The 121,896-nt window shown below is 45.1% G+C and overlaps 1 protein-coding gene across 9 annotated transcripts; it reads left to right on the forward strand.

Moving 5' to 3' along the window:
• Positions 1-31,283: 31,283 nt before the first annotated feature.
• Positions 31,284-121,294, forward strand: B3GAT1 (beta-1,3-glucuronyltransferase 1). Of its 9 annotated transcripts, XM_068916888.1 has the most exons (13): positions 31,284-31,507; positions 38,885-38,944; positions 39,519-39,638; positions 41,138-41,271; positions 46,988-47,059; positions 55,385-55,464; positions 56,680-56,711; positions 70,437-70,481; positions 104,245-104,363; positions 107,580-108,088; positions 111,409-111,705; positions 119,169-119,286; positions 120,531-121,294. In XM_068916888.1, the coding sequence occupies exons 9-12, from the start codon at positions 104,360-104,362 to the stop codon at positions 119,253-119,255; spliced, it is 897 nt and encodes a 298-aa protein (XP_068772989.1). In that variant the 5' UTR covers positions 31,284-31,507; positions 38,885-38,944; positions 39,519-39,638; positions 41,138-41,271; positions 46,988-47,059; positions 55,385-55,464; positions 56,680-56,711; positions 70,437-70,481; positions 104,245-104,359; the 3' UTR covers positions 119,256-119,286; positions 120,531-121,294. The 9 variants fall into 9 exon arrangements, with proteins under 9 accessions (XP_068772989.1, XP_068772988.1, XP_009672362.1 ...); XM_068916887.1 differs by lacking the exons at positions 31,284-31,507; positions 38,885-38,944; positions 39,519-39,638; ... (3 more) ...; positions 56,680-56,711; positions 70,437-70,481 and adding exons at positions 79,749-80,245; positions 104,519-104,665 and having other exon boundaries at positions 104,245-104,380; positions 107,616-108,088; XM_009674064.2 differs by lacking the exons at positions 31,284-31,507; positions 38,885-38,944; positions 39,519-39,638; ... (3 more) ...; positions 56,680-56,711; positions 70,437-70,481 and adding exons at positions 79,873-80,245; positions 104,519-104,665.
• The last annotated feature ends 602 nt before the right edge of the window (positions 121,295-121,896 follow it).

Here is a 121,896-nt window from a genome sequence, read left to right on the forward strand (position 1 = left end):
TGGACCTTGTTGGTGGGAGAGAGCCTCCATTCGATCATTGGCTAAAACAGTAAAAACTCGTAACTCTCCAGCCCTGCTGGTGTTTTGAGGAGGTTGCGAGTCCTATGGAAGCAGCCTTTTACCTAAGTGGTTTGGACGAATATTTGATGTTGAGAAGGTTATCTAAAGTGGACCTCTGAAAAGAGATGCTGTCATCACTCAAGAATGTCTCTGTCCTTTCTAGGCAGTGCTGAAATAGTTAGAGCAAGACTCTTTTTTTTTTTTTTTTTTTAATTAAAAGAGAGGCATCAGAATAACATTGCAGGAGAATAAAATAATTTAAGCATTCACAAGGTGCCGTGGAACATGCTTTCTTACCAGAGCACATCTCTGCCTTAGGGCTGCACAGATGAGGTGTGAATGCAGTGTTTATTCGTCATGGCCTCTTCTCTTCCTGTGCTGAGACTGCTTGGAGGGTTTCTTCTAGAATAATCGGAAGTTTTTCTAATATAGGCAGGTGTCCCACCGGTGTCTGGACTACTGCTGCTAAATTTGCCAGACCCATGAGGAGAGTCCTGGGCGACTATCTTTTTCCACAGGCACTGAGTGTTTGGAAGCTGTCTTTATTCCACTATTTTATGTGTGAGAAACAGCTGCAGAGCAAGGAGGAAATTTAAGTTGAGATCTTAAGTTTTCAAAAGTCTGAGGATGTGTTATGGATTCTAGGCTTTAATTCTGTCCTCTTTCCAAAGAAAAGCTACAGTCGATGACATACAAAGACTGAAATCCTTGCACAAACACAGATTCGGAGAGCGTAACCTTTATTTTGAGCTCCAGCAATAGCAATACTGGTAACGGCACATCTGTGTGCAGGTGAGGGCATGGGGAAGAAGTCACTCGCCTGATATAATCGTCTGATTTAAATCCAACCCAGAAATGAATATTTTTGGCTTCCTGTGGTATCCCAGAAATGTGCCATTGCCTTAACAAACTGGTCAAACAATGACAGTCATATCTAAGAGCAAGCTTTTTCAACTACAAATTAATCAGGGGAAAAAAAAACAGTAAGCTTTTTCTCACTAAACATTCACTGTTAGAAGGAATCAGATGGTCTATTATTTTTCTTTCCAGCTGTTTCATGCTGCATAATAGACTTTATCAGTCAGCCCCAGAAACCAATCTTCTTCCAGTCTCCAGCACGGTCATCATCAATCACACCTGTGAGTAATGGCACTGGAGCCTCATCACAACCTTTTCTTTGCTAGTGGGCGTCACAGCTCGGGGAGAGAGGTGGAGATGTACGTTTGAAATACTGATCATTGTCTCCTGCAGTGAAAGCATGGTGGGATGGGAGAAGAGAGAGAGATTATATGTGGGGTTTTTTTTGTTGTTGTTAGTGTCTGTGGCTAGAAACTGATAAGCTGCAGGAGCTGAGAGCGAGGAGAGAGTCTGGCATGAGTGGTGTGTGGGAGGAAGGTCAGGAAGGGAGGAAAACAAAACGTCTTGTTGTTACTTCCATTATTTGTATTTTGGTGGTACTACCAAGCTCTTACGCTAAATGTTCTGTCCCCCTACTGCGAACAGCTTTATAAAGGTCAGGATCGTTATCACGATCAATTTTCCAAGTAGAGAAACGCAGGAAGGTTTTACCTGTACGAACCAAGTAGGCCAACGACCGAAATTTTAAAAAGGCTCGGGTCTCTTGAGATGTCGAATTGCACTCTGTCCTCCAGGTAGCACTGCCTTCCCTTTGTAGAAAAGGGAAGGATCTCACTGGGCAGAGTATGGTACAGTCAATACAAGGAGAAGACATGTCTGCCAAAGGCCCCAGCACAGACCCCTTTTTTCCATTTCCTGGTCTCTCTCTGTCATTGTAGGCCATCAATTGTTACATGGTTTTCCATTTCAAAGCTTTATTTTATGCTTTGTGTATACACACAAGAAAAGTGTTCCCGCTTCACATCATTGCAGTGTGAACCCCAGAGAAGTGACGTGCTCCTTCAAATGTGTTTCACTTCACAGGATTAAGGAAAGAAGAAAGAAAAAACAAATACCAGAAGCCTGTGGGTTTTTTTCTTTTCTTTTCTTTTCTTTTTTTTTTTAACGTTTGTTTCACACTTCATTGATTTCTTTGGAGTTACTCCTAATTTACACAGACATAAGGTAAGACTCAGTCTCCTGGGTCTAGTTTTCCACCCATTTATACAAACTTTATGTCTGTAAATCATGCCTGTAATGTCTGCAATGGAGATGGAGAACAGGTGCATTTCTTTCTCTGTCTTCTACCCTGTAACACTATTGATTCCCCTTCCAGATACGGAGGGAGTTTACTCACTTAAGGTTTTTTTTTAAGCGTTCTTAGATGCTGAGAATTTAATCTCTGGGTATTTGTAGTTATCTGCAATAACTGTACAGCCAGTAAATAAATGTACAGCCAGTTGAAATATGGTCCCTGGTCAGGTGTAAGCAGGCTCAGAATTGTGATGCACACACATTACCATGCTGTGGGCTGACTGCCCTGACCAAATTGATGCACCCAGCTTGCACGGAGCTATAGTGGCTGTTGTGCTAGGATCTGAGTTTTGCCTCAGGATTTTTCTGAAGAATGAGTAAGGCCTGCAGCTACTTCCCTCCTGTGTTTGCAAAGCAAATAATGCAGAGCTTTAGGCTGCTGTCTTAGGCCCTCTGAATCACAGGTGCTAAGTTAGGCCAAAATAAACGGTGTACATAATTACCTCTATATTTAGGCTATAGGTGTCATGCGTCCCTTGAGTTGGAAATCCAGAAAGAAGACTTCAGTCTTTTCAGAGCTTGTGCTTTGAGAGGTCATCTGTGCAATATAGAAGCGGGATATTTGATCAGTCTCTTTTGGCAAATACTTGAGCAAATACTTGGTACCTCTTATACAACTATTTGTTTTCCACCTTTGTTTGTCTGATTTCCTGTTGATCTCCATTCGGCAAAACCGTAGCAAAGCCTATCCTTTCCCTCATTTGTCTGCTTCAGTATGAAGTGCATTTTTATCCAAAATCATCTGTAGAATTAGTAACCAAGATGCACAGGCTTCCCAATTTTGCTTCCCCAGGTACCTATGTGCCATGCTTTCTGGATGACGTCCCATTCCTTCATCTAAGCAGAGTAAGCTTTCTCTGGGACCAGTGAAAAGCAGCATTAAGAATAAAGTGCCCAGGAAGGGGATGGCTGAAGATACAATGGTAATTAAGCTGGCAAAGGAAGTTATGTGGAATCAAATCACCTCACGCTTCCATGCCTTTCTGTCCTTTAAAAAATACCCTGGATGCTGGTCCATGTTAATTGGCTCGTCATTCTGGCAAGCCAAGGAGAGATCAGCTTCTTTTTCACTGCCTTTGTATCACTGCTTCCCATCCTAACTTAGTTTAGTCTTCTGTGAAATTGTTTTCTCTGCAGAGACAGACTTGCCTCATCTCTTGTAATTCCACTAGAATAATCCTTGGCTCCGTGCTAGAAAAGTGCTGAGCATAGTCACTGAAGGGAACGCTGGGGAAATGTAGGCATCTGCACACATACACCTTGGTGCTGGGGGAGCCTGGGCAACTCAGAAAACACTAAAGTTTGCAAATACCTCTTTCTTTATTGTTTCCTGTAACACTTTCTCAACTGAAAAGTAGAAAGGCTCAGGAAGTAGCAAGCCATTCTTGGAGAAGGGCATGCCAAGGGAGCAGAATTATTAATACTGAAGGCAGATGCAGGGGAATGGGACCTCACCACACACAGAGCAGCATGGATTGCAGGCAGTGCATGCAGAGTCCTGGGACTGCTCAGCCTCAGAGCTGAACATAGGGCCTGATACCCTGCCTCATAACTCCAGTGACCTTGCATGTTAGTGCAACGTGAAGTTTTGTCGCGGAGTGCTTAGGATTTGGGCTGACGAAAATAGTAACTTCAGACTTATCTGCCTATGTAACTCTGTGGTACAAAAGGGAAAGATCTAGTCCTAATTATTTAACTAAATTAAGAATCCTCATCAACCCCCTGTGACCGAGATAAGCATTGTCCTCATTTTTGCACAGAGTTATGTGGAGGCTAAGGCCTGGTTCCTGAATGGCAGAGCCTTGAATAGATCTTACAATTCCCAACTCGCCAGCCGAAGCTCTAACCAGTGAGGTGACAAACCAAAAGGAGGTATAACTATTACATGCGCGTGATTTAAAGACAGAAGGGAACACTGTTGTAGGCCTCCTTTGCATAACCTAGTAATTCTTTTCCCTTGTTGGATAAATGATGGCAATAATACTGAGCTTAACAATTCCCACTTAGACTAGAGAGCATCTCTTTTTGAGAGCAGCCAATAGCAATTTTCAGATACTATTGACAGCCTACTGTTCCAGCCATATCATACCAGAGTCCTGCTAGACAGTTCATTGCTCCCTGTAGAGAGACTAGGACTTCTTTTGGAGTTTGTCACCATATGTGTATTGTACCTTAGGTTATCAGAGAGCATCCAAATGGCAGCACTCAGGAAGATGCTTATCCCATGGACAGTTTATTCTATACTTTCCTGTTGTTACTACTATCTTCCATTTGTTTCTGAATCCTGGCCATTGTCAGCAAGAAGATGTAAGGTAGATTGACGTGGTTGAGTTATTGTGGCAGCACCCACGTTTGTAACCTGCTTGTAGGGGTCTCGACCCATGGTACACTGAACTTTCACAGAATCACAGAATCGTTTAGGTTGGAAGGGACCTCTGGAGATCATCTAGTCCAACCTCCCTGCTCAAGCAGGGTCACCTAGAGCAGATTGCCCAGGATCACATCCAGACGGGTTTTGAATATCTCCAGGGAAGGAGACTCCACTACCTCTGTGGGCAACCTGTTCCAATGCTCTGTCACCCTCACAGTGAAGAAGTTTTTTCTCAGGTTCAGACGGAACTTCCTGGGGTTCAGTTTGTGCCCGTTGCCTCTTGTCCTGTCGCTGGGCACCACGGAGAAGAGGCTGGCCTCATCCTCTTGACACTCCCCCTTCAGATACTTGTACACATTGTTGAGATCGCCTCTCAGTCTTCTCTTCTCCAGGCTGAACAGGCCCAGCTCTTGCAGTCTTTCTTCCTAGGAGAGGTGCTCCAGCCCTCTAATCATCTTGGTAGCCCTCCACTGGACTCTCTCCAGGAGTGCCATGTCTCTCTTGTACTGGGGAGCCCAGAACTGGACACAGGACTCCAGGGGAGGCCTCACCAGGGCTGAGGAGAGGGGCAGGATCACCTCCCTCCACCTGCTGGCAACACTCTGCCTAATGCACCCCAGGATACCATTGGCCTTCTTGGCCACAAGGGCACACTGCTGCCTCATGCTTAACTTGTTGTCTACCAGCACTCCCAGGGCCTTCTCTGCAGAGCTGCTTTCCAGCAGGCCAACCCCCAGCCTGTCCTGGTGCATGGGGTTATTCTGCTCCAGGTGCAGGACCTTGCACTTGCCTTTGTTGAACTTAGTGAGGTTCCTCTCCGCCCACCTCTCCAGCCTGTCCAGGTCCCTCGGAATGACAGCACAGTCTTCTGGTGTGTTAGCCTCTCCTCCCAGTTTAGTATCATCAGCAAACTTGCTGAGGGTGCACTCTGTCCCTTCTTCCAGGTCATTGATGAATATATTGAACAAGACTGGGCCCAGGACTGACCCCTGGGGGACACCACTAACCACAGGCCTCCAACTAGACTCTGCGCCGTTCACCACAACCCTCTGAGCTCGGCCATCCAGCCAGTTCTCAAGCCACCTCACCGTCCACTCATCTAGCCCACACTTCCTGAGCTTACCTAGGAGGATGTGATGGGAGACAGTGTCAAAAGCCTTGCTGAAGTCCAGAAAGACAACATCCACTGCTCTGCCCTCATCTACCCGGCCAGTCATTCCGTCATAGAAGGCTATCAGATTGGTCAAGCATGATTTTATCATGCATGACTTTAATGAAGTCATTAAGCATGACTTTAATGAAGTCTGATATGTAGGTGAAAATTTGGTATGGTTATATCAGTCAGAGTAGATTCAATCAGAAATCAATTTATAGAATGATTTTGACGTGGCTCAGGATAGAAGGATGTGGAACAGGAACCCCGGAGTAGTTAGATAGGAATTGCCGTGTGATTATGGGGTCTGTCACTCAATATTTAAATATGGTGGGTGTCAACCATTCTGTTCTAAAAGATGAAATGTTGTCATTTTCATTACAGATTGCTAATTTGTCATGCTCACAGATGGCAGAGTCCCAACTCAGACTGCCATTGTAACTAATTAAGCTCAGACTGCCATTGTAAACCAGCCAACAAACATGGCAGGTGAGGAATTAGAATGTGAAGAATTAAAGATGTTAGAGTCATCTTGCAATGACGCTCAATATAATTCTGTTTAGTATCAGAGACTTAGCAGGAAATCACTTTAAAAAGAACGTAAGGCACCACAAGGCAGCAAGGACAGTTTTCCCAGGGTTCCATGGCAACTTTCATCCTGAAGGATCCCAAAGCACTTTATCAGCTGTCCAGACAAGATTCACTTCGTGAAAATGTAAGTGGGTTAAAGTGTACCGCCCTGCTTCTGCATATCAGCGTATTTGACCCACCCTTGTTCTCTGCTGAGGTCAGTTCAGTGACTGGGACTGGCTGATGCACTAATTGACTTAGACTTACTTATTAAGTGGTGCTTAGATAACAAGATGAAAGATATCTCAGAAATAACCCTGGCAGATGAAGAGATGGACAAGAACCAGAGAGAGATAACATTTAATTGTTTTTTGAATATAATGAATAAGCTGACTTTGCTTTGTGTACTTCATTATAAAAAGAATCCAAATAGTTTGGCGTAATTTTTCTGATCCAACTAAACATTCTCAGTTAAGCAGAATCGCCACAGAGGTTAAAGGAGCAAAAAGAACAAGGGAAAAATTATAGCTCTTAAGAGGTTCTCCATAGCTACTGATATTCTATAGTAGGTTTTTTTCTTTGCAAATATTATCAAGGAAGCTCACAGTGAAGTGATAGGAAATTTTTCTGTTTTAGTTATTTAGTATTATTCCAAGATTTATTCTTTCTCTGTCCCTCTATGTCCTTTGTTCAGGTCATCAGAGGTGTATTGTACTGTGATTCAAGTAACCCGAGGAAGTATTTTGTACAAGCCTTGCAGAAATATGGTCCAGAAAGGAGGATCCAATAGCCTGAAGATTTACTTCCTAGCTGTGTTGCTTTAAATGCAGTGAGCTAGGCAACCCGTTTCCTGTCTCTCTCATTGATAAAGTCATCTGAGTACATCAGGTGTGATGGATCATTTCAGTATTATGTCTTCTCTCCTGGAAATGGAGCTTTCCCTCTCCTTTTGCATAAAACTGCTAATATCTAACTCTCCATTCTAGTCAACCAGGCCGTCAGACATAAGGATGCCTTACAACATATTTGTGTCATGAACATGTGATGCTGCTCCTTGCTTCACTAACCCAGAAAATAAATACTGTGGAGCCAGAGCAAGAGATTTACAGTGCGCAGTGCTGTATGGCTCATAGGCAGGTTCATCCCTGGGTTAGTGCATTTCAATTCAGGGGAATTATCCCAAGCAGTCAATCTGCTCAATGGCAGACATGCAAGACTGGAATTTCAGCTCTGGATTTTTAACTCGCTCTTGTCCAAAATACTTAGAGAAATGCTTAGCACCGAGGGCTGGGGATTTATATAGGATTTCGTTAAGCCCATTGCAGAGGAGAGTTGAGAGACTCACTCAGTACTGAGGTTCTGAGCGTATCTGAAGTTCAGAGGGATTCAGTTAACAGCTAGGCTGAGAATGTTGTCAAAACTGACATGAGAAGGATTTACAAAGAAGCCTGAGAAAACAGAGGGACTCAGAAGGTCCCTAGCAAAGTTAAGTAAATGTGTAGATTAATTTATTTGTTGAGAAATTCAAGATAACATTTTTAAAAAGTTGTTATTCTGCTTGCAAATCTCTTTGAATTTTGACTGATCTTTGAAAACTCAATTTGTTATTAGCTCAACAAAATGTTCTTTGTGCACTCTAGAGTAGCCAGTTAGAAAACACTGTTGCAAGGCATAAGGACTGGGAATAGAAAATAATATTGACAATACTGTAAGTCATCACCACCTTCAGTGGAGCATCTCCTTTGGAGCTTGAACAGGTAATGACACTGGAAGGGGTTAAATGTTCAAACTTTCTTATCAGTTAAAAGTTCAGAACAAATAGGCTGACTTATGATCTGCTGTCCTTTTTCAGCCAAGTCTTAGTTTCTTTAGAGTCATTCTTAAAATCTTCTGATGCACATAAACAGCAGTGAAAGCATTTAAGATGTGTGAGTGTGTTCTGTACAGAATGAAAGACGCTTATGCATATAGTAGCTGTGCAGTGAGCTTCCAGTGGAATTCCAGGCTACGTGGAATTTACCCATTAGACTTAATTTTGAAGAAAATCAGTTCATATAAAAAAAAAAATTGAAATTTTATCAGATTCTCAATTTTGCTTATGGAGAGGTAAATTAAACCTTTTGGCATTTACAATGTCTGATAACTTGGGTGTAGCACCTAGCAAAAAAAAATCTCCCAGAATACACAAGAAGTAGTCGTATGAACCTATTTGCTCTTAAAACTGGAGTTTGCCTGAAACCAAAATTCAAAGGCAGCCTTTGCTGAAGGAGGTGTATAGACTGGGAGGTGAAAAGAAACTCACAGCTATCGTGTCTGTCTGAAAACCTCTGTGGCCTCTGTTACCATAGCATCTGAGCTCTTCTGAATCACTAACCAATTTTGAGTGCACAACCCTCCTGTCCAGCATAGAAGCAGTTCCAGTCCTTTAAATTCGGTCTTCCTATGGAGAGTTAAATGGAGAGGAGGGGAGGGAGAAGGGGGTGGAAGGGCCAAATAAATCAGCATCGTTTACCAAAACGGTGAGAATTGAAAGGGAGGGAGAGGAAAGAGGCAAGTGCCAACAGTAAAACAAAACATGAAGGAGTGCCGTGATAAAAATGTTACAGTGTCCAGGTGGTCCAGTCCCCAATCTTGGAAACCCCTGAGTAAAAACACTGTTCAGTGGAGATGAATCGTTTCAGCTAACCTTGTTCACAGCAACATCTTTTCAGATGAGAAAATTATTGCTTTCTCACTTTTCCAGCTCTCAAGTGGGTTCCTGAATGTCTCTGCGTATGGATAGGTAGTTTGGATTGGCTTAGGTGGACTGAATTGGCAGAGAGATTCCTTAAATTTAGGAATATTATGCAATATTATTCTTTTTCAGTAAGAAAATAACTGTAAAAATCCTCCCTGAAACAAGCAGAGGGATCTCACTATGGCACTATGATGCCATGAAGCTGGGTTTTTTTTAGCCATTAACTAGACCGAATGACCTGCAGTGCAGTAGGAGTGCTTGGAAAAATTATGAGGACTTTGGCAAAACTGCAGAAGCTGTAGGAGCAAGTTGCCTCTGAGTGACTATTCTATTTTTACTGAAGGGGTTCATGCACCTCCTTCTTAGCTCAGCCCTGAATATCTTTCAGGTCCACACAGCAGCCGTGCAGGATGGGAGCGCTCTTCTTCCCCTTGAATGCTTTTATACGGCAGTGAAGTCTTTTGACTGGAAGGCCGGATGCTTAGGTTCCCAGTTAAGAAAGGTCCTCCGTGGGGGCTCTTGGACACTAGATAAAATGAGGCGCGCTCTGCATTTTCAGGTCTCTGACGTCACCAAACTAATGCAGGAGGGCTGTCCTATGGCCATGACTTATGGATGGCCCTCCATCACTAAGCACATACAAAGCATTTGTAAGAAAAAGGCTCTTCAAGGCAGCATCCGCCCCCTTCCTCCTCCAAGCTATCAAGTTGCTTCCAAAAGACCAGTATTTTAGCTCAAGGAAAACAGCAAAATTCCAGCATGTCCTGCCACTTCTCATATTCCCAGGCAAAGAAGTCATGATGGATAATGGAGTCTCATGTTTATCTAATGGACTTAACATTAATTGCTAGTGCAGTTTCATCAGCAAAAGTAGGCAAAAATTGATGAATAGATAGCTAACAGAGACAGCGTAGCTTGGTGTTTGTTAATAGTCCTTGTCCACTGGCTACTTTTGGTCTTGAGGCTAAACTGAGAGCCAGAATGCCCTTGGGTAATTCCTTTTAGGCAGATCCACAACGGTATACTGAAGAATAAAGATTCTTAGCTATTCAAACAATGAACTAGCTCCTTGTGTTTTATTCTGTTTAGCGACAATTAGGTTAACTAGTCAGACCTTGCAGATCACAGATCTTTCTGTTTCACCCTATGGGCCTTAAAAGTGGACCAGTTGTTTCGACTTTAGAAAACTAACGCTTCCTTGCCATAGGCAAAGCTGACAAAAAAAAAAACCAAAAAAAAACCTACTGTCCAGTGCCAAAGGTGTTAGAGCTCAGGTTGACAAAAAAGGTCTGTGTAAAGGCAACAAGAAGCACCAGAAATGCTCCCTGATCCTTGTAGGATCAGATTATTTAGCTGTAGAACATGGTAATAGATTACAGAACTATATCAGATCAAAGGCAAAAAAACCCAAAACAAAACAAAAAACAGAAAAAGAAGCAGAAGGATATGGCACTGGAGAAACCTTCCTTGAGAAGTGGAAAATAGACTTTTTCTCTTTGTCAGGGTGTGTCAGCCTTTCTATAAACTGACCCAGTGCCCAAAGAAATGGACTGTTCCTTCCGTTTACAACAGGGCCGTGCCTGGCCTTCTGATGGCTCTAGAAATGAATGCTCCATTATCTCTTGCAAACATCTTTCCAATATGTTATCTGACCCTAGGTTTATTCGTTTACAAATTTGGTCATCTTTTATAAGAGAAGCTAGTCTCTTTGAAATGCAGGGATTTCAAAGTGCTCCACACATATCAGTGATTTCAGCTAGTTAAATGTTGCAGAAATGGAAGCTAAGGTATGGAGAAATGGAATAAATGTATTCAAATTCATTCTATGAGCCAGAGCCAGGGATAGACTGGCAAGAAACAGACTAGAAATGATGAGAGGTTAGGACAAAACCCTGGACTCGCTAGTTAGATGAAGCTGCTTCCTGACACTCACTAGAGCTAGGATTCACAATAAGCATATAGAAAAGCTGATAAAATGGGTGCTCTTAAACAGCTTATACAGTTCTTGTCTGTATTTTTCTCTGATTCCCTAGCGTGCATTGCCCTTCTCCTCATCACAAGAAAGAACGTAGCGCTCTCTAGTAAATGTTTCAATGGCCGCTCTGAAACACTGTGTTACTTTTAGTCATCCACTGTCTATGATAGAAGTGGAGGAAGGGAATGCCTCAGATGATTGTTTCGCTTTATTTTTTGTCAGAGATTTGTATTATGAGTAAGCATATTACATAAAAGAGCTACTGCTTGATGCAATTTGTGTTAGTTCGTTAAGCACAAGATACGATTAACATGAACACTCCTTTAATCAACCAAAGCTGCTGTTACAGACATTTAAAAACCTGATTTGCTTTTAGCTGTTCCTTTCTCCATACTGCTCCTCTGCCCAAATTTCCAGGAAAGCAGACAGTTCATGCTCCCTAAATGCCAGTGTAGAGAAATTGATGTTTGAGCCATGGTATCAGTTTCAAAATTTGATCAGAGAAATTGCAGAAGAATCTGCTTCTTCCCTACAAATAATTCTGTAGCTTTTGCACTTAAACCGTGCGTCTGGCCTCTTATGTACCATAAAGGAATTGTTCCATGAACTGAGGTATATATGGCCATGTAATGCCTGAGTAGGATGGGGAAGTACAGATTACCAGGTCGCCTGTTTCACCCAGTCAGCCACCTCAATGCAGATCTGTTCAGTCTAACCCAGAAGAAGCCAAACAAAAATTTATTGCCTTCTGTTGTCATCCTCTTTCATGATTCTCTCTTCCCTCAAGCCAGGTTGACATAACAGTTATTGTTTCTATTATTATCTCCATAAAGACTTGAGCAGACATTGTATTTTCTTGCATATTGAGAAGGAATGTCTGTAGTTTGTCTTAATCTCTATGCTTATCTTGAAGAATCCCTTAGAGAAGGAATTGCCAAGTAAACAAGCAGATGATGAATTGATAGAAATGCTTAGTTAGTTAATCTGTGATACATGGAGGCAGTTCTCAGTGATGTGGATGCATTGGTACTATGTACACCTGGAGTCCTGTGAAGAGTTAGAGAAATGGACGCCTCCTGCTTCTCTCTGCTGTTTGCAAAGAATGGGAAATTTTATTTCTCAGCTACCATAATCACAGCTCAAGAAGTTTTAAATAAGTGAATTAGGTACGGTACCTAAGGACACCTCTGTATCAAAGCTGTATTTCTTATCATTGCTCATCCTTAAGAGGAGGAGTTCAGATAAGACTTCAGTAATCAATCTATACCCTGTCCTTCCCTATCAGATGAAAAATATTTATTTATGTCTCAAAATTGATCAGTGACAGAAAGGAGAATATGGTGCAGGAATCCTGAACCACTTATGGTGTATCAACGGACTTGTGGTAACTGCCTAGTACCTTCTGGTCAAGAAGTCATTTATCTCTCTGCCTCCCACACTGGGGTAGAATTCACTTTGGTTTATCTTTCATTTCCTGGGAGGTAAGAGCTTGCACAAAAGCCACTGTCATGGAGCAGTAGGTGCACAGTGAGTTCTCAGTGTAGCTTACCTCATGGTAAATTGTCCATATTTCAGTAACTTTTGCTACCAGTTTTGTTATTTAGATAAAGAATGACTGTCTGCTCACCATTTTATTTTCTTTTCGTGGGCTCAGACTAGCTGAGGCCAACTGCATCTGCTGCTGGCTACAGTGATTCAAATCACAGAGTCACAGAATCACAGAATCGTTTAGGTTGGAAGGGACCTCTGGAGATCATCTAGTCCAACCTCCCTGCTCAAGCAGGGTCACCTAGAGCAGATTGCCCAGGATCACATCCAGACGGGTTTTGAATATCTCCAGAGAAGGAGACTCCACTACCTCTGTGGGCAACCTGTTCCAATGCTCTGTCACCCTCACAGTGAAGAAGTTTTTTCTCAGGTTCAGACGGAACTTCCTGGGGTTCAGTTTGTGCCCGTTGCCTCTTGTCCTGTCGCTGGGCACCACGGAGAAGAGGCTGGCCTCATCCTCTTGACACTCCCCCTTCAGATATTTATACACGTTGATCAGATCACCTCTCAGTCTTCTCTTCTCCAGACTGAACAGGCCCAGCTCTCGCAGTCTTAATCTGTGGCTTAAATCTGTGGCTTTGTATCACAGAATCACACAGAATCACAGAATGGCCAAGGGACCATTGGAAGGGACCTCGGGAGATCAACCCCCCCCTGCTCAAGCAGGGTCAGCTAGAGCACATTGCGCAGGATCGTGTCCAGGTGGGTTTTGACTATCTCCAGGGAAGGAGACTGCACGACCTCTCTGGGCAACCTGTTCAGTGCTCGGTCACCCTCAGAGTAAAGTTTTTCCTCACGTTCAGACGGAACTTCCTGGGGTTCAGTTTGTGCCCGTTGCCTCTTGTCCTGTCGCTGGGCACCACGGAGAAGAGGCTGGCCTCATCCTCTTGACACCCTCCCTTCAGATACTTGTACACATTGTTGAGATCTCCTCTCAGTCTTCTCTTCTCCAGGCTGAACAGGCCCAGCTCTCTCAGCCTTTGCTCATATTGGAGAGACACTCCAGTCCCCTCATCATCTTGGTAGCCCTCCGCTGGACTCTCTGCAGTAGTGCCATGTCTCTCTTGTACTGGGGAGCCCAGAACTGGACACAGGACTCCAGGGGAGGCCTCACCAGGGCTGAGGAGAGGGGCAGGATCACCTCCCTCCACCTGCTGGCAACACTCTGCCTAATGCACCCCAGGATACCATTGGCCTTCTTGGCCACAAGGGCACACTGCTGCCTCATGCTTAACTTGTTGTCTACCAGCACTCCCAGGGCCTTCTCTGCAGAGCTGCTTTCCAGCAGGCCAACCCCCAGCCTGTCCTGGTGCATGGGGTTATTCTGCTCCAGGTGCAGGACCCTGCACTTGCCTTTGTTGAACTTAGTGAGGTTCCTCTCCATTCAAAGATCCTTGCTGTAATGGGGGTTACTTGGCATCTCTTTGCCCAGTCTGGTGTTATCAGACCACAGAACCAGCTAAATAAAGAGGCACAGACGCTGTTTACAATTCACTTTGGCTACTTACTGCAGTCTGATGATTCTCCGTTACATCTCTACTCATTATGGATAAAGAAAACAGACTATCATGAGCTGAGCAGCCTTCTCCTTAAGAGAGAAAACTAATCTATGTATGTGCTTAGATCAGTAGCCCAGTTGTTGCTTAATCTCACCTTTGAAAGCAGAGTAATTGCAGAAAAATAGAAAGGAAGGAAAGAGTAAGGAGGTAATAACCCTGATGAATGCACCTCTCTAGTTCTACCATCTGAGCTTGTGGAGTTGCACTGATTTCTAGCCACATCTTTTCTGAGCATATGAGCACTGTGTATTATAAGGAAACAGTATTTTACAAGAGGTCTTCTGTTCAGATTAATATATAAATAAACCTTTTGCCTAGCCCTAAGAATAATGACACCGGGTAAAAGAACCCCTTGTACTCAAGCTTAACTGGTACAATGGGCACCACATAACAAATGCTTTCCTTTGAGATTAGATTTCCCCATTTTCCCTGCTTTGGCATTCTTTTATTTTTTCTCCCAACAAAAGGAGACATCCATATGCACTGATGGCTAATACAACAAGGCTTTGGTGTCAGATGCTGTCTTTTGACTCTACTCTAATGCAAACAGTAAAAGCAATAAAAAGAAGGTTGTTCAAGTTGGAGATCAAACTCTAAACCAATGTACACAGTTCTGCTAATATCGCTTGTAGCTTGCAAGGGAGCTCCTAACCCAAAGGTCCACATTTCGTTGCAGCAGACAGAGGAGACGTTTCAGACCCTAATCCAGATGCGTGTTTCCTAGGTGACCTACTGTTCTTACTGTGGCATAAGAGAGAATTTAGTTTTGGAGAGAAATCCAAAATGACCTGTTATGCAGACCCAGGTTTCTTTCTTGGATGACTCTGTAGTGGGTATCCCGTATCCCACAACCTCAGTGATGTGGCCATTCCTGAATGCAATGCCAAAAACCATGTCCTTGCCTGGTGAGAATTTATACCAAAGCTTTTGAGGCACGGTTTTCTCCATTCAATTCATACTGTTTTAGCCTTCAAATCCAGTGGAGGTTCTGGGGTTTAAAAGGAAAAAAAAAAAAAAAAGAAAAACGGAAAAGCATTCAGTTTATAAAACCTGTGACTTAATATTGACTTTGGACATCCTGTGAATTAAAAAAGCCCTTTTGTGCAGAAATCCCCCAGAGATACCGTGTTGACCTCTCCTCTTAATACAACGTTTTATCGATCTCCATGTTTGTGCCACATGAGTGATGGATTATCACATATCAAACCTTGCAGTATTCGTTTAATGCCTCTGAATAAAACATTCTTCACAGATTAACTGAGCAGTTTTAAGTGAACAACCATTTTCATCTGTTTTAAATTTTCATGGGTACTTTTCTGCAGAACAAGTACATTGTTAATAATTGAAGGGAATGAGACCTTTCTAATCTTTCTGTATTTTAATAAAGTCCTGTTGCACCCAGTTCATTCATTTTTAAAATCTTAGCATTTATAAAAATTGATTGTATTTTATTTCCCTCTCTTTGAAATGAATAATCCTGAGATTACATGAAAAGAAATGATTGTTTATGTACCAGAGAACTGGAATTTCATTGTGTCTGGATAGCTATAAATGTGACTTGTGATGGGTTTAATGGATGAGAGGAGTGAGAAACACTCCTCACTGGAAGCAGAGAAGCGCTGGAACAGCAAGTTTAGAAACAGAGAAGGGTGGAAAGAGAGTGAAACAGGAGAGTAAAAGAGAAAGAATAGGCAAACAGTTTTGACAAAGAGACAGATGGGCATATAAAACAAGACAAAGTGTGGGTAGATACATAGAAATATATGTACATAGATAAATACATACATCTACATACAGAAAGGAATATGCTTCCTTTCTCTCATTCTGCCCTTTCATCCCTCTGTCTGCAGTGCTATTCCAATGACCTATACAACGCTTTCTCCAGCTCACCTTTGTCTTCTCTTTCTCACTATCAATTCTTTTATGCGTATCAAGCTCCAGTTCAAATCTTTTCTGCCTTCTCAAAGCTTGACTTTACACAGTCCCGTTTCTCTTTTTCAAATGCAATTACTTCTTTACACACAGCCCCAGGATTACATTTCAAAGGAGAAAAGAAAACCCAGCATGTACACGATTTATTTTATCATTATCGAGACAATGTCAGCCAGTGGAATGCTGGTCTCAAAAATACTACATTGCAGCAAGTTTCATTAAATTCAGTGGTCAGGTAGGGCATGGACAGGAATCTGATGAAGAGACCTCCTAAATATGCTCTATCTGGTCATACATGGTGAGAACAGCGAGTGAAGTGGCTTTGGCAGCAGTGGTTTAAAAAAAAAAAAAGAGGAAATAAGTGCATTAGGTGCCCTCATCAAAGGATAGTTGTGCTCACAGAGAGTAGGGTTAGTTCTCTAATTCTGTATTGATACAGATTTTTGGGACCAGTAGATTTTTGCTGGTTCCAAGCCCTCTTGAGGTATTCCGCTTTCAGTCCCACATTTGGTAACTGTCTTTTGGTGTGGAGGAGCTGTTGTGAGAGGATAGTAATCAAACATTCATACCTTAAACTGAGATCTCTGCCTCCTCCAATAATCTCCTTGAAACAGTGTCTGCAAATTGCTTGTTCATATTTGACCATGAGTCACCTCTGCATAAATCCTTACCAGCCATTAAAACTATTGCAGAGATATTGGAATGGTGAGATAATCTGATGCATTAGTGGGAGGAACAGGAACTGGACTGGGCAGAACAGCTTGGGTGTAGATTGACAGCCTTCTGTGTGAGTGATTTCAAGCAACAAGTTGTGAAAACCGGTTTTGGGAAGGAGCTTACAACAGCTCTACATTAAATCTTTCTCTAGAGGAAAATCTTCTCTTTCACAGTTGTAATCAAGTTCCTGCTTAGCTGTTTACTGATGAGCTCGTGGTGCAGGATAGAAAGAGGCAGAATCAGTATGTGAGACAGATTCCTGTATGGTGCTGCTGTTATGGACCTGAGCAGGTTGGGTTTGATCAATGTTCTGGGTGGGACTTCTCAAAAAAAACGCTACTGTACTGCAAGAAAGGGTATTGTTCAACAAGACCATCAATGTATTGAGTACCTTTAATCAGGTCCTTGGCAAAGCAATATGGTCACACAGGGTGATACCAGTGACTGCCATTTGGATTAGATATAAAACTGAACATCTGCATATTTGTGATCTGAGACACCTTCCTATTTGCAGACTAATATTCTCCCAATCTTTATTCCCCCTGGATTTGCAAAGTTACCGTTCCTTTCACTTCCTATCTCAAACTGTGTTGCATCATCCTTTAATAGCTGTCATATTCCTCCCAAAGTAGCTGCATTTCAGTGGTGGATGAGGTGATTTAGGTTTTTGTGGATGAGACATGTTATTTGGAAACTGGGCTAAACTCTCGGCCATGCTCTAGCAACTTATGCTACTTCTGTGGCACATGGCAGCTGGGAAACTGGATTATCCAGTTGCAAACAGATTCCCAGAAAACCAAAGCTAGCATAGCTCTCTGTATCACCCTGTTCACAGAATCACAAAACGATTGAGGTTGGAAGAGCCCTTTAAAGATCATGCGGTCCCACACCCTTGCTCAAGCAGGGTCACCTAGAGCAGGTTGCCCAGGACCCTGTGCAGATGGCTTTTGAATATCTCCAAGGATGGAGAATCCACAGCCTCTCCGGGCAACCTGTTCCAGTGCTCAGACACCCTCATAGATTTTTGAACTTTCCTAGCAACAAATCCTGTTGGATTTTTATCTTGACCATGCACTTCAAATTCATAGGTCCATTTCATCTAGAGCGTAAGCTTCCCTGAACAGACAGGGAAGGAGCATAAGAGAGCAATTAATTAATGGGATATTTCACACATGCTCAGTGTTTGTCCAATTCTTTTGTGCTGTAAATCAGTTCCAAAACAGTCAGGCAAGCACTGAACACTTGGGGAAATGCCACCTGATTTGCATTTATTGCTCCTGCTGTATCTCCCATTATGGTCCTTGGCTCTTGCATCTATAGACAGTGAAGAAGGAGGTTCTGTCCTAGGGCAGTAAATAGCTGATTTGTCCTCTCCTTGAAAGTGAAATAGAGGCCAGTTTACATCTTTCCATTATGCATTTGTTTAGAGCCATTGCCTTTCTACCAGCTCAGCAATCCCTCCCTATATACCTTCTTGTCTCTAAGAGATACAGAATGCCACTTTCCTGCAGTCCAGGACCAGCTGACTGTGACTGATGGCTTTGCTTAGACCTTGGGAAACTTCAGGCCAGTGGTACATCTCAGAGGAAATAAGGATTTAGCCTTCTTAGAAAACAAATGGCTTGTCTGCAAGTTCACTGTCTCCCTCTGGAGTATAATATGTTCACACGACTGCTGCGCGTACTTCCTGTGACCACAGGCTGGAGAGTAATTCACACCAGGGCTCAGCTGCAAACCCTTTGTGCTTGCACAACATGGGCTTATTTGGGTTTCCACTGCAGTGATTTCAGTGCTCTTGCCCCTTGGATCTCTGGCCTCCAGATGATCCTGTTTTTGCAACTGTCTTGTCCCAAACTGACCTCCTTTGGCTGCTGCTTAGGAAATGCACTTATTACCCAGTCACATGCAACTAGTGACCACCTGGGCTTGCGAACACACAATCCCAAAATCGCACATGCCAGTCTACTGTCTCTGTCTCTCAATTTATCTCTGTCCCTGTCCCTTTCTCCCCACCCCCAGTCACACTTAAAACATTTTTACAGTGTTACAAAAAGAATCATGCAGGTTAAATCTCCCCAACATGCAGGCTATCATGGAAACATGCCTTCTTGCTTGTACATACAGCCAGACACACAATCCCAAGTACATAAGCAGTAACACTCAAGATATAAATATTCATACTTTCCTTTCTCTCTTTCCAGTGCATGTTTGCACACAGTTGCAGCATGTGTTTTTAGAATCACAAATGCAGTCACACACTTTATTCCATAGGTACTCTGGATCTCATATTTACACAGTCGAAGTCTCACAATCCCTCATGCTTTATTGGTTTTACACAAGTAGACACAGTCCCTTGAAATCAGTAGATTTGTGTTCACACCAGTACATAATAAATACGCTGTATGAGAGGTGAAGTTACCCAGGCCGTCCTCCCCTGCATCACACATTCATTCGCAGCACAGAGAGCACATGAATACATACATTCATACACATATCTATGTATGTATACATATTTGTTTATTATTTAAGCTAGACAAAATTAATAAACTGAACTTCACTCTAGGATCCGTAAAGCAGCTCTGGGAATGCATAGAAATCATGTTATGTTCCAGGTCTGTTATCTTTTAATATCCTTGTTTCCCCAGGTGTGTTTTCAAATATGATCTATGGGTGAATACGGAGCCAGCTGTAACCCTGACAACAGTGACCCAGATGGTAATCAGCAAAATGGACTAATTGAATAATGTTGAGTTAGAAAGCCAGTGCTTTGCAGAACTCTGTGTTAGACCCTGCAGTAACTGCGCATAATTTAAAGATGTTGAGTGAGTGTCACATTCTCCACTCTGATCCCACACCTGGAGATGCTGAGAGGAACATGCATATGGGCAGCACAGACTCTAAACTAAGAGACACTGCCCAGTGCATCAGTGTGTGTCTGGAGAGATCTTTCTATAATCAAAACACTGGATTTATTTGTCCCCGTAAAAGTCTGTGAGGCCCTTGAATAACTCAGAGAGGCCATTATTCATTACTAGCCAACAATCATAGTCGGGGCAGATCTGCTGCTGCAGCAGAGTTACAGCAGGATGGCCTTGTATTTCTAAGACTTTCCGTTTCTGGGGCTGATCTGTGCTCTAAAAAAGGAGGGATAGACAGCTGCTTTGTGCATACTTTTTTCTCTGCTGGAATAGTAACCTGGCTCCTCGTTTCATGTGTGATATGCTGCAGCACTGTGAAGACTAGGGGTGTGCGGGGGCCCTGTGAGCCTCACTGCGCATGGGGATGGGGAAGGCAGGTAGGATGGGGTCCCCATGGAGCCAGAGCACTTTTGCACAAAGGGCCGGCATAGCTCTGATGGGGCACAAGCAGAAGAAGCTGTTGGTTAGGAGAGAGTGCTGGTCAAAGAGAAGAGCTATTAAACCAGTCAGCACACATAGAGGAATGTGACAAATATCTGGAGGAAAATAGGAGTGAAAGTATCAAAATGATTGCTAGAAAAAGGGATGAGGAGGTAGTTCAGGCCTTCCCACCCATTGTGGCCACAGTGAGTGCGCAGGACTGAGAGGCTGGGCTCAGTGGAGAGTGCAGAGAGCTGTTCCTAGTGTTGACTGAGAGGTATGGGCTAGCCCTGAGTGTGGGAGGCTGTGATTCAGCCAGCCCCAGGGCCTGTGTTTCTGAGAACTTTGAATCAGGCTAGCTGCAGCAATGGAGGGGGTTGACTGGAAGCAGAAAAGAAAGTGTGTGTGAGTGGGAAGGGGCATTGGCTTTCTGTCATTAACTTTTAGTATTTATCCGCTCTGGCAGCCCAAGCAAGGAGAGGAATAATGAGCAATGGCCAGTGATGTCGCTGTGCAGAAGCTACTCTAGCCAACTGATTTATGGGGCAACTACGACCTGCCCCTGCAATGCTGTATGAGTTCCTGCTCTGTCACCAGGGCTGAGATGTGTCATGATGATATTGGCTTGGACAGTTTTGACAAGCTCCTCTTCCTCGCTGTTCCCAGGAGATTAGAGCCAGGATCAGACAGGAGGGCAGGAAAGAAAAAGGCAACTAAAGTAGCAGCAGAAAGATGCTGATAGTGAGGACTGTTGGGAACGTGCTCATAGAAATGCTAGGGGTCGCCTGCCTCATTCTCTCTTGCTAAGCATCCTGTACATAAAGGCTTAGCTCTTCCTTTGCCTTGTGTTGCTTGTCTCTCTGTCTAAAAGCACGTCTGCGTCAGGGCAGCTATGCTTGCCTGCCTTGTGATATTTAAGTGATAAAACTGTGTTTGGAGAGCTCGTTGAGAGCATGGGTTGATAGGAATGGAGTTGGGGGTGAGGGGAGATTTACCTCCATCCAATTGGTATAGATGGTGCTGCCTAAATTTGCCTTTCCTTCAGCAAACTCAGATTGTGTTCGATTTGTCAGTTGCTTGGGACTATTACATATTTCATTGCCTTATGCCTCCATCTTACCCTTTTATCTTTTTGGCTGTTGGCAGTCTTTGGTTTATATTTTTCTTCTGGCAAAGGGAGAACCAAAGAATGCTTTAAACTCGGGCCAGCAGGTGTTGCCGTAAGTTCAAAGTCACTTTCACTTTTTGTCTAAAGAATGAATAATTGGCATTTTTCCACTTCAGAGCACAGGATCTTGCCACCATATGCCTTCTCTCCCATAATTAAAAGCTGCTGAAGACTCATCCAGGTAATGATGATCATCTCAATGGACTAGATAAGTCTGAGCAACTTTTTAGCCAGCAAAAGTCTTTCAGGGTCTGCAAATGATCCAGGAATAGTTCTTGGATGAAAAGGCAGCCTAGAGCAATGCAAGATAATTGCCAAGGACAAGACCAGGTCAGTCCAAGCCTGGAGCATCCATCAATTTAGCTACGATAATTCCAGCAGACATGCACAACTTTGTCCCTGTTCAAGAGCAGAGACCAAGGGAACTTGTTATCTGTAAAGGTCTGAAGGGCTTTCTCCTGTGCGCTCTTTCTCGTTTCAGCCATGGTGCTTGTTTGTGTGCTGCTAACTCCGTTAAGTGTAAAAATCCCAAGAAAGCTACAGCCCCAATGATGTGTTACTCCTGATAATGAATTCTTTCATGGGAATCACAATCCCAAGCATAAAAGTTTTTGGTTTGAGACTACATTCAAAAGTCTGTCACTGGATAAGTGGTTAGAATGAAAAGTCAGGAGAAGGACAAAGGCACCCAGGTACGGGATCAGGGGTATATGTTGGGGGGAGTTTCACAGCGTGCTTTTGCCAAGATAGTCTGGGTGGCGTCTGACATTTCAGAAAACTGTAAAAAGCCAGAAAGTAAACAAGCCTCATTAATTCCTGCAAAAGGCATTCTGCTCTTTTCTTTAGCTTTCCCCCTTATTGTCTAAGGACTTCATTGTTATAAACAGTTTCACAAATTGCATGACAAGTAGAGCTTTAAAATATTTAAAGAATGGTTTGAATGGTAACCATATTCCATGGAGAGAGTGAATCTTTTCCTTCCTTCTTTCTTCCCATTGCCATAGATCCCTCCTTTTCTCTTTCTCACACTCTAGCTCGTCTCTCTCTTCCATTGATGTCTTCCTTGCTCTATGCTTGTGCCTATCTCTCTTTCCTATCTCTCTTTCTGTCTCTTTCATTCTCCCTCAGCTTCTCACTCGGACAAACAATGCACCTGCGTTCCCAGTGCCCACAGTGTTTAGCGCTGTTCTCCTAGCTGTTGGGAAGGAAGCGATTTGGGGTAGAAAATTTAATGAGGTGAGCCACAAACCTGTTTCCCACTTATGTTTCTTTCTTGCTGGAATGAGATAATTTGTACGTCCACTTGGCAAATTGGGGAACCAAGTGTCAGACTTGAGCAGAGCCCTCTGTGACACATGCAGACTTTTCACATGCTTTTGCTCACATATGAGTTTGGGGATGCAGAGCTGTAGCCCAAGGTCACAGCTGAGCTCAAGCTATGCCCCACCCTGGGCTACGTCCAGCATAAAGCTGCCAGGAGGAGATATGCAAGCAGGGCACCTTTCAGACAGAGCACGTTTCGGAGCAAAGCAGCTTGAGAAAGCAACTGGTATCGAAGAGTACACACAGCAGCGACAGACATTATTTGCAGAGGTGCCAGATCATTTCTGCAGCTTATTTCAGATCAGGTGCAGCGTAGTGATACCACATTCTCTCACAGTAACCCATCGTGCTGAGGAGCACCTGGATGACAATTCAGCTGAGGTGCCTTCCCTCTCTTTTCTTAAGGCTAGTCTACTGGCCCGCACATAATATTAGATGGTGCTGTATTGTTAGACATGAAGCATCATATTCCGGCAGTGAATTCATTTTCAAAATTGAAGGGTTCGCAATCTGTTCCTGTTTGTGGAAAAGCCCCTTTCTGAATAAGCTTTACCGAAAAAGATTCATACTCACCTATGCAGTGAGTCTTCCAGTTCAGAGAGCTTGGTTTCTTTCTTGCTACTAAATTCTGGGAAATTCAAACCAGGCAAAAGTGAATATTGTTTAACAAAGGATTGGTTTATTGTGTAACAAGAGTACTCAGAGTTATAATCAAAGAGAAGAGCACCTTCGGAGTGTATGTCTAATTTCATGCTCCTGGACTTCCACCCCACTGTGTGCATTGAGGCTAAGATGTCATATAGTTTTGGAGATCTGGTTACTCTGAATCCAGTGAGGTAGGAGTGCTAGATTACTCTTTCCAAAACAGAGATCAAACCTCAAACCATCTAGACAGACCATGGACTTAATACAGTCAGACAGTCCTGATGATGCAGGGTCAGATGTAGCCACGCTCACTGTGGGGGTATCGTTCTCCTGTCCCCAGACTGCCCTTTGCAGTACTCAGGTTGGTGAAAAGAAGTGATTTGGCATTCTTATCTTAAAGCTATTGGCCTCCTACGTAAAGGAAAGTAGGTGCAAAAGTGCAGCTGTTCTTATTTGAAACTCTTTCAGCGCAGATACGTATGATGAGGGTAGCTGCACAGAAGTCTTGAAGCCTTCCCGAGAGTTCAGAAATTCTCTTCTCTGTGGCCTGCTTTCCCAGGCTCTCTGTTTCTACTCTATTCATGTCAGCCTCACATCCCTGGTTGTACCATCCACGGCACTGGCATGTGTGATCCTCGAGGTCATGTCCTGAGATTATGGAGTCTAGAGAACGAACTCCTTTGGTTTGAGGATCAGCCTGAAAGCAATTTCATATCTTTTATGGCTCAGCTGCCACTGCTGTGGAAGTTCCCTGTTACATGAGCCTGGAATTCTTTCTCTGCTAGCCACATTTTGTGGTTAATAGCACTGCTAACTTTAGTGCCACTGGGTTTTTTCCTTCCTGAAGGAGAATCACCATGGAGACCTCTGATGTGTCTGTGCCCAGCCCACCTCTTGGCCCTGGCATTAATCCTTTTGCAATGTACCACAAAGTCAGCTTTAGCTTGGAGCAGTGATCAAATAAATATGAAAACTGCTCCCAGAGGAGGTAAATATTCGCTAGACAAGCAAAAAGAAAAGCAATAATAAACCACGTAAGCAACTGCCTTTTATTAGCTCAGCTCCCTTTTCTCCCCTTGTAAAGTGTTGTTGCATTGTTATATTAATCTTTACTCTGGAGCAAATTAAAGCAGGGACAGTTGTCAGAGTATTATTAAGAACATCTGTTTAATTAGGACTGCCTTTACATCAATTTGAGAGAGAAATGTAACACCTCTGTTCATCCACTCCTGCTGTCTCACTCCCCCTTCTTACCCTTCCCCAGCTATGTTGCATGCCAGAGGAGGAACGTGTTACGCATACAGGAGCACCTGAGGCCTTTTTCACCCTTTATTACATTGCAGTTCCTCTGCTCATAAGAGGTGTCAGTTCTTCCTATTAATGCTGAGGAAGGTGGCGGGGAGGGAGGTATAACTGTTGTGGGGTTTTTCAGTGATCTCTGTCTTGAGAGCCTCCATCCCTGCTTTCTTCCCCTCAGAAAATAATTTGGAATTCTGTAAAGTGATCATGAATAACTATTAATTATCATTAGCAATTTGCCATTCCAGGCCAGCCTTCCATCTGGGAATCTCAGAGCACTTTTACAAATGCTAATTAATTGAGACTACCTCATGAAGTAGTTTGTTAAACTCATTGTGCAGGAGTAAATCAAGGCTAAGAGATATGAAGTGACTGGTTTGAGTCGAAGGTGGTACTGACAGTAGAACCCAGACTTCCCAGCTTCAAACATGTTGCAATCACTCCACACGTGAGTCCCTCAAACACTCCCACCTTTCCCATAACCCCCCAGCTCAACGATGACATCCCCAACACTTACACAAGGCAATGCCAGGAGGTCATAAAAACAGTCTGCAAAGCTTGGACCTTGTCCATTTCATTGTCCAGATGAGATGGTTCACAGAAGACAGTTCTACTAATGACCATTAAATACAATGACCTAAATGCAGCGTTCCTTAACCTGCCAATTGCCAGAATTTGAGGAGAGGTACAGGATCACCCTAAACATATTCTGTTCTTCCCTAGACACCAGCTACTGGTCTTTGTCAAGGCTGTGATCCAGAAGAACCTTTGCTCTGATCCATTCAAACAGTTCTGACAGTCTTACGTCTGTCTGTCTCTCTCCGAATATCTCTGTGTTTATATGTCTTCCCAGATGGCAGTATCTGATTGTCTAGGCACCATTCCTTCTGTATTTATGTAGCCGCTTACTCAGGCAGCAGTGAATTAATCATTATGTCTACAGTCTCAGCTGGGAGAGGTATTGACTCATAGATTCAAGTCCAGGAGGCCAAGAGCTTGTTTGCTACCTGATAAGACTAAACTTCATTTGGGGCTGCCCAAGATGTCACAAGTGGTTTAATGAACTAACTTCGTGAACTATGAAGGTCGGAGCTTAGCTCTGCGCCACTGCACAGGAAAAACAGTTTGTGTATCTGATTGGGCCTATGCTTTGTGTAGCAGTTCAGCATTCTGCAGATCACAGCATTTCCGGAAAGCTCTTGCAGCAATGAACAGTTGAATGGCAGTTGAGAGAGAGAGAACTAACTTCTCCGCTGCAGCCCTATCTCTTCTCCATACGCTATGTGTCCCGTCATAGAAAATTAGAGTTTTAGAGAATTAGAAGTTTCAATTGAATTAATAAGCCTTCTTTTTCTCCATTTAGTGCAACCGTTTTCCCTTAAGAGAGTATTCTCTGAAAGGTCTGCCTATTCAGTCATATAAATCATCCACAACCTCAGGCTATCTGATGAGTTAATCAGGTTTAGGGCTATGTCAGGCCACTTAGAAGTTCAAAGCAGTCTACACCTACCTGTGAATCCAAATTCCAGCGAGCAGCTGAGATCAGTGTCGGAGATACTGTAGCAAAGGCTGTTTTACATGCTAGAAATACTAAAAAAGTCATAAATTCTAGCTCAGTTTACAAATGCAGGGAAATATTTGGGGTTTTGGGATAATCTAAAAAATCTGGACTCTGAATCTTTGAGGCTTTCCCATCGTTATAAGAATTAACCATATAATTAGGTATTATCTGAGAATTATCCTTAAATACTCACCACAACATCATATTTGCCAAGTAATAATTAGACTATGAAAGGAACTCAAATAATACCTTTGCCTAGAAAATGAAAGGCCCTGCCTTGAATTTATACAACACCATGCTGAGGGGGTAATAGGATTTTTAAATTGTAGTAAATTACTATTACACTACATCTCAGCCCCCTTAAGTGTAAAGAGGCTACAGGCCAAAAGAGGATCAGGCCTAACAAATTTTAGAGTCAGAAAGCTATGGAGAAACCGGTCTCTAAAGCAAGCTTGAAATTTAGCCAGTGAAACTTGCAGGCATTACGGTGAGCTGTAGCATCCAGCTCCAGAGGAGTTGTCTGCTGTCATCTTTACGGTGGAAGGCCCCCGAGCCGTATTCACACATCTCTCTGCTGCTAGGTTAGATGCTGCACTGGAGCCTCTCCTGCTGGACCCAGCTCCCCAGGCGCTGCACAGAGCCGTGCCTAGACAGCTACATCATCTCTCAGCAACAGTTTGACCATGGTACCAAACAAAGATGGAACAAGGCACTAGGTCTGTTCACAAACACAGCACCTATAGTCTTAGGCTGTCTCTCCTTCAACCTTTCCGCTTTGATTAAAATCCCAATTTTCAAAACTCAGGTTCCTCTCAGAAGTCTAGGATTTTTCTTCTCTGACCTTTCCCTGTCTTAGACTGTGTGAAATAAAATGAACTTCCAAGGATGGAAGTGATTTCAAGGGGATAGAGTCATGTTTTGCTTTGGGTTTGCAAAGTTTCAGAATTCTGACGAGCACAGCAGAATCTTACATATTTATTTATCATCATCAGAGATTTTGAAATGAATCTAAGGAAGACAAACAAGTACGTTTCACCATATTTCCTATCTGTTTCCCTTGGATTCATTTCAGAATTGCCAGGCACAAACACAGCAGGTTCTTAATTAGGCCAGCCTTTACTGCATGTGACGAAGTCCTGAGTATCTCAAAGTGGATCACAAAATTAAAGGAGGATTTAAACTTTAGCTCATTTGTGTTTCATGTTTCCCCTTTCCCCTTTGAACACAGTATAAAACGGGGATAGTAACCTTCCATATGAGCTCCCGTTTTGGTGTTTTAAATATAAATCCACTCATGTTTGTGGAGATATGTAATGACAAGCCCTTCAGAAAAGACCAGGAGAAAGAGAATAGTTCTGCATGCACAGCAGAGTTTGAAAAGCATGCTGCAAAAAAGGCTTAGGGCCACACAAAGAGCTGTGAGAGTAAAACAAAATGCTGAGTAGCTGCTCAGTTGCAGGGCACCATGTGTATTGGATGAGGATAGAAGCAGCTTTGAATGAGGATGGGGTCACAGCGAAAAAATATTCCTGGACGCTCTAATGATAAATTGATCATAACGCATCTGCAGAGAGAGCTGAACTAAACATGACTGAATAAGCTTCATTCTGAGATTATCTAACTTTTGCATGCTGGAACATGGAACTTGACCATTAAAGGTAATATTTAGGTTGGGTTTTTTTCCCCCCCTCTCATTCTGATTCTTTTGATTTTAGTCTTGGTGATTTATTTGTCATAGAAAAAGCCCACTCCCGGTATCCTGTCTGAACCCCAGCATTTACTAAAAGAGGTCTATACACTTGTGGCTGGCTGGATTATGGCGTTTTCAATAACAGAAGCAGCATTTGACTTTTGGAAATGGAAAAGAACAAGAGCACACTGTTTTTCTAAGGCTTCCTTATTCCTCTTCCTGGATGCTTTGCTTGTGGCGTTACCCTCCACAGCACATTTGCATTTCCTCTCCTGTGCTGCCAAGCCTCCAAAGGGATTGTTTGGTACCTGGTGCAGTTCAATCAATACTACTTGCTGTCTCTTAGTTACTTGTAGAGAGGGACGATAAATGAGGACAAGCAATACAACAGAGTGCTATAACCACTGGCATAAGTCACCCTCTGCAGCAGCTAACATGTGACTCCTTTTATCTTGAATATGTTTGCCTGGATTTAGCAGTGCATTATTCCTGGTCACTTGAAATATCAAAATCTGATGTGCCTTCTTTCTTGCTTTCTTTTGTTCTGATACTCATATTGTGCCCTAGCTTACCTCACAAAGCTTCATGAGTCAAATTTGGAATAGATCTTGACATCTCAGTCTTGTTCTTTAGCATTAGCTCTTCATTTCTGAGTCACGTTATATATCTGGTCTTCTGAGTGATGTTTTCTGACTGCAACCTTTTGGATGAGTTATTTTCATCTTCTTCATAGCAATAACCTCTTAGAGTCTGTGGAGGGGGGATGGAAAGAGCCGGGAAACTTTTCACCATTCACATTCTAAACGCTAACAGAAGTTAACATCTATACATTGCTACAAAAAACAACAGCAAATGAGCCTCCTGTATGTAAATATAGCAGGTACTTACGAAGTCTGCACGTGGTTAACCTGTTCTGCGCACATGATGAGTGAGTGCTGGTAAGTGACTGTTGAGATGTGTTTTTATTGGCACAGTACAAGGAATAAGGGCAGTGTCTTTCTATTTTTAATGGAAGACTCAGTTTCCCTAAAATAACTTCTTTATTTTCTCCTGCTGGGACTGGAGAAGTTAATTTCCAAATCTGGAAAAAGAAAAGAGAGGGAAGTTGGTTAGGTCAGCATGTCAAGTGTGGGAGGACTGTTTAAACTGTCAACATGTGAATAGAGTTAGCTTAGAGACAACGGAAGGTCCATGACCATTAACTTTAAAGGGTCATCAGCCAAGCGAGGCAGGACATGCAACAACACTGATAGTGCAACTGAAAACAGAGAGCTAAGATGAGAGCAAACTGTTACAATCTTCTTAGATTGGTCAATGAAGCAGGGTTTTGGACTGAAGTGAAGTTTTTTTTTTTTTTTTGAGCATAAACTCTTATTTCTTCAACAAGATCTAACTGAAAAACCAGAAGTTAGGTGAAGAACGTTCTTGTAGGTTTTGCTTTTATGTTCCAATCTGAGGATCCTAAATATTGTATTCTTGATGGTCAGTACATGCTTTCTTTTTTGGAAGGGACTGTCCAGTGTTATGGCAGATAACTGCTGCTGCCTAGTTCCCAGGAGAGTAAGTAGCCAGCAGGGAGTGAATCCTTTTGGGACAGGCTAAAGGAGCAGCTGTACTGAAGAGAGGCACAGAAGCCAGGAAAGCTACTCTTACAGAAACATCATCTATATGAAAAGAAGAAGCTGAAGTCTTAGTGCTAAGGGAATACTCCAAAGGAAACTGAAAAGAGTTAGAGTAGAGACCCACTGTACACACACACTTTAGCTGCTTTCACAGCTGTGGACATGTTTTGCTAGTATTCTATGCAGCTCATGTATTTCAAATACCCTTCCCTTCACTGAGACACAAGTATACGTCCATTGATTCTTCCTATTTCCATATACTATAGATGGGATCCTCAATTGCTGATGGTAATGCTGATTTGCCATTTACCGTAGTTGGTAGACTGGAGGCTTTCCCAGGGTCCTCCTCCCCTTTAGGAATTTAACAAATAAATCACTGCTATGGAGCACAGTTGAGTAGCGCAGTGTTCTGAAGATAAACTCGTTGCCGTTGTACTACTGACAGGGATGCTCACTGGCTAGCAGTGATCATAAACTGTATGCATAGGAAACATAGGCCCCTCTGTAGCAGGGTACTCATGTACATGCCTGACCTTAAGCATGGCTCCTGTTTTACAAAAGTAAAATGAAGAATCAAGATTGTTCAGTTATTCTCATTTTTAGCCTATTTCTATGCATGCTGGATCTAGCTGTGACCACAGTGCTAAAACGGCATTGGAGTTCTTGCTTTCAGAAGGTCACAGGACCAGTATCAGGAACTCCAGGGGCCCAGTTTGTTGTGAAACTGATGATTAGCTAAAGTGAACTTGCAGATTTCCTGAGTTTCAATCCCGCTTATCAAATCATGGGCCAAAACAGGACAAGTGGAAGAAACTCTCTAAATGAAGTTGCTGCAAGAGGACAGTGACAAGCTGTACTTCGAGAATTCTATGGAAGCATAAGGTGAGACTGGCAGTGCAAAAACTCAAATGGCACCGAGTCTTGGTGAGCAGGTCTATTGTTATTGTAATGCATTAAGTCACTGGACCTTCTTCTTCCATTCAGCAATGAACCGAGGAGATATGCTTACATCACAGCTCACAAAGAACAGGAAAAGGAAAAGCTCACAAGAACAGGAAGTATATGGTTCTCATCCAGTTTAGGAAAGTAATTTGCATAATGATTTTCTGTGGATGGGATCCAGCTCTTGTCTTGCTCCTCATTTGGTGGTTCCTTGAGCTCTCTCCTTCCTGAAGAGAAACTCAGTTCACTTAGTTATCCAACAGCTATCACTTGGCTCCAGTCTGGGTTTATACAGAATTGGAACCTGGTGATCTCTAGCTTGGAGCAGGTGACAGTTGTGAGTCCAAGAATCTGTATTTAATTCTAATCTCTTTTGCATTCAACCTGTGACAAAGTCCATTGGCTTCCAAAGGTCAGAATCCTGCCCTGTTTGTGTAGTAAGAGAGAGGGGCCATGGAATTTTCATACCATTAGGAACTAGCAGAGCTGAGAAAAGAGAACAATTTGTTTAAAAGAAAAAGAAAAAGTGTTTGGGAGCGCTGATGGTGCTTAAATCTGAGCAGAAAGTGCAGTATAAACATTAGCTGTTGTGCAGTAGGCTGAATCATTTGAAATCTCAAACAGATTTAAAAATTGTTTTTATTAAGACCTAGCAGTTCCCCTTTCAGCCTTTTTATTGTTGATTTTAAATTCTAATGCACAGAGAGGACAAAGTAGGTGACTTAAACCTGCCACTGCCCATTGAACTCTGACTTTACACAGCAAATGCTTTGTGGTATGTAGGGCGCCCTGTTCCCAGAAAGCTTTGAACTCTGAGTCAGGGAGCAGAAGGAGTTTCTGCACTCTGATCCATGAGGGGTCTGTGCTGTGTTTGTTCACTCCGTAGAAATAAACAGCTGTGTACTGAGGACAGAAAATTTAAGGGCAGCACCATGCTGGTAGCGTAACTGGCTTAAGACTCCTGCAGACTTGGCCAGGCTTGTTTAGGAAATCTACTCTCTATTCCCTCTGCACAGCCATGCCAGTTTGACTGCTCGAATCTGAAACCTGCTAAGTTTTGGATGGAGGCTGCAAGTTAAAACCTAGGTATGTAGGATGCTACAGTTGTTACTGTAACAGCTGTAGCAAAGGGCCTTGTGCTGGTAAGGCTATGGGCATGCTTATTTTGCAGGACTCTCTAGATTTGAATGCTACATCCCTTCCCCAGCCATTTGTAACGCATATCTCTACCAAAGATTACTGTCTGCCTGTCTGTGGGAGGAATGTTTCACGGGAGCGCTCTGTAAGCTGCTTCCATCAGACTCAGCCAGGTTAGTGCAAACGTATTATTTATGCCCTTTGAGCTAAGCTGACCGATTATGACTGAAGTGGATCAACGAATGCTCTCAAGAAGCAATCTTTCTGCAGAGCTGCAGGGACAGTAATTTCTGACAGAAGGGCAATAACAGTGCTGTGAGGTAAGGAGACAACATCTTAAATTTCTCCAGCTGGTGCTTAGAAGGGCCAGCTTCTGGAAAAGACATTCCGGCAAGGATGTCAGGCTGTAAGCTGAGGTTCTGCTGAGGCACATCCAGGGCCTTCTTCTGTGGTATCAATAGAGGTCCCATAGCAGATTTTGTAGGCCTTGCTTTGTGAATTGCTGCCATTTCAGATAGGTTTCCTGTGGTGAATTCAAGTAGATAGGTGAATCTTTTTCACTTGGCCTTGCCTGTTTTGTAATATCACCTCATGCTGCTTACCAGCAGGCTGCAGGCTGCCTCGGAAGCGGTTCCGCTTTAGCAGTGGGTTAAATGATACCTGGTTTGTAAAGTTCTTTGGAAGGCAGATGATGCCAGTGGCAGACTCTCTGCTCCTCCTCACCGTTCTTCTTACCCTGTTGCTTTCTGTTTGACTCGGGAATTTTCCAGCACTGAAAACACAACACTGAGTCAGATCTTTCTCCCTCCAACAGAAGCGTGTTAATATTCCTCTTTCATCAGCTCTATCCCTATTATCAGAATAATTCAGTTAGGGGTTAGAGCCCCACTATCATTTTCTAATTTTCCATTTCTTGAACTCTTCTACCCCACTTTATCCCTTTTTTCCTTTTTTTCTAAACTTCAAAAAAATCAGGACACGTTGCTGAGCTTTGGAGTCAGGGTCCCTGGTGGATTACTAACACCAATAATGAAGAGGACAACTTTATGAGGACAAGGAGTTTGTTAAACTCATTAATTTTGTTCCTAATAGGGAATTAACGTGCAGAAAGCCAATGCAAGCCTAGCAGTAATTGCTTTTTGGGTTTTAAACGCTAAGTGGAAAAGTTAAAAGTCACTTCCAGCAGCTGCTTCCTTTCTCTGCTCCCTCACTCTGCCCTTCCCTCTCTTCCTCTTCCTCTCTCTTATTTTTATTTCACAAAAATTGAGGATTTTTTGTTTGTTTGTTCCTGTTCTTCATTATGAGTCATTATATGTCAACATTGCAAGACTTTGGTCATATTTCATTACTTTCCCATTATGTTCTCATAATTCTTTCTCCCAATATTAATGTACAGAGGCAGAGCAAAGAAGAGAATTCAAGCAGCTCAGGTTTATAGTGATGCCTCAGCTCTTGTTGGAGTTAATGAGCAGCCATATTTCTGGCTGCTTCTGGCCTTTGAGCAAGCAGATGCAGCTTATTTTCCCACTTTCCTCCCATCGAACACACCACTTCCTTCAGCAATGGGGTGTCCTGCAATTCAAGAGTAATGCCAATGGAAAATGTAAATATCATTTCGTGCTGCCTTTGAACTTTGAAAGAACAGCTCTTTCTCCCGTAGCATGTCAGAATGTGGGAGGGGGGAGGATTAAACCGACTGAAGGGCAGTGCTGATCAGCCCGAAAGCTTTCTTAACATTGTCTGGCATTGTTGTCTTTCTACTCTTGGAAAAGAGCGTCGTATGCTATTTATGCTGTGAGGAGAAAACCTGCCGGGTGAAACTTGCTGCTGTTGCAATGCTGAAACCCCGGACCAAACTCCAGGCTGTCTGTTAGGCTTGATAACACTGTCATAGGCACAACTCAGTCCTGTATTGAGCCCAAAAGTTCGTAGTCTTTATGGCCCAACTCAGCTAAGTTTTATGTAGAAGAAGTTTTGCAGTTTGGTTGTCAACATTTCACATGCACACATACGCAAATGCACATAGTCAGCTTCAGCTTTGCTTGAAGACAGAATGGGAATTGTATGAAAAGGTCAGAGACAGGCATCACACTTCAGTTTAGAGAGAGGAAGGAGCGAGTTAGAAGTTCAGAGTTTTATCAGGTTTTTTTCAGTTTTTATTGTTGCAATAAATTTTTATCAATTATCCAAATGCAGGTGCAATCTGGAAAACAATATGCAAGTTTCAGAGCCTTATAGGAGAACTGGAAACTTCAGAGCCAGCTTTAGAGTGCCTTTCTTCCAGGGTGCTAAGTTAAAAACATCTTATGAGGAGATGATTTTGAGAAAGTCTTGAGAGCTGCTCTGTCAGACTCCCTCTCTTCCTGGGAGTCTCAACTTGGGCTTATCCTTTTAGTGGTCTGGACCAGAATATTAAGTCCTGAGAGCCAGTTCTGGATGCAGACCTCATAACTCATCCCAACTGTACCAAAATATAGGAAAAATTAGTTATCATCCTTATCATTAGTGATCATTAGTTTTTCTTCTATTCCTCTTGCCTTCTTTATTATATCTTCAGTGTGTGTATGGCTTCATTTTAATTCTGGTCAAAGCAAATGACATTTTAGTTTTTTATAGGATGGCTTATTGTCACTTGGGCTTTAATTAATGAAAAAAATAATTGAAAAGAAAGAGATTTAACCCTGGCTGGCATTTTTGATAGCTAAGAGCCATAGCTATCAGACTGTAGCCATTTCAGAACGTATTTTATTTGTCCAAGCAGGACAGGGACATAACAGTTTCTGGTCCTAGGCCTGTGCAAAGGCCTAATTGTTTGCTTACTGGCTGAAAAAAGATTTGAAAGGAAAAATAATCTGATGATGATCACAGTCCATGTTTTTCTACCCTTTTTCCGAAATCAAAATTAAATATGGCAGAAGTATGCCTCTTGTTTATTCTGTTTCTCTGTGTGCCATCACAGACCTTCTCTGTTGCTTTGCTGTATGATCTCTTTGTCTGCTATTCACTCTGTTTGATATTCAAGAGTGAGGAGATAGGTATATTTCCTTCTAGCAGCTTCTTCCGCTCTTGACACATTTGCATGTATCCTCATCTGCCCCTTGACGGCTACAGTTCTCCTCCCTTTCTGCTCTCTGGCACTTTCTCATGATTGCAGAGTGCCAGGGCTAAGAAGAAAAGCATATTGCTATCAGCAGACATGCTCCTCAACCCCCACCTTCCAGTCAGACAGGAAGGATGGGGATCTCCTTTCCTTCCTTTGAAAATGTTAAATTCTGTTCCATATCACCAGAGATTTGTGCATGCTATAATTAATAGATGCTTTGAAGAACTCCCTGTCTTCTGTTCCCCCTCCTTTCATGCTCTGCTCCCGCCAGCATTAGCTGGCAAGCCAGGAAGACTTTCATTTCTATTTGGCGACGAGGATTGCATTTCTGTCCAGGTGGCTGCCTCATTGTCAGGAGTCATGTATGCCTCTGCCACAGGCAACCTGGCAGCCAGAGAATATGGTTATCAAGCTGCCTTTCTAACCCCTGCTGTGTAGTTGCTCTGTGAATTGCACAGGGATCTCATCTTCCTGCAGGGCTATGCCTCTCACAGACAGACCAGGACTTGGCAACATCCCGCAGTGTCCTGGAGGCCCACAAAATAGCATGGGCACATGTACCAGCACCTCTTTTGTTCTATGAGAATGCATATAGTCCCCACTCCAAGGCCACTTATGCTCTGATGCGAGTCAAACCCGTTGAGCTTGCCAGGGATCCAGCCTATCTCCCATGGAGCAGAGCTGTGTCTCCCAGCCTTTCTGCACTGCCTCGCTGCCCCACTTGGCTGTGGGGAGAGCATCGTCTGCTCCCGCTCATGGGGGTGATGCCATGGCTGTGCTCCATAGCATGACCGCAAGGCACTTGGCAGCCAGAGAAGCAGCATGCCTCTCAGTGCTTGGACACGGCCCCAGTATGTACCAGGGCCTAATTGGCACAACTGATCCTTGAATGCTAATCAGGTTCCTTATTAGTATCATCTAGGAAAGGCGCAGGGGACGGAGTGGGCCTAGTAGCAAACTGAAGCATAAGGAGTGCTACACGAGTCCTAAGCAAACTCCCCTGCTTTTTTAAAGTGCTTTTTTGCACTTTAAACATCTTGAGCAAACTCTTGGCAATAGCATCCTCTCCTTCCCTCCCTCCATGGGCTCCATCTTCTGAGCGCAGCATGGGTGAAGATGAACAGCAAGCAGATGTTTAGATTTCATGCTGCACCTCTCTTCCTCTCTTCACTCCCCATCTGCTGGTCCTGGAAGATTTTTCACCCTTAAGTGCAATGGGGAATCCTAGTGCACAGCCTCTGCTAAGGCAGAAAAACTGTCCTGTGAATATAGGGGGAAAGCCGATGGATGAGGGCTGGTGTGAGGGCAGGATGCTGGAGAGATGCACTCCTTGCTTGGGTGAGGCAATTTTGAGCGCCTCCAACATTGTCCTTAGCGGTGGGGTAGGCCAAGGACTGCTAACTAGAGCTTTGGCAGTTCTGTATGACTTAATGTGACTGCCAGTCTGTGACCCCCAGTGCTGAGGCTGCTACTGAGGATCACAATCCTGGTGCCTGATTGTCTGCCCTCTTGTTACATCTAAGGCTGAGAAGAAGATGCTTTTGGTTAGCTTTCTGAGATTCCTATGCCCTCGTGTATCAGGAGTTAAAATCATGGCCCTAATGTCCTGACATAACACCTACCACATTTAAATGCTTACTTTTGTTTGTGCAGGAAAGGAAGGAAGTGGAATCCTAACCTATATAAACAGGCTTGTAAAGTGCAGCTCTAGTAGTGCAAAGCAATATTCTAGCAATAGATGCAATCAATGCTTTGCATATATTAGGGATGAGGTGATAAAACAGGCATTTAGATAGCCTGAAATTCCCAGTATATTTTACTAGGATGCAGCTACTAAAGAGGAATCTGAAAATGGAGTGCATTTTTCCAGCTAGCAGATAGCACAGTCCTGGGATGATATAAAGCCATGGGCATGATTTCTGTTCAGTCTGGGCATGCATTTCTTACAGAAAGGTTCTCCCTCACTGGAAACATTTTCTCTAATTGTGATTCCTCTCAGCAATTTCTCTGTGACCTTTGAGTTTAGAAAGCCCTTAAATACCAAAAAGAAGGAAAGCGAAATATTTGTGGTGATAAATTTTCACCCTTGCTGGCAAGTCGGCGTGCTGTATTTTTGTGACGTTGTCAAATTATAACAGATCAAAAATGGACCTTGTTTCCAAAGGCTTTGACTACCCAGCAGGTGCCTGTGCAGTAGGCCACATTTTGTCTCCAGAATGTAATAAAATTACACAACAATTATAGTGGTTACATGTCTTGTTTATATGCTTTATTTTATACATTTCAGAGGGATGAAAATGAGAATCAAAACATCGATATTTTTGCAAAACTGACCCAAATTGCCAGCAGTATCAGAAATTAGAGTATGTGTTAACAGAGTGTATGGCAGTCAGAAAGCCTTGCTTCAGGTCTGACAGACAAGTGAGGGCTTGAGTAGCTAAAAGCGTAGACACACTGTTTTTCTAAACAGCTCCCAGTTATACAGCTCTGCATAGTGGCACCTGGGACTTTGCAACCTAAATGTGGGAACATGGACTCAGAAAATCCTGTGATTCAGCAAGCAGTGTCCTGTATGGAAGTACACCCTGACTAGCACCCTAATTTTCCATTAGCAGGTGCCATGCTTCCTGGAAGCACCCTTCTGCATGTGAGTTAAAGGATCAGCTTTGTTCAGTTTGCAGGCCACAGAGATCGGGGTCTTTGATGCAGTCCTTATGGACTGAGAACATACCACATCCTCCTTCACAGAGCACAGCAGGAGTCAAACAGGAAGAAAATATCTCCTTTCCTTGCGTCTTTGTATCTTTCAGGCAGCCCTTGGCCCAAACACTGTCTCTTCACTGTCTCTCAGATCCATGCTACTGGAGCTATTTCTGCCTCTGCGCAGCTTTCTCTTCTCTGGGCTTCCTTAGCCTTCTTGCTACAAACATACAAGCCATCACAAAAAATAGCTGTCTACATGTCTTCTTCTGGGAGTAGCTTGCATGGGCATGTATTTTTTGTGGTAATTTGTCTGTTTTACGGATGAAACACGCTCTTGTTGCAGTTTTCTGATTCCACATATATCTGCATAGTGGATAGGAAAGGAGGTGTGAATACAACGGTACGTGAACATGTTCGGTACATGGATTTTGTAGGAGTGTGAATGTGAATATACATTATATTTGTATGCATGTGTGCACCTGTCTTTAGATGCCTCTTAGTCTGTGCCATGCACAGCGTATGACAATACGGTGATTTTTTTATGTATCTATCATGTGATGCATTTCAGTTCAACTTCAATATGGTTTATTCTTCATGTGAATTCCTGTTTTAAACAACCTTCCTTTCCTTCTACTGGCTTGTTGTTTTAAACCCTACCTCTCTGTGAACTATGAAGGATGGGTAAACAGGGAGTGAGAGAATGGAGTGAGGCAGCTGGGAGATTATTAATATTGAAAATATCAGCAAGCGTCAGCCCTTTGATCACAAAGCATGTTTACAAAAGGACCTTTCCACTGCATGAGGATGCTTGCACGTTCCACCAAGCTAGTTAGCATTCAGTGCATGCCATAGCATCTGGTTCTGTCTCTCCTTCGGTCTGTCCAGAGAGAGACTGAAAAATGAGCTGACAGGTAGATAAATAAAGAGGGAAAACTGGACTATCGTCAGAGGCAGATGCAGGTTTATGTAGTTATGCAACTTGACAGGAGGCGGGGGGGAGGGGGGATAAGTCACGTTTGCAAACTGTGTGTGCAGGCAGTGCAATTGCACTGGAGCCTCTGTCCAAAGGGTCTGGGCAGCTGGCTGAGAAGACAGAGAAAGGAGAGAGGAGAGGGGGGACAAGCAGTGCCAGTTAGCTAGATCTGCTGTCCAGTTTCAGCCCTTGTGCCAGGGCTGGTGCCAGCTGTGCTACATCACTGCTGCTGAGTAGGTGTGCTCCCCTAGGCAGTGATCTGTTTGTGCTGATGCTCATTGTGGCCTCTGGGCACTTTCAAAACAGAAAGAGTCAATAGCACAGTTCTGGTCTGTGATGCATCCTCAAGCACCATCCTGAACCTTCTTCTAAAACCATCTCCCTGGAGAAGGGTTTGAATCACTGCAAATCGAGAATGGGAAAAGAACTGTAGGATCACCCAGTCTCGTCACACCCCCACTCTGGTCTGCAAACAATAATGCAATTTCCATTTCTTCCCACTGGAGGCTAGTGTAAGAATCTGATGGCTTTTTTCTCTTTAACCCAGGAATCAGCAATATTCTGCAAGATAGTGGATCCACTTGAACATTTCACAGCCTTATGCCAGGTATGTTTTTTCTTGTATGGCAGGGTATGTTGTGACTGGTATAAAAACATCTGTAACAAGGGATGGCAATGTGGAACGTTTGTTCCCTGACTAAGGCTGCCGGATGCTAATCACAGTGTAAATACTAATAATTAATAATAATAATAATGTATGAGTAGCTGTCTGAAACTCTCCTTTGCTCAGTGCCATCCACATTGGCAGGCAGCAGCAGGAGATGGTTCAGTATTTCATAAACAGCATTTGTAAGCTTTTGTTCGGATTCAGGACAGCTGTTCAGTTCAGCCATGTTTGTGTCCCTCTTTATTCACTGTTGGCTAATACGCAGGTGGAATCTGGCCATTTGGGGAAAAGGAGTTCTTTGTGGGTGAAATTTTCTCTTTATTGATAGAGCAATGTATGGCTCTGTTTAGAGTGCATTTAGAAGGACAGTTGTGGGTATGAGAAAAGACCTTGAATCATAAGCTTTATACTAAACCTCTGTAGAAGGTGAATTTCATTCCTTTTCCAGGGTGCTCATCGATGCATGCGTTTCCAGCACTGGGATCTAAATTGCACATTCCCATCATCCTTGCAGATTAAACCATATTTAGAAGTCACTGAATTCCTGATGTTTTTAGAGGAAAATATCCCTGGGAGGAAAACCCTCTGAGATTTCATTGAAGTAATCTACACTCTGAAGTGATGGGAGCAGAAGGTAAGGAGGAGGACAATACCCCTGTCTCAGAAACCGTTAATCTCCAGCTCTCTCTTGCCACGTAGAGGAGAAGGTTTCTGTGTTTTAGCTTCTGAATCTCTCTGCATCCGTCCCTCCTACACACATGAGATATTTTTTATAGATTTAACCCCCCTGTCCCTGTCTTTTCCTCACACACACAAGCTGCATTGTATAGGTTTAGGTTCTGTATCTCTCTCTCACAAACGCCCATAATCCTATACGGAAAGGCACGCACAAGCTGTTTTTATAGATTTAGCTCCTGTGTCTCTCTCCCACACAGTGGAGAAGGTTCCTATAGCTCTAGCTCCTGTGCACATGCATAAATAGTCTCTCACATACACACATACATGAAAACATGTTTCTATAGCTTTATTTCCTGTATCACACAGATTTTGCGCCTTATAAAAGTTAAGTGGGGTTTTTCTGCCTAGCTTTACATTACTAAAAGTAAGATTAAAAGAATAGAATTCTTTTCTGCGCTAAACCACAATTTAGCTTTATGAGACTGAAATGCTTTAGTTAACTAAAAGTACTGTACGTAGTAGAGGTATATCAAGGTGAAATGTAATGCCTGTGATATGCAAGAGATCATCGTAGATAATCAGCTAGTTCCCTCTTGCCTTCAGAGAAAGGTTTTGGGTTTTTTTGTACTGTTTAATTCTGCAAGAAAAAATGCCAAACCACTAGAAAAATGTATGCTAATAGTATTTGGTTTTCTGCTTTCCAAAACTGGAAAATGATGCTGGGAGCCAAACAAGTTTGTAAAAACAAAGGAAAGCTCATTTTTGAACTACAGATAATATTTTGATTTGCAGCAACTTTATTCTTTTCAGGCTTTTCAGTTTTTATTAGACGAAAATAAGCAAACAAGCAAGAGAAGTATTCACAGGAAATTTAGGGGGAAGAATTTTCCTCTCGAGATGTTTGCCAAAAAATAATTAGCTCTTTTTTTTGCCAGCTTGTCTATAGACTTTTGATTCGGTACTACATGTTTTTGTACTTCTAGTAATGACCTGTTGTAGTATGAATCTGAAGTATTTTAATGTTACATCTCACAACTGCATTTAGTATTGGCCCCCTTAGGCCAGCAACGGCCTTACTGAAAAGGAGAGGAGTTTTTAGTGGGAGGTGTTTACTGTTGCTGAATGGATGGGCATGAGTTAACTGTAAATTTCCTCAAGGATGAATATTACTCTAGCAGCATTTTTAGCATACTTTCCTGACAGAAAACTGAGAGCTGAATAAGTGGCAATGTTCTGATGTCTTTTAAAATATTCTTAGGGCTGTCTCTAGTCACACTGTTTATACAGTTTAAGGTGTTAAGTATAACAGTTACTGTTATGTCAAGATAAGACACAATGAAATGTTTTCTGTAGCTGGTGAGGGTTATTTCTGCATATCAAATTATTTCATGCTACTGGGTTTTCAAGTGGACTCTAATTAAATTAACCAGCTTTTTTTTCCCTTTATCACCACAGGCAGATCGAGATTGTGTTGCAACTATGGAGTAAGATCTATATTTATAGTGTGAAGAGAATTTGTACAGAAGCCACAGTTGTCTCTCTGCCTGGCGTGACATATCTGTTCTGCAATAATGTTGTGTAACCTTCTGGTAAGTAAAGCCAGGTGCAAAATATTTACCAGCATTGTAAAGCCAGAGCTACAGGTCTCCCTTCTTTTGTGCCTCAAATATAGAAGCTGAGGCTGAAAAGCCCCTTTATTCTACTATGATGATGGTTAGAAATTGAAAGCTGAAATTTGCAGCTACCGACATGAATGCAGGAGCTAGGACTTGAAAAGAAATATCCGATATCTTTGATTGTACCAGAAGAATACACAAGAAATATAGTACTAGGTAGTATTTGCTGTAGAATTCCAATTCCACTTTGGCTTTCATTTGCGATCTTATATGGTTGTATCTGAGCATCTTATAATCTTTCATGTATCTGTCCTCAGAACATCCATATGAAGAATTGCTGTCCTATTTCCCCAGGAGTCGCAATAAAGATTGGCAAAAGAAGTTCATAACTTCTCCAGTATCAGCCCCTCAACAATTCACTATCAACAGAGGTTACAGTGGAAAATTGGTTTCCCCTAGCACAAAAACAATGTGATTGGAGGCATTCAGTATTTTTGAAAGATGCTCTTTTTTTACAGGGCTTGACTAGAGAGTTGTAAAATCTGAGTTAAGTTTGTAAAATCTGTTGTAAAATCTGAGTTCAGTTTTGGCTCTGCCAGAGATTTCCTTAACTGTGCGTTCCTGAAAAAAGCAGGTGTTCCTCTGCCTCAGTTTTTCCATGTGTGAAATGCGCAGCTCTATCTGATTAAGCACTCTCATTAGTGGTCCAGATGTACTGGGATATTCAGGGACAGAAACCTTATCAGTTCATAATTGCTTGAATTCCAGCAGTGCTTTGCAGATAGGATTCAGACATACAAATGCTGACCTGGGAAGCTTGCCTATTCCTCTGGAGCCTGTCACTGCACTTCCTCATTTCCATAATCAATACAATTTATGCCCAAAATAATCAAGGAATAGCCATCAGGAGCCTGAGAGCTGTGTGCCTAGTCCTTGGCCCCAATTCTGATCACATTTTTCTCTACAGCTTGCACTACAGCTTGAATTAGTATAACAATTTCTAGAAGCTGAACAAAATAAAGTGAAAAAAAATCAATTTCAAAGTTAAAGGTGCACTCTCCTTTGAGGTTTCCAAAACAGCTGCGCTTAGGCAGACAGTTGGTGTTGGCCTCTGTGGCCTATGCCTTTATTAAAAAATATTTTGTGGGAATTTTTTAATGTATAAAAAATAAAATGACTCTAAATGCAGAACCCAGCTTTTTGGTGACTTTCTGGTGATAACGATTCAGATTAAGGAGAAATTAAAATTTGCCATGGAATCTGTTGTAGCAAACAAATGATCATGTTAAAATGTGCCCTTTTTTTGCCTTTCCAGTTTTCCTTTTAAAAACCGTGGGTTTGCCTGTCTGCCAATTTCTCATTGAATTGCTCAGTGAACAACTGGCTGGTCAGCTCTCCCATCATCTTTTAACGGCCGGGGAGGACTGTGCACCAAAAACTTTCCATAGCTGCGTAAGCAGTGTAATGATTTGTGCACACACAGAAGATCTGATGCTTCCCAGCAGCACCAGATTCTCTCTCTGCGTGCAGATCAGCTAAATTATCCATGTGCCGTCCAAAAGTCTGCATCCTGCTCCCTGATTGGATCCAAGGAGTACTTGGCAAAGAAGGCTGCTGAGGGTGGCTGCTACCTCTCACTCATCTAACCAGACACATGCTCATTATGCAGCAGGAAAGGTACTCTGAGGAAAGATTGTGGTTCACCGTGACAGTTCATTTACCCTCATACCTGAGGGATCATTTAGAAAGACGGCCATCAGAAGCAGGCTTTGTGCCCAGAAAATTGTCTCTCTATGATATATGGCCTGCATTCAGAGGTGGAACATCTCTGCCTCAGGGAAGGGATTTCTTGGAAGAAGGAAACAGCTCTACTTTAAAATCATTTTAGGGTTGGCCCACAAAAAGACTTAGAGATCACTATGTCTGATCTTCATGTGGCTGATCCTTGGGAGCCCTTGTTCTTCTAAGTGACTTGCCCAAGGTCGCACATCAACTTGATGCAAATCTTGAAAGTAGGAGCCATATGTCCTTGACAATTAGCTACCGTAACTATTAGACAGAGCCACTACTGTGGTTTGAAAAAGCCAAGTATGCTGAGCAGTGATTCTGGCACTGTGCTCCTGAGGCAGCCTCCCCTGTGCTTTCTATTTGGCACTAACGATATGTGGGCAGAGATGTGAGAGAGCAGCTGGGCAAGAAGGTGGAGGCACTAGCTCTCCTTTTAACATATGGAGACGAGGATACTTCCAGACAGCCATATGAGCTTTCCAAAAAGGAGATTCACGGTCATGTTTGACTGATGATTTCCATCCAGAGAGGTCTGGGACATTTTTCAAACGCTGCCTAGATAAGCAGTAAATGAAAATCCAGTTAAGAATGAGAAGACAGAGGGAAATGAGGCCAGGTGTGAAAAGTGGTTACCTAGGTCTGTTCAGACTTGATACTCTGCCCGTCACACTTCATCTGATTGCAGGCTGTGAAAACAGTGTGCTTGTGCTCAGGGGCCTCAAGGTAGCAGCACTGTTGCATGTCTGAGGCAAGCGGACATCTGAGCAGTAGCAGGCAAAGTACTTTCGAAAGAACATCTCTCCCGCCTCATACCGTTCATCATAGAGCCATTACTGACCTCCCTTTTAATGTTATTTTCCTTGCTGTGCATCCACAGGAACTCGACGGGCTTGACATTTCCTTCTCTAATATTGTGAATCCAGTTTCATTATTCTTAGTGTTATTCATTCTGATATTAATTTATATCACAGTTGTGCTTAGAAGCCACCCATAGCTTCCTGGGTTTTTTTGTGCACACCCAATAAATAACAGCAGCTTTCCAAAAAGCAGGCAGCCCTGCTAATTAAGGTGAAGCAGGTCATCATTGCAGGGTCTTGTATCTTTCTCGCAGTCTGGTCTGAGTAACAGACTTCTTGTGTCCAGTCCTGGCCCCACTGAAATCAGCAGGAACTTTGGCACAGACATCAGCTGGACAAGGATTTCATCTCTAATGTACTGAGTGTTATCCAGGGCAGTTAATGACCCCTGGGTTTCATCTTTGTTCAGAAGGTCTGAATTTATGTATTTGTTTATTTATTTTGGTTTCTGCTAATGAACGGGTGGCCCCTGATTCCTGACTCCTCTTTGTAATAAAGCCGTTTCCAAATATGCTGCAGAACTGTTTACTAAACACAGTTTACCAAGCTTTTGGAATAAAAACTACTTAAGATGTCCAAGAGCTCCGGCTGGTGATATGCCTCATACAATCTGCTGCTCAGTAATGGATTATAATTCCAAACACGACACTACTTATTCCACTTTGTGGAGTCTAATTAACTGTCAGAAATGCATTGTTGAAGGGATGATGGATTATACCAAAGAAAACATTAATGAAGCTCATTCCAGTCAGCCCACGTGAAGACCACAGCTTATGTCACTGGCTGCAGGGAGAGTCAGAGCCTCAAAGCAGGGAGAACCTCGACTGCCTATCAATCTCACCCAATTAAGGGTCTATCAGATGCACTCTTTTCTTTCGCTGCCATGAGTGGAGTGATTTTAGGTTTACTGCACAAACAGAAAATGAGTGATGACTATCCAGTAGTCACAGAATGACTTTATCATTCCTGACCTGACGGTGCTGCATACTAGCAGAGCAGGTGTAATGTGGCCCAGACGAGAGAAGGAACCGTGTTTGGCAGTGCACACTTCCTAGAAGGTCAGGGTCTGCCTCCTTTTGCATGGTTTGGGGACAGCTGAAAAATCTTGAGCTCTGAAGTGCAGAGCATTTGTCTTTGCCACATTGCCATGTGCAACCTCCCACCTCAGGTGAATTATATGCTACACAGTGACATCCAGCTCTGAGATTCTGATTGTGATCTGATGGATGCGTCTTCTCCTCCTGACCGTGGCTTGAAGGCAGCTGCCTCCAGTCATGGAGCAGTAGGCTGATCCCGGTGTCTCTGTCCTGCACAAGAACTGTCTGTGTGCAAAAATCTTGCAGGATCAGCCTTCTTCAGCCTCTCTTCCCACTGCAGCATCCCTGGCAGAAACAGTACGGGCAGCCTGGGATCTGGCAAGCTGTGCTTCCTCATACGATTTGGGAAGCTGTTTGTTTCAAGGTTGTAGCGGAGAACAGGCTTCCCAGTGGTGAGAGCTCCAATTCCCCAGCCAGCCTGCAAAGAAAGATCTTCTCAGCAGGGAACTGCTGGAAACAGGGCAGAGGGCATCCGTTCAACACTCACTACTGCTTGTCTCCTGCTGGCTGAGGCTGTGCCATCTGCTAAAGAGCACTTCTCTCCAGCCACTCTACAGCCCTCAGGTGCCAGTTCAAAGGCAACAGCAGTGAATGCAACAGCATGTAATTAAGTGGGAACGGATGCCCGTGTGGACAGGGGTGAACATAAGATGCTGGCAGAATACTTCTCACCTCGTCCTGAGCAGATGGCACCAGATTAGTCAATTTTTTTGTTACCTTTTAAATAATGAAGCAGCAACCTGGCTAAAATGGCCCCGTCTGGATCATATAATCCTAATCCTCTGCAGGGTTAAGTACAGGTTGCCTCACCACAGGTTGAGATAATAGCATGGTCCCTGGCACACAAATTGCATGGCTGGAAACAGAGTCCGTTAAGTGACTTCATTTTCACCCATGTTAATAAATCTGGGATTAGAAGTGCACACTTCTCACGGAGGACCTTTACCTGAGATGTAAATCTGTGGATGTTCCATTGCTGCATTTTTTTAAAATCATCAGAGGTTCCCTCCCCATTCATCCCTCCAAATCTGCAACTGGCTGGAAGAACGTGAAAAGAGCCTTACTCTAAATTTAGCTGAACATTGCATGTGCCTGACCTCATAGTTGGCCCTGGACTTGTAAGAGGTTAGGTCAGAGACTAGATTGCGAACTGTTCCCTCCTTCTACTCAACGGCTTGCCCAAGTTCTTAATTTAGTATAGTGGGATGTTTTGGGATTGAGTCTAACACTTGAGCCTTCCAGTTCCTCCTTCCAGTCTCTGCCTCAGTGAACAAATTCTGTGAAAGGCTGTGTGCACCGACGTGGGAAGGGCCTTAAGGGTGATGCAGTAAAGTGTAAATAAAACTGGTGGGATTAAGTAAAGCACAGAGTCTTACGCTGTCAGGAATTATATCCTATTAGACTATAGGATAATCCCAAGAGAGGTGGCAGAATGTGGCAGATGACGATTTAAACTAAACTGCATGTACTAGATTGTGAATACTGAAAGGTAAAAGTCATCAGGTAAATTAATTACAAATCTCTGATTCAGACCTGCCTTGAAATGCCTCTTACTGTCCCCGGAATTCATAGCACAAGGGCGAGGCTCTTAGCATTTTTTTGGCATCTGATTATGTCAGTTAATTTAAACCAAAGACACTGCAACACAAAAAACATTCCAGCAAACAAAAGTCTTATCTGAACAAGCCATTTTTCATCTTCTTTATGGCTGCGTTTATCAGACAATCTCTGAAATAAAGTTCACCTCACTTATATCTCATCATGAAGACTCAGTGTCTGCTAAAATGAAAGCAACTAATTTAGGTCTTTTACAGAGTGTCGCATTACTTTGCCTCATGCATCATTGAGTTAATTATTTAATGACACATAAATCCTAGCGGTTCAAAAGGTCTGGGACTGTGTTGGAACTACATTGTGAAGCTGTCTTTCATCTCTCTTTTCTCACAGAAGAGCAACCTCCACTTTCTTGTGAAGAAGGAGCTATCTCTTTGAAATACTGTTGTGGCAGCCATCAAAAAGGTGCGATATGAAATGTTTATTCACAGACAGATCCCAGTTATTAACTGAAACGAAACATATGTGATTGCCTGTTTGTTTGTTATTCCCCTGTTAAACCCTAAAGACATTTTCCTATCACTCTCTCTTATTGGATTAGCTGCTGAGTAGTATGTGTCTGTTTGATGTAGTGTGTTAGTTTCATTAGATAATATTCCTCATTAAGGAAATATTACAAACTAACTCATTTGTAAAAAGACCGAACATTTTGTTAATAATAATGCTTTGGGTTTTTTGGTACCTTTCATTTAAGAACCTTGGAGCGCTTTGCAGAACTGAATTAATTAATGATCGAGAAGTTGCATTTTCCATCGCTCGAGCGCGATCATGGTACCTTTGGGACCACAGCTTTCTGTCTGTCCTTCAAAAAGGGCTTTTGGGCCCAGCCCTGTCAGATACTGAATACTTTCATCACTGAGCTAAATAGGAACTCACTGACCCCTTCATGGGCTTGGGCATGCTGTTTTAGGTCTCACCGTAAGTGTACTGACTCTTGCCATGCCTAATCTTACCGGGGACACTTTATGAGCCATTGTCCAAGGTTCTTTCTCTGCCCAGAAATGTCTTCTTTTGTGAATGGTTTCTACTACTGTCCCTAACTGTTCGAGTGATGAAAGACTGATCCTGAAGTGGAACGGAAAGAGTTTGAATCTTTGCTCTTGAAGTAATAGTAAATGCCCAGTGCTGAGACTTCCTTTATCACCCCAGGATCCTTGGTCTGCATGCTGCTGGGCCAATAATTTCTCCTTCTGTCCCTAGGTACAAAGGCTTCCTTGCAAACTGTTTAGTTTCAATGTGCTGTGTTAAGATCTGCTTTGCTGAGTAAATGAGAAAGATCTCCAGGCAAACTGGGCCCAGGCACGCAGAGATTAGGGATGACTTCTCTTCCAGTGGCAAGAGAACATGCTCTGAGCTTGAAGCAATGTGTATCGTATCCTAGCTGTGTTTTATATCATAGCTGCCAAGCTATGGTGAAAAAGCACATATGGCTGCTATGGGCTTCCCTGAGATAATTATCTTTCATCTGATCCTGGCTCCTTCCTATTCGTAGCCATCTTGTGAATGGCTTTGAGTGCCTCTGTTTCACAAAAAGAAATGACTGTTTCTGAAAACCCTACTCTAGAGCCTAGGAACAATCATTCTTTATTGTAGACCACCAACCTTCATAATGTGTCAGTTATCTTGTGTCCATTACAATCAGCTAAAAAATCGAGCATAGATATAGCCGCTGTGGCTGGGGAAATTTGAGCACATTTGCAAACATCCCTTGTCTGCAGCTGAAACAATAGGCTGAGCACAGCTGCCTGGAAACAGCTCAGCCACCAGTGAGCAGCTGCAGCTTGTGCGATGCCTACTTTTCTGAGATGACATCTGTGAAGGTACTGTGGCAGTGCATCCAGAGAGCTTCATGTGAGGAGACTATCTTCTACGTTAGAACTGCACATAAAAGCCTAGGCACCTTTAGAAGCCACTCTGGGCACTTTAGCAAAGAGTTAAATATGTTCTGGAAATCTGCTTAGGCCATGTTGTTCTACGTTACGTGATCTTGGTAGCTCATCTGTTTTGAAGCTGCAGAAGCGCTTTAATACACAGGTTGCGTGCGGTGGAAATTGAAGATGAGATGGGAAAACAGCCAAAGAAAACAGCCAAAGTTTCCACATGAAAAGCACACAGAATTTCAAACGTCCACCCAGAACAGGATTTTTTCTATTTCAAATGCCCACCCAGAACAGGATTTTTTCTAGTGCCAAGCATGTGTTCCTCCATTGGGGTAAAACGGCTGAGACAAATGCGGGCTGGAAGAGGCTGGCCCTGATTCTGTTCTGGCTTGTATCGTCCCCATGCTGGTGTAAACATATTGCTCTGAGAAGGGTAACCCCTGCCACACCACTTCAGTGCAGCAGGGAGTCAAGCCCACTCTCCTAGAGGGCAGAGTCTCCTCAGTTCACCAACGTTTATGCAACGCCTTTTATTTAAAAGCTGTGGCAGCCTGAAAGGTCTTCTATTTAGGGACCGTTCTGCATGCACATCAGCTGGCATTTCTTTTCCCTTTTCTAACCATGCTGCAGGGGCCCTCTGCATGAAAACAGGAGCTGCATTCCTCCAGAGTTTATCACTTTGCAATGGCTACTCTCTTCTCCCCCACTGCTCATCTGAAATGAGGGCTTTTTGCAGCAGCCAGAATCACAACGTTCAGGAGAAGGCTGTGCGTGGTAAGAAAAGTCTCTTACAGCTCAAAACTGGGAAGAGGCCGTAACAATCCAAGAAGAAACGCAAAATTTTTCTAGGTCAGTTACAGCTACTTGAAAAGGGTCAAACACAGGTACTTGTGCACAAATTAATGGAAAAAAAAAATCCTTCATGGCCTATGAAAGACAGATTCCACATGTGAATCAAGAAATCCTTGAAGTGCCATCTCTAGGTGCTGGGAGAATATGTTGGGGAGAGATATGCCTGCTTATTGTTACATTTTTTCCTTCACATTTGATTTTGGCCACTCTAACAGACATGATCTTTGGCAAGGTGGATTTTTAGTGGGATTTGGTAAGGCTCTGCAGACAGACTGAACCCTTCTCCTTCTTCCACTGAAAGTGCTAGTAAATCACTCACCGTCTTCAACAGAAGTATCATGCTTTAACCCTTGCTCAAAAAGCTGAGATGCAGTGATTGCCACACCAGGACTGACTCTACACTAATACTAAAATTTTAATAGAAGTTTTAATAGAAAAAGGACCCCAGTTACTAAAGATATCAAAGAAAAAGCTTAGCTAATACAAAAGCAGTTGAGGACACACATGCCATAGTGAATATGAGCAGAAGTTAGCAAGGAGAGTGAGGACTACTCTGAAGATAATTCACATGCGTAATATAACAAGAGCTACACAGTTTTAGTGATTATTCCTACAGCACTTCTAAGGAAATACACATTTTCACCTAGTTTATTTCTGATCCCTTGTTTCAGCCACAGCCAAGATGTTCTCTTTGGTTTCTTTTCCTGAGGGAAGTGGCTGTAATTGAAAGAATAGATCCACTTTGAAAGTGAATTTTAGCTTCTCAGGTTCCCCAAACTCAGACAAGCTGTCTATGAAATAAAGCTTTTGCATCTGTCACAGAGAAGGAACTGATGGCCAAGCCAGGAGAACCACTTCCAATACATTTCAGCTGCACTTTCTAAATTAAGTGTCTTAAAGATTCAATTTAGATTCTGTCAGGCAGCTACTGGGTGTTAATTAAAGACTAGCTGATTGCGGAAAACGTATTTATGAGGATTCTAGACCTACTGATGCCTCTTGGAGAATTTTATAAAACCTTCTACTTAAAAATACCATTTTTTTTCATTGATTTTTTGCATAATCTTTTTCTCTTATTTTAAAAATATTTTCATGAAAAGAAAACTTTCTTTCTTAAAAGTTTTCCTGTCATAACTTCTAAATTCTCTACTTGATACTGAATAAGTAGGAACTCGCAGATGATAAATCATAAATTCAAATTAGAAATGTTAGACAATGGAAATGTAGAAATCTCAATTAAAAGAGACATAGTATTTTCTTCTCTTCTGTTTTGTGTGGGTCAGATGCGCATTTTGCTATGAACGTGACCAAATTTTTACTGTCAGTGTCAGCAAGTTAATATTTAAAAGTTGACATTGAGGATTAGCGATCTAACAGCTCAAAACATTTGCAAGACCTCTTTGTGGCATCCCCATGTGAAAAACTTTCGCATAAATGCAACAAGTGTATGTGGAACTCAGGCAATTTGTCTTAAGGATATAGCTCCAGTGATTGTCACTGTGATGTTTCACTGTCAATATACAGCTGAGATAACTAGATCTTCTCTTGGACCTTCTGCATAATTTCTGTCTGCGGATGCAGGGGGACCCTTTGCATGACTGCTGTCTTGCAGATGTTTCCTCGTTTCCTGTTGCACTGAATTAGTGGTATTTCTTATGCTGGACTGGTAGCTGAGATACTTGCATAATTCAGTCCTTAAGAGTCTTGTCTAAATAACACTGAATAATGTATCCCAAAAAAGACCTCAAAATTTGACACATACATAGGGAACGCAACACACTACCACCATATCAGTTAAAGCTATTAAAACCGAGGTTAGGAACACACTCCAAAAGAACAGGAATGGTACATGAATACGATTGAAGCCGAAATAGATGAAACAGAGCTCTTTTAGGCTGGTAGTTGCCCAAGAAAGCTGGATTAACAACTTTACTTTGCAAAAACCATCAAAGGTAGTGTGAGACATGATTCTATGTCACAGCAAAGGATGAATAACCTCTTCCATACATACAGGTTCCTTGGAAATCATGTTGCACTGCAGGAGGCCTGGTTCTGGGTCCACTGGAGCAATGCAACCAACTGAATCACAAAGACAACTTATGTATCATCATTTGGCTTTTATTTAATACACAATAACATTGCCTCTAAGGCTAAATTAATTGCACAATAGTACATATGAGTCACTTAATTGTAATTGTTATTACTTTAATTTCTACAATTACAGTGGATAAACAACCGTACATCATTTTTCAAGCAACGTGGCTTACATTTATAGCATGCTTTCTTTCTACCTTGTACATTTCTGCGGGCAATTCTCGAGAAAACTAAAATATAATATTCACCCTAGCAGAGGATTCTGAAGCACTGTAACATATTATGTTAACAATTTGCCCTTCAGCTGTGTTCACCCGTTCGGGTGGAACATGGTGACTGATTAACACTGTGCTGCCCCACTATGCCGCAACTCCAGCTAGTAGCTGAGGAACCGGTGTCAAAAGCTTATGCTGTCTTGTCTTCTTTAATGGCTGTACCCCAGAGAGAGATTTATAAATCCATCATGCCATCGTGTTTATAACGTTTCCACGTACTGCTTTTTTTTTAACTTGAGTGGTAAAAATACATTTTATAGATCCACTGGTCCTGAGTTCAGTTCCAGCAGATGATTGAACCAAGAGTGGTTTTTGCTCGTGACTGAAAGGGACAAGGCCTTTTCAGCAGCAGAGCTTTGGAGATGCGTCACAGCTGCTGCACACATGCAGATCTATAAGAACTTTAATTCTTGTACTCTCCATTCAAGCTATAATCCCTTTAATTACAGGCCTTTAACATTTTTCAGCAGTTCTCACTTCCCAGCAAATAGTTTGGCTAATAGTAGCTGTATTGATGGTTCCATCTACCAGAGCAGAGAAAGAACTAAAGCTCATAGATTTAAAATGAATGGAGTGTTTACCTGTACATCATTTTAATGGATGGTGAAATTCATTCTCATGATAGACCCATAAATGTCACTTTCTGTCTGCCACAGCAAAATACTTGTGTAACAAATGGCATGCTGCATTAATACCCAACAAGAGGACGTTCAAAGCAGCTTGACTTGCATTACGCAGGATAATAAAAGCTCAACCTGGGATTTTTATTTGTTCCATTGGCTCAGGGAGCAGCAGAAACACATGGGTGGAAGTATAGCAGTGAGGAAGATGAATAACATGAAGACAAACAAACCAGCCTGGCTTCCCAAAAATTATATCTCTTTGTTGAGCTTGAGTTTATTCCAGATGCTCTGGTAGAAACATTTTTTTTCACCTGTAGCTCTCTCTTCAGTTTATACACAACTCACCGTCAGTTTGCTCAGCTAGCCCTTGCTTCAAGAGAACTCTGAGACAGATCAGTGTCTTGCATTCATCAGTGTAAATAGACAGTGTTGCCTCTGAAATCGTTGTGTGCCTCTGAGAGGTAGTGAAATCAAAGCCCTCAGACTGACACTGATATGTGTGAAAGAAGAAATATAGCCCTGTATTTCTTTACATCCTGATTTGCCACAGTCTTTTAGAACCACAGCCATGTCTTTTTGCCTGTCTGCAAAGTATTTTGGACGCTGTGGGCAGTATGCAAATGATAAACATCAAAATGCATTCAGCCTTCCTTTTGTTTTCCAGTGTGTCTGTGTAGTTTCCACCTAGGATGACCTGTCCGAGGCTCCCTTTACTGTATTCCCTTGAATTCTGCAGTGATGTAGCAAACAGCATCACTGTTGCTCAGTAGGGAAACAAAGACAATGACTGTTTTAGTGCTCAGCTCTGTTTCTATCCTACTGTGTTAAAAAGAAAAAGCTATATGTTTGCCTTACAAATACCAAACTGATGTCTTGAGAAAGGCCTGTGAAATTTAAGAAGAATGAAACAAAATACTTTAGCATTAAAAAGGATTCTTTAGAAATAACTCAAAAACGGTGTAGTTTTATAGAGATGAGTATCCTTTCCGTACCTGTAAATCAATCACCTATTGGACTTTAATAATGTCTCTTATAGAGGATTGTAGAAATAGGTTTAAAACGTAGGGAGAGATAGTCTCACTCTCTCTATTACATTTCCTGTAAGCACCTGTCTCCTTGGTATATTTGATATAGTCATTACCCCGTGATGGAGAGGACTGGATATATCATAAGCTATAAACAGTTCCTCTACCACTTTGCATTTGGGGCTCTTCCTAAAGAATTAAGTTCTATGACAGCTTTCTTGAGTCGGCCCGTTATAGCTCAAGCAAAGTTTTCATGAAAGATGTCGATAAAGAGAGGACTTACTCTTTGTGCCACCCTGCCTTCCGCTGGCAAGGTAGGTGATGAGTTGGGAATGGGGATGAATAAGGGAACCCTACTTGTAGGTGCCCAAACTAATCAAAGAGCGATGCTTGCCTGTCACTCAGTAACCGAGAGAAGTTTAACAGGACTGGAGTTACTAAGTTGACTAATTAATTCATGGAAAGCTTTTTTTTTTTTTAATTTTCTATTTTAGCTTTTTACTCTGCGTGCACCTTTGTTTTCTTCTTTTCTCACTTTGGCTTACTTTCAACTCCCCTGTAGCTAAACTTTGAAAGGGCAGGCCTCCTGCTATTAAAAAATGCTGCAGCTCAGTTTCCAAGACCTGCTCAGCTCTGTCAATCAATCTAAATGGTTAATTGGGCCTGGATGGCCTGTTTGCTAATTAGAATTTTCTGTGTTAGAGAAATGTTCTTTAATTTGCATCTTCCGTACAAAGGTCCCCTGGATACCAGTGCTTAGAGCTACAAACCCTTTCACAAGAAGCAGGGACACATTACACAGGGACAGCGCCTGTGTAATGCAGAATAGTTTTCCCCTGCTTGCCAGTTCCCATGATCAATGGCCGTTTTCCTCAGCCTCGGCTACAGCTCAAATGGCCCCAAAGTATCCAGAAGGGCGTTGCTGCTCAGTATTTGGATGGAATCGTAACTTGGGTTTCCACTGGAGAGCAAAGAGCATCTGTTAATCTCTTGAGCACCGTCATCGGATCAGGGCATACGGCAATTGACAGGCCCTCAGTGGAGATGGGATCTGGAGAGCTGATCTGCTACTGCTATTTTCTCTTGCTGAGCTGTTGTGCGAATATGTTTAGGGCAAATACTCTTGTTCCACTCTGATGGCCTCTCTAGCTTTTTATGTGAGGAGAGTGGTAATTCCATAGTGGTATTTCAAGAAATCTCGTTCTCTGTACTTAAGAGGTTTGAATTGTGAAGAGAAGAGGAAAATATGTTCTTCTTGTATTATCATTAAACGTATCAACTAATCCTACTGCAAAAGGGTGTGATTTGCTGTTCAGAAGGAAAACAAATCTGCTGCATGGAAATACATATCACCATCTAATGAATACTTCTTCCCTAGTTCCTCGAATGCCTATCTGTGTCTGATAAATTCCATATCCTTGCCTGGCTAATACAGTATCCCCATGTAGCAAATGCTATATCCCTGTCTCTACATATTTTTCTTTCTTTTCGTTGCTGTGTAAATTCAGGCTGGGTAAAAACAATAACCTGTGATATAAGTGTGCTGTTTGGGGCAAGAGGTGGCATTGTCAGGTGGGTCAAGGTTGCATGGGTTCTCATGGGTGCATGGTAAGTTCTTCATTTTGCTGCTGACTTGCTCTGCTGCCTTAGGCAAATCTCTTCACCTCTTTCTGCCTCACATTTTACCCATAGGGAAAATAAATATCAGAATACCTACCTGGACGCAGTCCTGTGCAGTGTGCTGTAGATGACCCTGCTTGAGCAGGGGGGTTGGACTAGATGATCTCCAGAGGTCCCTTCTGACCTTGGCCATTCTGTGATTCTGTAATACCCTACTTTGCTCCACTCCTTTTAAAAACTGCAAAGACATAAACATCTGGGAAGCATCTAGCTCTCTAGTTGTGTGACAGTAATCTCTATCTGCCCTCTTGTCCTGGGCAGGATGAGGGAAAGGCTAACTGATGAATCCTAATTTTTGCAGAGAGACTCCCTGGCAGGTGAACCGTGAGGCTGGACTCAGTTGGTGAGAACTTGCCAAACAGGAAGAGGGATGTGAGCAAGGTTAGTGAGCTTTTGGGCAAGGGGATTTGTGGTGGAAAGAGGTTGTCAATTTGAGGGCAGTAGGGTTTTTTTTTCCCCCCATGATATGTTTTATCGCTCTTGTAGGTACCCGTTGGCTGGATTTACCTTGCAGCAGTGTGCTTATGACAGTTCCATCCACAGAGATGCAGCAAATTGGCTGTGATCTGCTAATAACATGTTTCTTCCTTTTCCTGTCATCCCACATGTTTGTGCAGAGATCACCATTCTCTGGGCTTTGAGCACTCAGTTCAGCAGTAGTTTCAAAAAATGTCTTCCGTGGCTTGGAGGAACTATAAGCCATTTCCAGAAAGCTGTGTTTTGCCAAAAGTGAATAGGAATCCAACGTGGTGGAATTTTAATTTAAAAGTAGCCTAACTAATTTTGACTTTGACTGATGTTTTCATGCTCCTTTGGATTCTACCAAAAGGAGAGCTGGCAGAGAAAGCTGTTCCGATGGCCTTCTTGTCTGTATGAGAAATCTCGTGAGTGACAGTATGTTTTCACTAGCTTCAGAAGACAGTTCTGCAGACTGGGGAGCCTTTACAGCTGTAGGCCTCCAGACTTTTGCTTTTATTTTGCTTTTGGATTTGTCACAGAGGCACTAAGGGGGGTTGGAACTACGGGTGCCAAGATTTCTAGGAACCTACTTCCTTCAGGATACCCACCTTTCACCCCCCCTACACCAGTCGTGCCATACAACAAAGCATCCCCCCACACCTTCCCAACAACTGCAAAGCTAGACAGTACACTGTAGGAAGAAAGTGTATGTGACAGCAAAGGATCTAGAAGGCAAATGCATAATGAAAAGACTGAGCTAGAAGGTTGGGGATGGCTAAAGTGCTATTAGTAGAAATGGGGTTTCAAGTTTGGTGCAGGTTGTGCAGAAATGTGAGTCAGAGCCAAGGATGCCTATGGAGGTGTGTGGGCTGGGGACAATAACAGGATTTAGTTGCAGAGGAAGGAGGTGTGGCCTAACAAAAAGCAGGCACAATGAATATGAATTCAAAGCCACTATTATATAGAAGGCTGGAGGGGTTGAAGCATTTACTATATGAATGGGAAATATTACACTGAGATGCTTTAGGCTCACTGGGAACAGCAGTTTTAGGACAAGAGCTAGAATTGTCTTGGACACATGGGCTGACCATCACCAAACGCAAAGATATAACCAGCTTCTGCCATTGCTGTTAGCAGATGTGGGGTTTGGAGCCAGCTGGCAGCAGAGGGTAAGTCTTTCATTTTAACATTTATTTTATGCCAGTGTTTTGCGGTACATCTGAGTGATTGCAGCACTATTTGAAAATGAACAAAACTATATTTAGATTTCCTATTTCTTATTTTAATTTTTTTCTTAAAGGCTTGCTTTTAGTTAATGACATGTTCTGCTTCTTAGGAAAGAAAAGAATAGACCGTGATTTCCAACTGAAGGTATATGTATTGCCAGTGCCTCTCTGCTCAATACTCCATTAAATTTGTATGAGTGCATAGATCTAGGCACAGGAAGCTAATTGTGGGATCAGGACCTGAGGCTCTTTGCTTGTCTAGTCTTTATCACATGTGATCTGGAATTTCAATTTAGGGGTTATTTATTGGCATGCTGTTAAGAGGTGTGAAAATATTAGCGTGATTACCTTCAGTCTGGATGGACATACCAGGAACTGAACTAGGAGCACTCAGAGAGGAAAACAAACTTTCTGTAGCTTGGACTACAGAACTCGCTACTGAATAACACCACAACCCCATCTTCTCTGGTCTGAACACACACGACTTGTGTAATCCTGAATGAAAAAGTGGGTAACAATTATAATTTGGAAGGAAAGCATCCTTTGTTTCTTTTTTTTGATCTTTAAGAAACAGATTTTTTTCCAGGTGCGGGGAGAGAAAGGGGACAGATGCTTTTGAATAAAAACTGTCTTGAAACATTTGTTAAGATCCCTTTAAATATAAATTACAGCGTATTTCTAGAGAATATGAACAGCTATTATATTAAAATTGTAGCAGCGGTGTTTTATGAAGGGGAAACATTTTTAATGCAAAAGTAATGCTATTTTAAAATGAGTTGCTTTTATGAAATGGGCAAGGTGGTTTTATTAAAAAAGATCATGTGAGAAGAAAAACTGTGGCTTTGTAATATAAGGCAAATCTGAAGTCCTCCCCCCCCCCACCCCTTTTTGGAAAGCAGGGGGTAGGCTCCAATCATATGGATTTTCTATGGAGACATTTAAGGCTCCGCCTGCACTTTCATATGCTTTCCCATCTTACATGAAAGGGGTGGTAGTGGGCTATTGACAAAATTCATGTGTTCCTTTGGCCTGCATGTGTACTGACTTTGTGGAAAACTGCGCTTGAGCAAAGATGGCATTTAGGATAATTGTAAACTTCTCCCCTCTCCTCTGCGGTGTAGAAATTACCATTACAGCGAGTACCCAGTACCCCTGAGGAATGAGAACAATCAAATGTCAAATCTACCACCGCCAAGTTCTGGGGGTGTCTGTCTCTGGGAACCACTCTACATCACCATTTCTAGGGGTATTACCAGGTCTTGGGTTATGGAAGCCAAGAGTTATACATTAGCCCTGAAGAGGGAAGTTGGCCTTACAGAGGCCCAGATGTTGAGCCGTTAGAGTGGATGCCAGTGCTGATGGTTATCTGGCGATGAAGCCACCACTTCACTCCTTGTGCAAGAGCCATTAGGTCTGAGCCTTCTGGTTCACGCACGGTAATTCACTATTCTTGCTATTGCATTGAAAATAAAGTGCACAGCAGGTGGCTGATGCAACTAAGGTGGCTGGCCAAGACTCCCAGTCTTAGCCACAGGCTCATCCTTCCTGCCAAAGGCATGCATCTGCTTGGGGAGAGGAAAGCATCACTTCTGCTTGGCCTTAAGCAGGCGTGCCAGCTTAGTACATCTCCACAAGAGGACTGGAAACATAAACACTGTGTAATTCAGTTAAGTGGGAAGAGAAGGCAAACTCATCATAATAGTTTAAAAAAAGAAACCCAAAACCAACAACCACCCCGAAAACAACAAATAACAGCTGCTTTTTGCAGGAGCAGCAACGGCCAATTTTCCTTCTCATAAAAGAGAGCAATGATGTGTGTCTCTCCGAGAGTGCTGCAGCTGCAGCCATCTCTCCAAGCACAGCCCTAACCAAGTTTCTGGAACAATATGATAGATTGTATCTGCATAATCAGAAGAATGCAGAATCCTAACTGAGCTGAACTGCTAAAAGGCAATAAAGCCATGGCACTAACATGCTTATCCCATAAAGCACCTAATCAGTTACCTTTATATTTATGCAAGGCATTGCCTATGGATCTATTTGTGTTTGAGTGTAATGCATTTCTGTAGTCTTTTGCGTGAGGGTGTTGGAACCGTCTGAACAAAGGCTTGGGGAACATATCCTGCTTCTCTTCTGTCTCCCATTTTCTGAAATCATCCAGCTGCTCCAAGCTACTTCTCTGTCATTTGAGCCCAGTGTGCTGAACTGTATTTCATAGTACTCTGTTCTCATCTGCATCACCTGTGTGGTTTGTTTCATTTTTTTTCCTTAAAAGATTTTGTTCCAGGATTCACGTTATTTTCTCAGAATCTCAATATACTTCTTCCTCTCTCCCTTCTCCCCTGCAGTGAGCATCACATCCTTCATGGGAAAATGGGAAAAATGGGAAAAATCTTGGAAATGCAAGCTCCAAAGAGCAAAAATGTAAAATGTGGAGAAGAAGAATTTTTAGAGTGCTTTTTCTCTTATGAACTTGTGAGCATAGAGATGACTATGTGGTGGTTGTGCAGAACAGTGATGCAGATCCATGCTTACTCAGAATGAGCTGAAGAATGACTGTGGTTGGTATAGGACCAAAGACAGATTTAAACTTTGTTTTCAAAGGTGTTATCCACTTCCCTAATATACTACCTTGACTCATCTTCTGGTATGCTAGTGATTGGGTATATGTTGTAGAGAGATGTTGCCAGAGAGTTTACACTTTACCAGACATAAGAGTATACCAGATATACTCATTTGTTACTTCCATGGTTCTGTTATTTATCCCAGGAAATTTGTGTTATTGAGCAGAGAATTTAGTAATCGAAAAGAAACTGTCAGTCCTGTTGTATCTTGATGCAGTGAGATGGTCTGTGGCGGAGCTCAGCCTCCCTAATTGTCTCATCCTGAAGAGGTTTACAGCCCTCTGGAAGCGGCATGCCAGCAGCCAGCCTGCTGCGGTTGGTGTGTGCAAGGGCCCTGGGCTGGCGGGATGCACCTTGCCTGTGGTGAGCCCAGCAACATCTCTCATGGCAGTGCTATGCATATCCCCTAAACGCTGTGCATGTGGGCTACAACATCCTAATCAGCTGTAACTGAACCCTCCAGAAAAGCCGCGGCTGGCATTTTACTCACAAGGAGGACATGAGGGAAAGGACACTCGGATGCCCAAGGAAATAGCTGCTGAATAAACATACCCTCTCCTGACCTAAACAGCTGTGTGTTGTGGCTGCAATCGTAGCTCTGGTACTTGTCTCCTTCCCAGTGTCTTATTATTTCATCAAACATTGCAAGACTCAGGAGATATCTTTTTTTTCTTCTTCAAATCTTCAGCTCCTAGAACCACATGCGTGTATATTAATATCTCAGCTTTCCGTTCAAATTAAGCACATAAATAGTTATGTAGCTCAACTGGTTGCAGATAGAGTGTGCTTCAGGTTAAGTTTCTATAATTGCTGAAGTTGAAAGGCAAAGAAAAAGAACTCTGAGTGTTTGTTTTGTATTTAATCATGCCTTTACAAAGTCAGTTTTGTGACTCCCTGGGGTTTAGCTGGATATTTTTGCATATCTGAGAAAGACGGTGTTGCCTTCCCCCTTCCCTCTACATTACTTGTCTATTCCTTTGTGTCACGTCCAGCTTAAGTTGTGAGCATTCTCTGGGCTGTGGTGATAATTATATTTATTCCTCTGAGATGGTTTTCATTGGATTTGCAAACAAGACAGAGCCTAAGAGATCCTGCTGCCTGTGGCCTCCTAATAGCTTTTGAACCATTTGCAAATTTCAGCGCAATTTCTTCACGGTGTGTCAGTCTCAAAGAGAGCTTGCACAGTATTATTTTTATTACCTAAAGGGATCAGCAGATCTTGTATTTCTAAAGGCTTTGTAAACATAGGTGGCCAGAGAAGAGACCCTGTTAATCCCTCTACTGTGGGCTGCACTGCAAGGCCACCCGTATTAGAAACAAGAATCTGTGCTGGAGACATTGCAAATGTCCCCCAGACAGGAAAAGCTTCTTTGTGAGCTTGCATTTTGCTAGACAATAACTAAACCAAGACTCATTTCCATAGGAAGTTCAGAGTTGTCTAGTTCCACTGCTCACAGAATGACCTGAGTCTCAATAGGCTTATATATTTAGCTTACATGTTTATATGGTGTCCTTTAACTGTATTAAGGAATATAACTGACATTTGTCACATTATTTGTTTTCTCTCACCCTGAGAAAGGAGCTGCTGGGGGTTGAAAGTAACTTGGCTGTGTTTTGGATAGAGAAGGCAATGTCAGCGAAACACCTTGTGTCTGGCATTTTGGAAAGGGCTGAACATTCTGATCCCTTCTCTTCCTGGAGACAGAGATGCTTCTTGGGTGCATGATTAAAGATAACTTAATGATTTAGTCCCTTTTACATCTAAATGAGCTGGTACAGCGTACCCTCTGGGACTAGCACAAATGACCTCATGTCTGGAAGAGCACAATGCACTCTGTTAGTATGCTTCCGGCAGGAACAAATGCACTTTCTGGATGTTTTGAGATGTCATTTTCTGTGGTGTTCTGTACTGAGCATCTTCTTAAAAAGAAAATACAGGGCTTTATATATCTGGTTTTCAAGAGGTCAGGAGAGTCTCGCTTTTCTGCATGGTCTAAAGGTAGGTTCTGGATAAAAATCAGTTGGATTTAAATAAGCGGCTCCTTTTAAATGTATACCTAAACCAATGAGATATCTCTCCAAAAACTACTGGAACCTCATTTAATTAGCTGCCTGCTTCACCGCAGCCCGGTAGGCTCTGAAGGCGGACAGAGGCCTCTGTGGTGTGATTTGGGAGGGAAGCGGCACCCTTCCCCCCACTAGCCTTGCAGAACAAGGACAGTCATTGCTCTTCTCTGTCAAAAGCTCTAATTCCTAATTTAGGAGGTAATTCTAGTGCAAATTAGTGCGCCTTGCAGATAGAATTAGAGTCTGTGTGATGATTTGGAAAATACAATCAATTTACTTCAATTGTTTGTACATGTCAGATCTCTCCAATAATGAAGAATTTACTCCTCGTGCATGAATACAAACAATGAGCTATTAGCCATGGGAGACGAGAGAGCCTGTCAGAAACAAGCATCCCAAGATGCGATGTGCTACATTTGAACAGCCATGAGGACATGCTCTGGCCTGTGCTGCAGGTTTTAAAGCAGCAAATCCTGCTACGTGCAGAGGCAGCGGGTTTGAAGTACCGAGGCTTTAGTGTGTGAGGAGGGGTGCCACGTCCTCACAGATGAGTCCAAAACCCTCTTCACGGGGATTCTGGGGCACTGAAAAATAACACATATGACCCCGAGGCACAAAGTGGAGGTGAGCATTCCTAGTTAGGGGATGGAAACCTACTCCCCTGTCCAAGATGATGTGGCAGGAGGGTAAAAGGAAGGCTCTCAATCCTGCTGCTAGGGAAGGAAATCTAATGCTGGGTTCTGGGTTTCATTGCCTCCTAGCCCTGCCAGTGAGGTCTGCTCGCAAAGCATGGCTGGAGTGGCCCTATTAACCAGCCCACAGACGTGCTCTGCCTCTGGAGCTTGTAAAAAATGACACTGTACAACATCTTTTGAAGTCCTGTCTGAGACTTTGCTGTTGTGACCATTATTAATGTTGTTGTCACTATGGTTTCTCAGTTGCAGTAATACATTTCTAGAGGTTTTCCCTATGTGGAAGACAGACTGGATCTTCAGCTGGTTCAAAGAGCTGTGGAATTTTCGTCAATATAGTGATTTACATCAGCAGAGAGTGTCTGGTGCTCCCAGCTCTTTCAGAGCTCTTACCGACTATCCCCTTGTTCCACGTCCATCCAGGGCTCATTAGAGAGCAAATGGAGAGCGATTGTTGTTCTAATCATTAATTTCTGGTCTTGTCATGGTCTAATCTAACCAGTTTTTTAGGAAGCAAACAATATGCATATTTCATGAAATTCGTTTCCATATGTGTTTAATTGTGAGCTCTCTCTTTGAGGCTTTGAGATGCTAACTGCACTATGTATGTGAATCGTCTGAGCTAACAAACAAGGAGACTGAGAAACTGGTAACGAATTTCTGAGCTCTAGGCCTTCTTCAGCGCTGCCCCTCTCACCCTCTTTCCTCTCAGAAACTAGCTCTTGTGTCTGGGTCTGGGAGCTAAAGCTTGGGCCTGGCAGCCACAACACCTGGTTTCTTTCCAGCGCAGTCCCACGTCGGTTTTCTGGCTTTGGGCAATTTCTAGCCATCTTTTTGTCTAATACTCCCCCATAGTTTCTGCGCCTTCAGAGTTAGGAGGATACTTAGATCACGTGAAAAACTTGCTCTTGTAATGTTGTAGTGGATTGCTTGCTGCCTGCAACCTGGATTGCTCCCTGTTGTTCCCAACAGGGGAGTTTAACACCTAGGTTCTTCTTTAACTCAAGGGGCAGGGAACAAAGGGATCTGAGGTCTTGTTATCTCCCAGAAGTCCCAAGCGGCTAGTATGCAACTTCCTGCCATGCTACATGGTATTTTTTCCTGAAGGGTGGTGATATGGCAGCTGGTGGTGATATTGTGAAAGGAGTTCAATCTTCTTCCTCTTCAGAGACACAGCTGAAAATCCTTGTCTGCGCCTTAGAAAGGCTGTTCCCAGGAACAGGTGCCCTCAATAAGGAAGCCCTTTGCCCTGGAAGGGGTTGTGGGTAGATGATGGAGAAAACTTCTGGTTTCTTTACATTTTTGCTTCTCTTTGTATCCAGCCTGAAGGAGAAAAGAGAATTGTGTTGAGATACATGTTTATTTTATGGCGAGGAGGATCTGACTGAAGAGTAAACACAGGGATCGGTTATTACTAGCTTGGCTCAGCCGAGTAATCCTTGTGATGCCCTGTTGGAAAAGATGACTGTTTTAACAGGGGTCCATGCTGGGACCTGGGGCTGGAGGCCAGGATGCACAGATCACCTCTGAGCTAAATCCAGGTAGGGGCCTCTTGTGGCTGTAAATTACTTAGGCATCCAGATGTTTAAGCATATGTATCCTATCGCTGGGGCCACACTTAATACTGTGGGAAATATATGAGATGGTAAAACCTACATTATCTGGGATTTAGAGAGTTTGCTTTGCAGAATGAGGGATTAGAGAATAGAAAGCCTGAAATGACCATCTGCCTGCAGAAAAAGGATCCTGTGAATTAAAACTTCCGTGGTCATTTTCCTTAATCTCCTCGATTTTATCTGATATCTTCCATCAGTTCTGGTCTCCTTGTGCCCCAACAATAGTTCACTTTCTACACACTGAAGTTTTCTTCTACTCACATCTTTCTACAAGCGGTAGCAAGGAAACTGTAGAAAGCATTTACTTATCTGCTGCTCTTGGGAGTTTTCTTCTGTTTGCAGACCTGTACAATCTTTGTGCTTCCAGCACCTTCTATCTCCAATGAGTAACAGCTGTGAATGTGCACCTGGTTTTTATATCACTTCTACATCTGCTATTGAAATGCAATTGCCTCTGGGGTGGGATGACTCATGCTGTTGAACCGTATCACTCCACAATAGTTTAGATCAGAAAGTAAGTAGTAATACCATGTACTTATACACTAGCGTTGTCAATTTTTGCAATGGGATTGTGGGTCTAATGGTATTTGATGTTTCTCTGTAAAGCTTCTGTTCGTGGAAATGTGGGAATCTCCTCCTTTTGTTTTTAAATAAGCTTCTAGGCCTTGTGCCTATGGAGAAGAAATTTGAAAATGTGTTAGAAGCGTAACCTTCAGATTCACAATCCAGAAGACTGAAAGCCCCAAGCTTATGAATTTTAAATCTCATTATTTTTAAGAGCAAATTGTATTTCCTTTAAAGTAGCAGAGAATAATAATATCTGCAAAGAACCACCAGATCCTTGGTCCTGTGCTGTAGCTGTGCACTTTAAAATGCAGAAGCTTCTGCTCGCCTAACATAGCTGATGTTGAGAGACTTAGAGGCTTAATGAAAAAAAGTTCTTTCTTGTTTAGTTTTTTTAACCTTTCTTTGCTGTTGCTCTTTGGTGGAAGTAATTCTGAGGACAGAGAGCTTGCTTGAGAATGCTTGATTCTGGGTATCCTCAGCAAGGCAAAGAACTTGCTAGGCGCTAATCAGTGCTGGCAAAATGGCGTGCGATTGCACTGATATTAGCACATGCTCCTAAGAGGCTCAGACAGACCTACGGCGTGGAAGTTCCTTAGTATGTACATACACAAAATAGATCAGAGTTCTTATCCTTATGCAGGATGTGTTGGGACATACGGATTTGAGATTTTTTGGTGTGCAGTGTGTGTGTAGGGGGGTTTGTTTGGTTGGGTTTTTTTACTATTATTATTTTTATTTAAGCACAAACCAGCAGTGACACTTAGCATTTCCTTGTTTACAGCAAGGTGAATCGTATTTACAGTGCTGAGGAATTTGTCAGGAGCTGCATTCTGCTCGTCATCTGTTTCTTCCCCGTTTCAGAAAGCAATTAGCAGGCGGAGCATGTGAATAACAAAATGTGCTGGAAGGGGCTGTTCACCCAACTGTGCTGAACGAAACTGCTGCCTGTCAGTTGCTGCAAGCAACTGACAGCTCTGACACCAGGGTACAAGCTAGATTCTGTAAACAGAGATGCCCTGGACTGGGTGGTCAGCAAACAAGGGAGAAGAAAGAGATCCACATGAAATAGGAAATGGACTTCAGGGAGTTTGAGTGGGACTGCTGTGGGGTATAAAGCAGCAAATACAGGCATAGAGTGTAGAGCTTGGTTCTGCCTCTTTCCATGGGAGTTGATGAGTCGGGCATGCAGCTCTTTAGCAGGGTCCTGAGCTGCTCTTATCGTAGAAAGGGAGATGAGACTTTCAAAGAGCTTTGTCAGGACATTGGACGTGCTTCCTAGAGTGGCTAGAGAAAAGAGTTTGCCACCTTACAGGTGAAAGAAACTGTCATGAAACAGTTGTAACTTGGAGATTTGCATAGGCGGAGGTATACATGAAGACATGTGTGACTATACAAACATGGTGTGTGTGTGTGTGTGTGTGAATAATCTTCTGTCTGTGAACCTTCTTGGGGAGAGGAGCCTTTATACAACCTTAGGAAAGGGGACATACAGTGTTGCAGTCTGAACTATTTCTCTCATAACCCTAACAAAGCTCCTGGGATCATTGAGGCCACAAGCCTGGCTCCTGTCTGCATACTGAGGCCTCAGTGCCCAGATAAGTAGACTTCCTCCTGTGACCTCTGAACAGCTAGAGGTACCACCCTCGTCCCTAGCATACACCACCCCAGCTCAGTTGCCTCTTTCTGTTCCCCATGGTGGTTAAGGAGCTACTGAGGCAGTGATGAGAAAATCAGAGTAAGTGACAAGCCTTGAGCAGCTCCATCTTTTTTGGTGCCTGGTCAAATGTATTATGCCAGTTGCGGGAAAGAACTTCTTTTGTGCTGACTTCTGCTACTTCAGAAGTCGCCTGGGCTGTGATAGTGTGTGAGACTATGGCCTTTTAGCTAGAGGAGAGCTAAAAGAAGCAAGACAACAGAGCAGTGTTTCACAGAACATTTCTAAAAAATCATCTTACAAATAAGTCAGTATTTCTACGAACAAGTCAATATTTTACTTTGGCTGCATAGGAAGATTCGCTGCCCTTGGAGTTATAGTACTGAGTTTGGAGGCTGGATTCAATCAGGGAAGTGTGAAGCAGAGGGATTTTAGTCTGCTTTGAGTACAAATGTTTGTGCAGACTTAAACATGAAATTGCTACAGACTTCTCCATTACTCACATATTAGATATGTTGCTCTTAAGTACAGACTTGCTATCTCAAAAACTCAGCTTCTCCTCTATATCTGTGGCTTGAGGGAGGGATGGAATTACTCCTCTTGTTTTAGGATGGGAGCATGGTAGGACTTCAGGAGTGAAATATGTGTCCAGAGCTGAGAATGTCTCAGAGAAGTAGCTTAGAGCAGCACCTGGCATCCACGAGGCTTAGGTTTCGTTATTAACCTACTTTGAGAACTAAAGCAAATTGTAATTCTACAGCTTAGACCTCTCATATTGCTTCATGGAGGTGGGCCTGAGCCATGAAATTAAATTTTGCAAAATGCTCAGTGTTTGGATGGGCCACATGCTAAACCAGAAAATACCGTCTTCCTGGGGTGAGGAAACACAGGGAAAGAACGAGAGAACTGGCCTCCTCTGTTCCAGACCTTTGGATCCTTCCGGATCGTATTTTTCCCTCCCTGATTTACTGTGAAGTCCTTCAAGTGGATAGGTTGCCTGAAAGGCAGGCCCACTTCACCAGGCTTAGCATCCAGACAGCTTACCGTAAAATAATAATCATACCATTTAGAATATGAAACCCATCAGTATTGCCTGAGGGGGGTTGCACCCTTGAAGGAGAAAGTTAAAAGAGTGTTCATTCAGAGCCAAAACGCAGCACGGAGGATGGAGATGAATGTGAGCCTGAGCCTGATGGTTTCTGACGGGTGGTGGCTGCTTTCTCCGCCAGCCAGTTCCTGCGGGAATCCATCGTGCTTCCCACCTCAGGCCATGGTGAAAGGGTGAGCGAAGGGTTAGCTATATGGGTAGCTCTGTGAACAATCTGGTCACAAGCTGGCTTGGTTGTGAAACTTTGTGGGTAGATCCAGAGCTTGGTGTCGGGAAGAATATGGACTGAAGAGCAGTCTTCCCAGGAGTGGCTGTGGACAGATTCCCCTTTCTGTTAATCCAGATGTGTTTATGGCAGTAGCTTCCCTAGTGGGAATGGCACTGTACCTCATACAGATGAGAAATGATTGTCTTTCCAGGAGCCATTTCCCGGTGGTGCACTGCACCTGCTCCTTTGATTGCAAGGGAAAAATGTTATTCTTGTCCTGTCTGTTTGCTTCGCAGCTGCTGGTGGAGAATGTTAACAGGTATCAGAACTAATCATGGCCGTTTTTAAGCTGTGTGAACTGACATGACACTGATATGCCCCATAGAGCTCCGTGAGTCCTCGCAAGCCAGTTTCTTCCAGTTGGTGCCCTTAATTTGGAAAATCCATTGCTTTATTGATCAGTATTTAGGGCAAGGTCTGGAAGGCTTTTATTTTAGAGGGAGCTCTCAACTTTGAAGGATATTTCGTAGGTATTGGGAGAATTAAGAATTATTGAAGTTGGGCTTGTAGCAATTAGTTACCATAGGAAGGATACATAGGTAGGCCTTTGTATCAAGATCTGTTTGTATAATCAAGTTAATTTATATCAACTGAACATTTTTCTTTGTTAGCCCATGATAGGAAACTGACTGAAGTACCACCACAGCAGAAGAAATGTTGTATCTTATCAGGCCATTGTTTACATCAAGTCCTGGCTTCTGTCACTTCTCAGGAAAGCATGAAATTTCCCAGTCAATACTTGTGGGGGGGGGGGGGGTAGGGAAGGGTTAAGAGAAGGAAAGGACTATATATCTGAGGTTCCTTCCTTATTTAAAGTTCCTGTGATATGATACTTTTGCTATTGACGGAGCTGGCAACATAGGAGTGAAATTAAATTAGGGCACAGGAAGCCTGGCCACCACCACAGAGTTTGTAGATGTTGCCAGAATCTCTCCCTTATTTACTTTCTGTTCATTTAATGTTATATCGAATCAGTGGAGAGGAAATGCTATTTAGATCATGCTGTCAAATAGATGGCCAAAGAATGCTTCTTTGTTCATCTGCTGTTTTGTTATGTGGTTGGGATTATTGATAGGATCAAAAAGTAAGGCTACTCAGTACCCCCAAATACTTACAGTCTAAAAGAGGAACTGGCAAAGAAACCAGAGCAGGGCATACTTTGGAGACAGGGTTTACTGATCAAGCAGAAGGTTTTATGAATCTCTCTTGAAGGAGAAAATCAGTTATGAGGATGTTGAACCTTTTTGTTTGCGATGCGACTGTTGATGTGATAAACAGTCAGTCTGACTCTTACCTCTTGGTGGGCAAAGGGAAGTTTTGCAATTGACTTCAGTTTGAGTAGGGTCAATTCGCTATTACAACATCTGTTCTCTCACTGTCAGCACAGGTCCTGTCAAAGTCTGTAGGAATCCAAATCCACACCAAAAAAAAGGGCAATGAGCTCTGAATTGCCAGGACTCCAGCCAGAGTTCTGTTCATAGCTTGGCTATGGCTCCTTGCTTAATTTGGGGCGGTTCACATGACCTCCCTGTGCCTTCATTTTCCTATCTGTAGAAGAGGAATATCTCTTGGGTTGCCTTGTAATGCTTAATCACAGTGTGTGTATCCAGATCCTAATAAGTTCATGTACAGAGTAAAGATAGCTCTATATAGGCAATGTGGTTCCCTACAAGAGTTTGTAGGTACAATACAGCTGCAGTGGCTGCGCTACCTAGTCATGCTGAATGGCCACAGAGAAGCCAGGGAGGTAACGAGGCTGGCAAAAGGCCGGGTGTCTCGGTGTGAACGTACCTTTAGTGTAGTCTGTGGCATATTTCTTGTTTAGAAAGAAACACTGCATTTTTCTGAAAACCCAGAATTGGTTCTGTTCCACTCAAATGTTCAGTCTCCCCTTGCTTCTCCCCTACCTTTGAACGTTCATCAGCCTTCCTATTTCCTTGCATCTGTGATTTCCCCATTCAATTTTCCCCTTTCTGCATCACTGTCACCTACTGAAGTGACCAGCAGAGGATTCAGTTTCTGCTGAATCCTAAAGAAGCAGCTTAGGGTTTTTTTCTGTTTTTCTGTTTGTTTGTTTGCTTTTGGCAGAAACGGACAGTAAATATCTCTGGCTCAGATTTTTCCCTGGGCTCTGCTGCACTGTACAGGCTTTGCAAAAAAGTCAGATGTGCTGAACCTGTCACAAGTAACAAAAAACGTAACAGGGTGTCTTGGTCCTACAGCTTGCAGGCCTGAAGTGAAGCATCTTGACTAGCCATGCCTCTGAGCCTGCTGTTTTGATTCTTTGTCTTCTGCTGGCATTGAACAGGTGCATTTATTGAAGCAGAGATGGGAGCAGAAACTGGGTCAGCGTTAGACTGGGTGTTTGCAGACCCAAGTTTCTTCAGTGCTTTGGACACTTAGGGCCGGTTTGCAGCTAGATGGAAAACATCCTCTGTGCAAGGGAAGCCCTGTGGCCCAAGGAAGAGTCCAGGTTTAGTTCCTGTCTCTGCATCACGTCTGCAAAGAAGAGGCATTGCAGCAGCTGTGTAAAGGGGCTGTGAGACTCAGTAACAAATTGGTTATTTAAAAGTGAGATGTTTGTTGTTTTTTAAAATAGTGCGTTCCTTTGAAATGATGGGTTCAGCTTTTTGGCACAGGATGCTCCTGGATGTGAATGCCAGACACAGCCCGCATGTCCGCAAACGCTGCGGGCATAAATGCTCTGATGTGTGCTGGAGATGGCCCAAGATGCAAAACTGAGATCTGTATTCCAGTTCTCTGCTCTGCAGGTGGAGTGCAGGTTTGTGTGCCTGCACTTAAGTCCAAACACTATGCCTTTTCTTGCCTGTACGGATGTCATCAATATATACTGAGAGCAAGACAGTATAGCTGTCTATATAGTACAGCTCTAAGTCTATGTGCTCCTGCAAGCACTGTACTCCGTTAGGTTTCGATCAGGTTGTTAGCTATTTTCTTCCTGAAAAGACTTGGGCAGCCTCTCACCCAGAGTGTGGTCTGCTCACAGACTGAGAAAGACTTTTGCTCACTTATGGCTGCTCTGCTTTAGGAGATTTGTCTCTCTCCTTCTAGGTGGGATTGAGTTGCTGGAAGAAAAGGGGGAAGAAGGAATGAACGGTGAGTAAATGGTAAATTATTGCTTTTAAAAAGGCTTTTTAATAAGCTGGTAGTCATTTAAACAGCACTCTTAATAAAATACGTCCCTAAAGAAACGTCAGTTCATCTGGGCACCATCCATGGGTTTGCAGTATCTAAGACTGATGAGATATCTGCTCTGCTTTCATGAGAAACAATCTCTTTACAGGGTGAGGCTGTCAGGCCTATAATAAACACTGCCAAAGCTGGCAGGTCTGCAGAATAAGCTTTTGTGTGGTTTATCTTTCTACCTTCTCTGTTCAGCCCAAGTGGTCTGGCTTGAGCCACAAGCTTTGCTCTGAGACGTATCAGAGGATCAAGGGACAGGCCCGTTTTTGTGCCAGTCCTGACTGCTGCTGCACGTGTTTGGCAGTGCGCTCTGTGGGATGGCTTGCAGCAGAGTACTGCAAAGGTGTTGGCTGGACCTCCATGGAGAATCAAAGCCTGCTTTCTCTCTTTCGCTGGGAATTAGCTTGGGGAGTGACTCACTCTGTTGTCCAAATAGCTGATGCTGCCTGCTGGATTTATCCTGGCTGCTGCAGCTTGGGCTCCTCAGTCACATTGTTTCAGTCACTCAAGTGAGTGACAGTTGGCCTCATTTAAAATTCATGATTGTAGTTGCTTTTTCTTCACTGCTTGCTAAGCTTAATGAGATGATGGAAAAGAGAGGAGGAAGGATCCACTGAAAAATGTCAAGGATCTTTCATGGCACTGCCAGGATGCCAGAACCAGAGCTCAACCTGGTGCCGCTTGTAGCGTCATGTATTGCCAGGAGAGATCAAGCAGAGTGGGCTCCACATCTCCTGTGTGATGTGTGAGGTTAATGTTTCTGTAGGTTCTGAAATAATAACCTAGTGAGGGGCACATCTAAAGAGTGAATTGAAAGATTGTGATAACAATTACAGGAGAGTGATAAAAGCAATTAAATTCGCGTAACAACTTATTCCTTTGGAATGGCAGAAATATGCCATTTAAGAGAGGAGCAGAGGTCACGGTATAGGCAGATCATGACCATATTTGATGCAGCAGGTGACGGAGTACCTGAGTGGAGTAGGGGGAGTATTTGTGTGTGTTCATGGGAGCGCAGGAGCAGCAGTCAGCGTAGATTATGGAGAAGCCTTCCTTTATACCTGCTCTGAAGGCTGTGAAGCAGGAGGTTGCAGGGCTTCTTAGTGCTGCAGAGGGAAGGTGGGCATGGGTGTCATATCCCTCAGGGGATGCCTGTCCTTCAGCGACAGAGAGCAGCAGCGTGCTGGAGCTTTCAGTATCCTTAGTACAAACATGCACGTCCTCTGTGACTTTGGCATCTAATTCTGCCACTGTGATGCCTCTCCGTTCCTGGGCTGAATCTAGTGGGTTGGGAATGTTCGTAACACCAGAGGCTTTATCTGCTGCGCTGCAGGCTTGTTCCTTCATCTCTGCCAAAGGGTTTGTAGCCTGGATCCTCCACTATGCAAAGGCAGCACTTCATTGCCAAGGTGATGGTGTAACTGAGATTTAAGGTCTGTGTGCGTGCAAAACCCTGCAGCATTTGAAATGGAATAGAAACACAGTCATCCTCAATCTTTTTTTGTGTGATTCACAAGGGCACTTTTGGGCCTCAAAAAGAAAATGCTTACCCAGTGCCAACAGATGAAGTTGCAAGCTTGCTGTTACATTAGCTGTATTTTCATTGCAGAATTGATATCAAAGCATAGGGTGAGTGTATATGCGTATCCCATGAGCTTTGTCAATGATGATGTTGTCCCAATGGATAAGGAAACAGACTGGGAGTTAAGTGACTTGCACAGGATCATTTGGAGTCAGCGGCAGAGCTGGAAGTAGGATCCCAGTGTCTTGGCTTCCAATCCTCTGCTAATCACAGAACTGGAGGTGAAATGAAAGCCTTCTCCAATCTGCTGCTGCTAGTGCCTGGGGGCTAGGAAGCACCTCTCCTTCCTCTTGGAGCAGAGACGCGGATGGAGTGCTGTCGGTGCTGTCTGAGGCTGTAGAATCTCATGCTGCTCATCTAGGATGCTGTGGGGATGTCTGCTGCTCCTGCTGATTTGGAGGAGCTGCGGTAACACTCCCTGCTGTGAACCCCAGTCTGCTTTTATTTAGTTCTCTGGTTCTATCTGAAAGAAGTATGCTTTGCTTCCTTTTTGTTGTTGGTGGTGGTGGTAGATTTTTTGTTTAACAGCAATTTTGCCTGTGTTGCCAAAGCTGCGAGTAGGGCTGGGCTGAGTGCAGAAGTGTAATTAAAGTTTACTCAGACAAAGGCGTTTGGTGACGAGGCGCAGTGCTGCTGAATCCACAAGGGGCACAATTAACTGATAAGAGTAAACTAATTGTTATTCATATTAAATTAGGGCACAGGTGATTTGGAAAATCTATAGACACTCCCATATGCTTTGCAATTTTGCATTGCAGATTATGGTTTTATAGGGCCCTTTTGGGATTCGGATTATAGAGCCAAAGTGTGGAGCTATATTTAAACTGAACATACTCTTTCCTGATTAACTACATGATAAAAACATAAATGTGCAGATCAGAGGATTTATCACTGTGCTTGCATATTAATTTTTCTTTTCCAGGCGCACTCACAGCAGTTTTCTCTTCTTTTAATAGATCCAAGTGATTCTGTTTCATGGCAGCTGGGTGAACCCAGGCAAGGTGACATGATTCCAGTGTTGTCACATAATAGTTGTGAGACAGAGGCTAATGGGGGCGTATGGCAGGGACATGGCTGCCACAGGAGTGGTATGAGACATTGAGATATTTGCAGCTTGTTTGTTTGTGCTGTGTTGCAGTGGTCCGTGTATATTTGCAGGGAAGAGGCAGCAGGGCCGTGCTCGTGCTGGCAGGTTGGGATGATGCTGCAAATAGGTGTAGTTTGGCTCCATGCTGCACAGGAATGGCAGGCTGCTTGAGCTTTTGGGGCAATTCTGCATCAGGCTCTGTTATTTAAAGCAGCCCCAAAATGAATATTTATAAACAGGACATGCGGGGTGGGGTGGGGAGGAGTCTAAATTGCTTGTGTGATCTGGGACATGTGAGATATTATGATTATTTATGTGCTTCTCTGTCTTGCTGTTACAGTTCATTGTGTTGCAACCCCAGAGTGTCACAAGCTGCTCCTGAAGGAAGCCCCCTCTCAGTAAGATCCGAAGCTGCCTGGCAAATTGGTGGTAGAAAGTATGGAGACAATAGAGCAGAAAGTAGGGCTCAGCGTGTGGCAACAGTGCAGTTAGGGCTAAGAGAAATGCAGCCCGTTCGCTTGGGCTTGCTTATAGGTCTTTTCAGCCTTTTTTTTTTTAAAAAAAAAAAAAAAAAAAAAAAAGGCTGTGACTTGTTATGTCATCTGGAAACGTCCATTTGGGGTTGTCTCTCTTGACGCACCAATAGGCCTGGTGATGTTTCCAGCAGTGTGTGCATTTTCTCACTTTCTCTCCTCTCTTCTGCTCTCAAGCTGTGCTACCCAGAGCAAAGGCAAGAGCTCCCAACCTGTATGCATCACTGGGTTGAAGGTTTGGAAACAGAGCCTAATTACAGATCAAAGTGGAAAGAGTTGGATCACCGTTTACTTTTGTTTGCTAAGAGGGTGCTTCCCAATGAATTAAACCCCCTCAGAGAACAGTTTGGCTGTATGTGATTTAGCACCGTCTGGGATGTGCTAGTCTCTGAACAATCTCTGCCTTGGATTCTGGCCAAGGTAACGATCGGAGAGAAGCTGTAGCTGGACAAGTTGTCCAAGGGTTATTGAACCACTCCTGCTGACTCCCAGCAACATGCTAAACCGTTTCCTTTCAGACTTTTCTCTCAGTTCGGTCTTCCTGTGATGAATCCTTAGCCCAAGAAGAGTTAGAGACAAATGGTAATAGGATTCTTCCAGACTGTTAAGAAGCACCACTGTCCAAGGGGGGTTCCATGCAGCATGTGGCTCTACTTTCCTGGGCTCTGAACTGGTGTAGGCTCTGTTTTTCTTTCAACAGTGCGGAGGAGAGGAGTCTTGCATTAGGCTGAGGTTCCTATACTGGAGGAAATCCCAGTGGTAAAATACCAGGCTAGGGCTTAACTTGTTTGCCGATTTGAAGGGGAGAGCACCACCTGCTGATACATCACTATGGCTTTTCTCTCAGTCTCCCCTACTGAGGCTCTGACCCGATCCTGACTGTGCTTTGCATATGTATCTGTGAAGCATCCTGAGGGCACACTGAATCAACACAACTTGACTTCTGGGATGTGTAAATGCTTTCCATGTATGTACAGAGCCTTGGAAGGGTGAAATTGCTCCTGGCAGGCGGTGCAGCCAGGGGATAGAGCGTCTCCCTGTCTTGGCACAACAGTGAAGGTGGGCTGTGGGGTCTGCTGAGGCCCTTTTATGTTCAGGGAGTGGCTTTCTTCCATCAGCCCTTGTGGACGTTCACTGCCCATCTTCCAAAGCCTGTCGTTCGAGTTCAGTTCCTCACATCTGTCTGAGGGCACTGACCAGCTGCGAAGTGCTGGATGATTACTCTGCCTATGCTGCTGCTGCTCCCTCGAAGGCCAGGGTCGGAAGGCTTGGTGGATGGTGAGGAAGCATCTCTGTTAGCTCGTGTGGGTGAAGCCTGTGGGTTAGACTTTCTAAGTGGAAAGTAAGGAGACTTTAAGTGGGTTGGAAAAATCTTTATTGTTGTTGGCTATCCCTTTACTAGAAGAAAAGGAAACCCTGGCTTCAGAATAGATTTATCACAGAATTGTCCAGTAGTTTCCTCCCTGAAGCCCAACAGACTAAAAGGCTATTGTTACTCTCTCAGCTAAAACATGCAAATAGCAGCACATGCTGGAAATGACCTCTGCAAATAGCACAACGTGTTGCTCCACTCCATAGAAAGCTGATGCCCTGCTTGGAAACCCACTGGTCTCTTTGGTTGACCCTCAAGAGAATAATTGGAGTAGTGGGCACTTGCCAAAGGATCTTTTTGCCCAGTGTACCATATCGAGTAAAAGAGCCGGGAGGATGTGTTCCAGAGAGTGAACGGGATGGACCGTGGTATGTGAAGGAAGCAGCATAAATGGGCTGAGCTAACGGAAGTGGTAAGTGTGGTCATTTGTGGTTATGAGCAGCCACTGCTTAGCCTTCCTGTGGGGAAAAAGGGGAATTGTCTTAGGTTGGCAAAGGGGCCAGACCTTGAGATTTTTCTTCTTGGCCCCTCTCAGAGCCTAGGATACTCCTCCTCTGCATGACAAAGCAACCTAAGAGGAACTATCAAATGTAGCCCTCCTTTCCTAATGTCTTTGGGCAGGTTTAACTCTGAGGAGCTCAGGCCCGTCACATCAAAGTCTGGCCTTTCTCTGTCCTCGTCTTGTTTTGGGAGATAATCGTTTCTGAAATCTAGTACCACAAGGCAATTGGGAGTCCAGCCTATGGGCTGAAGAAGTTCCCAGGAAGCCTGAGACTAGGTAGTTCTGTCCTCAGGCTACCTGAAGCCTGAAAACAAGACAGTCCTACTAGAGCAAGTGAGGCTTGATCGAGGTAGCCGGGGAGGCTGCTGGGCAGGTTAGATGGGCCTAGCCAAGGGGAACATGGGCTGCATCGGCCCTTGGGTTGCCCCAGCTGCCGCCCTCATCCTTCGCAGCAGCCTAGCACTGGGTTTGTGTGTATGCATTTGAAACGTACCCTGATATTTGCACATTGTTTGCCCTCGTGCTCTTCCCTTTGCCCTGTTCTGCCTCGGCTAATGAGGTTATTGTTTAGCCAGAGAGAGGCATCCGCTCTTGTTTGTGCCTGGCTGCACTGTGGTTCCAAGCGGAGATCCTCCTGACAGTGCCAGATGGTGAGCTGCAAGCACTGGGGAGAGGTAGGAAAGGAGCTGAGCTGCATTTCTGCCCCCTCCCAGGAAAAAAAAGGCTGGTGGGAGTGCATCTGCCCTGGCTCCGCTGCAGTGCGTGGCTTTAGGGTCTGGCAAGTGGAGCCAGGATGCGATGAAGGAGCTGGGCCTCCGGATGGCTTGGGCAGGCAGACTGTGTCAGGCTGGGAGAGTCTAGTTTAGGTTTTCTTGTGCCACCAATCCTGTGGTCATAAACCTTACATAAACCTATCCAGAAGCACAGCATTAATATTTAAAAAGTGACATTTAAGGTATTGAAAGTATGCTGCATTCTCCAGAAGAATATCTTTGTGTGTTTGCGTGTGTGCACACACTTGGGGCTCTGTTTTGCTTTTATAGTGGATTGCTGTGTGTATCTATTTTACTCAGGGTATTTTGTGCTATAATAAGAAGGGGGAGGGAGCGGGGAAAATACTGCTCTGTTTATATACACTCCTGTCAACAGCAACGCTGCATGTTTTAGATTCACATCCTCTGTGAAGCGCTCTGGATTCCAGGCAAACAACACCCTTCCCCCCCCGTTATCCCGAGATCCTTTGGGAGGATTGTTTGAGCCTCTCCTCGCATACCTCTCTCTTGCTGGCAGGCTTGCTCTCTCCTGGATTTGGCTCCCGTGAATGTGGCACACTCTGGACCCAGCATGCAAGCAAGCCAATATGCTGAGGTTCAAAGGGACAACCTTGGAAAATGTCAGAGCAGCATCTCTGCACTATTGTTCTGCTGCTCTGATTGCAAAAAGGTTCTCTAAGTGAATAAGGCTGTAATTTTGAAGGGGTGGGGGGGAGGACACAGCAATGCCTCCCTGTACGTGTTTATGTCTATCTTGAGCTTCCTTTACACTTTTTTCACAGCCTTTCATTTTTGTGAGTCTTCTGAGACACTGATGTAGACCTGAGCCCAAAATGTTACTGTTCACCCATAATTCTTACAAATTGCAGGTGTAACACATCTCTTTTTCCCTCCTCCCTGAGCTTTATGTGTTTAGGTTTAGTAGTAGGAGCCTTTTTTAGTGTCTTTTCTTCTCTCCCTTTGCCCCTTCTCTCACCCAGCTCGGAGAGAGCCCATGAATATGCCCTTTCTTGTCTCTTGTTGTAGGCCTCAAGGGAGAGTTTCCCAGTACTCCTCTTCCGAATGCCATAATGACAAGTAGCCTGGGACTTTCTGGAAAAGCACTGGGTCTAAATCCATCCATTTGATATAAGTGGACATTATGCATTTTTAATAGACACGGAGCTTAGTGAAATCCGTATTACTTGCTGAATTGGCACAAAATTCCCAGGCAAGTAGTCTTTGGAGCTTCTTTCCCTAGGTGCCTTGCAGAAAGTGAGCCCAAGGACAAGGAAGGCCGCTCTCTCTTTGATTGTGAGACCTGGCCCATTTTGCAGAGGAAGTGGGTGAGCAGAAGCTGGCCTGGCTGTGTGGTCCTCCATGCAGTCTTTTTAGCTCTGGTGAAGGATTCTGGATTGGCAGTCCTGGAGTCATTCCTTATTCATGTGCAGAGTAGATGCAGTGTGGGGAGAGAGGCTGTTGTAAAGTACCTTCCTTCAAACATCACTCTTCATGGACAGTACCACTGGCCCGGAGCCATCTTCTCCCCAGTTTGTCCAGTGCAGGCCTTGCAAAAGTCTCAGCAAAGCTCGCTTCTACCTGTGGCAGTGCCTTGGAGCTGTGCATGGAGTTCTTGTCTCGCTTCAGGGAAGAAGAGTATGGGGGCTATTGTCCCTGACCCTGTGATGCAGAGTTGGGAGGTATTTCTCGGCTTGTCTTGATACTTGCTAATTTATGGGTAAAGTTTTGACTTCTGAATGACGTAGTAGACGTCTCTGCTCCCAAGTACCCTTGAAGAAACAGAAGTTTAAGCTGGGGTCTGAATGCTATAGATTCAAAACCAGAAGCTCAGAGAACATGGTGAGAATCAGTGGTGAAAATAGCTGGGATTGCTGCACAGTGTGAAACTCAGCTCTGAGCACTGGAGCGTTTTGCAATAACTGGAAGGCTTCTACTCTTTGTTGTTCCTTTTTTTGGTAAAGCGTAAGTAAATCTCTCTATACCTACAGGTTACCTTGGCACTGTAACCTTACCAGACCTGGAGAAGAGAGAGTAGCAAGGTCTCTGGGGAATAGCTATAGCTGTGTATCTATGCATGTTCCCCATGGAAGATGCAGCCAGTAAGGAATGGTGGTTTGTGGAGGGGGTTGATCTGGTTGGAAGCAGGTGAGGAGGCAGCAGTGTCAGATCGGATAAAAGCTAACTCACCTCCAACCTTGGGCCTAATTTTTTGCTTATGGTGAACTGTCCAGCTGTGAGGTGTGGCACTCAGAGGCATATGTATTGTGGTGTTCAGCAGTCTTGGAGAAATCTGCTGCTGAGCATGAGACAGCCCTCCCTATGGTAGCTATTAAAGCGCAGCACCAGGAGATAAGATCCTTATTTTTCTCCCTAGCCCCTTCAACCCCCGCTTCCTCCGTGCTGCCGCTACAGAAGAATGCAGTATCCCTAAGGTCCCACGGTGTGGTTAGAAGTCACAGGAGAAGTGTGTTGCCTGCCCACTGGGCCTAGTGCAATTGCCCCCAGATTAGGGGCAGCCCTAGTCACCTCCAGAGCCCGCTTCAAATGGGAAAAGCATGTTCCTGCTGTCTTTTGCCCAAGGTTCTGAGACTCAGGGGGCAACAGAGCATGAATCCCTAACCAGCCTTTCTGTCGTGGAAAGTTAGACGTCAGCACCACCTTCCAGCTTCCTGGCCTTTGTAAGGGGGGGGGGGGGGGAGGATGGGGCTCGGTGCTGGGGCCCTTAGTGTCAGCTGCCAGGATGGATGTAGGGGCACTGTGCAGTTTGGGTAGTGGTGGTTGAGTGGCGCTATGCAAAGGCGTGATGCTGGATAGAAGGGAAGTTGCATGAAATCTGACAAGTGTTACCCATGGCTTGCAAAGCCCAGGTGGACTCAGCCAGGGAGGTATTATGAGGCACTATGAGGAGTGGAGGGTGCCGCCGCTGAAGCGTGCATGCAGATAGTGGAGCAGAGCTCAGCCTGCCTTCCTGAGGGGCGGGAGGTGGATCTTGCTTTCTCCCTAGCAGATGGTCACCACCTTCACTCAGAGTGGTGCTGAGCCTCTTCACCAGCAAGACCCTTCCCTTGCACCCAGCCCTTCCTAGCCTCACGCTTTCCTTTTGCATGCTGCACTGGGAGAGCATCTTTCCTAGCCTGTGGCTGCAAACTCAGTGGGTGATGCTGTGGAGTGAGGAGAGCAGGAACCAATTCCTTGAGGGGCCATCTCAAAGCCTTCCCTGGCTTTTCCTCCTGTCGCAGGGAGAAGTGCCCCTGCCTAAGTGGAATAAATTGGTACAGACCATTAGCAGCGCAGGTCCTCCTCGGGGGGGGGGGGGGGGGGAGGGGGAAGGGGCTGCCAGCGCTGCTCTGGATACAAAGCAGTCAGCCACGCTCTGGCTCCTTCCTCCCGCACCCCCTTGGCCTCCTCTTCCTCCTCCTCCCTGTTTGCATGCTCCCTCCCTCCCTTCCTCTTTCACTCTTTCTTTCCCTTAACGCCACGCCACGCTGCAGAAAGGCAGACCTGGGGAACCCGAGGTCCTCAGAGGCAGTGGAGGAGGAAGGAGCTCTCCACTGCTATTTCTTTGAGAGTGAAGCAGGGAGGCAGAGAGGCAGTGAAGGAGTGTCTTGGTTGCTGCCTGGATTAAGAACAAATACATTAAAAAAATCCTAACGTAACAAACAAGGAAAAAGGGAGGAGAGAAGGAGGAGGAGGTTGCTGGGGGGAGCCCACTCCAGTGGGTGAACAGCCGCTTTGAATCGTGCCTCTGTTCCGAGGGATTAAAGCATGAATGGGAGCAGCTTCCCAGCCGCGATGGAGAGAGAAGGCGATTCAGGCTATGGGAATAAGGTAACTCTTGCTTCTTGCAGGCATTGCATGGCTGAGCTGAGCAGGACAGAGATCCTTTATGCACAGGGCTGTGTGTGTGTGTGTATGCATGCACGCGCGCGTGTGTGGCGGGCAGGGAGTGAGAGGAAACAGAAAAGACTCGGACCAATTTTTCTACTCCTCCCACTGTATTTTAAGGATGCGGACTGGGTCCCAGGGGCTGCAGGGCTAGAGATGACTTTGCCTTCCTTTCTCAGGCAGGGTGCCTGAAGATGCCAAGCTGCCGTGCCTGGGGAGGGCTGGAGGGGTTATGGGGGAAGTATGCCCGTGTCGCCTCCAGGAGCACTGTGCTCCAAGCTTTGCCCTCCCAGACCTGCACCTGCTCTGGGGCTCCCCTTGCGGGCTTGCGTGCAGCTCTTGGGGAAGGCGCATGGGGACTACAATGGCCCACGGCCCTTCTAGCCTGCCGGTACATCCATGCAGAATGACAGGAGGGAGGTGGGAGGTGATCGAGAGTTGCTTGGCTCTTTCCTTGGTCATCTTCTGCCCTTTCTTCTCAACAGAAAGGGATGGGATTTAGGAAGAAAGGGAGCTGAAATCCCTTTCATTCATGCTAGCAGTGGTGAGAGCCAACTTTGAGGCTGCTTAAGGGGAGAAGCTTTGAGTGCTGTCTTTTGGAGGAAGAGTAGATAGCTGAGGAATGCTTTACCATCAGAGGAGTCGTCTCTGTGTCACGGTATGTTGTGGGAGTGGCTGGGGATGAAAAATAGTGATTATGGGGGAGCAAGTCTGTGGTAATCGATAAATCTGTCTATAAATGATGCTTTCCTTCTCCCTGCTGGGCCTCTCTCTGACTCACTTCCTGGGTCTCTGACCCTGCAAGTTCTAATTCTTCTCAGCCAGACCAGAAAGCACAACTTTAAATAGTACTGAGAGGTGGCTCAGCCCAGCTGTTGTTGGGGAAGGCACTGAGGTGGACACATGATGTTTACAGCTGTGAAGCTCATAGCCATCTAATCCCCAAAAGCCCACGTCTTGGCTGGGGGTCCTCACTGTCTTTAGCAAGATCTTGCTTCTGCAGTATCCGTTTGTTGCATGCTGTCCCTCAGATACCTGCTTCTCCTGTTGCCTCCAGGGATTCCTTTATGGGTCTGCAGTTCAGCGTGGGGTTAGGAAGCATTTGCTTTGGTTACTTAGACAATGACGTGTCGCAAAAGTCCCTGCTTATGTGCACACAATGAGGAAATTCATGAGCCCCAATGTGCTGTCAGTTGACGTAAGAGCTTGTGTACCCATCTAAGGCGCTTATGGTCCAATGTTGTATTTTTGTGGGCTCAGAGAGGCTATGGAGTCTCTTGCATAGATCTGTATGTACTTGTCTAAATCATAAATGTCCCTGACCCTCTACAGTGAGTGTCAGCAACTTGCGTAAATGTGTCAGGCTGTGTGCATTTACGTGTGCATGTACATACGGAAAAAGGGCTGTGTAAATGCACAGTGGAGCTTTATGCAGTTCTGAGCCAGCAGCCTTTTGTTTCATGAGTAATCCTTGCTCATAAGAGAAAATTCTCCTAAGTCAGTGAGATGCATCTTTCTTGCCTTGTTCGTGCAATTAAGTGCTTCTCTGTATGCAGATCTCTGGTATGAATGAGCTGACCAAGATCTGGCCCAAAGATTACAATGGTTCTGATTGCTTGGGTAACCTGATAGGATAGGGATTGAAGAGATGTGGGAAAATGGAGGCACTGGGGAAAAAGGATGAAATAATTTCTTTCTGCATGTAGCACTAACTGTGTTTTCCGTGTCAGCTTCAAAGCACTGAGGAAGATGGAAGGTGTTCTGGTGAAGGGACTGAGCTGTGGTACTGCTAGAGTGGGAAGGTGGCTGACCAATAATTGTGTCTTCCTGGCAGAATATGTATGGGGATGTGAAAGAAAGGGGAAAAAAAAATTAAGTCAGTGACGCTGGCTCTGAGTACTTTCCTATTTCATGCGGTTGAGTTGCAAAATCCCTCCCTGAAAAGAGGCCTTCCTAATGATGCACTCAGCTCCTCCAGCAAGGCACTGTGAACTTGGAGTCATTAAGCAATGCAGCAACAGCTTTAATGAAAGCTGGCTCCCTCAGAGCCAGGCTGACCTGAGGAAGGTGCGGAAGAGGGGACTCGACTCCCGTGTCCTTTTGATTCTCTAGGCCAGCAAAGTGAGGGGAAAAAGCATCCCTCCTCATGCAGGTGTTCCCAAGGAGGAGATGGGGAGAATTTTCATGCTTGTTAGTTGGCCTCCCATAGTTTCCTGACCCACAGAGATGGCTCATAGTGAAGCATGAGTGCTGTTCCTGCAAAGGGAGAATAGTGCCCGACCCTTCAAAGGGACTGTCGCGTACATGTCACAGGCCTGACGCCGTGCCGCTGGGGTAAGCGATTCTGTTGCACTTTGGCTTTGTCCTCATCAGAGCAGTATCTCTCAGAGCTCCAGCCAGCTACAGAGATGCCTGAATTTTCTCTCTTTCCTCCTTTGACTTGCAGTTGCGTTCCACCTCTTTTTGGTTGTTTGCTCCGCAATTGTGCGCCCTCTGAGGTGAGAAGAGGAGCAGGTGCCTGTAGCGTACAGGGCCTTGTCAGTTCAGCGCACTAACAAACACTGCTTATTTCTGGCAAATAATTGCCGTAACTGGGAGATCTGGCCTAGGCTGACCAAGAAATCTTCCAGTAACAAAGTATGAGCACGTATTCCCCTTGTGTGAAGTTGGCTGCTCAACGTCAAAGTAACGCATTCTGAAAGGAAAGCAGTGCATCTGCCCTTTTAATCTCTTGCAGCACCCTCATGTTGCAACAACAGAAGCCTTGGGAAATAAAAAGAACTGTCTTTTGAGGGACATCAGGGCAAATGTTACAAGTATTTTTAATGTTTCCTTGGAGACTTACCTTTTGCAATGCCTTTGCTCTTTCTTGCCCTTGTTTCCCTGATGCCAGCTCCAAAATGTTGGGCAAAAGCAGTTTTCTTTGCCTCAGACAGACTCCAGTGGGCAAGTTTGAATACACAGAAGGAGAGGATAAGGTCCTGGCCTTTCTTGCATCGCTGCCCATTCTGTCTTGCAGTGATGAGGACTACCAGAATCTGCCTAGACTGCTTTTCATGTGGACATAACAGCAAGATCTCCTAACTTTTGAGAGTGGAGCCAGCCTTTGTCAGTATCTTTCTCTCTGGGTGATGCCCTCGGTGGCTTTCTCCCCTTCTGCTTTGTCTGCGGCTCTCCATTGCAAAGTGCCATGCAGTAGCCTTGAAAAGCTAGGTGGGCTGTAGCTGTAAGTCTGGTCTGGGGGAATGGGTGGAGATGCTTTTGGTGTGGTCGCAACCCATCAGAGCCCTAGGGCAAAGCACCTTCTGGAAGCAGTGTCATTGATAAGGCCCTCTGTAGTGTCTTTTTCATGGATCTCTGTAACATGTTTTCTTTTATGCATTGATTGTGGAGATCCTGAATCAGTTAGCTACCTGTGATTTACTTTTCCAGTGGCAAGGGAAGTGGTCTTTGCCAAGTGCAAGGTCTGACTAGCGAAGATAGATTCTCTCTCATTTTCCTGCCAGCCCCAGCTGTTTATGTTTGTGTTGGCAAGTTGACATCTAGGCTGGATTCACCTTCGGAAGCTAATAAGGGCTTTGCTGAGAGATCATAAGGTGTGGCCCGTAATTAATCTTCACATCCTGATCTAGACACGTGGACCACCCCCAAGTACTCTAAGTATTACAGTATATTAGCCGCTATTGAATATATCCACCTACATTTTCTAACGGGAACTCCACACCTCCAGGGAGCTGAGACCCCGAAAGACTGAGAACAACTGAGCTGGGGAGCAGAATCCAGTCTCTTGCAATGCTAATGGCATTGTCCCACAACCTTAGCTGTTTTAGTTCTTCTCCTGTTTTTTGTTCTTCCTCCTCCCCGTCTGTGGGAACATCGATTTTACCAAGCGGCACGTGCCAAGGCATGTTGTTTAGGGGCTCAGAACATGCCTCCTGCACAGCATACGTACCCATTCTGATGGGCACCTGTAATGTGCTTGGTGCACTCTCAAAGATGTGGCTTTGCACATGTATGTTCTCGATCCTGTCCAGTGTATAGACATGTGTGTTCTTCCCCTTGTACAGCTGTGGGCAGAGGCATGCCCACTGATTGCAGCAAGCATCTGACCTGCAGCTGCTTAGGAGAAATGTCCACACTGTGCACATCTGTCTGAGAAATGTCCTGTCCTGCTTGGGAACCTTTAAGCAACTTGCCAGCTGCAGTAGGACCTTAGAAAACTCTCTGGGTATCCTATCTAGATGTCCATGGGGAACACGGAGTGATATTCTTGGCAGTGACAGCAGAGTAAAGAGGAAATGCTCCAGGTCCCCCTTCTGCCAGGATCTGGACTATTTTCTTAAAGACAGGACAAGAAGTGAACTTCCTATGTGAGGCTTCCTGTGCTGCTTATGGTGTTCTCTAACAGCAGGTGATGCGTCTGCTCTCAAAAGGTGTGTTAATGCATTGGTCATTACTGATCCAGCCCCAGCGCATGCAGTTCCCTGAAGTGCTGTTTCCTACTGGTTCCTCAGACATGGTTTGCTGAGGGAGTGTACTGAAGATGCAGATGTCTGCGCAAGTAGACCCTGCTGTATAGTAAAGAGAAATGGGCATTTTCATGGCGCAGCTCATCTCATCTGAAGGCAATGCATCTAAAATAGGCCAAATGAGTTCTCCCCACTGACTGGAAAGGGAATCTAGACAGCTACCTTTGCTGTGGGGGATCTACATCTGCAGCATAGCAGTGACTGGGAGTGGATGACTCCCACAGTAGGCCCCTGCACCTGGGTACTGCAAGGCCAGGGCATTCCTCATCTGACCTTTTGCGAGTGGGAAATTGCATGGAGCTAGATGGCCACAACTGCAGCTGCAACACAAGGATCTCTTCCCAGCCAGCTGTGAGGGTTCACTCCTCCAGCGTCACGAGTGCTGCACGTTACATCATGTGGGTGGCAGGACCACAGTTTCTCGGCTGCTGCAGCTCACTGTGGTCACAAAGGCCAGCGCTCATGGAGAACAAGACCCACTTCACTTAGCCATTGTGACAGGAGACGGGGACATGGGATTTGTCTCAGCTGCCCTGCAGGATGTTGGTTCTTAAATGCCCTAGCATAGTCTCTTCCTCAGATTCGGCACCTGAAAGACAAAGGAAGGCTAATCCAGAAGAAATGCCTTGACCCTGCCCGTTTCCCCTCACCTTTCATTCAGCTGGAAAGAGATCAAAAGCAAAAGGCTGGATGCTGAGACTCTGCTCTAGATTTCATGAATGGATGAATGCAGAATGGCAAGTGGGGATTTTGAGGGGATTTGGAAGCCTGCTCCAGGATTTGTCTGGCATGCAAAGCATTTATAATACTTCCAGCATTATCATAACATAATGCCAGCATGATTTGGGGCCCACTCCAGCACTCAGTGAATAAAAAGCATAACTCTGATGACCATCAGTAGGAGAAGGGTCCCACTTTTGGTAAGCTGTAGCTTGGAATAGCTTATACTCCTGTTTGTCTTGGTGGCACAAAGCAAGGGCCATGATGCTTTTGTTTACTGCTGTGAAAGAGTAGGTCTGGCTGCATGTGTGTGTGGGAGAGAGTGCTGAGCAAGCTGCAGTAGTAATGCTGCCTCAGAGCAGTGCACAGTGGACTGTTGCAGCGAACAAAGTGACAGTGGAGTGGGTGCCTGGGTTACCTCCCCCTGGGCTCATCTATGGACGCCACCTGGGCCCTGAAACGTTCTGGCTAAACTCCTTAGACTTGTTGCTTTGTTTTTCCATCTATTTAGCAGCCTCTGAAGTTCAACAAGTGTGTACAAACGCGTTTCTCTTAACACAGGAGACCCTGTGAGGGCTGGGGCAATACTTCCCACAGATTGCGTGGGCAAGTCCATGGGTGAGTCCAGCTTCTCAGGGAATGAGAGATCGAAAGCCAGCTAGCCAGGGGCATGGCATTGCCCTGGCCACAGGGGGCCGGACCAGATGATCTTCTAGGATTATTCCGTCGGAATCCCACGGACTCTGGCATGGAGAGTAAATCTGGAGCTCTGCTGAGACACCGATAGCCCCGTTGCCCTGCAGGGCTTGTGACCAGTGGATCCAAGTGGACTTTTTTCCAGCTTCAGCCTGTGTCTTCCCCGTGCAACAGCAGGAACTTAGTGCCACCCTTGTATTGACGCAACTGTCCTATTGCAGGAGTCGTCGCTATGGAAGCCACTGCCCTGAGGCCTTCAGCCCATCCTTCTGCAGGGGAAGTGTTTGTGCTGTGGTGCTGCTGTGACCTGAGAGGCATTGCAAGATTTTGGGCCTTTTTTACTTTCTGCACTGATGTGCTCTGCTGGTTTTTTGGAGCAGCTGTGGATGCTCAGTGCAAGAAGAGACACACTGAGTATGCATGTTTCTTCCTGCCTCCTTCTCTCTGTGCCTGCCCTAGCCAGCCTTACCTTTCGTCAGCAAAGGACTGGCACTTCCTGAAGGATTTTCTGTACGTGTAGATCAGGGGTGGTGCTCAGAGAAATCATTCATAGTGTTTCAGTGGGCACAGGAGCCATCATCCAACCCAGAGCAGCACTGTCCTTAGCGGTCCTGCATTGCCATGTTCAGATTCAGACTTGTTGGAAAGAAGGCATAACTCTGCTGCTTTGTGTGAGCCTATGCGTGCTTACTGTAGCTGGATGCCTCCCTCCTATGTGAATGACCCTGTAGGTGGCTGTAGCAAAGTGGTAGGTGAGTCGCTGTCCTCCTGCAGGCACCACATCATTTCCTTTCTGTGCTCTCCTTGCTCTGTAATCCCTTCATCACCATGGGGAACTGTAGCTGCAAGCCCGTGGGAAAGGCTAGAGTTTGTGGAGTGTACAGGAGGTGAGCGATGCTGTGCTATAGCCATTAATGAGGTACATTAACCAGATGATGAGGGATCGGCCTGACAGGGTTATTAACTCCTGTCCCTCACCTTAACAAAGCTATAAAACCCGCTGGGGGATCAAAGCAGGAGAGCAGCACTGTGCTATTCCCTGTTGTGTCCGCGCTGAGAACAGAGCAGCTTTGCAGGAGGAATATTGTTAGAGCCTGGATGTGGCACCTGGAACCTAATTTGGCTTGCGAATAACTTGATATTTCTTCTGAATAATAGATGCACATGACGGTTGCTTAGAGGCAGATATATGAGTGGGCTGGGTCTCTGAAGGAGGTGGTGAGGCACACGGAGGAAACTGCAGTCCTATATTGGGACTTGCTGGATGCTGGGAGCCTGGCAGAACTGTGCAGGGATGGCGTTTGGACAGTAAATCTGAATGACTCGGGGAGGGTGCCTGTTTGGTTTTTTCACATCTCATATGGTCAGTGCATAGCGTTGCCCAGCTCAGGTTTCAGGGCAGAGGAGAATTAATGTCTGTGATGATGTCATTCATCTGCCTTGGTGAAGGGCTTGATGCAGATCGGAGGAGAATGCTGTTGTGATTAAATCCCAGCACAGTTTATGGAGAGGGTCAGCAACCTGTGATGTGTGCCTGCCAGGGCAAACAGGCAGGTGCGGGACACCACAAGGACCCTGGGAGGTGTAGCTTTTTTGGGAGGCAACGGCTTTGCTCAGATCAGCAGGATGCTGGGAGATGCTGCCTCATACAGCGATACTGAGGGGCAGCCTCTTCTTTGAGAGACAGCTTTCGCTGACTTTCTAGTGGCACATTTTGCTTCTAATTTGGGGGAGAGAAGTGTAATCTGGCACAGGCCTGCCACCCTTGAAAGGTCGCCAACCCCTGGTTTATGGCACTCTCTCTGTCCGTGTGCTCCCTACAGGCTTGGTGAGATACAAGAATGTTCTACCCTCCCCATCCTCAGCTCTTGCAGTAGGTGTAGGGATACAACACCCCGGGAGAGGCTGACTTTGGCTGTGTGATGTGGGGTTATATGGACATTCAAAGGTTTATTCAGACGGGTTGTGATCCACTGGAATGGATGGCAGCTGGTTATGAAGATTAGAGCTACAGAAGTCACCAGTAATGAGTAATTCTCCCAGTGTCTTGCCTATAACAGTGGCATGTTCACAATGTGTGACTCTTAACATATTCATTTTCAGTGAGTATGCAGCTCCTGCGAGGCCCTGCTGCTAGAGTTTGGAAGTATTTGTTTCTGTTCATCGGTTAGATGAGCAGCATTTCTGACACGATTTTTACTAGGAAAAATTTGCGAGCGCTAAAATTTGAAGCACTGAAAAGAATGAGTGAAATCTGAGCAGTACAGGTTAGAGTAGATGGCCAGGACAACTGTGTCTGCATGGGAAATGGTTGGAGTACGAGTGAGACGTCTGTACGGTGATGAGCTGTTTGGGTAGTGGGAAGGATGCTAATAGATTTATATGTGCTAGCTTGGTTTGAGCACTGAGATTCGGTCATGACAGGAGATGACCTAAGAACTTGGGAAGTGATTTGATGAAAGTTCGACTCATTCTTGGATGGCTGACTTTGAAGTCATGTCTCCCTTACCAGAGAGTTAGTTACTTAACGGTATTAGTTACCTTCGCTCTGCTGCGCAAGCAGCCAGTGTTCAGACAAGAGGATTGAGAAGGGAGCCTGGCAGGCATATCTGTGAATAAAATCCTTAGCAGCAAGGTGGAGCTGTCTGGATCCTGGAGGTATAGGTACTATCTCTGTCTTGAGCCGGCAGACTAGCCTCGGGAGAGAGGAAAAACAGCGGTAAAAGGTGCCTTTGTAAAAATAAATCCTGAAGGACTGTAGGATGAGGAGCTGCCAGTTAAAGCCCCTTGTGGAGGAGTAACTGTCCATGGCATTGGGACAATACTGGGATTACTGCTGTAATAGCGTGAAGAAGTGCTGCAGTCAGAGACATGTTGCATGCCATAAACCCATCACTGCTGAAAAGTCATGGGGTTTTGCACTGGCGGGGCATGTGTGTGTGTGTGGAAGGGATGCTTTGACTTACAGAGCAGGAGGGCCCAAGCTGTCTTCCTGCTACTGCCCTCTCTCCTGACTTGGGAAATTTGACAGCTGTGAAGCTCCTGCTGGCAAAGGATTTGTTACAATCCCCTGAAGCTCTTGCCCCCACCCCCCAATCTCCTTTCTTCCTTCAATTTATCTTTTAATAACGCTGCCAACGTTATTTCTCATCTCTGTCTGGTGTGCTCTGTGCTCTGCCTGGCAGTCCTTTTTGTCTCACCCAGGCATCTTGTACCATAATGCTTTAATGGGAAGAGACTCTGGCTGCTGAAGTTAATAAGTTATCCGACAGCCTGGGTCATTCTAGTTACGGAGGGAATTGTGAACTAGGCAGCAATTCAGGGCTGAGACCTTGCTCTGTTGGGGGAGAAAGGTTGTGGAGCAGGCTAGTGATCAGATTCAGGTTGGGATCAGCATAGGTATGCCGCTGCTGCCAATACTATGCAGCTCTTTCCACCTGTAAATCTTAGGATGCTTCCCAAAGCAGTGCTAGATTGACTAGATGTGAGAAAATGGAGGATCAGAGAGCGAAGGGACACCTGCTCAAAAGGGAGCCTGTGGAAGAGGTAGAGCGAAATAAGGTCTTCGCTCAGCACTGAGGAAAAGCAACACGTTTAGAGTGACTGAAAGAGGAAATTCTACTCTTTACCCAACAAGCCAGTGACTTGGAGGAACAAATTTGCCAAGATGCCCTCACAGACATGCAGGCATTTCCAATTTTCATAGCCATCTCTATTCTGCGTTTACCAGGAAGCCCCTGTCTCATGCTGCAAAAATAATTTAGACCTATGTGCAACACTGAGCCCTTCTGAATCCAGGCATCCCTGATTTCTCACTCTCTTTCTCGATCGCCTTTACTGCTTTGGCTCATTATCAATTGAGTCAAACAGTTAGTAAGTTTGTCTTGTTTTTAAAGATTAGTCATCTATAGGAATGACATTTTCAAGGCTGACAGTTCCAATCAAATGATAAGGGCTGGTAATTCTTGCACTTAAAGATCTCTAATTTTGAAAAGTAAAATCAACATGATTAATTAAGGGATGTACCCTGAGATACAGCCTAGAAAAATGCAGATGTAGTCCTAGTCCAAGATGTGAGGAAGTTACCAGGCTGCCATTGCTTGGGTTGGACAGGCCTGAAGGGAGAGTGGTGGATCTGTGCTCTTTCTCTGTTGATACTCTCCTGACACCGTTTTCTCCCTGGGCAAGGGATGGCCTGTTGCCTCTCTGTCCCTGCCATGCAAGGATGGTGACAGTCGTAATAATAACGATGTAATTTGCCTGGTTGATTTGAGATGCACCATAATTACTGCATGATTACAATATTCTTAGAGCAGCCATTACAAAACCCTCCAGTTTCTCAGAGTTCCCCAAGGGCTTGTGTTACTCCTCACCTTGCAAGTTAAACCCTGCAAGGGGCTCTGTCTGTCGGAGCCCTGTCTGTGTCCGTCAGTTTACGTGGGCGTGCTTTAAGCCACTGGAAGGTTAGAGCTCCCTGCTGCTGAGATACTTGACCGAGCAGGTCAAGCTTTTGCAAGTGATGGGGATGCTGCTGGAAATGGCGGGGGCTGGTAAGTGGGACTGGAGAGCTGGGCGGCAAGGAGAGGGGCTCTCTGGTGTCTGTCCTTCTCTGTGGGCTGCTTGTTCACTGCTTTTTTGACTCGGGCTGTGAAACTGCTGGCTTAATTATTTCTCCAGCTTTTGCTCGGCTTCTCCATTTCTCACTGATGTGGAGAAAATCTGGACTGGGTTTGGCCTTTGGGTGATTCGAAAAGTAGGGGGAATGACCTTCCCCAGGCATGTACACCAGGCCATTTGATTGGTGTGTTGCACTTTGCCAGCACCTCGGGCATCAGTGTTTGTGTCATTTCTGTATTTAGCCTGTAAGCTACTTGAGCCTTGTGACTCCTGTCCAAAAGCAGGCAGCTATTTTCAGCTCACCTCTGGAGCAAGCCAAGGTGCAGGTGAGCCAAAATAACTAAGCCATGAAGGAAGCCAGAGTCAGAAGCAGACTCAGGTTGGAAGCTGGACGAACTGGAAGGTTCGGCGTTTGCCTTTCCCATCCAGAGCTGAATTAAGAGATCTCCTCCTTGGACCGTGTTGGAATAGCTGTGGGTTTCCTGGACTGGCACATGCGGTTTTATGCTGGTAGGGGGAAAATTATTTTCTTCCAGCTGCCCCTAAATGGCAGAAGAGCTGTGTTATTCTGACATGTCAAAGCATGCAGGTTCCCTGGCAGGCAGAAGCCTCGGTGTTCATCATGAGGAAAAAAAGATGAGGGAAGAAGCAAGAGTGCATCATAGGAAGCCCTGTGCGCTTCCTTTCAGCAGGCACAGTAGGGTTAGGAGAGGCTGCAGCATCTCAGCAGTGACCAAAAATCGAACAGGGAGGTAATTTTAAAATGATCTTCTTGTTTCCAAGCAGAAGGGGTTGTGTAGGTTTGTGGCTGTACTAATGGACTGCAGAGCTGCAAGCAGCCATTGATTGTGTTGCAAGCTGCTAAATTAGAGTTGGGTGTTTGCTTTATCATCCCAGAACTCCCTCCCCTTCCCTTTCCACGCTGAAGCATGAAAGAATCAATGCTAACCCCTCAGTCCCATTAGTGACTTCTGCAGAGGTCACAGCCCTGTTCAACCCCCCAGCACTGAGCAGGGCTCAGGATTTGAGCCACATCTCTTTAAAGAACCCATCTAACAGGGACAGGGATCTGACAGGAGTTGGGGATTTTCTTGGTAGGTTGGCTATGATTTTGGACTGACTGCTTACCGGGGAGCTGGGAAGGCTTGCAGCACCATGCTTCATCTTTGCTGGATCTGTCCTTGAAGGCCACAGGAGAGGAAATCTGCAGGAAATGGTTCTGCAACTCAGTGAATGGTCCTGTCCCCCTAAGCACTGCTGCTAGGAGATATCTATATATATTTCTGCAGTGCTGGGGGTCACTTTGATGCAGGAGGGGTTGTTGTTCAGGCTGCAGCTAATAAGTACTCTTGCATGGGCTGGCTGAGTAGGGTGCAGCAGTTAACCTGGAAACTCTGGTCCTTGATTGTAAGCTTATCTGCAGTGAATGAGAAAGTTTGCAATAAGGCAGGAATGTATCTGTGAATTCATAACACAGAAGCTCTTCAGCTTGAATTACCTGCATGGCTGCTCTTAGCGCATCTAAAATACAAAGCATCTTATTCCAGGCTTATGTGGCTGCCTCGTGTGCTGCACGTGTTGGAAGTGGCACTATGCGAGCAGAGTGTGGAGGAGTCACCCAGTGTTAATTTACAGCCTGCTGAGAGCACTCTGCCTCCAGTGCCTCCCATGGCAATGGATGCTCCTCTTTGCTGCCTGTCTGGAGCACCTGTCGGTATGGCCATGTGCACACTATTAAACAGCTCTCACAACAGTACCTGCAAAGCAGTCTTTAGTTCAGTGGTGTCTTCGGGGACTTGTGCTTACAACAGCTGGTGTTTTCAAAAATAAGGGAGAATTTGGATGCCTTCATATTCTTTTTCCAGCTTTCAGAAAAACACCCTTAAGATCCTTGGGTTTTGCCATTGAAGACAAGAGAAGTAATCCTTTTGAAAACTAAGCCCCTTTTTAAGGTGTTTCAGGGTGCACAGTGGTGGCTTGCCCACTTGTTGCAGTGGGAGAAGGCCGGATTGCTCACTAGCTCTGCAAGGCTTCATTTTTTTCCCTGTATTTTATGCATTTGAATCATGTTGTTAATAACTCTTTTAAAATAGAGCAGGATTGTTTTTTCCTGAGAGTGGGAAAAAGCTCAATAATTAAAAGTAGGTGCTGAAGGCCATGAAACCAGCCGTTGAATGCAGGGTCAGTGAGCAGCCCTCCAGCTGGTGCTGGAAGGTGCGTGCCACATGGTGTGGGCTCTGACTGGCAGCTGAGTGGGGCGATGGGCCCTGGTGCGTTCTCTCCTCTGAGTGAAGATCGTTCTCTTCACTGAGTCAAATGGCGATGGTATGTGGGAGGTGAGCAGCGTCATCTCCAGGTCTGGAACTGGGAACATATTGCAGAGCCAGCTGGGAGATAAAATTAGGGTCTGTGGATTGCTGGCCCAGCTCCTCATATCTGATGATCTGATTGTGAACCTTCCCAGCTGCCGGTTTGTTGGGAGGCAGCTCCCAGGATGTTCTGCCAGCCTGAAGTCGCTGCGGCGCTAGGTGCTTGCAACATGAAGGGAGTGATACCATCTAGTTGACATTCCAGTGGGAGAGGCAGTGTGCTCATCATTCCATCCTTTCTTGGGGAGAAAGTCAATTAGGTGGATAAGTTTCCAGGATAAGCATTTGGTTCTGGTATTAACATCTGAAATGCACCCTTTGAGCTTGCTTCTAAGCTTTCATCTTGGAATTCCCTTTTTTATTTTTTTTTTATTTTTTTTGTGCGGTGCTGCTCTTCCTACTTTGTCTGTCTTCTCCCTAGCAGAGATTCAGAAGAGTTTTTTGGTGGTGGGAGATGGTACTACAAAGGGCAACAACCGCAAGTTGTAGCTTGGGAGTTTCAGGTTGGATAACAGGAAAAATTTCTTCACCAAGACGGTGGTGCAGCAGTGTCAAAGGTCAGCTGAGAGGCTGTGCAGTCTCCTCACAGAATGGTTTAGGTTAGAAGGGACCTTTAGAGATCATCTAGTCCAACCCCCCTGCTCTGAAAGGGTTACCCTGAGCAGGGTGCCCAGGACCCTGTCCAGACAGCATTTGAATATCTCCAGGGAAGGAGACTCCACAACCTCTCTGGGCAACCTGCTCCAGTGCTTAGTCACCCTCACAGTAAAAACGTTTTTCTTAGATTCAGATGGAGCTTCCCATGTTTCAGTTGGTGCCCATTGCCTCTATTGTCTTCATGCCTGGAGGCTTCCAGGACTTGGCTAGACAAAGCCTCGGCTGGCCTACTAAGTGTTGGCGATGGTTCACTTGGTGCAGGAGGTCAGGCTAAAGACCTCCAGAGGTTTCCTCCAATCACTATTTTTATGATTTGTTGTGATACACCTCTCCAATAGGAATCCTCTCCTAAGTAGGATCTGACAGCTCTTGTTTACCAGAAGTTGCAATGAGGCTTTTTCAAGTCTCCAGATTTGTAAACCCAGACCACCATGTGCTTTTTGTTCCCATAAGCAGATGCTCTTCAGAGTTGCTTGGACCAGAGGTGTTTTCTTTCTGCTGCCTCTCCCCATTGAGCTTTCTGGGGTCTCACATGCATGGACAGAATCCCAAACCCCTACTTTAGACAATATATAGAAGTCTGGGATGTCTCCCAGGCACTAAGAACAAAAGATACGAACATGGTGGTGATGAGGTAATCCCTACCAGAGTATTAGCAAGTCTGCAGTCTATTCTGACAGCTATGTCAGTTCTTTCATCACACAGATACATTATGCATCTTTGACTTGTTAGGCTTCCTTGAGTGTAGGGAGAAAGGCAATTCCACAGGGAGCCTGGCATTAACTTGACTTGTTCTGTTCAAGATATGCAATGGTTTCTGCTGGCCTGCTGATCGGGAAGGTGAGGCTTGGTTGTTCTGGCCTGCCACCCCTGTTACATGTGACTTCGTGTGGAAGCGCCTGTCTCCGAACCTTTTGGACAAAGCAGACGCAAAGCCTATTATGGAGCTGTGGAATTTAGTCCGATCCCGTTGAAATTGGGTCATCCTTTGTTAGTGTCACTTTTAAAAATCTACTGAAGTCAGTGGTGAACAAAACTTTCAGTGTCATGCAGACCACACAGATAGGTATAGAGACTCTGGAAACATGGCTATTTCTGACAGCTTTGGTGTGGTCTCAGCTGAGTGAAGGGGATATGTTAAGGTATCATTGTGTCAGCAATTTGGGAAGGTTTTATGGAGAAACCCATAAAAGAGCTGATTGTTGGAGTTCTTTTTTCATCATTCATTCAGCATTCATCCACAAGCAACCTTGGAAAAAGCCGAACAACTTTTGATGGGTGTTGTTCACGTTTCTCCTAAGATGACAACTCCCAGTTGCCTTTCTATTTTGGAAGTGGGCTGCAAGTCAAACAGCTTTTCATCTCGACAGGAGGAAAGATGCTTTTTAAAAACCATGTGTGAAGTGCATCCATTTATCAAGAAGTATTGAGTGCTGCGAAAGCTTTCTCATCTGACACTTGAGTCAACTCACAGCTTTCCTGGCTTGAAAGTCTTGAACAGGCATTGCCAATCCTGACTGATGTACCAGTGCATCTTCTGAAAGCAGTAAGGGCAGCGCTGTCTCTACCAGAACAGGGTTTCCTACGTGGCCACACCAGGACCGTGGCGAAACTCTACTAGGCTCTAAGGATCCTCGTCGGCCGTGCCGCTTTCTGTTCCAAATGCATGATGATTTTTTTGATTGTGCCTTGCTTATCACAAAAAGAAATTCAAAACCCACATTCAACCCTCTTCCAAAAACACTAACAAAATGATAACAGCCCCTTACGAGGCATTCCCCTATGTATCCTTGGAGCAAGGAGAAAAGAAAGCACAGTCACTGTGTAGTTAAGGGTCTTTGTGAGCTCCTGGAAAGCGCTTGGGCACTGTGGTGATGATTGCAGCCTAAGAACCTGTGCCGGAAAGCAAAGACATTTAGGATGATGCATTAAATCTTTTAAGGATTTAACAGAAGGTCTGTCTTTCTGTGGGAAGCATGGGACTAGACAGTGTTGTCAGACTGCACAAGAGCAGTGCCATCATGTCTCCTGTCCCGTTTCCAGCACTGGCATGTCTACTGGCATCTGCAGAGGTGGAGCAGCACGGGGCGAAGATGAATCTGGACAAGGGAAAGTTCCTTTCTGGGGCTTGTTAAAATTTGGCTTAGGCTCTGAGACTCAAGGGTTTATATGTTTCCCAAACTGGTGGGTGGTTCATTCTAATTCTGGATATGCAGTTTATTCACATACACAACTAATCCTTTTTTGAATCCTGTTAAGTTCTTGTTCTTCTTAGTATCCTGTGGCAATAAGTTGCAGAAGCTAATTGTGCTTGTGTTGAGCTCCCTTGATCCACTTTGCTCATGCTAGCTTTAAATTTTAAGTGTTCTGAGAAGCTCAGTTTACTTATTTTATTTCTTTTGTTTTTTCTGTGAGAAAAATCTGTGTTCTCTGTCCCGTTTGCTGCAATGGGACTGGAAGGGGAGAGTAGGTCAATTTTTGTCCCACTTGTTGCATGGTTGGGGAAATTCTGCACCCTCTCTGCCTCAGTTTTTCTAACAGCAAAGTGAAGTTGACACACTACAAAAAACACTACAAAATGATACCACAAAGAAAAGTGCTGCAAGCTATACGCCTGGAGGGCGTTAACACGCCTCTTAAAACACAAGAAGCAGCCCCTGTGTATATAAAGCCAAGGGAAGCACAGTGGCGGGGTTGGGGTTTCCAGGTTGGCCAAAATTCTCGAGTGGAAAACAGCCTGCTAACACCAAGTTTCCTTTCCCGACTTTTGCAGTATTTCTGAATTTTCTTCTTTCCTTGTTTGTTTTTTTTTTTTTTTTAAAAAAAAAAACCCTGTATTTCCCTATTTTTGGCTACAGACTTTTTTTTTTATTTTTTTAAAAGAAGGAAACAAATTCTGGAGGAAGAGATAAATAACAATGGGGGGAGGGAATAATCACAGTTTTCTTGTTCGTTTTAGGTGAATTAATATTGGACAAAAGTAGTCCTATTCAAAAGCTATGGCAACAGGGCTTATTATTACAGAGGCCTGCCAGTGTCTCCCTGGGCAATTTTAACGTGTTTCCCCACAATCCATATGAGGACTCTGAGGTCCCACGCTCTCTTGGCCCTGGGGATGGTGGTGTTCCCGTGCTCCCAAGGGCAGAGCTGCCCAGAGCTTCCCAGACTCTTCAGATAGAGGACATTCCTGCCCAAAATGCCCTTTAGCACACACTTCAACAGGATGGCTCAGAGTGAGAGGCCTGTGCTGAGGCTGAGACCCTTCCCTTCCCAAGGCCGCTGGATGCCGGCAGAGGAGCTGCCTCGTGGGAAGGACGCTGCTCGCATTGCAGGCACTGCAGCGGCAGCCAGAGGTGTGGGGCTTCCCCTCTCCAGTGCGAATGCTGGGTGAGGGATCCTCGCCTCCTCTTGATGTCTGACACAGCAGAGGCAACTCGGCATTAGCGAGCAAGAGCAACAGAAAGGCTGCAGGCCTCTGCCAGTGTTTGCAGACAGTCAGCGTGTGGATGTGTCATGCAATTTCTTTGCAGTACTGTGGTTTTCCTGCAGTGAGTGCTCTGCCCGTGAGCGCTCACTTCTGGAAGGGGTGCAGAAGTGGTGTGTTTTCCTGGAAGTTAATCGGGAAAATGCTTTCCACCTCCTTTGTTCGGACAACTCTGCAGATGGTTCCCACATATACAGGACACGCTGGCTTCCCCCCGCAGTCCCCTCTGGTGTGCTGTTGCTGGTTTCCCAGCCTAACTCTGCTGCACCTCACCCCGGACGAGGATTGCCTCTTTGCCTTTGAGTCTGTAGCTGACTGCAGTTGCTGCACCTCAGCGCCGATCTGCAGAGCTCCCTGCAAGGCCGGAACTGAATTGCTGCTGAGCAGCACCGAAAAATCCATGAGCAGTGGCAGGTGCTGTGACGTGGGCGATGACGGAGTGTGTTGTAGACATTGCTGCAGAGGTTCAGCCTGTGATGCAAGGCAGAATGCATGCTCCGGTCCCTGGGGGAAGAACAAATAGTGTTTTATTTAGCACCAACAGCTCCCAGGGCTTCATATGAGCAGGAAAGTCTAAATGGAGTGCAGACTGTGATCATCTATGTTGACCCACCATAATACGTTGGGGCCCTCTATTTTCTCGTGACAGAGGTCCAAGGCAAAATGCTAGTCTGAGTTCTGTTAGGCTGTTGTACCAAGCTTAGGGGGAGGCCTGTCTGGAGCCTTATTCAGCAAAGCCTGCATCTGAAGTGTTGATTTGAGGTTCTTTAAATAAGCTTCCAAGCATTTTGCTGAGTGGGGGCCGTTATAAATGGCGTGTTTGCATGCGTTCACTTTGTTCACAATTCTGAGCTTTAGAGAGATGGTGCAAAACCTCACCATCCATCACAGGCGCGGTTAGCATTGGCTCAGCGCTGCTAATGCCTGATATAGTAACAGGTAGCTGCTTTGGTTTGCGTGGATGAATCTGGTTCTCCTCTGGCTGGCAGAGTGGTAATGGTGGTCTGAAACGTTTCTGAATCATTTTCACTCCCTTTCCTGATTTGTTGTTTGAGCTTTGCGTTGCGGAAATCCGCTCTAGCTAGAAGATGGTGCATTCCCCTAGTCTGCGTTGTGCAGTCTTCTGGGAGAGCAGGGCTGCAAAGTCTCTGCCCTTTTCTCCTGTAACTTGGGAAAATCTGAGGTTGAAGTTAGCACCTCTGATTAAATCCTCGAAGAATAAGCAATTCTGTGTGCTCATTACTTCTCTCTTCTCTCAGTTCTGGCTCCTTTAAAGGAAAGCATGCCCGTTCTGTTCTGCTTAATAACTACACAGTAATTAGCTCCACAGTTTTGCTACTATACTTATAATAGCCCCCATTAAAGTTATGGGGTTTTTAGGCAGTAATGGCTTACAGAGTAATTAACGAGCAAGAGGCTTTTATTGCTATCTTTATTTTTAGCCTGTGCTTTACAAGCCTTTTCTGCCAAATATCAAAATCTCAGAGAGAAGGCTTTCTGTGCCTGTGCCCCCACCGTGCAGTGTGGAGAGGCGCAGGGCTGAGCATGGAGCACCTGGAGCCAGCCACCGGCACGCCTGTGCCGGGTAGGAGCCCAGCAGCAGACCCGTTTCCCCAGTGCCTGACTGCCTGTGTGATTGCAAAGGAAAACCTTAATTGCTCTGTACCTCAGCTTCCTCATCTGAAAAATGGACGTGACAGCACTTCTCAGTGTGTCACAGGGGTGCTGTAAAACTGATGCGTTGTAAGAGATGTTTTGTAATCCCTAGATGCTGATAAAAGGGAAATGTTTATATGGGATGGAACGGATTTGTGTCTGGGCTGTGAGCGCTCTTCCTGGTCTTCAGGGGTGAGGAGCTGCTTTGGGGGGTGAAATGGGATGCCTGCACGCTCTCAGAGGCCGTGGCTCAGTGCCTGGTGCTCCGTTCTCATTGCAGTGTAGGAGGATTGGGACATGAGCGCGGTCTGTAACACTGGAAGCGATTCTTTAGTTTACCTACTTAATTTTTGCATGCCTGCACTCACTTTCCATGCAAAATGATTAACTCAGGCACATAAACGTGACTGTAAAGCCAGCAGAGTTTATTTGGTCGCAGGGGCTGTGGTCCAGCTGCCTAGTGCATCGAGTGAGCCGGGCGGAGGGATCAGCTTGGCCTGTGCCCATCCTGCATCGTTGTCCAGCCGGGAGCAGAACTGGTTGTTATGGCCGAGTTGAAACCCTCTGTTTGGTCGAGGGGTTACTTTGCCGGGGGTGAAAGCTACTGGTGAGGATATCCTTTTATCCTTTGTGTGTCTTCGTATCTATTTGTATGAGTGTTTATTTTCCTCCTAAAGCTTTTGTTTTGGAACTTGGCTTTGTTTGCTATTTCCTGGCTGTTTTTGTAATGCAGGGAAATGTTTGGGGGGGTTTTGTGTGTTTCTTTTAAGTTTAGACAATATTTTCACTTCAACCATTTATGCGTATATACAAACTCAATTAAAACCATTTTTTAGTTCAACATCTTCTAAATCACTTCTTTTCAATGTGGGAAAAGCAAGAAGAAATGACATGGGGCTGATCAGCCCCAAAGGAAGAGAGAAAAGGTAAAACTGACTATAAGCCAGATTGCAGACCAAATCAGTGTTTCCTACAGTAAGTGGCAGAGCCGACGCCAATTAGCTTGATTTAAAAAAAGAACCTTCAGCGTTTAATAATCCAATACATTACTAACACATGGCTCCAGGATTTATTAAAGCGTTTTTATTAGATGAGTGCCCTTTTAATATTGTCGTGCCTTGACACCATTGCCCTCTGCCGGAGGATGTGAAATCTCTTCCGCAATGTGGTATAGACTTTGTGCTTGCAGCGTGTCAAAATATATTTCTGGCAAAGAAAGTCTTTCCAAACTATGCAAAATACCTTTGCTTTTGAAATTTTTTTTCTTTTTAAAGAGTTGGCTTTTGAGTTGGCAATTTGTGTATTTTGCTTTCATTTCCAAACCTAAACATATTTTTTATATTTTCGGTGGTAGAAAACTGAGTTAGTTCTGTTTAATTAATTTATGTTTACATTTGTTCCCCTCCTCCTTTTCCCAGTGGAGGAGGAGACAGTAAAAAACTCAAATGGACCATCTGAACAAAGCCAGCTTTAGTTTTGAACTTTTTCGATGGGAAAAAGAGAGTGATATTATGATGGGGACAAGGGGAGAGTGAATGTCTTGAGGAAGAGTTTAATTTTTCCCCAGAATAGCTTCTAGCTAGCCTCAGGTCTGCCATAAACAGCAACAAAGAGCATTGTTCAGCTTTGATAGCAAGGGGCGAGCCTTCTGTTTTGGGCTGTGAAGCTGTGAATTCTGTCACAAGCAGTGTAAAATCTTAAGTGACCATGTATTTCTTAGCTGCTGCTGTTCATGGCAGAAAACGGATTTCATCTTTTGCGGTGTTAACATCTGATGTTGAGACAGGAGCGTGGCTTTGTTGTGCAGAGAACCAACGTCGCTCGCCGTTGATGCCCTCAATTGTATTAGCCTGTCGGGATGGCCTTGAAATACTTCATTTGGATCCAGATTTCACAGTGCTCACAGCAGCCCCAAGTGAATTCTTACGGTGTCCTTCAGTCAGGCTTCTCAGGGTCATCAATAAAATCAAATTGCTTCAGGAATTAACAGTGCGCAAAGTCTGTGCTGCAGAGCGGAGTATATGGCACGCTGTGGATGCTGACGGGCAGCTCAGGGTGCTGAGTGTGGGTCAGCAGTTGCGTTGCGGGTCACGCTGCAGTGTGGGCTCCACATGCACCCCCAGCTGACCATCGCCATCTGCGATTCAGATCCATATTCGGGTTGTGTCCCTGTGGGCATGTGGAGCGTGCTGCATAAGGAAGGGAACATTAATTATGGCCACTGCGCACAGGGTGTTCAGTTCACATCTGCAGCCCGGAATTGCCGATGGTGTAAAGGGAACTCAGCGTGTCAGGCGGCCCCAGGATGCCTGGGGAAGGAATTGTTCCCATGGCAGAAAGCGCAGACCCTGGGAGCTCTCTGCTGCCTCCCCCAGCAGAGCTGTAAAGCAGAGCTGACAGCTCTCTCTGCTGGGGCACGAGCAGGCTGTGTTGGCCCTTGGCAGCTGGAGCACCAAAGTGGCAGATGATTGACCGGGGAGCTGCTAAATGCTCTGATGCTCTGTAGCAAATTAAAAGGAATCGATGCTGAAGAGACCAATGCACAAATCATTGGAGTCTGCTCATTTTCCCTTGTGTTGATGGGACAGAAATCAGAGTAGCATCCCATCCCCAAGGTGCCAGTTCTCCATCGTACGAAGCCCAGCCTGTCTTCTGGGGAAGGATGCTGGCGATTTGAGTCTGGAGACAGGCAAGAGACAGGGAAAAGGCATCCTTAAGGGAAGAGCACTGGATTTGGAGGAAGCTGCCTTTGACAAACGGGGCATTTAATGCATGCCAGCCCACTGTGGCAGCCCACCAGCTGCTGTGAATTGACTCTGAGTGGCTCTTTTAGCACCATCCATTACTTGGTGCATTTGCAGCAAAGGTGCTTTACTAGGCACGGTGTTCAGCTCTTTCAGAGCTGCCCCTTTTGATTCTGCCCGACAGGGATACTCAAAGGGCATGTTTTGGCTTTATAAGGGGATTTGGAGAGGATGCCAGCGCTCGGTGCCCTCTGTTCAGGCACTGACAGCAACTGCAGGGACAGCAAGGATGAGGCCAGATGCTCTTTCCTGAGGGCACTGTGTGCTCTGGCAGTGCTAGACCAGCAGGATCTCTCTGGCCCTAAGAGCTGGGCTGGGATGGAGCAGAAGGTTGATGTTTACTGCAACAATTCCTCTTCTTCCTCCGTCATTCCTTTTGTCTGGATGAGGCTGCTTTCTCTAGTTCTGAAAAAATCCACATTGCCAGTAGGTACTTCCTTGAAAGTCTGCAGGGTGTCTGGCTGCACAGAACATGTTCTTGGGCTGTGGAAAGCCTTTTCCTGCTGGCACCCCTTAATGGAGGGAAGGAAATCTGGTTCCCAGTAGAACTGAATATGTTTGGTGGTTGATTTTGTTGTTGTTTCCTCTGGACCCTTCCAGGAGACTCCATCTCTTCATGCTCTCTAGCTGTACCTTGCCCTGCCCCACCACAACGTCCTTCCACGCCACTGAGTCCTTACGTTGCCTAAATGCACTTTGCCAGTGCATTTAGTGATTGCGTCCTCTGACAAGGGTCTCTGAGTAAGGCCTCGCCTGTGTGTATGGTGCTGGAGGAGGGTGGGTGAACATGAGGAGGATGGGCCCCCACCTCTGTAGGTGCTGATATCGAGGTCTCTGGCACGGATTTTTGTGTGGGTGGTGGCAGGCCTCACCCTGGTGAGAGCCCTCTCGGTGGGGAACTGACTACCAGACCTGGCTTGAAATTTTCTCATGAGTGAGATTTTTGTTTAGCACAAAAGATGGATTCGCTGAAATTTTCCTTAAGGATTTGCATGTCCCTTTTAAGGACAGAGGCCAGTCTGTCCCTATTCCTTGTTTTTTCCTGGAAAATTAATACCTCTGTGATTAAAGTGCTAATTTGGAACAACCTGGTTCTGTAATTTGAATGTCACTTGCTTGTGCTTCAAAGGGACAGTCAATCGGTTCTTGGAGCCATTTCACTTCAATTCCCCCACTGGGGTCAGTGCCAGAGACTGACTGTGTAAGCCAGTGGTCAAGGCAGGATCAAGGGAAGTTCAGTTCTGTCTGCACTGGTCTAATCAGGGATTTGAACATGGATGTCTCCATGGCTGCCCTGCACAACCAAGAAAAAGAAGGCTTCAAGGGTCTCAGAAAAAGCATGTGCAACACAGCCGCTGTACACATCATAACTACCCAAGGCTACCCCCCAGGCTTGAGGAGCTCCCCTCTGATTTAAGAGGAGGAAACCAGTGTTTTCCAGAGTGCTGTAGTGAAGGTGAATGACCAGCCAATGCCTGCTCTGTCAGGCAGTGTCGTGTGGGAGAGCAGTGCTTTTCTTGATGTCCCACAGCAGTCTTCTCTGCCTTTAGCTGCCGTATTCCCTGGATTCTCTCATGTCTGCAATGCAGTGCTTTAAGCAGCAGGCTAATGCGTTCCCCCACATGAGAACAGTGCTGCTAAACTGCTACCCATGTTTGCAAACTGTCTACCGTGCATGCCCCTGCTAAGTGATGTACATTCCTTGCCAAGATACTTGAATAAAATACAGTCTGTTTAAATCTTGTATGTGCTTGTATTGAATCAAACTAAGCCATTGTGGCAATTTAATATACTCCAGTTGCAACTCGTCTGAGTTAGAAGAAATGAATCTGAACAGGCCATTGGAAGCCTGAGTTGAAACTTGCTGCATCAAAAGTGCTATCAGGATGGTCAGAGCGGGGGGGTTACAGTGATGGGCAAAACACAGAGGCACTAACTTTACTGGAGCCAGATCCCCAAGAGCAGAGGAGCAGTCTCTCCTCTGGTTGCAAAGTGCTTTGTCTGCAGGAAGGAGAGGGTCTAGTGGTCAGAGCAAGCCCAGAGCACTTGCCGATGTGTCAGATGAGTAATGTGGTCTCCATTTCTTCCTAGGGGCTTAGGTGTAGCACGTGGCATTATAAGCCTTGACTGGCTTGCGGATGCTTTGAGGATGAAGGGACCTGTTCTGCTGAGGGATGGTTCAGACACCGTGGCGCTGAGCAACTTTTGCTTGGCTGAAGCAAAGGCCTTGCTTGGCAAGTGGATGCAAGGGAAAGCAAGGCCCAGGACACTGAGGCGGTGTCTCTTCTGGAGGGCCAGGAGGCACCTCTGTAGCTCACTGCTGCTGTTTGGCTTGCTCTTTTTGAGGAGGGTTTATGGAGCAACTCGCTAGTACTTTTCTCTGCTTATTTGCCTTTGCTTTGTGTTGCAGGCTTCCTTCCAAATGGGTCCCTAAGGCTCCTGCTGGCAACGCCAGCAGCGTCCTGTAAAAGTGCCCTCCTGCTCCTGGTCCCAAGAGCCGAGGCTGCTCCAAACCTGCTTCTGCAATGGGTGGGTTGTAAGCACTGGTAAGACCTACGAGTCGTGTCACCTTCACTGCTCTCTCCCTCTCTCGCGTTCTCTCTCTCTGTCCTTGTTCCTTCTTGCCCATTTATTTCTTTTCTCCATGTGCTCTGCTGTTCTGTCTCTGGGGTTTTCACTGTCAGGTAATGAGGAGCTGTGGGTCCAGTCAGTCTTGGAGATGCCGAAGAGACGAGACATCCTGGCTATCGTGCTGATAGTTCTGCCCTGGACACTACTAATCACCGTCTGGCACCAGAGCACCATTGCTCCACTGCTTGCAGTGCACAAGGGTGAGAGAAACCAAATCAGCCCATGCCAAATCTGTGCATCCCTCCCTCGTCCTCATCTCCTCTCTCATTTCATTTCTCCATGGCAGCCATGCTCATCTCAGCTCCCAGCCCATGCTCATGCAGAAGCCTCCCCACTTCTGCTGTAGGAACAGCCCAGTGCTTATAGGGGTTCTTCAGAGATGTCAGCCTCCGAGCCATGGGACGTGGTCACTGCACTCTTCAGGGCCGAAATCCAGCATCAGTGGGAGCGAGCACTGAAGGAAGATGCTTTTCTTTGTTCCCTGGCAATCCATAAGAGAGAAGTCCCTTTCCGCTGGCTTTAGCAATGTGCTGCACAGAAGTTAGTCCAGCAGGAAGGCTGCAATAAAGAGAGGAGAGAAAGCAAAGCTGCTACTTAAGACAGTCCCTCTGGGAGAAACAAGGCTAAGAGCATTTCTCAAGCGTCTGCAGGAGAGCAGCAAACTGGTTCTCTTGGGCTTGAAGGGGTAGTAAGCACCAGCTTACTGGTGCTTGATGGTTTGGAGTTAAAATGCTAGGAGAGAGTCAGCTTCCACCATATCTGTTGCACAAAGTGTTAAATAGAGCTCTGGCCCATATCAGATGAATGCAGGAAGTGCTGGAGGATCCTCTCTGGCCAAAAGGGTCCTAGTTTTTATCCAGTCCTTGGCATAGCAGCAACATCCAAGGGCTTGGCAGTGGGAAGAAGCCATGCTGCCTGCTGCACTCTTTGTTCTTGGTTTTGCCCTTCTGCTGGGCACCAGGGCAAGCGGTTCAGCCCAAGGAGGATTGTCTTTTGGGAAGAAGGCCAGTTCATTTCCTCTCTCTGGGCCCTTTTCATGGGAGACTCTCTCCCCTTTTCCTTTTAATGTTCACATTCTTCCACCATTGCTTCTCCTTTCACTAAACAATCTGATGTGCGTTTTAAATTGTTGGAAGCTCAGAGTCTGTCCTGAGCAGTTTTACCTTTCCCCCTGGAGGTCTCTTAACTGACAGTCACTCACAAGGTTTTCAGCAGCTCTTAAGGGAAAGGTGATAGTGATCCCCTCTGGAAGCTGGACAGTGTTTCAGACGGTGAGGGATCCACTGGCCTCCAAAATAGGGCTTGAAAGACTACTAAGAATATGCTGTCAAAAAGGTCAGGTGTGTCCAGTGATTTAACTCAATGTCCTGAAAACTAGAAGCTGTTTTTGTGAATGACCCTGGACTTTGAAGTTACAGCACAGAGACTGCTCTGCTCTGGCACATTCCTGAACTTGCTGATGACCGTGGTAAGACTTCCTTGGCCTGTGCCTCCGTGAGCCCTCGGTGGAAAACAAGTGCTGATAGAGACCGGCCTGAGAGCTCTTGGGAGACATGGTTTTGTGCCGCTAATGCATTTCTGAGATTCTCTGATAGCAGGCGCTGAAAAAGAGATGTGCATCTATACAGTAGCGAGCACAGTGGCAGCGGTTACACGTGCCGGGATTTACAGCTGAGGGCTGGACCTGCAGGGGATTGCAAACAACCTCAGACGTCCCAGTCAAGCACCATCCTGGCTAATTACATTTGTGTCTGTGTCCAATGCATTTCACAGTTTTATTTTTGCTTTGATTCCAGTGTCTGGTGCTTTCAGAGAGCTGTGCTGTGTAATGCAGATGTGCTTTATCTTATATAGAGCCTGATCCCAACATTTGCAGGACAACTTGTTCCCCACCCTCCCTCCTAATGTGCCATGGAGTCTGGGGCCTTCCTTCAGTTGGGTGCTGCTGTCACTGTCTGTGCTGCTGGAAGAATGACATGCTATGAAAAAGACATAGGAAGTACCGTGCTGGTCAGAGCTAATGTCTGTCTGCTCTGTTTTTTGTCTCATTAGAAGCTCCTCGTAGTAGCTGGTTTTGCAAAATTCAAGACTCAAAGTATTGCGTGCCCACTAGAGAGCAGCTGCCTTATACCCTGGAACAGTGGTGCCCCTTTATCACTGCCAGTCCCTAACTGTGTGTCGACTCTGGTATTCCTGCTGGCCTGCAGGGATGTGAAAGTCGCACCCTGGAAAAATGACAAGTACACGAATATTTTTCCTTGAGCCGATTGTGAACAAGTTTCTCTTTGCAAGGGTTTTATATATTTGGATCAGTGTATCCCATACACTGTTTGCCAGTGTAATATTGTTTGTTGTTCATATCTGCCGCTATTGAACAGGCTGTTATGTTGAGAAATTGGTAGGGCTTTTCTGAGGAGAGGTTAGCCATAGGCGGGCGAAAGTCTCTGTAGGAAAAAGCCTGCAATTAGTCTTTAATTTCCATTCTCTGATTCTGGATTTAAAGGGTGAGTCTTGCACTCCTCCCTGCCCTATCCCAGGCCCATCAGGAGGACAGTGGGGTGCTGCAGTATCCTGGACAATCCATGCTGCTGAGGGAACTTCACAGACTTGGTATTTTCCACCAGTTATTTCACCATGTCCCAATCCAGATGCTCCAGTGCCTGAATGCAGAGCGGAGAGTCCTGCCCCTGCTGAGTATGGTGCCTAAAGCACCAGTGCTTTAGGAATGGAACAGTCCTTTAGGAATGGAAGATCCTGAGTCCATGTTGCTATTTTCATTTTCTAGATCCAGTTGCTGTACAAGTCTGTCTCTTCTGGGTGCTTGTTGAAGCTGCTCGCTCTGAACATGCAGCTGCAGCATTGTCCTGGGCTCTCAGGCCTTGACTGGTGCTGGTTTTCTAACAGCAGGAACTTCTTTTCTCGTGGGTGTTTGTCCCCAGTACCTTCATTTATTTGTGTACTTATTTATTCAAGCCTCCATCCAAACTTGTTTCCTTTCCTCTCAAACCGTGAGGGTGACCTCCTGCAATTAGCAAGCAGTGTGCTGGCTCAGCTGGGGGATGTTGGAGGACTGAGTCTATGCTGCTTTTTCTTCTCTCTCATACCCTTGCTCAGATGATGGTGGTGACTCCCGGCGTGATCTCACTGCAGGCTTGGACTCCAGGGAATACTGCTTGTCGGATCGGGACATTGTGGAGGTGGTGAGGACAGAGTACGTTTATACCCGCCCACCCCCGTGGTCAGACACCCTTCCCACCATCCACGTTATTACGCCCACCTACAGCCGGCCTGTACAGAAGGCAGAGCTGACACGCCTGGCCAACACCCTCCTGCACGTGCCAAACCTGCACTGGATCCTGGTGGAGGACTCGCAGCGGCGCACCCCTCTCATCACCCGACTGCTGCGGGACACGGGGCTCAACTACACACACCTCAATGTGGAGACACCCCGCAACTACAAGCTGCGGGGAGACATGAGGGATCCTCGCATCCCCCGGGGGACCATGCAAAGGAACCTTGCTCTGAGATGGCTGAGAGAGACCTTTAACAAAAACAACAGCCAGCCCGGGATTGTTTATTTTGCTGATGATGATAACACCTACAGCCTGGAGCTCTTTGAGGAGGTAAGACCCTGCTGGGGGGGTCCTCACCCCCCTGAGCACAGTAAATTGCCAGGTGGTGTGTAGGTGATGCTCTGTACTGGGCTGAGAGGGCACTCTGCGCATCCTCTCCTGAGCTCTGGGACAGTCTTGTCTGTGCAGCAATCTCACTGCAACTGTCCTGAAGTTTTCTTCAGGGCTTGACTACAGTGCTGCCAAGTGTGCCTTTCCCAGTGTCAAAGGCATCCCACGCAAAGTAACGGGGACTGCAGTTTATCCTGTGGCATGTAGTCAGGAGGCATGCTGGTGCGCATCCAGGCTCCAGTCCTTTAAAGTCATTTGCAACATTTGAAGGGATCTAGTTGCCGTTACTGAGGCACCCCCAGGCTCTGTAAACGGGTGCTCTTAGCTGTATTACTTTCTTGAAGAGTGGAGGAATGAAGTTTCCTCTCGGCATCAGAAACCCAGGCCAAATCTCTTCTCTCCCCAAAAGGGAAGCTTATGTTCATGTGAGGAAGTTATCTCAAGACAGGGTCTGGCTGGTAAGATCCTAGTGAAAGCAAAGTGCAAGTAGTCTTTACTGTAAAGAAGCTAGTGAGGAGCTGCCTTCCCTTGTGGGGAGCCCTGTTTGGGTTGGGACGTCTCCTTCTGTCCTATGTGCCTGCACAGAAGGACATGTCTAACAAAAGAAATCTTGGGCATGCTCCCTCACACTCCCTATCCCAGAGGGAATTTCAGGCTGGTCCCTGATCTGACGTTATCCACCCTTTTTCTCCACTCCCACCCACCACGTACTGCACTTGGCTGTCTGTTAATCCGTGTTTGTTCTTGTTTGAGGAGTCCCTGGGGTTTCTCCTCCTCACTTGCTCTTTGCATTTGTTTGCTCTCATCCCAGAGTGTTCACTGGTTAAATTCTGTAGCTGTCAAGAGCCTGGCAGTGCTTTGCAAAGATCCCCAGCTGAGATAGTAGTGTCCTTTCAGAGTTATGCCTGAATGATGACAGCATAGTCGTAGTGCTTGCAGGACATCTTATTCAGAGATGCTCTGTGTGGTTGTCTCTGGCTTGCTGCACGTATGTGAGGCGTGTGCGTTTGTCGGTGCTTGCCTGTCCGCCCAGAAGAGTGGAGCCCTTCGTATGCTGCCTTCAAGAGGGTTCTGTGTGCAGCGCTCCCCTCCGGAGCTCTTCCTCTTGCAGCATTCGAGGACGGATGGTCTCTCAGGCTGTTTTAAGTAGGAGATGGGGCTGCGATCGCAGCCTGGAAGTTTGCACCTCCAGGAATCTTGATGGCAGGCTGAATTTCAGCACGTCCTGACAATCATGTCAGGGTTTGGCATAACTGGATTTACTGAGGGGACCAGGAATCTGTGGCCCTGCAGCACTTGCTCCTAGCAGAGCAGAAATGCGGTCACTCTGAGGATGTGTTGCTCTTTCTCAAGAGGCCCAATCTCAGTCCTTTTTACACACAGTTTATTATAGTGGTGGGCTGGCTGCTTTCACTGTTCTTTGTAGCAAGATGTAGGTCTGAGGCCCCAGAAGGAAGGGACTTGCTCAAGGTAATGCAGGGGGTTTCTGGCAGAGCTGGGAACTGAGCTTGGATCTCTGGAATCCGGCTTGTTGCTTCCCCCCCCCCCCCCCCCCCCTCCAGGACCATCCTTTGTCACTTCAGCTCTGTTATATCCTCCTCTTTAAAACTGAGTATAATACTTCCTTTATTGCAGCATTTTTAAAGTCTTCTGGAAACTTGAGCAGAGGAAGGTTCCCATGTGCTTTCCCTCCTTTGGTGCTTGTTCCACTCCTGTGGGTCCCTGAATGAACTCCTGTGCCTTTGCCTGTCTGCAGGCATGTGACAGTCCTACGGTACCACGTACACTGTACCTCACCAGACTTGCAGCTCAGAGATGACTTGTTGCCTTGTTCTCCTAAGGGTGAGCTCTTGCAGCAAGGGACAAGGCAGGAGTATTGCCTCTTCCTCTTCCCCCCACTTGCCAATTTTCATATCAGGGATGTTTTCCTGTTTATTCCTTCTATTCATGTCCCCTTTCCTTTCCCTGATGGCTTTCACTCGAGCTTGGATGGCCACAGGAACATACACACTTTTAAAGCTGAAAGCAAATCCAGATTGAATGTCTTTCTCCCACACTCTCCTTTGAGGCTGGATCTGGCAGCATCTTCAGACAGGCACTGCACGTTAATAAAGCGGGGAGTGTTCCTTCGGTCACCCGTGTGCTTTACTCATAAAGGCTTCTCCTTTCTCTGTTATGTAGCTGCAGTCAAGGTCACGTGGAGCCAATGAAATGTGCTGTGAAATGCAGAAGACACGCGCTATTGTTCCCTGTGGACAGGGGCTGCTGTTAGCATGTGTTTAATGCAGAAGGGCAAGTGCCAGAGCTCTTCTGGTCTCGTTTGCTGTAATTAGCAGTGATGAGATTAGCTCTGGGAGATCCCTGATCTAAGAGCCTGGGCTAAGAGCAGAAAGCGAGGCTGAACCCGCCAGCAGACCAGGATAGAGCACTGGGGGTGGGCAGACGGACTGGCGTTCAAATCATCTGCGTTGGCAAGTGCATGCCTTAGAGGTTCCTACCTGTTTCCTTTGGCTCTACAGGGAATAGAGGCATCTAACCGTGTTTCTCTGGATAGCGGGACCAGCTGCAAAGCGCTGTCCTGTGTGCAGGGGGCTTCTGGAGGGGCTGTGCTTCTCGGTTTTCCCTGAGGTTGTGGGCTATAGTTGTGGTGCTTCGCTCCAGAGAGACTTTTAGCTTTATTGTGGCTCATAGACCGAGATTGCAGCTCAACCTCCTTAGCTTTCAGAGAAAATCCCTTTATTCCTAGATTTGCCATTCCTCGTTTGCCAACTGGCCTCGGAAACAGTGCTTCCCTTCTCTGTGTGCTGGCTTCCCCAGCTATCTGTGTGGAGGACTGATGCCCCACAGCTCTGAAGGGCAAAAACCCACTCTTAAATCTCAGTTATGTTTATTATTGGTAGCTTTGATCCTAGGACTAAACTCATGGTTTGCCTCTGTGGCTGTCCACTAGCATTGCAATTGTTAGCTGCCACTTTCCAGAAAGCTTTGCTACCATTCTCCATCCCAAGGATGTGCTTCCTTGTAGAGGTGAGTAATGTGCAGGAGCTCTGTGGCTCCAAGTCACAGAGGGTGTCTGGGAATGTAACCCAGGCTCTTAGCTTTAGCACTGATGCAGTTTGATGTTGTGCTAAAGTTTGGATGCATTCCTCTCCTTCAGGCCAGCGAGCAAGTTGAAGTCATGCTGTTTTGTGTGTCAGAAGTTGCATGTAACCGATCCATCTGTGTGCGCCCACCATTTCCTTCTCTTTCCTTGCCTCCAGATGCGCAGCACCAGAAAGGTGTCAGTGTGGCCAGTAGCCTTCGTCGGTGGCTTGCGCTATGAGTCACCCAAAGTGAATGCTGCAGGGAAGGTCTATGGCTGGAAAACTGTGTTCGACCCCCATCGCCCCTTTGCTATAGACATGGCAGGGTTTGCCGTGAACCTCAGACTGATTCTCCAGCGATCTCAGGCTTACTTCAAATTGCGAGGAGTGAAAGGAGGCTACCAAGAGAGCAGCCTGCTGCGGGAACTAGTGACCTTGAATGACCTTGAGCCGAAAGCTGCCAATTGCACCAAGGTAGGGTCTCCTCCTCATATGTGGAATATAAGGATGCAAGATAGCACAGAAGCCCCTTCCAATCTCATCATTCAGTCATTTGTGCTCTGCGTTTCAAGAGACTGCTCCTCGTACACAAAGGAGCCAGGAACGGGCAAACGTGTATTTAAATATGTGATGTGTGGTGGACAGTTGTTGTTTGTTTGTGTGTTTTTGTTTGTTTTTTTTAGTTGCATGCTGCTTGAGGCTGCCATGGGCCTTGAAATATAGCAGCTTCTCTTCCCTGTAACTTTTCCTCCTTGTTATATTACCTCTAGATAATATCCTTATTATTTCCATGATTGGCTTATCTGTGGCCTTGCTAATCCCCCGGGGCAGTGAATTCCAGAGGTGAAATGTAGGTTGTTTACTTTAAGCAAATTCCAGAGAAGGGTTTTGAATACTTGTACTCCTGTGATAAGCTGTCATCGTATGAGATTTGGCCCACTGGACTTTGCCCGAACTGTAAGCTAGGTGTGCCAGGCCGCTGCGTTTTCTGGCTGCAGGGAAGAAGCATTCGCAGAGTCACTGCCTTCTTGCAAAGTTTGTTCTCTCCTCCCTCCTGGCACACGTAGACTATTACCATAGTTGTCCACAACAACCTGGATCTTTATGTGCTAGAAATAATGCAGAAATATTTTAATGCCCAGGATATTGCTCTAAGCTCTAGGAGGCTGCTAGGTAGCTTTCTTTTGGGGTTTTTTTACTGCTGTCAAATGACTGCTAATTATTTGCATTAACGCATTGCCTAGGAGCCACCAGGTCATGGAGCAGGACCTCTATGTGCTAAAAAAATGTAGAAACACAGAGCACACGGATAGTTCTTGCCCTAAAGACTTCCCAGTCTAAGATGAGAGAGACAACAGATGGATATCTATCTGGAATGACAGGGGAGCACGCGAGATACGACGAGACAATGCTAGTTAGCGCGACAGGCATCAATCACAACGTTTGAGCAGCAGAGGTGTTGTCAAGTACTTCTGAAAGCTTTGCGACTGGGTCCGCTGCACATGGGAGCTGGTGGAGGGCGTCCCTCTGGGATCACAGACTCTGTAGTGCGCTCGCTCCTTTGTCTGTAACAGGGAGACACATGATCTGATTAAGGGAATTTTTATTGCTTAATTACCTCAAGAGCATTTTTTTAAATTTATTTATTTTTACAAAAGAGCTGTTACTTCTGACAGACCCAGTGTTGGAGCCAGGTCTCCATCGCCCTTGGGGACAGGAAAGGATTTTGAATAATAACCTGTGCTTCTGTTTTCCATCTGCACTGCCCCGTGGCTCCCAGCCAGGGAAAGACAAGGATCCTGGAGTTCAGCAGTGCTCAAGCTAGGAGTCCAGGAATAAAGAAGAGAAGTTCAGGAGGAGGAATGACTTTGTTTACTATCTGATACCTACTGTGGTTCATTTTTTATATCTACATGTCTGTAGTTACGGATGCCCAGCATTGGGATAAATGATACAGATAGGTCTCCCAAGGATGGGAAAAGAAATTGGATTAAAATTAGATCTCTGTTCTTGGTCACTGTGTCAAATGTTCTTTCGGAAGCCCAGCCCAGGAGAGGCGGAAATAGATTGCTTACCTCCTGCGGGTGATTTGGAATGCTCTCTGTTTTTTGTTGAAAAGCATATAGTTAATAACAGCACCTTCATCTTCAGTTGAAGAGAAGAGAAGGAAGGTGGTGGATTGTGCCATCATTGTGCTGGACCACTTGCACTGCAGGACATCTCCTGGACTGCTTTGTAAATGTCCCAAGGTCTAGCAGCGTAACTGTGGTCCTCTTTTCCAGATCCTCATCTGTTTTAGAGCCGAAAGCTTTTTCCTTTAAGGAGCTCTAGGCTTGCCTTGCAATTAGGTATATGGTCCTCCCTCCCTCCCTTCTTACCGTCTTACTTCCTAACAAGAAAACACTGATAGGAAATAAGTGTGTTTCCAGTGGGACAAGGGAGATGAGCAGGATGCTTTCAGGGTGATGCGCAGAATGGCAGGGGTGTTCAACACAGGGCAGATCCTCCATGGCTAGTTACGCAGTCTTTAGTATATCGTCCATGCTGTAAAATAATTATCAGAAAGAGGCTTTGTGTTAAAAGGCTGGAGGTGGGAGATGATGGCTATCCTAGGAGATGTGAAGGAGCGAGAGGAAGGAAAACGTGTTTCCAGGTAGGGGGAAAAATATGGTGTTGTCAGTGCTGTCGTGCAAGAGCTGCAGGTCAGAGCTGAAGAGGAAGCAGGAATCTCTGGCCAGGGTTTGAAGCAGGCTGCATTTCTTTTTTTGGCTAGGCTGTGGGGATCTCACAAGGGTCCTTGTTGTGAACTGAATGCTCTCTGCTCATGGCAAACTCTTTTGAGTGCAGCTTTGCACGTTGTGCTTTGCCTTTCTGCTTTTAGCTATTGCCAGCAGCCTCCATTTCTCAATGGCTGCTTTGCTCACGCTTCTGACAGGGAGGAGGGTCCAGGCAAGCAGCAGAGGAGGACAGAAGAAGGCAGTGGGGCAGAGGCCCTTTGCCCCGATATTGAACAGACTTTCTCATTCTCCCAGCATGCTCCCAGTAGTTGTCCGGATTTGCTTCTGTTTAGCATAACGGTACTCCTGCTTTGCAGTGAGATTTACATTAAAGATTATGATGTGTGCTCAGATACAGTGGTTAAGGGGGGACCAGAGAAGCATGTAGGATAAGCCTAGACATCTGTTCTCCAGAAATGCTGCCTTGCCTGCGCATAGTGCTGGTGTTCCCTTTGTAACGTTCATCTGACTCTGGCCCACAAATGTATACTCCTGCAAAAAGCTTAAGTTTTGGCCAAGGACATAAATCCTATTTAACCTCCTTGATTTGAGATCTACCCAAAACGAAGGGGAAAATGAAGAAAGTCAGTATTGATTGCCCATGAAAATGGAGTTAGCCCTCTCCATCAGGAGTGAAGGCTTGGCTTACATTGCTCTTGTAAGGAAAGAAGGCTTCGCAGGCGTGCTCTGGATTTCCGTGTTCTGCTGCTTCTGCGTTCCTCTCCACCCCCCAAGCAAACAAAACTTTCTTGAATCCATTGACCCATTATATCTGACAGCATAGAGGTCTTGGAAGTTCTGTGTTCCCATGAGGTTGATGTAATTGGGTCGTATCCTGCTGCCTGTTTTCTGAGGAAAACGCCTGAGGAAATACTGCAGTGTGCTCAACCAGAGAATCCGACAAGGAGAGAGACCTCATGAATGGCCCAGCCACTCAAAAAGCCTCAGCTGGAGCTGGCACAAGAGGAATGCCCAGAAAGTACCAGGCCATAGTAAATGAGGGGTGCCTTGTTCCGGCTGCTCTTGGATCTGCTTGTTTTTCCGGGGAGTTAGGTGTCGATATGTTTCTTTGGGTGAGGCAGGCTGGAGTGTGCCACTCCAGTGCCCTGGAGTGATCTGGGTAGCAGTTCACCAGGGTTTAAGCAGTGGCTGAAAGTAGTCGTGCCTCCTCCTTCGCCGTCTCTTGCCTGAATCTGATCTGAAATTAAATCTGTGGGTTCACAACTCAGTGGTTAGGTGGATGTTGTTAAAAGGAATTGGCTGGAAGCCTCGCGCTGGACAGGGAACGGCTGTCTCTGGAAAGCTTAGAGAGAGGCAGAGAGGGCAGTGTTAAACGCCGCAGTCAGTATCGCTGGTTGCTGTGAGTGACACAGGCTAGAGAACAGGCGGCACGGAGAGCCGTCCTCTGAGTGCCCAAACCACAAACCAGCCCTGGGGTGACCGTGGGTCTTGGAACCAGCTCTGGGAAGGGAATAAATCCCTGTGGGTATGGAGGAGACAGAGGCCTTGGCTCCTGCAGCAGCCAAGAAACCGTCCAGGGAATGGGAGACCAGACCTGGCAGCTTTATGATGTCACCAGGCTAAAATAGCTCAAATGGCTCAAAGTGGGCAGGCGGGAGGGGAAACTTCAATTTAAGGCAAGAAAGCTTGAAAAAGAATAATTCACTTCCTCCTGATTCTGTCCTGTGGCGCTGCATGTGATAGGCAGGAAAATGAGTTCCACAAGCTCTTGGCCTACTTTCCCTTTCAGGGCCGAGCAGCAGGGTACAAGTGGAGCAGATCTGTCCTCCTTCTGGTCAGGTGGTTCCTGAGATTGGGCTGCTGTGTGTGTTTAGGTTTGTGACCAGTGGTTTGCAGTGAGTGTTCATATCCTGGCTGCTATGTGACAGCACTTTGTTTTTCTGGTGGTTAAGCTTCATACACGCAGCACTTAAGACACTAGTGCTTGAGCCGCTGATTTTTTTTATGATGGACCTGTATAACTTGGAGGATTCTTTTGGATCCGTCTTGTCCTGATTAGTCACCAGAACTGCTGTGCCATTGCTGGCTCCTGTTTCACAGCTGAAACCTGTAATTTACATCAAAGTGATTGGGTTTTGCAGCACCCTCTGCCTGTGCCGCTCCACATTAGGCCTTCAGAGCTGTCCTGCAGCTGCGATAGCTCAGATTAGACCATCGTAACCCTTACTTTCATGTGGTCACGTAAGCTTTGCCTGTAATACTTCCACAAAGGACAAATCTTCAAGTTGATGTAATCACGCAGTTGAAGAATACTGTTTGAGCGCTAGCTCATTTAATAGCAGTGGAATTGTGGCTACAATTCTCTAGGCATATGAGAAAAGGAGGCATTACAGGGAGAAGCAGTTGTTATTGGTTATACCAACCGGCATGCTTTTGGGAACACAAGGCCTCTATCAGGCCTAAGAGACCCTGCAGAAATCCAGCTGAGCACAAGCCGGGAGGAAGCAAGTCTGCTGTTTCAGCTTGGTGTCTCTTTGCGTAGTTTCCATTTCAAATAGCAGTTACTGATATCCTCAGTGGAGGGCTTGTGTGCTTGCAATTTTATGACCCCCTCAACTGCAGGTCAACTCGCCTGTTTGCTTTGTAATTTCCTGTTAGAAGACGATGAAAAAGTCTCCCAGGGAGGTGAATCCCTCTAATCCTTTAGCTCTGTTTTGACTGCTGTGATTCTGAACGGCAAGGCGGTACCTGATTGGAAGTGGACTGCAGGACTAGAGATTCTTAACGGGGACTCCCTCTTGGGACCTATAGGAAAACGGTGTTCAGCAGAAGTCAGGTGCTTGGTCTCCCACAGTGTTTACTCTCAAGCAAGCTGTACTTTTTGCACAAGCCGAAGCTTCCTTGAGCTTCCAAACACACTGCTTGTGGAAAAAAAATCAAGCAATTGGCTGAGAGAAAAAGCAGGTATTTCTGTTCTAGATGGCAATCTCTCTCCCATCTTAAAGAGCATAGCATGAAAAATGGAGCATGAAAAATGGTAGAAGCTGTTGTGTCGAGCCTCGAGCTCTTAAAATTAGTCCCATTAAGTTTTGGTTTAATAGGACTGTCTTTTTTGGCACTTGGATTTAACAGTTTAAACATGGGATCCAATTTAAAAGCAAGGCTCTTAATCTGTACTTTTGGTCTTCTGTTTATCGAGTATGTGCCTTAGTGGTTAAGAGTTGTTTAAATGCGAATCCCATTCTTGGCAGAGTGTGGCCCTTGGCCATCAGCAGGGGTGGGTGTCCATGCAAGAGAAAGAAAAACAGCTCTTAGCTGCTCCCACTGGGGAAGAGAATTGGCTACAGGATTTTTTCTAGCACCTGGACTGCATTAAGGTTTATGTATTCTGTTTGTTGGATGAGGAGTGCCAAACTGATGCTTGCATAGCGCTGAAAGCCACTCATAGAGACCTGTTTGGTTTTGTCTTTTCATAGGAAAGTAAAACAGTAATTGCAGCAGTATTGGTGCAGTGCGTGAGCAGGACTCTAATAAAGGCTCACTTTGATGAGAAGGCTCTGGAGTGGTTGTGGGGGAGCAATGAAACGGTTTTTTGGACCCACTCCAAACAGCAGTCGGTCTCTACTGCCATAGTATTAGCAGGCTAGATTGCGCTCTGCACAGGAGGTGACTGCTGACATCAAAAGATGAATTTGGTCAAACAGCTTCTCGGGAAGGTAGGGGTGCTACTGTTTAACCACAAGGGTTTGAGACGTGCTTTGTTCATCCTTTAGAAACAGAACCTGCCCTCATTTTTCAGAAAAGCAGGGACTGAGGATGAAGTGTTTTGCAGCTACTTGGATTAAATGTGCAGAGTATTGTCATAGCAACAAGAGGGAAACCCCTGCAAGGTAGGAAATATCAATGCGAACAGGTGAAGGGAAGCAGGAAACTGAAGTAGCTCTGAAGGGATAAACCTGCTCCCAGCAATGCAGGTTCTAGGAGCAAAGCAGTTAGGTATAATTGAGTCTAGTGAGGAGTGAATATTTAAACAGCTTCCAGAACTGTCTGTGCTAGCAGTATAGCACAACTAGTAGAAACTATTTATATATAGCACTCCCCCCCCCCGCCCTGAAATGTTAGACACCTTCTTTATTTTTCTTCCAGTTCTCTTTGACAGATGTTATCTGTATTAAACTTTGCTGCTAAGAAGCTTTAGTAGAAGTAATGGTCCTGATGTGCTTCAGTTCTGTTTTAATTAAACTGGAGACGGATTGTAAAGTGATGCAATATATTGTACCGGTAACAGAATATAGGGGATGGTAGTGCGGGGCCAGCACTGCAAAGGGAGAGTATGTAGGGCTTTGGGGGTGATATCGTAAACTAATGCTTGCAAGGGCCTCATGCAAGGGCCATGGGCAGCCCGCAGCCAGTGGGAGGAACGGAGTGCTCCGTAACTAGCTTGCGCGTCTCATAGCTCTGAGACAGCAGAGGATGCAAGAGAGAACCGGAGTGGGAGTGAGCACTTCTCAGACCAGTGTTACTCTTAACTCCTTTCTAGAGTTTTGAAAGAATTATAAAATGTAGAAGAAATAATAGGAAGATTAGAGAGCAGAATAATGTCTTCTTCCATCTAATAATAGATTTTCAGAGACACACTGAAGAATCGATTTTAATATTTCACACAACTTGTGGCAAAGATGTTGATCAGAACAGCTGGGACTCAGTAGAACCGTCTGTTCCCTCCAATGCACATGAGTGACAATGATGTCACCTAAAGTGGTAAGAAAGTGCTTTTCCACTCTGAGTCTAGCAAATAATTCCGCTCTGGACAAGGATGCAGTAACATGATAACCAAGAAACAGAGTAAGGAACTTAGTCTATAGGGAAACATGCATTTGATTCTCCAGTGATGAGGGAACAGCCTTACGTTATCGAAAAGGTTGACGAGCCTTTCGAGGAAGATGGTTGATAACTACATGGAAGGAGCAGGTTAATGTCCCACGGCAGTATACTGTAAAATGGGTAATTTCTGTGAACTGTGCATTTTGGATTTCACTAGGCCTGGTTAAATGAAGTTTTATGCAAACCTCCTTTCAGCTGTGAATGCACCATTAGGCTCCAGGGTAGATGGTTAAATTGCACTATTGATTTAATGGGCAAGAATATTTGTTAGTGCAGTGAAGAGATGCAGCTAATGACTTCTCTTGGTTTCTTTAGATTTTAGTCTGGCATACGAGGACAGAAAAGCCTGTGCTGGTGAATGAGGGGAAGAAAGGATTCACAGATCCCAATGTGGAAATCTGACTGTACGTGGCTGAGCAGAGACCAACATCAGGTATGAGCTCAGACTTTTGAACTGTAGTGAGGAGGAGTAAAAAAAAAAGGAAAATACTAGCCAAGGATAGGAAAAAGACAAGAGCTTTTTTAAAATGTGCTTTTCAATTTCCATTTTTCACATATCAGCCCTTCCTTGTAAAACCTCTTGAGACCGTTAATGAGGCTCTGTCTTTTTCTTATCTTTACGAGAAGATGCTGAAGGGGAAATATCTGGTGAGAGGTAAGGGGTGGCAGGGAGAAACCTAGCAAGTGAGAGTTTAAGCAAAACTTACGTTATTATTTAAAAAACATTGTCTAAACAAGGTTGTCTTATTAGTTGTTGTAATACAGCTAAAGCAGAAGGGTGAAGGATGTGGATTCACCTACCTAAAAAAGCCTGAGGAAAGTTAAGACAGTTAAAGCATTTTTAAGTCATGCGGAAACTTTCACTGAGGGTAGAGTTTCCACATCAAAGCCACACAAAACTAATGACAAATAAGGGATGGTTTGGATTAAACCCCACACAAGGCATCATATATTTGTTTATGGAAGGTGAGCATGCAGTGTCTTCTTCAGTGTAAAGGAGGAAAGAACATGCACGCTGCTGGCTGACTTCCTGCCCACTTGTTCATGCTCTTGTTTCTCACCTTTAATTCCCTGAGCTTGCTGGTGCATCTTCTGTATCTCTACAGTGCACTCTGCAGTTGGTTTGCTACAGTGAAGGATAAGCTATTCTCTTATAGGTGCCTCTAAATTATGTTGCACTCCTCATTATTATGGAAAAAAAAATGCACAACTCGTTTAACTGGAGTGTAGAATCAGGCCTGGAGGGGAAGAGAAGGTTGCTGCCTGTTCTCTTTTCCTCTGAAATACAGAGGAGAGGAGCAGCAAAGGATATGGGAAAAGGGTGGATTTGCTTAGCAGTGGTGTATTTTTAACAGTAACGAGCTCCCTATAGCACACTCCCTCAAGCTAACTGGATGGAGCCTTGTGTGGGCTGCAGTGGCCTGCATTTGCGGCCCGTTGGCAGGACAGCAGAGGAAAGGCTGCACTGCATGCTCTCTGTGCTAAATATAGCAGCTTTGCAGAGAGGCCATCACTCTTCAGTGCTGTCACAACTGCTTTTCACCAACACCCAGTTGCCTAGCAGCCGTAGTCACAGAACCGCATTCTTAGATGGGTTTTGGGATAGTTCCAAGGGGTGGCAGCTAACTGCAGAGAGGCAGAAGGGTAATATACATGCTCACTGTGTCTCTGTTGCAGAAGATTTCTTCATGCACAGCCTGCAAGGCTCCTCTCCACAGCATCCAGCCAGCCAGACATGCAGTAGCCAGGACCTCCCCTGACTTCCAAGAGTTTTATCATACTGAAAACAAGCAACACTGCATACATAAACTACCCGGAATTCCCTGCCCTTCCTCCTGGACTCTGAACAGAACCAGACACTCTGGAGTTGGAGAAAAAGCACAGAAAATACAGAACTGACGTCAACTTCAGTAAAAGACCAGCACCCTTGCGAGATGCTTGGGTTTGGGAGAAGTGCATGCAGGGCATGATGCACTGAAGAGGAGGCCCAGCTGGAATGGTAGTTTAGACTGAGGGGGCTGGTTTCACGGGACCCAAAAGCAAGGGTGAGAATGCCCACAGGAGTGTGTTAGCCCCTGATGACTCGTTTTTCCTGAGACACACGTACCTTGTGGCTATGTGTGCAACAGCCTAAGCAGCTCTCTGTTCATGGAGGGGACAGCTGCCTTCTGAGATGGCACCTTAGCCCTTAATTTTAAACCTACTTCAATCAGTGTTTATTACGTTGCACAAGACAGGAAGGTTTTGGGGGAGGGTGAAAAGCGAGGCAGGTTAGAACCAACCAATATGTATTTTTGTTCTCTTTGTACCCCCTCTCCTTCCCCTTTATAAGTTTCTGGATTGAGTTATGTTTACAGAACATGGTTCTCTGTTCACCAATGCTAAAATAACTGGAGGTGGGTTTCAATGAGACTGTTGTGGCCATACACCGTAATATGTCATCCAGGCTCAGATCTTGGTTCTTTTTAGCCCTAATTTGGTTCATGTGAGCATTAGGTGTGGGGTTCTCTGAAGGGTGCTCCTACCTAAAGCCCAATTTCCATGCTTAAAAACAAAAAAAAAAAAATTAACTGCTAGAACTAGGGATTAAATGATAAAAGCTGATTTTCAGTGCATTTAACATTGAATCGGAATGTAGCCCCTTTTCCAGGGCCATGTCATACTACCACAGAGCTAGTGGCATGAAAAGCCACGCTGGAGCAGTTCAAGAATTAACTTCTGATGGATAGAGCAGCACCCTTGTAAAGGGGATCCTGTGCTTAGTGCTTCTTCAGCACCTGGCTTGAGGTAGGTTGAAAAACTATCTAAGTAGAACATTAGTTGCCTCTTCCCTGTTCTGTAACATCAAGGATCTGAGATAGCATTGATGAAGGGGTCTTCTCTGATGAAACTGTATTTTGCTCCTCAGTGAGGCACATGACTGAGCAATGCAGAAGAGGAACCTGGGTGCTACTACCTTAGTTGGCTCAGTATTTGAGATTGACAAACTTGCCGAGGAAGAAATTAAGGTATAATTTACCCCTTCTCCCCACCTCCCACCCCT

This window comes from Struthio camelus, chromosome 22 (genome assembly GCF_040807025.1).
Source record: "Struthio camelus isolate bStrCam1 chromosome 22, bStrCam1.hap1, whole genome shotgun sequence".
NCBI lineage: Eukaryota > Metazoa > Chordata > Aves > Struthioniformes > Struthionidae > Struthio > Struthio camelus.

Bases quoted from the DNA above. Each gene is read 5' to 3' on its own strand.
- B3GAT1 (XM_068916884.1), top strand. From the start codon at position 104,479: ATGTGCTCTGCTGTTCTGTCTCTGGGGTTTTCACTGTCAGGTAATGAG. The intron at 108,089-111,408 runs GTAAGACCCTGC...CCTTGCCTCCAG, and splicing joins GCCTGGAGCTCTTTGAGGAG to ATGCGCAGCACCAGAAAGGT. The intron at 111,706-119,168 runs GTAGGGTCTCCT...TGGTTTCTTTAG, and splicing joins AAGCTGCCAATTGCACCAAG to ATTTTAGTCTGGCATACGAG.